This window comes from Lacerta agilis, chromosome 9 (assembly GCF_009819535.1).
Source record: "Lacerta agilis isolate rLacAgi1 chromosome 9, rLacAgi1.pri, whole genome shotgun sequence".
NCBI classification, from domain to species: domain Eukaryota; kingdom Metazoa; phylum Chordata; class Lepidosauria; order Squamata; family Lacertidae; genus Lacerta; species Lacerta agilis.
Genome location: NC_046320.1, coordinates 56,673,741 through 56,817,919, shown reverse-complemented (window position 1 = coordinate 56,817,919; position 144,179 = coordinate 56,673,741). Strand labels below are relative to the sequence as shown.

At 42.1% G+C, this 144,179-nt stretch overlaps 2 protein-coding genes across 3 annotated transcripts in view; both read left to right on the top strand.

Annotated features, from left to right (window-relative positions):
- SMARCAD1 (SWI/SNF-related, matrix-associated actin-dependent regulator of chromatin, subfamily a, containing DEAD/H box 1) overlaps nt 1-44,945 on the top strand; it is a 76,334-nt gene extending 31,389 nt beyond the window's left edge. The window contains 14 exon segments of the mRNA XM_033160552.1: nt 33,133-33,223; nt 34,409-34,508; nt 35,049-35,108; nt 35,283-35,358; nt 37,031-37,166; nt 37,471-37,608; nt 37,910-38,005; nt 38,486-38,603; nt 38,744-38,865; nt 40,689-40,877; nt 41,783-41,901; nt 42,536-42,718; nt 43,090-43,199; nt 44,398-44,945. Coding sequence (XP_033016443.1) covers nt 33,133-33,223; nt 34,409-34,508; nt 35,049-35,108; nt 35,283-35,358; nt 37,031-37,166; nt 37,471-37,608; nt 37,910-38,005; nt 38,486-38,603; nt 38,744-38,865; nt 40,689-40,877; nt 41,783-41,901; nt 42,536-42,718; nt 43,090-43,199; nt 44,398-44,459 — 1,600 coding nt within the window. The 3' untranslated portion in view covers nt 44,460-44,945.
- A 41,061-nt stretch (nt 44,946-86,006) lies between these two features.
- Nucleotides 86,007-142,743, top strand: LOC117053061 (melanopsin). Of its 2 annotated transcripts, XM_033160547.1 has the most exons (10): nt 86,007-86,420; nt 118,893-119,029; nt 121,919-122,052; nt 122,475-122,678; nt 126,226-126,397; nt 127,609-127,767; nt 128,980-129,087; nt 134,054-134,228; nt 139,841-139,987; nt 141,346-142,743. In XM_033160547.1, exons 1-10 carry the CDS (start codon nt 86,400-86,402, stop codon nt 141,742-141,744), a joined length of 1,656 nt encoding a protein of 551 aa, XP_033016438.1. In that variant the 5' UTR covers nt 86,007-86,399; the 3' UTR covers nt 141,745-142,743. The 2 variants fall into 2 exon arrangements, with proteins under 2 accessions (XP_033016438.1, XP_033016439.1); XM_033160548.1 differs by lacking the exon at nt 122,475-122,678.
- Nucleotides 142,744-144,179: the final 1,436 nt, after the last annotated feature.

Here is a 144,179-nt window from a genome sequence, read left to right as displayed (position 1 = left end):
ATTACATGTTAAAACAAAATTGTGCTAAGAATCAAAGCACCTTAAGACACAGCTAGGTCATTCATTACCTTTTTTAAATTCAGATCACAGCTGGTTTGACGAAAAGATAATCAAATCTTAGTAGTTAAAAGTAGGATAGATGTGGATTGTGGTTAATGTTGTGTGTACCCCCTTCCAAATAAACATTGGAAGGGCACTGGATGCAAAGTAATTGAGTGTGAACGCAGTCAAAGAGGTTACCATGGAGTTCTGTCCTCCAAATGAGTGGGAGCAAGACCTTTTACAATACCTTTAAATATATATGCTATATAAAAATAATCTTAGGGTTCCCATACGTCCGGAATTTCCCGGACACATCCAGAATACTGCATTTGGCAGCAGTGCCCAGGCAGGAATCAGCAAAATGTTCGGGATAATCCAGACATATGGCAGCTCATGTCATCAGCAGTGTCGTTTTTCCATAAAAATAGCTCAGAAACAGCTTCTTCTTTTTGGCGATTTTGCCAAAAAAGCTGAAATATGGCAACCCTAATAAACTATTTTTTCTTTTCTCCTTTCCAAGCATGGATGACCTTTAATTGCCTGAGATTTCGTGAAAAAGCAGCCCTTTGGGTGCTCTGACAATTAGGGATTGTTTGTTCCTAATGATGGCTGCAGCATAAACAAACATGGTTTGTAGAAACTAATTTGCAAGAGCGGAAAATGCAATTAAAGGTGACATTTCCACCAAAAGGCCTACCCTTGGCTGTGGAGAAAGCAGCAGAATTGGCTGAATCAGCCCTGTCCAGCTTTTCTCCACAGCCTAAGGAAGAGGCTGGCTGTCATCTTACATCTTTTTTGACCCCCTGTTGTTAATAAGAATCTCTATGAGGAACATTAATGTGATGTTTTGGGGAACGGGTTTTGTTGTTCTTTAAATTGCTTTAAATTACTCACCCTTCCATTTTGGTGTCTAGTTCAATGCCCTGAAGAATTTTTCTGGTGTTCCTTGACGCTTGTCTTGCTCACCAGTCCACAACCCTCGCTGCAAAAGCTGAAATTTTTGAAGGAACTGTGATAATGTCTTTTTGTTTGCCTGAATGGAGGGAGGTGTGTGTGTGTGTGTGTAAACCTCTGACATTTGCACAGACCCTCCAAGTGTCCCTATTTTCCAGGGACAGTCCCAGGTTTACGGACAGTCCCAGGTTTACAGAAGCCATCTCAGTTTCTGATTTGATCCTGAAACATTGCACTTTTCCTTAGGATGTCCATATTTTCATCAGAGAAATGTTGGAGGGTATAAGATAAGAGCTGCATCCATTGCTCCACTCACATTTTCCCTGACTCCACCATTTTCACTGGCAATGCAGCCCCAGAAGAGAATGTGGTCCTCATTCTGCAAATGTTTCCCCATCCCATTCTACAGATTTATGACAGCTGAGAAACTTCTTTCAAGTTTCCAACTGGAATTTGCCTTTGCAATCAAGTGGCCTTAGTGATAATGTTTAGAATTCACACTTGCAGCTCTTAAAATGGTGCCATCCCAAAGGTCCACTCTGTACCTGAGAACAACCTGAAAATGAAAGGAAGGGAACATGGGAAATGTCCCTTCGAAACCCAGTGGGATTCAATAAGAGAGAACCAGACGCAGAATGATATAAAGAAGGGCATGCCTTTGGGCAGGCAAAAGAGAAATAAAAATGTTTGGAACATCTTCCTTGGAAGAAGCAATGTGGAAGAAGCTCAAGGAGCTGGGAGAGAGCTGTACTCTCTCAAGTATTTTCTATTCATAGCTTCAGCTTGTATGTAGCTTGAAAAACTATAGAAGAGAAAGGAAAATGAGTTCCTCATAGACTTATGTTGTAGTCCTGTGCTTCCAGCCAACCAGCAGAGTCTCAGAGGGGAACTTGCCTGGAGGCAGAGTCCATATGCAAGGTTCAGTCCAGTCCTAAGGTCATGTGTATCTCAGTTCATGTAGTCAGATGATCTGGAGGTCAAGAAAGCCGTGGGTCCAAGGTCCCGAGAAGCAAGAAGCAGCAAGGTCTGGCCAAGAAAAACGAATGTCGTTTCCAGCAATTGACTGAGGCTGGAAACCTTCCTTAAGAAAGCTGGAGCCAGCTGGTTCACATCAGGAGCAAGAAGGCTGGTCAGCAGCAGGTAGAGTCACTCTGCCTTCTGCTCCTTCAGGCTGCTGCTCAGCAGGTGAAGCCGACTCCTGGCCCATGACGCTTCATTCCCAATAACTCCCATTTTAAAAAATGGATCTGGGGGCTGCATATCTCCTCCCTTGCTATTGTGGGATCCTAAAAACCCCCACCACTTAACAGTCTTTCTTAGGAGATACAGAAGGGCTGCCAAGTGTGTTGATATGCCCAAAGGCAAGTTGCAGAGAGTGGCAATTTCTGCGTGATGATAATTCATTCTGCCATAGTGAGAAGCAGGCAAATCTTAAGAGACTCAGCATCTGACACCCAGGTAAATAACTACACTTTTATCCTTGCAACCCTCCTTGCCCTTTCCTCGCGACAGCCTGCCACCTCTACAGAGCTTCTGCTGGCTCCATCTTACCATTTTGCCTTGAAATAAGCATTTATGGGTTAGCGGTGGAGAAAACATTTACCAGGAGTGCCATTGCATTGATGGGTCCGGATTATGATGCAGCTTCCCCCCACCTGGTGCTTTCCAATGCTTTAGGAAAGGCTGGAGTTCAGTGGCAGAGCATCTGCTTTGCCTGCAAAAGATATAAACAGAGAAGGCTAAAGCACCAGTTTCACTTTAAAAAAAAAACTACAACAAATAAACTCACCTTAAAAGCCTGAGGCCACACTGTCCTGATCACAGAGCCTCTGAATGTGAACAGCTGCTCATGGCAGACAGCCATGCCCAACCAATGCACAATGATGCAGTGTTGAGGGTGGGGTGAAATGTTCTTGCACCACGAGAGCCCTACTTACTTGAATGGCTATCCCACCCATTGCTCCCAAGTAAGAATTAATACCACATGTGAGTTTAGGGTTGCCAGGTCAGGAGCATCCCAGACCCTCAGATTTCAGGGCCCCAACCTGGAACCTAGGAGACCCCGGCAATGCCACAGCAGTAGGATCTGGAGACAGAGGTTATTGCTATTTATTAAATCTCTACACTGCCCTTCATCCAAGGATCACAGAGTTGTTTGCAATAGAAAGGCACAAATATACATAATCTAGTTGCAATCAAAAATACCACCTCCCAATGGTTTCAAAGGCCATAGAATCAGCCAAAGGCCTGGTGTCTGAAGATATGTAATAAAGGAACCAGGTGAGCCTCTGTAGGGAAAGCATTCCACAAACAGGGAGCCACCGCAGAAAAGGCCTATTCTGGTGTTGTTCCCCCCCCCCGGGACTTCCCATAGAGGAGGCACACGAAGAAGGGCCACAGATGATGATCACAGGATCAGGGTGGTTCATAAGGGAGATGGGATGGAGATGCACCTCCAGGGGCGAAGACAAACCGCTGTGTTAGCATGGGCCGTGTGTGTGGAGGGCCTGTGCTGCCCAGAAGACAAAACTCCCCCTCTCAGCCTCACCAAGGTGGCCTAAAGGAAAGCAGAGCAATATGGTTGGCAGCAGCTTGGCTGCAGGAGTTGCCGGAAGGAGGCATACAAGGCACCATCTTAGGGGCTCCACTCTGGATTGTGTAGTGTTTACTCCTTTGCCTTTTCTTCTCCTGAAGCGGTCAAGGCAGCGGAGCGTTAGGATGAGTTTTCCATCCCCTAGATGGGTTACCTTCCCAGGTTGACGAGCCCCATCTGCCCCTCACTTCCCTCTGCAGCACATGCAGAAACCGCCTTCTTGACAGTTGGACCCACATTTGGTCTCGCCCGTTCAATCTGCCAGAGCCTGTCTTTGCATGCAGGGGAAGGTAAAGAGGAGGGCAATGCAGCATTATTTCTGCACACTAGGGAGGTGGAACACACACTTAACCTAACAGTCCACCCCCCCCTATTTTCTACTCTGCTGGGATTGCACCATTAGTGAATGAGGCTTTGGGGCCCACGTGAGTGCTTAACATGGACGTGACCTCCGCTGGCTTAACCTCTGCCCACCTTATTAAAACGGCTTTAATGCAGACAAAAGGGGAGTGGGGGGCACAGCAACTCACGTCAGGAGGATCAGAACGACGAGCATGTTGAAAGGGGGGGGGGAAGCCGGGAAAGTGGGACACTGAAGAGGAAAGATCGCAGCGGTGCTAAAGGAATGTGAAAGAGGGAGAGAGGAGGCAGGAAGGTAAAGATGGGGGGGGATATGCTAGTAATTGAGTTCTAATATAAGTCAGGCTGGAAGAAGCATTCACAGTGAGAGGCGATCAGAGACACAAAAAAATATGTAAGGCATATAGTAGTTATGGAAAGACTCTACCTGTGCCGAGGCGGCGGCAAATGTGGCCCTCCAGTTTCTCTGTCTGATCCCCAAGACTCCAGGCTACACTTCATCAGCCACACACCCCTTCCCCAGGCCACACCTCTCAGCAGGTCCGCTTTGCACCCACCTGGAGCGTTTTTGCCTAATTGATGTTTTGTTCAGCTCTAGCCATCCCTCTTGCATGCCTGGATGGAGAAAGGAGAAGTGTGTGTAAGACTTGCCTAATGTTCAGTGGCAAAACTTGCAGGTGTTGCTCCGCCCCACCTTTGCATCTGACCCCATCCGCCAAGGATCAAAGTCAGGAGACTAAAGAAAGACCAAGAGCTCATACGTTACAAGCAATAAATAAATACGGAATTGCAACATTGGCAAGCTGGTGTCTTCCAGATGGTTTGGACTACTACAGCATCGATCAGCACTAGCCAGCATGACCATGGTAGTCAGTGCCCTAAATATCTGGAAGGCAGCAGGTTGGTGAAGATTGGTGTAAGTGGTGGCTGCCCTCAGTCATCTTCCTATGATCACGGTCCACACACTGGTACCTCCTAGATGTTTTCGATTACAACTCTCACCACTCCTGACCATCTCCCTTTCTTTTTGCAAATTAATTCCACTTTCTTCCCATTGACCTCCTTCACTTTACTTCCAATGCTGCCACCTTCTGGGAGAAATGAAGCCAACCACATTTTGTAGCATTTTGCAATGAGCATCTTGTAGAATTTTGAAGTCGGACCTTCCCCCCCACCCCACCCCGGGTCATTTTACCAACCATTTGTTTGGCAGGGAAATATGTGGAGATATTCCTGTGCATGTATGACCATGTGAATCAAGGGCAAGGGTTACACTGCACTGAAGAATTAAGGAGGACCTTCCTTCCTAATCTAGAGCCTGGTTCCTCTCACTCAGTGAGACCAGCATTGGTCAGCCATATACAAGCAAATTCCAGGAAGAAGAAAATTTTTTTTATCTGGGCTCAGTTTGACCTGAAAGACAATAATTGAACAGCTCAGACATTCATCTATATATTGTGTTTTGGACATTTAAAAAACTACCTTACAAGAGGTCATATTATATGTTCATTTCAACCAGTGTTGAGAGCCAGTTTGGTGTAGTGGTTAAGAGCAGCAGACTCGTAATCTGGGGAACCGGGTTCGTGTCTGCACTCCTCCACATGCAGCTGCTGGGTGAGCTTGGGCTAGTCACACTTCTTTGAAGTCTCTCAGCCCCACTCACCTCACAGAGTGTTTGTTGTGGGGGAGGAAGGGAAAGGAGAAAACATCATACCAAGATCTGCTGTCCACTACTTTCTAAAACCAACTGCAATTGGAATTCTTTGCCCAATTCCTTGCCCAGAAAACCTCAGCACAACTCTCCCATATTTAATAAAAAGTATATCTGAAGAACTTTAACTTACGATTACATTACGTTCCCAGTTGAAATGAAACTCCTTCTGGGTTTCAAAAAAACCATTTACCAAAACACCATCAGCAAAGGTTCAATTTTATTTTGTGAACAATTTGATACAAAACATTACAGTACTTCAAATAAAAACAAGCAGAGAGACAAACAATATGGGCATTTCAAATAAGGCACATGTAAAAAAAATCCCACACATCCAGTGAAATAGACAGGTTCTATATATATTTGGAGGTAGAAATAATTACAAAAATATGGAACAATTTTAAGCATTAGCAGTTCAGTTCAAACTAGGATCCCATTTTAAAATTGTCTTGGTAAGATAGCTTATGTGGCATTTTAAGCACTACATTTTTGTGGCATCTCTACTTTTTGCTTCGGAGTAGCAGAGTGGGGAGGAAAAGAAACTATGCCATGAGTAATACAACAAGGAAATTACAAAAAGTTATAAATGTCCATACAAATGTTTCAATAACAAGAAATTCTTGAAGCACCACATTTTAATTTCCCCCCTCAAATTAAAAAGATATCTACAACACTTTTCTTTATATTATTATTAGAGACCTAATGATGCTTTTAATAGCGTTGCTATATCTGCTGGAATGGCCCCTTCTTCTCCTGCAGAATAAAAAAGAATGCATCAAGAGGTGTATTTGTGAAGAAGCATTTCATGCACCCAAATAACCAGCATTCTACACAGCTAAAAAACCTGCAACCAATAATAATCCACCCCCTTCTGCAACCTTGCTGACTTCTTAAGGCGGCGGCGGGGGGGGGGGGTCCAAGTGACCTCAAATCAATTTGGGTGTTACATTATAGCTAAGGACTAATGGTGTAAAGAGTAGCTTGGATATGTACTTGCAAAACCAGAGACACAAACCATGCAAGTAATTAATTAATTAAATAATAATAATAATAATAATAATATTATTATATTATTATTTATACCCTGCCCATCTGGCTGGGTCTCCCCAGCCAGTCTGGGCGGCTTCTAACAGAATATTAAAATACAATTGTCTATTAAACATTAAAAGCTTCCCTAAAGAGGGAAGTCTCTAGGTTTTGTACTGTTGTGCTGAGCCTGATACTATGCTTGCACAAGCCGTGATCCAATATTGTAAGTGGCACAGTAAATATCTGGCTTGCAAGCATCTATCATCCAGCTAGATGTGAAAAAGTGGTACAATGCTTAAGAAAGCTATCAAAGCAGTGGGCTAGTATTCAAAATGCTACACTGAGCACACTACCCAGGCTCTTGCCTTTGGAAAAACTTCAGATATCCATTAATCAACACGAGATTTCTACTCTGGAAATAAGGTGCAAGAAATGTGTTGCGCTGGAACTGAATTCGCAAGTTTGTCCAAACTGCAATACGCTTACTTGTTTTCCCATTAAATTATTTCCCCATTAAATTCTTGTCCTTTAGAATTCTTATTCCAAAGCAATGTTTTAGAAGTACAGTATGTCTGAACAGGAGAAATATAAGAGATCTTTTCCAACATCCATTACATTTAAAGTACTGTGATGAATTTGCCATCGCACCAGCTGTTAGCGCTGCAATGTGTTGGCAAATTGGTGAAATTAAATATTGCTTTAACTGCACATTCTGCTTTCTTGCATTACTTTTTAACATCTTAACCCAAAAAACCACAACCTTAACTGCCCATAAATTATTCATTTCTGTTCCCCATTGGTCTCCTGGCACAATGAACCTAAATATTGTATTTCTTTGATCTCTCTCACAGTTTGGGGCCCAGAGCTGCTTCTACTCAGCATATTCAAAATGGTGCTGCAAGAGCTTACCTGCATCTGCTGCTGTCATGTCTTGTTCTAGTTTTAATTTCTGCTGACTAATTCTCAGCATGGATTCCTCTATAGTCCCTTTGCTTATGAGCCGTATCACTTTCACTTCTCTTAAAATAAAATAAAAAGAACATGTTTGTTCATACAATTCTGTAAATCCCGATTTTGTCATGAATGTTTTATTTCCATCTAAATTTCCAGCAGTTCTACAGAAAGTAATGGTGCTTGCACAGTAATTATTTTTTAATGAAGACTGTAAGTGTTTCATCACATACACCTCTGTGAAAAAATTATATTCCAATATAAAATTTATGGGAAAAGAATTCCAAGTTTTATACAACTCTATGCCACTTATACCAGCTTGCCTGCACCTCACACAAAAAAAAACTCTTCTAAAGATTTAGAATACTTGATGCAGTGTATCGTGGAGAATTTATTTTGCTTACAACTAAAGTATCTCCTCAAAACTAAAAACTTACCTGGTTTGTCCTACTCTATGGCACCGGTCTTCCGCCTGCTTGTCATTGTAAGGGTTACAGTCAATGTCATGGAGGATGACCACATTGGCTGAGGTCAGATTAATCCCTAGACCACCGGCTTTTGTGGAGAGCAAAAAGATAAATATACCCATATCTGAATTGAACCCAGCTAGTCAGATGTATCCTACCAAAAAGAGAGAAAACAAAGCAGTCATCAGTATACAAGCTTATGTTGTTTTGCCTTAAACTATTTGAGCTGACACACATAGGTATGCTCGTCAAGCATGTTCACAAGCAAACAATTTTAGATCATACCCTACAGATATCCCTTTCACGCATATGTTTCAATGGAGTCAGTTCAGACATTCAGACTGCAATTCCATGTACACTAAACCGAGTGTGAACTCTGCTGGAACACCAGTGGACTTAGTTCTGATAAACATTGCTCTGTCAATTGCTAGTCGGGGTAGAGAATTCAGCCATGTATAGGGTCCATGCTTCGATGGTTATTAGTCATTTATATTATGATTTCCCAGACAGCATGTCTAACAGCTAGCTCAATCAATCTGTGCACTGTGTAATTATTATCTTTGTTTTAGGCTTTATAGCAATTATTTCCGTTCCTTTCATTCTATGCATTATACAAAGGGAAGAAATTTTAAACCATTTTGCTTCAAGAGTTTTTCATTAACTTGAGCTGGTTTATAGATCTCCTCTAATCCCCAGTACTTCCCAGAGTCAAGCTCAAATAGAGGCAGAAAATGAATATTAGTTGGACCCAATAATGCTTCCTTGTGTTCTTGTGGAAGTTTACCCTACCTGTCTGAAATTTGTGTCTTTCATCCAGTCTAAGGTATCGTGCTGCTTATGTTTCAGAAGAACCTCTAGGATGTCTAGCATCATAGTAATTGGCTGAACAGGACAACTCTGTCACCCTAAAGGAAGAAAGAGCAGTATTTAAGAAAAAACCCATGCACGCACCTGAAAGTTTGTTTTATACATATCCACAGAGTTCAGGCACTTGAACAAAAGCCACTTTGTGTAAAGATTCAAATTCTCTGTTCAACACTATGGAACAATCAGGAGATAAACAGCATGCTGGCCTTTTTAAGGGCTGCAAACTTGCAAGTGCTGAGTAATGATTTGAAGCCATAAGCAAGACTATATTGGAGCAACCAGTATATTCGCCATGAAACAAGGAATAAGAGAGAAAAATGCCCCAAGTTTCAATTACTTTACCCTGGCTTACATAGCACACAATTGTTTGTGATCTGAAGTACCAAGTTTCAGCAGTCAATGTGTATTTTAGATCTCAAAACTGGAAAAGTTCAGGTGTGTTAAAAACAAGCCTTTATGTTTCTTGATGACTGAGTACTCACAGCCAACTAATTCAACAAATATTTGAACAATACCTGCATCCATTTTTGTTACATAGGTATGCTTCCTACTCTTCAAGGACAATGGAGTGGCAATTTAGGGTGAAGAATGAAAATCTGAGTCCCTGCTGGCTTCTCCCACCTGGGTTCCTCCAGATGTTTTGGCCTACAACCTCCAACAGCCCCAGTCAGCATGGTCAATCGTCAGGGATGATGCGAGTTAAAAGTTCCATGGCATCTAGTGGGCACCAGGTTGGAGAAGGCCACCCTCTGACTAGGGTTATTTCTGGCTCCTATCCATCCTCATATTGCCAGGAATTTGAGGTAAGTCTTCCCACATCCAAGCCTAACACTCAAACGGCTTTCTACAAGATTTAGTGACATTAAAACACAGCACAATTGATACCAGCACATTTGTGTGTATGTTCTAGGATGTATGTCCAAAATATACTTTTAGAACAAACCTTTTCTTTGAATTCAGACAAAATGCGCTCTAGTGTTCTAAATTTTCCCGAATCCAAAATTAGATCCATTTCAAGCTTGAAGTCATTAATATTTGCATACTGTTTACAAAGCAAATGCAATTCATAATCTGTCATCACAGACATATCTTCAAATATAAGGTCAGGGTTTGCTTCACAGTGTGTAGGCTCCTAAAACAAATAATCATAAATCAAATGAAGCAAGCTATTTAGGAACTACCAATATTTCATCAGGCTTTCTTTTTTAAGCTTACTAATGGATTTTTGAGTGTAAGTGCTGTTAGAAAATTTTAGATACATTCAATAGTCATAACATATTAGAACAAAAAGAAGAAGCCTGACAATAGGCAACAATCACCTTCCTGTCCCACTCATCTCTCTTACATAATATAGGGTGTTTTTTTGGGGGGCGGACATGTGTGTTATGCCTACACAGAAGGAAGGTAAAAATGTTTATGATTGTCTTTTCAGCAGAAAATCAGGACTAATCCTCGAGCTGGAGAAAAGATTGTGACACTTGTATACACGGAGTTATAAAACTACCTGCAGTGTGGTTCATATGAGTAGAATTGGCTCTTGAATTATTTCTCAGACCTGGCAGATTAGGGATTGGATTGGAATGTCAACTTCTGCACAAATGTGAGGCAACCAAGAAATGGCAAGGCCAAATCCTGCCTTGTTAGCTATGTATACCACACATGCCTTGAAAACCATGCTTCCCAAGAGCAATCATAATCCAAACAGCAGGGTGTAAGTTTACAACAAAGGTCAGAAACAACTGTATTTTGCGATGAAGTGGTGGCACAGGAGAAAAAGGGGGGGACAGTGCACTGCTTCACTCCTCCCTTATCCACCTGCTCAAGTGAAGAATGGTCCTTGTGAGCTATTTGCTGGGATGTGAGTGGGAAGAGAAAGGGAGAGAAAATGAACACATACAAAGTGTTATTGTTCTTTGGACTGTTTAATGTTATACTTACTTCCTTAGTTACACACACACAGAGTTTAGAATTTCTTGTATCTGGGGAAGGAGGCTATTGTTCATTGAAGTTTATGCTCAATAAATTTGTCAGTTTTTAAGGTGCTACAAAATTATTTAGTCTTGTTACTTGGGGGAGGGGGAAGAGAAAGGGTTGGCCTTACTGGTTTTTATTTGGTTGCATTTTGCTGAATGACATTGTAATGGTTTTCAGTGATTGCTCATGAGTAACCAGTCAGACGCCGTGGTTTCTAAAACTAAGTTTCTTTATTGTGAAGATATGTACAGTGCAGCACCAAGAAATACGTCTAGCTCATCCTTCGGCGGAGTCCGGAATGACTCTTTCCGGTTCCTTGTCCAGCATAAGAGCCGCGGGATGCGGAACCCCGCCTACCCCCTCTGCGCCCTCCCCCCCTGCGCAAGTGGGGAGACGGAAGAGGCGCCTCACCTCCAGTCCCTGCTTGATGCGAGGGCTCTCATTCCTGTCAGAGCCCTGACTCTTACTTCCCCGTCCCGTCTCCCCCTCCCCACTAGAGGGATCACTGCCTTCCTCACTGGAGGAAGACGAATTGCTGAGCAGGTGGGGCGGGGGCTCGCGATAGCCAGAAAGCCCTGGCAACCCTTTGCGCTGAGGTGAGGGCAGCACCCTGACAGACATCTAAATATACTTGTGCTTTTCATGTTTTTGGTACACATTCAATTTCATTTACAGAGAATTATTTTTAAAGTTTCCCATCTGTTTCCTTAGTGTGGGCAGATCACAGAAAACTGGACCCTCTGTCTTGTTTCATCCCTCAATCTGTGACACATTTAGAATTCCAGCAATGTTTTCCTAAGGAAGCTTTCTCTATTCTCTATTGATAGTCTGAGACATTAAATGATATAATTCACTAAATGCAGGACACATAGTTGAACAGTAACTATTTGGTGCAAATACCAATATGTTAATAACCAAATTAAAATGCACCAAGAACCTACTGGATTATTCAAATCCAACACCTTACCTTGAGCATAAGTTTTGACATCACTTTAAGTTTCTCTGCTGTATAATATTGACGGTGAAGAAGTGGATGATTGGCCATTTTTCTTAGCTGCATCATGACATTGCCCATTTCTGAATTCTTTTCTAAGGTTAGAAAACAAATGATATATATGCATATATCCAGTGGATATTTCTATCAATATACCCACAACAATAGAATAGCTCAGTATTTCTGCTCCATATATGATAAAAGTAACAGAGGAAGATGTAAACACCAACGCACCATGACTGTCAATTGATTTCTTTAAGAAGCTGAACAGATCTTGGTATAGCTTTTCCTGTTTCTCAGACATTTCACACTGTTCAACAATATCTTTTTGGGAGGCAGCTGTTTGAGGACCTGGTGGGAGAAAACAACATTCTGAATTATTTGGCTACCAAGCGTTTGAACTTAGACTTAGAACCAGAACATACTGAGCTGGAGGCTGTTCCAGTTCAAAGAAACCTGTGTCCAGTGATTAGGGTTGCTGATCAGAAGGTTGGCGGTTCGAATCCCCACAATGGGGTGAGCTCCCATTGCTCGGTCCCTGCTCCTGCCAACCTAGCAGTTTGAAAGCACAAAGTGCAAGTAGATAAATAGGTACCGCTCTGGCGGGAAGGTAAACAGCGTTTTCGTGTGCTTCTCTGGTTCGCCAGAGGCGGCTTAGTCATGCTGGCCACATGACCCAGAAGCTGTACACCGGCTCCCTCGACCAATAAAGCGAGATGAGCGCCGCAACTGCAGAGTCGTCCGTGACTGGACCTAATGGTCAGGGGTCCCTTTACCTTTAAAGCAACCAGTATAGGCTAAAAATAACAAAAACAAACAAACAAACATACCTCATCTTTTACTCTTCTCAGGATGAATGGTTTATTATCTGCTTGGCATGTGCAATTCTCTCTTTTTCATATATACTGTGTTCCTCTGTGCTTTCTAGAGGAAAACATATGCTGAATTGCACACAGTGGATGCAATCAAGTTATGCTGAGAAAGATTTTACCATTTAATAAAAAGGAATGTTCTGAATGTGAATGTTTTGTAGTGAATGGTTGTGATTTCTAAAGCATTTACTATAGCTCCACTAGCCCAAAACAGGGGTATTATGGGGTGGTATGCATGAAGACTACATAATGACTTTTCAGGTGGTCTGCAAGGATAAGTTATAAAGACAGTGCTCATTATGAAAAATTTACATGATTCCGAGCCATAATTTTTTTTTCAAGTCTACTTACTGCTTTAGAAGAGAACATCCTCCGAATTTCACTAGTGCTACTACTGAACATCCGTGGCATGACAAAATTCAAGAGCGACATAAGTTCTAAAAGATTGTTTTGCACTGGCGTCCCTGTTAACAGCAAACGGTTTTTTGCCTATGTTTATAAATAAATGAAAGCCATTAGCAGATATAAAATGAGATCATCTATTCAAAATGACATTTCAACGGGAGAATGATTTTACTGTTGAGCAATCAAATAGTCTCAAACTAACTGCAGTTTATCATTATCCTTATAAACCCAGGATAGGTGTGCCTGGAGTTACAGCTTAATTTTGTAAAGCAAAAATCAGGATGCAACTCATGCACATTTTAAAACAATTTCACTGTCACAACAAAACTTGAAAACCTAAGGTAACATTTACAAGTACCAAGAGTAGTAAAGGGAATCAAAATCTTACATTAATTGTCATCAGGTGTTGATAGCGAACAGAACCCATGTTTTTTAACATGTGACCTTCATCAAAGATTGCATAATTAATTTTCATCTTTCGAAAAAGGCTGCGGTCTTCTGGACTGCTAATTGCACAGTTATACCTATCAAGAGAATGAACTATGAGCATATATCCCTATATATTTATCTCTCTCTCTCTCTCTCTCTCTCTCACACACACACACACCCCTCATTCAGGTGTTCTACTTCTGTGTAAAACCAACACATGAGGAGAAGGGAAGCAAAGACTAGTGTGTCAAATCTGCCCCACTGCCCTCCACGAATGGGGGGACGACTTCTTCAGCAGGGGACCTTTCCTACTTGTGTATGTCTCCCACAATATGGTAGGCTTCTAAGTAGTGCAGGCTCCTTGCTTCAGAAACTATTCTTCCAACTCATGGTGGGTGGATGGTAACAGAGCTAGCATGATTGTTCTCATCCCTCCCCCAATGCATGTTGATTTAACACAGAAGGGAAAAACAGAACTACAAATACAATATATTCTGACATTCACAAAGGCCAGGAGACACTGCTGTGATAATAGTGATAATATAGGGTTGCGTTTTTTTCACCATAAGGCCCTCCACTGAATACTCAATCTAGAGGCAACAGCAACTTAACCCTGTGTTAGATCTGAGGAAACGTGAGCAGAAGGAAAGTAACTGCTGGTACTATTCAGCAAACATTTGGGCAAGTGAGTTTGTACAGTGCTACAGCACTTCTTGTGCTTTCAAGAATATCCTTGGTTTTAGTTTCACTTCTCATGCAATGCTGTAGCACAAAACGTAGAACAGTATTTCCATGACATGAACAGAGCTCATTTCCTGCACATAGAAGGATACATCTGGAGCCAAACCCCCAAGTGGAAAATTGTATATTGAGTCCCAGGACTGTTTTATAGTAACACTCAATAGTTTGCACACGACTTTGAAATTAGGATCAAATGAGGGAAGTCTAAACCCAGCAATTAATTATTTTATATGAAATTTCAACTATTACAGACAACACCTCTGCGTACGCTTACGATATACAATGTGGTTAAAAAGACTGATGTTGCCAAAATACCGTCTTCCTGATTTCCCCCAATGCCAAATCCTATAATGATTTTTTACTCAGTCCCAGAAAATACTCAACATTATGAGCAATGTTCTCCAATTGTGTATGGAGAAATATATTTTATATAGCACATACTCCTGGAGGAAAATATGATCTCTGCATGCTCTGTACATAGCCAAGTAACACACAATGCAGGCCCCTCTGGGACCCCTGTGAGTGGGGAAGGGTTGGAGCACAGAGTGCCATGAGAACAGAGGTCTTTTCACTGTAACGATTTCCCCCAATGTAACCTTTTCTTTTTCCCAAAGGAGCGAACAATAAACATTTTGTTATACAGGCACCAACCCACTTGCACACAATCAGCACCCACCCACCCGTTTTCGGTGCTGCAAAGGGGTGGAACAGGGTAGACTTACATGTGTCCTGCTGATGTGTGTGGTGGCCAGGAGCACAACCCCTGCGCAAGTGGAAAGCTGCCTGTACACAAGAAGGGTAAGGGGTGCCTGTGGGGATACCACTGGAGTAAAAAAACAACATGTTCCATGTGATCCTAGGCAATGAGAATCAAGCTTACTACCATCTGTATAGCCCCAGCCTGGTTTCTGGATAGGTATATCTGGGACTGACTTAGATTTAAATTGAACAGCATGTGGGATAATTTGAAAGACATTAGGAAACAGCAAGTGGCTAAATTTCACGCAGTCCTTGTACTTACGTTGTCACAATGACATTGAAATCTGCAACTTTATGATGGATATCCATTCTGAGATGCCTCCTGTCTTCTTGCGAGCCTAGACAGAAATAGACTTTGTTTTTCCCCAATTCTAGAGAATCGCTTTATAAATCCTCAAACTTCTCTGCAATTCACAATGTTGTTTAGAGAGTTTTGACACCCACATGTAAAAAGTCGTAGTGTCTGCATTTTAGCTACAAATGTTTTATTCTAAAACAATATAATTTCTTACCGTAATAAAATAAAACTTGGAGTTCAGGACACCACAGGTTCACTTCTCTTATCCAGTATCTGTTTTTTTTAAAAAAATGAATTAAATAATTACAGAAGTATGCTATGTGTGCATAGATTAATGTTAATCCCAGTTTTGTTTTTACTAAACTACAAGTCAAGAATACTGTGTGGATTAGAATCGTTGTGTGCAGCCAAAAGAGTGGACTTCATTGAAGAACACCTCAGTTCAAAACCCACTAGGCTCTGAAACTCATCCAGTGTTGATATCTCTCACCCAATGTATCTAATTGAGAGTTTAGTTGGGGAAGCATTATTGTGTGCTTCCTTGAGCTATCTTGAAGAAAAAGTAGGATATGCACATAGATATAGTAATGCAATATGTAGTAAACATGTTTGCTGACTATTGTATTTTAATATCTTGTTGGAAGCTGCCCAGAGTGGCTGGGGAAACCCAGCCAGATGGACGGGGTAATAAATTATTTTATATTATTATTATTATTTGAAGTAACCTGCTATTGATGTTTGATCCCACAAAGCCTTTATAATTGGAGCCTTAAAAAAAGAAAATAAATTCCTTACTTACCTATTGTTGACGCAGGCACTACAATCAAATGTGGACCTACATCACCCACTTCATAAAGATATGCCAGAAATGCAATTGCTTGAATGGTTTTTCCTAAACCCTGTGTAAAAGTTGAGATAATTTAAAATAAAATACTATTGCTTTTACAGTACTGATAAAGTTAAACAATGAAATGTTAGCCCATAATATTTCTCAAGCTAGTTTTGGGTTTTAAAACTGGAAAATGGAGGTTTGTATTCAAAAATATTATGTTGTTAAACCCTACTCTTTAAGAACCGCGTAACCAGGTTTGGCTGACAGAGGCATGTCAAAACCTCTGGTCTCCGCATTATCCATCACATAGGAGCCAGCAAGTAAAGTTAAAAGTTAAGTGGTTTGAGTACACAAGCAGGTACAATTAGCATATACCCCTTGACCTTAGAATAATAGAACTGTAGAGCTGGAAGAACCCACGAGGGTCATCTAGTCCAACCCCCAGCAACCAACCTCAGCCCTTCACAGGCCTTCCTCTTAGGAATGGAATATCACTAGCCAATGAGGCAAAGGTTGCCCAGTATTCTCCTGGGATCTAACTTGAGGAGTCCTATGGAGACCCCTGCTCTCCTGGTGAAGCACAAGGTACCATTTGAGTCGCTTCCCCAACGTCTATCTCTGCCACTCAAGGTTCTCTGGCTCAGACCTGGGACCATACTTCATAGAATCACAGAACTGTAGAGCTGCAAGGTACCCCAAGGGTCATCTAGTCCAGCCTCCTGCAATGCAGGAATCTCAGCTAAAGCACCCATGACTTCAAGCTCAAGGGAAGTAGTTGATCATGGAGGAAGGCTCAAGGAGGGAGGGGAATGGACATAGTCTGTAACCCTGGCAAGTCTCAGAAACGTTAAAATCCCTCACTCCCTTCTTGCTAGTAGCAAATAACAGTATTACCACCCAGTGAACATCCCCCTGCCCAAGAGACAATGAAAATTTAAAAATCATTTGGGGCAGCACAGAATTTCTTTCCTCACTTTGCTTCTATGATTGCTACTGTCAACACATCCTGATTAATTTGTAATGGCTCAGCTATTAAAACTATTGGGAAACTGTGTAACAGGCCACAAGCTAGTCTCTCCTACTAAACACTTTGCTACTGAGTAGCAGAAGCAAACCTTACCATTTCCTATTCTATTAAATCACAGTCTTCCTAGTTAGCTAAGGCCAGCCTCAGATAATTTGCTAACACTGGCCATGCAGTTATAAATGTAATCACTAACTGAAGTGATAATAATGATGTCAACTTACCATTTCGTCAGCTAATATGCCATTTAGCGAATGCTTGTGCAAAAGTGCTAACCAATTTAAACCAATCTTCTGATAAGGCTTAAGCTCCATGCTGATAATAAAGAAGAAAATGCAGCATTAACACTCATGGAAACTCAAAACTAATGACCTGACATTTACCAGAAATGTAGTAAAGTGGTTAAGAAAGTGAGTGATGGAGTAGGGAAGTCCCTGGCTTGATCACAGTGCTAAGCAAGTGTCTCAACCTCATTCCTCCATCTGAAATGTGTGAGATACTATGGACTTATGTTGCAGGGGTGTTAAGGATTACAACCAGATAATGCAAGAGGTACAGTTGAAAGAATAGTATTAAGTATCTACTTCTAAAAAATAGAATGATTTGGCAAAAAGCTTTAAGACCTGCTATGCCAACAATTTACAGTAAGTATATTTAAATAAAGTTTGGACTATGTCAGTTCACCATCATGAAATAGTTACTGTGTTTATATGAATACAGAATTTAGAGTATTAAAATAGATGCACATACAGGTCCTTAAAAGGTAAAGGTAAAGGACCCTGACAGTTAAGTTCAGTCGCAGACGACTCTGGGGTTGAAGCTCATCTTGCTTTACAGGCCGAGGGAGCCGGCATTTGTCTGCAGAGTTTTTGCGGGTCATGTGGCCAGCATGGCTAAGCAGCTTGTGGTGCAACAGAACACTGAAACAAGAGCAGCGCACGGAAACGCTGTTTATCTTCCCACCGGAGTGGTACCTAGTTATCTACTTGCACTTTTTGCCGTGTTTTCGAACTGCTAGGTTGGCAGGAGCTGGGACCGAGCAATGGGAGCTCACCCTGTGGCAGGGATTCGAACCATGACCTTCTAATTGGCGAGCCCAAGAGGTTCAGTGGTTTAGACCATAGTGCCACCCATGTCCCAACAGGTCCTTATACATATGTAAACGTTTCCAGTTTCCAGATCCACTTCCAATTTTCTACAGCTGTTGCCTGCGGTATTATAAAAATGTAGTGCTTTCACTACAAAACAATCAGTTTTTAAAAAGTTGTTTACATGGGGCTTGGTTTTCATAATACACGGGTCTCTGTAAGCTGACATAAAAACATTAGCACACTACAACCATAGTGTCTGAAGGCAAGGGAGAAAGTAGCACTAAATCTTGAGTCACCAATGTGGCAGCTGGGGGAGGCGGGTCCCATTACTCTCCCAGACAGTCTCCTTGTTACCCACAAAGACCTGCTGCCCTTTCTAATTTTATTAATACTTTTTTAAAAAATAAGGTATTTGGGGCTTTATGTTATTGGGTGGCTTGCCTTTTTTGTGTCTGTCTTTCATTTGGGATGTGAATGTGTTCTGCCCGTTAGGGATGGGGTTCTAAGCATCGCTAGTTTTCTTCCTCTGTGAAATAGCTATTTTGTGGTGCTCATGACAGTTTTGATTGCCAAAAGGCTGGGGACCTCTGGACTAGCTATTCCAAAACATGCAATTTTCGCAAGGAGAGAGAATGAGAGTAGTGGTTTTGCTTCATATGGATAGGGCACCATGGATGCTGGCAATTTTTCAAAACCAGTCTCCTCATCTAGACTTCGAGGATTTGGAACCCAAGCTTCTAGCAACTATTACATATACCTTTCTTTTATGGTACTTATGTAACATTCACTAAAGAGCAATCCTACCAACCTTGGGTTCAGAATGGAAGGTTGATCGATGTTCCATCCGCTTCCACTATCTCCAGTGATCCTTGTCACTTGTTTGGTCAGTTATTTGAGATCTCTTCACATTTGTTCATTAGCTGTAACACGACAGCTCTCTCTCTTAGTAATATTTTGCAGTTCCATATAATATCTTCTGACAACCCATTGGTCTTGCACATTTTGTGAACTATGAGAGATCATTGGGGGGGGGAAGTGTGTGGAAAGGCATTACTTCAACATAAAGACAGCAAATCAATCTGAGCCTGAAAAAACCCAAATGTTATTTGGTGCCCCAGATTACTCAATTATTCATCCAAAATACCATGATATTCATTAATTAAAATTGCAATGGTAGGCATACATCTAAAAGCTTCTGAAGATTTACTTATGGGTAAACACATTTTTATTACTTTGATATTTTCCCCCCAGCAACCCTCCCTACATAGAAAGAGTTCCTTCTGAGTAGGCAAAGGCAATGTGAAGATGGAAAACTCAGCTGCCAGCTTAAAAATGCTTGAGATTGAGACAAAGGAAAAACAGGTAACGTTGAGGTCAGAAGGGTGGTGGTTGGGTGATTGTCAGATCGCCTTTGCCTTCATAAAAAACCCCAAACTGGAATAGCACGTTATCTCCATTTTCTTGCCCACACAAATATGAATACTCAGAGTAGAACCACTTAAATTAGGGGACCTCGTAACTTAATTTCAATGGGTATACTCCAAGTAAAACTTAGTTGTACACCGCTCATTGTGTATACAATCAGAAATTTGTTTATGCATTTTTAGGGTGAACTATCTCACATCAAGAAGCACAAAAATATGGGGTTGCATTGATCCAGGCTTTCCATATCAGAGTTCCACTCACAGGCCACTTCTGTCAGAGGAAGGACTAGGAGTCCTTCTCTTTCTCTATTTCTGCAGCTCATTAAAAAGCTGTTCCAAGACAGTGTAGCTGTTGGGGGGCTGCAAGAGAAAAGTTGCCTCCTCCCCCTCTTTCTCTTGCAGGTGCATCCATTGTTTCGGAGTTATCTTCTGTTCATGGAATGCCATACAGTGGTACTTCGGGTTAAGAACTTAATTCGTTCTGGAGGTCTGTCCTTAACCTGAAACTGTTCTTAACCTGAGGTACCACTTTAGCTAATGGGGCCTCCTGCTGCTACCGCTGTACGAATTCTGTTCTCACTGAAGTAAAGTTCTTCACCTGACGTACTATTTCTGGGTTAGCGGAGTCTGTAACCTGAAGCGTCTGTAACCTGAAGCATCTATAACCGAGGTACCACTGTATCTGACTCCAACCCATTCAATTTTTCAACAGCAATATAATTTTTAGTGATCACATTTAGAACATTGTAAGAAAACTGAAAATCCATGTTTCAACAGCAGAGGGCAACACAGAGCTAAAGATAAGCTGGACTACATTGAAATTGCTGTACTATGCTTTTTTTTAAAAAAAAAGTTGTATGCTTTTATTTATTGTGCCTGGCTGAACTCCAAATGAGAGATGAAGGTTCTTTATCCACAAAAAACCTTTCAAAACAATCTCTCAATTACAAGAAACAGAATTAATGTGCTACTGAAAGTATAACGGGTTATGATTTTTGCACCTACTCATATATTTGAAATATAGCATTAGATACTTTAAACAAATCAGCTTCTGTTCTTTCTAGCGTATCTTGATTTCAGTGAGGCTTTTGACAAAATCCCTCTTTTGTGGAGAAGCTGGTAAAATGTGGGCTGGTGAGGTAACTGTTAGGTGGATTTGTAGCTGGTTGACTGACTGAACCAGAGTTCACTTATGGTTCCTCATGATTCTGGAAAAAAGTGACAAGTGGGGTACTGCAGGGTTCTGTTCTTCTTCAACGTCTAATAAATGATTTGGCTGAAGGAACTGAGGGGATGCTCATTTAATTTGCAGCCGATACCAAACTGGGAAGGGTAGCTAATGCAACAGAAGACAGAATAAGGATTCAAGATTACTTTAACAGATTGGAGGACTGGGCCCAAACTATCAGAATGAATTTCAATAGGGAAAATGAATGGTTCTACACTTAGGCAGGAAGAACCAGCTGCACAAATATAATATGGGGAACTGGGTTTGCCAGTAGTGCATGTGAAAATGATCTAAGGGTCTTAGTAGACCACAAACTTGATACGAGTCAACAGTATGATGCAGAAGCAACACAAAGTTAACGCAAAGTTAACTATTCTAGGCTGCATCTAAGAAGTCTAGTCTTTGAATCAAGCCTTCCAAGTATTTGTAGATGGCCTCTACTGATCAGCTGAAGGCTGTGCCACCAGTTTGCAATGTGGGTTGTTGCGGCATAAGACAGACATGAGTAGTTATGGCCTTCATGTTCCTGCATCTCCCTTGCATGAGGGAGGCCCTTTCAGTGTCAAGATAATCAACATGGACAATACTTGTCACAGATCTGGCTACAGTTCTAAGACTGCCTCTAGCAGCAGAGAACCACCTTCCATACTTGTTTAAACAGGGAAGTGATTAACTTCCCTGTTAAATGAATGAAAAACAAGCTAATATTTTCCTAATCCCAAAGCTATAATAGCCTTTTGTCGGGCTCACTATTGCAAACGAGTACAATACAGCATCTTAATCTCATGCATAATGTGTAAAATGAAAAGGTTTTTGTTTTATTTTGCTTTGCTAGGATTGCTTCACAACCATGGCTTGCTTATAAAGCCCATTCAAAGCATTCTGAAAAACCACCATGAGCTAAAAAGGAACTCCTCTAATGTTTCCTTTGTACTAAAAAAGCATGACATAGTCTACACTTGTGGCAGAATGAGGTGGTAGAACACCCAAATCCTTGAATGACCAACTCTCTCTGCATTAGCCTACAGCAGGCTGCCTCAAACTCGGCCCTCCAGATGTTTTTGGCCTACAACTGCCATGATCCCTAGCTAGAAGGACCAGTCGGAATTGTAGTCTCAAAACATCTGGAGGGCTGAGTTTGAGGAAGCCTGCCTACAGGTACTCTTCATGGGGGGCCCTTCTCTTGCTCCACCATTAGGACAAATACATTTTCTATGTTGGCACCCTGACAGTGGAATATCCTCCTGCAGATGCATAATGGCACTGACATTCTGTTCTTTTGGCACATTGGTTTGCCCAGGCGCTTTTTTTGGGGGGGGGAGGTTGCGTCCAAAGAAGTTGCTTCATTGTACTTCTTCTCTCTCCCTCACTTCCCCTCACATTTGTTGTGTTGTTTTCTTCAACCACCACAAGCAGATTTGCAAGGGAAGGTATGGGGACATGTGGGGGAAAACCCCTGTACTAGGAGAATGGCTTTGTTATATAAACCCCAGTATTTTGGTGTTTTTGGAAGCTGTGTTGAATTTGCTTTACTTGTACAGTGTTTTACTGTACAGTGGTACCTCGGGTTAAGAAATTAATTCATTCTGGAGGTCCATTCTTAACCTGAAACTGTTCTTAACCTGAAGCACCACTTTAGCTAATGGGGCCTCCCGCTGCCGCCTGATTTCTGTTCTCATCCTGAAGCAAAGTTCTTAACCTGAGGTACTATTTCTGGGTTAGCGGAGTCTGTAACCTGAAGCATCTGTAACCTGATGTACCACTATACTGTAACCAACCCCAGCATGCATGATGAAGGGTGGCTAAAAGTTTTCTTATAAAATAAATGAGATAGATTGAGCCAGATGGGAGAGAATATTAAAGAGTGATACATATCAAGAACTCCAAGCAAGCAAGCAAGCAAGCATACAGTACAGCAGTCTTAAATTTCTGACTAATCTATTTGCCACTAATTTCCATTAGAAAGGAACACCTCGTTTGAAAAGTGCATTTCTGTACATTTAGGGTAGCTTGATTTGGCTGTTGTGGTGAAGTCTTTTTGAAAGTAAGTTTAAACATCAACAGAATACTTTGGAATTTAAACAACACTGAACTACCAGGAGTAGAAAAGTGTGTTTGTTAGTTCGTTTGTTTGTTTAAAAAACCCCACAAAGTTATTTTAAACAGGAGATTAAAAATTCTATTAATTATTCTAAATGCCTAAAGCTCAGGTTGGCATAAAGAAAACTTATAATCTTTAAATAATGCCCTCAAGTGAAACCATCTGCTATAAAAACCACCCATTTTGTTTCATGTCAGATTGTTAACATCTGTTTCCAGTTACAACAAGAAGAACCTTCAGCTGTTTTCCAACTTGAGCCTCATGAACAATATGATCAGCAGTTTATGCAAAAGCTGCTCAAGTTTGTCCATTTGATAAGTACAACTGCAATCTGGATACCGTTCAGCATTTTAAAGTCCCACTACCAAAGGACCAAGAAAACCTCTGCAGGGACCTATGGGGCAGTACTGGACAAGATGATCCAACTTGGTTTAGGTCTGTTTCATATGTCTATAGTTAAGTGCAGAGGTTGTCTGCAGCAGTCTTATTAGAGTAATGTATAAACAAAAACAAAAAAAGGCAGCTGGTCCTGGCGGGTCCCCCTGCCAGCTTAGCCTTCTGAGGTCTGGGGCAAATGTACCTGGCTGCCTCCACCCACCCACCCCCTGCACAGATCTGTTGCCCTGTCTGAATGCCACTGGTTCTTCAAGGTTTCTCTCTTATTATTTTCAACTGAAGATGTAGATAATTCAGCTTGGGGACCTTCTGCATGCAATGCATCTACTGCCAAGCTGCAGCGCCGCACCCCCCAACCTATAGCTAGCTTGAGCTCAGTACTTCCCAAAGCTTGTGTATGTCTCTGAAGTCTTTGAATCAAGCCCTCAATTTATCCAAGTTCTATTCTTTCCAATGAGATCGCAAAACTAAGGTCTCTGTATACACATTTCATTTTAACCTGTGATTGCCGGATTGTTACGGAGAACTGGCTCTTGCATGAATATTGTCTAACAGAAAGGTTTCACATTTACCATCAGGTGTTGGGGGGGGGAGTTACAATATAGACACTAGTTTCACAGACTTCATGCTTTCTCCCCCCCCCCCCGAAGAGTAAAATAAGCTACACATAATTATAAATAGTTCAGATGAGGTCCCCACTACTCTGTAATAAGCACTAATACCCTTTCACAAATTTTAGACACGTCTTCCTTATACAAGAGTATAAGCAGGCAAAATGACCTGCACACAAAGGTGTTCTTCCTCAGGAGAGAACCCCTTCTGTTGAGGAAAAAATTTGGATACAACCCAACATATTTACCGTATTTTTCGTGTATAAGACCCTCATGTATAAGACACTCCCTATTTTTGGGGACTCCAAATTCAGAAAACACCCCCTCAGTACTACCCGTGTATAAGACGAGCCCAATTTGATTTTACACACAGATTAAAGAAGCCTCATCTAAATTTATAGTTTCTACAAATTAAGGTATTCAAACTATAAAGGAAGCATGCAAAATTTAAAACATGGACTTAAAATGGAAACTCTAAAATAAAATTAAAGACTTCTAACATGTGCCTTTTGGATGCAGACTAAAACTGTTTGAAAAAAAAAATATTCCCAGTAGCACCTTAGAGACCAACTAAGTTTGTTCTTGGTATGAGTTTTTCGTGTGCATGCACACTTCTTCAGATACACTGAGACAGAAGTCACCAAACCCTGTTTGGTTACCTTCAGCAAAATAAGCTAGAATTAAACATGTTTCAAGACAGCATTACTACTTGTAGCAAAAACATTTGGCCTGCTGCACAGTCGGCCTTAAGCACATTTAAAAATCTACTCCTTCAAACTTTCAAGATCTCCAATTTGCTGCATTTTATTAAACCTGTGGGCATGTAGTAACAGCAACTATGCAGCTCTCCGGGTGCTGACAAAGAGCTCTTATGAAAGGGATTGTTTAATACAAACAGGCCCACACAGCTTAATTGTATGGAACTATTTCAGAGGATGGCAGCCCTTTAGCAATTACTTTTGCAAAGAATCTGTCTCGGCGAAGCTCGACATGTTTCAGAACAGACAGATGTTCTGTTCAAAGTCAAAGGCTTCAGGCAAAACGGTCTCCAAAGCAGCATTTCAGTAAAGCTGCACTTCTGTGAATTTGCGTACACTCTTTAAAATATAAAAAGTTTGAAAACTTGACCAAGTCATCTTAGGAACTAATGATGAAATGCACCATTATTTTAAAAGACCACTATTATATATGCTGCGCGCAGCATATATAATAGTGGTCTTTTAAAATAATGGTGCATTCATCATTAGTTCCTAAGATGACTTGGTCAAGTTTTCAAACTTTTATATTTAAAGAGTGTACGCAAATTCACAGAAGTGCAGCTTTACTGAAATGCTGCTTTGGAGACCGTTTTGCCTGAAGCCTTTGACTTTGAACAGAACATCTGTCTGTTCTGAAACATGTCGAGCTTCGCCGAGACAGATTCTTTGCAAAAGTAATTGCTAAAGGGCTGCCATCCTCTGAAATAGTTCCATACAATTAAGCTGTGTGGGCCTGTTTGGACTAAACAATCCCTTCATAAGAGCTCTTTGTCAGCACCCGGAGAGCTGCATAGTTGCTGTTACTACATGCCCACAGGTTTAATAAAATGCAGCAAATTGGAGATCTTGAAAGTTTGAAGGAGTAGATTTTTAAATGTGCTTAAGGCCGACTGTGCAGCAGGCACAATGTTTTTGCTACTAAGTAGTAATGCTGTCTTGAAACATGTTTAATTCTAGCTTTATTTTGCTGAAGGTAACCAAACAGGGTTTGGTGACTTCTGTCTCAGTGTATCTGAAGAAGTGTGCATGCACACGAAAACTCATACCAAGAACAAACTTAGTTGGTCTCTAAGGTGCTACTGGGATATTTTTTTTTTTTGTTCAAACAGTTTTAGTCTGCATCCAAAAGGCACATGTTAGAAGTTCTTTAATTTATTTTAGAGTTTCCATTTTAAGTCCATGTTTTTAATTTTGCATGCTTCCTTTATAGTTTGAAATACCTTAATTTGTAGAAACTATAAATTTAGATGAGGCTTCTTTAATCTGTGTGTAAAATCAAATTGGGGCTCGTCTTATACACGGGTAGTACTGAGGGGGTGTTTTCTGAATTTGGAGTCCCCCAAAAATAGGGAGTGTCTTATACATGAGGGTGTCTTATACCACGAAAAAATACGGTAAATATGTTGGGTTGTATCCAAATTTTTCCTCCAACAGAAGGGGTTCTCTCCTGAGGAAGAACACCTTTGTGTGCGGTCATTTTGCCTGCTTATACTCTTGTATAAGGAAGACGTGTCTAAAATTTGTGAAAGGGTATTAGTGCTTATTACAGAGTAGTGGGGACCTCATCTGAACTATTTATAATTATGTGTAGCTTATTTTACTCTTCGGGGGGGAGGGGGAGAAAGCATGAAGTCTGTGAAACTAGTGTCTATATTGTAACTCCCCCCCCCCAACACCTGATGGTAAATGTGAAACCTTTTCTGTTAGACAATATTCATGCAAGAGCCAGTTCTCCGTAACAATCCGGCAATCACAGGTTAAAATGAAATGTGTATACAGAGACCTTAGTTTGCAGATCTCATTGGAAAGAATAGAACTTGGATAAATTGAGGGCTTGATTCAAAGACTTCAGAGACATACACAAGCTTTGGGAAGTACTGAGCTCAAGCTAGCTATAGGTTGGGGGGTGCGGCGCTGCAGCTTGGCAGTAGATGCATTGCATGCAGAAGGTCCCCAAGCTGAATTATCTTACATCTTCAGTTGAATAATAATAAGAGAGAAACCTTGAAAGAACCAGTGGCATTCAGACAGGGCAACAGATCTGTGCAGGGGGTGGGTGGGTGGAGGCAGCCAGGTACATTTGCCCAGACCTCAGAAGGCTAAGCTGGCAGGGGGACCCGCCAGGGACCAGCTGCCTTTTTTTGTTTTTGTTTATAACATTACTCTAATAAGACTGCTGCAGACAACCTCTGCACTTAACTATAGACATATGAAACAGACCTAAACCAAGTTGGATCATCTTGTCCAGTACTGCCCCATAGGTCCCTGCAGAGGTTTTCTTGGTCCTTTGGTAGTGGGACTTTAAAATGCTGAACGGTATCCAGATTGCAGTTGTACTTATCAAATGGACAAACTTGAGCAGCTTTTGCATAAACTGCTGATCATATTGTTCATGAGGCTCAAGTTGGAAAACAGCTGAAGGTTCTTCTTGTTGTAACTTGGAAACAGATGTTAACAATCTGACATGAAACAAAATGGGTGGTTTTTATAGCAGATGGTTTCACTTGAGGTGCATTATTTAAAGATTATAAGTTTTATCTTTATGCCAACCTGAGCTTTAGGCATTTAGAATAATTAATAGAATTTTTAATCTCCTGTTTAAAATAACTTTGTGGGGTTTTTTAAACAAACAAACGAACTAACAAACACACTTTTCTACTCCTGGTAGTTCAGTGTTGTTTAAATTCCAAAGTATTCTGTTGATGTTTAAACTTACTTTCAAAAAGACTTCACCACAACAGCCAAATCAAGCTACCCTAAATGTACAGAAATGCACTTTTCAAACGAGGTGTTCCTTTCTAATGGAAATTAGTGGCAAATAGATTAGTCAGAAATTTAAGACTGCTGTACTGTATGCTTGCTTGCTTGCTTGCTTGGAGTTCTTGATATGTATCACTCTTTTAATATTCTTCTCCCATCTGGCTCAATCTATCTCATTTATTTTTATAAGAAAACTTTTAGCCACCCTTCATCATGCATGCTGGGGTTGGTTACAGTATAGTGGTACATCAGGTTACAGATGCTTCAGGTTACAGACTCCGCTAACCCAGAAATAGTACCTCAGGTTAAGAACTTTGCTTCAGGATGAGAACAGAAATCAGGCGGCAGCGGGAGGCCCCATTAGCTAAAGTGGTGCTTCAGGTTAAGAACAGTTTCAGGTTAAGAATGGACCTCCAGAATGAATTAATTTCTTAACCCGAGGTACCACTGTACAGTAAAACAACTGTACAAGTAAAGCAAATTCAACACAGCTTCCAAAAACACCAAAATACTGGGGTTTATATAACAAAGCCATTCTCCTAGTACAGGGGTTTTCCCCCACATGTCCCCATACCTTCCCTTGCAAATCTGCTTGTGGTGGTTGAAGAAAACAACACAACAAATGTGAGGGGAAGTGAGGGAGAGAGAAGAAGTACAAATGAAGCAACTTCTTTGGACGCAACCTCCCCCCCCCCAAAAAAAGCGCCTGGGCAAACCAATGTGCCAAAAGAACAGAAATGTCAGTGCCATTATGCATCTGCAGGAGGATATTCCACTGTCAGGGTGCCAACATAGAAAATGTATTTGTCCTAATGGTGGAGCAATGAGAAGGGCCCCCCATGAAGAGTACCTGTAGGCAGGCTTCCTCAAACTCAGCCCTCCAGATGTTTTGAGACTACAATTCCGACTGGTCCTTCTAGCTAGGGATCATGGCAGTTGTAGGCCAAAAACATCTGGAGGGCCGAGTTTGAGGCAGCCTGCTGTAGGCTAATGCAGAGAGAGTTGGTCATTCAAGGATTTGGGTGTTCTACCACCTCATTCTGCCACAAGTGTAGACTATGTCATGCTTTTTTAGTACAAAGGAAACATTAGAGGAGTTCCTTTTTAGCTCATGGTGGTTTTTCAGAATGCTTTGAATGGGCTTTATAAGCAAGCCATGGTTGTGAAGCAATCCTAGCAAAGCAAAATAAAACAAAAATACCTTTTCATTTTACACATTATGCATGAGATTAAGATGCTGTATTGTACTCGTTTGCAATAGTGAGCCCGACAAAAGGCTATTATAGCTTTGGGATTAGGAAATATTAGCTTGTTTTTCATTCATTTAACAGGGAAGTTAAATCACTTCCCTGTTTAAACAAGTATGGAAGGTGGTTCTCTGCTGCTAGAGGCAGTCTTAGAACTGTAGCCAGATCTGTGACAAGTATTGTCCATGTTGATTATCTTGACACTGAAAGGGCCTCCCTCATGCAAGGGAGATGCAGGAACATGAAGGCCATAACTACTCATGTCTGTCTTATGCCGCAACAACCCACATTGCAAACTGGTGGCACAGCCTTCAGCTGATCAGTAGAGGCCATCTACAAATACTTGGAAGGCTTGATTCAAAGACTAGACTTCTTAGATGCAGCCTAGAATAGTTAACTTTGCGTTAACTTTGTGTTGCTTCTGCATCATACTGTTGACTCGTATCAAGTTTGTGGTCTACTAAGACCCTTAGATCATTTTCACATGCACTACTGGCAAACCCAGTTCCCCATATTATATTTGTGCAGCTGGTTCTTCCTGCCTAAGTGTAGAACCATTCATTTTCCCTATTGAAATTCATTCTGATAGTTTGGGCCCAGTCCTCCAATCTGTTAAAGTAATCTTGAATCCTTATTCTGTCTTCTGTTGCATTAGCTACCCTTCCCAGTTTGGTATCGGCTGCAAATTAAATGAGCATCCCCTCAGTTCCTTCAGCCAAATCATTTATATAGACGTTGAAGAAGAACAGAACCCTGCAGTACCCCACTTGTCACTTTTTTCCAGAATCATGAGGAACCATAAGTGAACTCTGGGTTCAGTCAGTCAACCAGCTACAAATCCACCTAACAGTTACCTCACCCAGCCCACATTTTACCAGCTTCTCCACAAAAGAGGGATTTTGTCAAAAGCCTCACTGAAATCAAGATACGCTAGAAAGAACAGAAGCTGATTTGTTTAAAGTATCTAATGCTATATTTCAAAATATATGAGTAGGTGCAAAAATCATAACCCGTTATACTTTCAGTAGCACATTAATTCTGTTTCTTGTAATTGAGAGATTGTTTTGAAAGGTTTTTTGTGGATAAAGAACCTTCATCTCTCATTTGGAGTTCAGCCAGGCACAATAAATAAAAGCATACACACTTTTTTTTAAAAAAAAGCATAGTACAGCAATTTCAATGTAGTCCAGCTTATCTTTAGCTCTGTGTTGCCCTCTGCTGTTGAAACATGGATTTTCAGTTTTCTTACAATGTTCTAAATGTGATCACTAAAAATTATATTGCTGTTGAAAAATTGAATGGGTTGGAGTCAGATACAGTGGTACCTCGGGTTATAGATGCTTCAGGTTACAGACGCTTCAGGTTACAGACTCCGCTAACCCAGAAATAGTACGTCAGGTGAAGAACTTTACTTCAGGATGAGAACAGAATTCGTACAGCGGTAGCAGCAGGAGGCCCCATTAGCTAAAGTGGTACCTCAGGTTAAGAACAGTTTCAGGTTAAGGACAGACCTCCAGAACGAATTAAGTTCTTAACCCGAAGTACCACTGTATGGCATTCCATGAACAGAAGATAACTCCGAAACAATGGATGCACCTGCAAGAGAAAGAGGGGGAGGAGGCAACTTTTTCTCTTGCAGCCCCCCAACAGCTACACTGTCTTGGAACAGCTTTTTAATGAGCTGCAGAAATAGAGAAAGAGAAGGACTCCTAGTCCTTCCTCTGACAGAAGTGGCCTGTGAGTGGAACTCTGATATGGAAAGCCTGGATCAATGCAACCCCATATTTTTGTGCTTCTTGATGTGAGATAGTTCACCCTAAAAATGCATAAACAAATTTCTGATTGTATACACAATGAGCGGTGTACAACTAAGTTTTACTTGGAGTATACCCATTGAAATTAAGTTACGAGGTCCCCTAATTTAAGTGGTTCTACTCTGAGTATTCATATTTTGTGTGGGCAAGAAAATGGAGATAACGTGCTATTCCAGTTTGGGGTTTTTTATGAAGGCAAAGGCGATCTGACAATCACCCAACCACCACCCTTCTGACCTCAACGTTACCTGTTTTTCCTTTGTCTCAATCTCAAGCATTTTTAAGCTGGCAGCTGAGTTTTCCATCTTCACATTGCCTTTGCCTACTCAGAAGGAACTCTTTCTATGTAGGGAGGGTTGCTGGGGGGAAAATATCAAAGTAATAAAAATGTGTTTACCCATAAGTAAATCTTCAGAAGCTTTTAGATGTATGCCTACCATTGCAATTTTAATTAATGAATATCATGGTATTTTGGATGAATAATTGAGTAATCTGGGGCACCAAATAACATTTGGGTTTTTTCAGGCTCAGATTGATTTTGCTGTCTTTATGTTGAAGTAATGCCTTTCCACACACTTCCCCCCCCCCAATGATCTCTCATAGTTCACAAAAATGTGCAAGACCAATGGGTTGTCAGAAGATATTATATGGAACTGCAAAATATTACTAAGAGAGAGAGCTGTCGTGTTACAGCTAATGAACAAATGTGAAGAGATCTCAAATAAACTGACCAAACAAGTGACAAGGATCACTGGAGATAGTGGAAGCGGATGGAACATCGATCAACCTTCCATTCTGAATCCAAGGTTGGTAGGATTGCTCTTTAGTGAATGTTACATAAGTACCATAAAAGAAAGGTATATGTAATAGTTGCTAGAAGCTTGGGTTCCAAATCCTCGAAGTCTAGATGAGGAGACTGGTTTTGAAAAATTGCCAGCATCCATGGTGCCCTATCCATATGAAGCAAAACCACTACTCTCATTCTCTCTCCTTGCGAAAATTGCATGTTTTGGAATAGCTAGTCCAGAGGTCCCCAGCCTTTTGGCAATCAAAACTGTCATGAGCACCACAAAATAGCTATTTCACAGAGGAAGAAAACTAGCGATGCTTAGAACCCCATCCCTAACGGGCAGAACACACATTCACATCCCAAATGAAAGACAGACACAAAAAAGGCAAGCCACCCAAATAACATAAAAGCCCCAAATACCTTATTTTTTAAAAAAGTATTAATAAAATTAGAAAGGGCAGCAGGTCTTTGTGGGTAACAAGGAGACTGTCTGGGAGAGTAATGGGACCCGCCTCCCCCAGCTGCCACATTGGTGACTCAAGATTTAGTGCTACTTTCTCCCTTGCCTTCAGACACTATGGTTGTAGTGTGCTAATGTTTTTATGTCAGCTTACAGAGACCCGTGTATTATGAAAACCAAGCCCCATGTAAACAACTTTTTAAAAACTGATTGTTTTGTAGTGAAAGCACTACATTTTTATAATACCGCAGGCAACAGCTGTAGAAAATTGGAAGTGGATCTGGGAAACTGGAAACGTTTACATATGTATAAGGACCTGTTGGGACATGGGTGGCACTATGGTCTAAACCACTGAACCTCTTGGGCTCGCCAATTAGAAGGTCAGTGGTTCGAATCCCTGCCACAGGGTGAGCTCCCATTGCTCGGTCCCAGCTCCTGCCAACCTAGCAGTTCGAAAACACGGCAAAAAGTGCAAGTAGATAACTAGGTACCACTCCGGTGGGAAGATAAACAGCGTTTCCGTGCGCTGCTCTTGTTTCAGTGTTCTGTTGCACCAGAAGCTGCTTAGCCATGCTGGCCACATGACCCGCAAAAACTCTGCAGACAAATGCCGGCTCCCTCGGCCTGTAAAGCAAGATGAGTGCTTCAACCCCAGAGTCGTCTGCGACTGAACTTAACTGTCAGGGGTCCTTTACCTTTACCTTTTAAGGACCTGTATGTGCATCTATTTTAATACTCTAAATTCTGTATTCATATAAAACACAGTAACTATTTCATGATGGTGAACTGACATAGTCCAAACTTTATTTAAATATACTTACTGTAAATTGTTGGCATAGCAGGTCTTAAAGCTTTTTGCCAAATCATTCTATTTTTTAGAAGTAGATACTTAATACTATTCTTTCAACTGTACCTCTTGCATTATCTGGTTGTAATCCTTAACACCCCTGCAACATAAGTCCATAGTATCTCACACATTTCAGATGGAGGAATGAGGTTGAGACACTTGCTTAGCACTGTGATCAAGCCAGGGACTTCCCTACTCCATCACTCACTTTCTTAACCACTTTACTACATTTCTGGTAAATGTCAGGTCATTAGTTTTGAGTTTCCATGAGTGTTAATGCTGCATTTTCTTCTTTATTATCAGCATGGAGCTTAAGCCTTATCAGAAGATTGGTTTAAATTGGTTAGCACTTTTGCACAAGCATTCGCTAAATGGCATATTAGCTGACGAAATGGTAAGTTGACATCATTATTATCACTTCAGTTAGTGATTACATTTATAACTGCATGGCCAGTGTTAGCAAATTATCTGAGGCTGGCCTTAGCTAACTAGGAAGACTGTGATTTAATAGAATAGGAAATGGTAAGGTTTGCTTCTGCTACTCAGTAGCAAAGTGTTTAGTAGGAGAGACTAGCTTGTGGCCTGTTACACAGTTTCCCAATAGTTTTAATAGCTGAGCCATTACAAATTAATCAGGATGTGTTGACAGTAGCAATCATAGAAGCAAAGTGAGGAAAGAAATTCTGTGCTGCCCCAAAATGATTTTTAAATTTTCATTGTCTCTTGGGCAGGGGGATGTTCACTGGGTGGTAATACTGTTATTTGCTACTAGCAAGAAGGGAGTGAGGGATTTTAACGTTTCTGAGACTTGCCAGGGGTTACAGACTATGTCCATTCCCCTCCCTCCTTGAGCCTTCCTCCAATGATCAACTACTTCCCTTGAGCTTGAAGTCATGGGTGCTTTAGCTGAGATTCCTGCATTGCAGGAGGCTGGACTAGATGACCCTTGGGGTACCTTGCAGCTCTACAGTTCTGTGATTCTATGAAGTATGGTCCCAGGTCTGAGCCAGAGAACCTTGAGTGGCAGAGATAGACGTTGGGGAAGCGACTCAAATGGTACCTTGTGCTTCACCAGGAGGAGCAGGGGTCTCCATAGGACTCCTCAAGTTAGATCCCAGGAGAATACTGGGCAACCTTTGCCTCATTGGCTAGTGATATTCCATTCCTAAGAGGAAGGCCTGTGAAGGGCTGAGGTTGGTTGCTGGGGGTTGGACTAGATGACCCTCGTGGGTTCTTCCAGCTCTACAGTTCTATTATTCTAAGGTCAAGGGGTATATGCTAATTGTACCTGCTTGTGTACTCAAACCACTTAACTTTTAACTTTACTTGCTGGCTCCTATGTGATGGATAATGCGGAGACCAGAGGTTTTGACATGCCTCTGTCAGCCAAACCTGGTTACGCGGTTCTTAAAGAGTAGGGTTTAACAACATAATATTTTTGAATACAAACCTCCATTTTCCAGTTTTAAAACCCAAAACTAGCTTGAGAAATATTATGGGCTAACATTTCATTGTTTAACTTTATCAGTACTGTAAAAGCAATAGTATTTTATTTTAAATTATCTCAACTTTTACACAGGGTTTAGGAAAAACCATTCAAGCAATTGCATTTCTGGCATATCTTTATGAAGTGGGTGATGTAGGTCCACATTTGATTGTAGTGCCTGCGTCAACAATAGGTAAGTAAGGAATTTATTTTCTTTTTTTAAGGCTCCAATTATAAACAGGCTTTGTGGGATCAAACATCAATAGCAGGTTACTTCAAATAATAATAATAATAATAATAATAATAATTTATTATACCCCGTCCATCTGGCTGGGTTTCCCCAGCCACTCTGGGCAGCTTCCAACAAGATATTAAAATACAATAGTCAGCAAACATGTTTACTACATATTGCATTACTATATCTATGTGCATATCCTACTTTTTCTTCAAGATAGCTCAAGGAAGCACACAATAATGCTTCCCCAACTAAACTCTCAATTAGATACATTGGGGTGAGAGATATCAACACTGGATGAGTTTCAGAGCCTAGTGGGGTTTTGAACTGAGGTGTTCTTCAATGAAGTCCACTCTTTTGGCTGCACAACAACGATTCTAATCCACACAGTATTCTTGACTTGTAGTTTAGTAAAAACAAAACTGGGATTAACATTAATCTATGCACACATAGCATACTTCTGTAATTATTTAATTCATTTTTTTTTAAAAAAAACAGATAACTGGATAAGAGAAGTGAACCTGTGGTGTCCTGAACTCCAAGTTTTATTTTATTACGGTAAGAAATTATATTGTTTTAGAATAAAACATTTGTAGCTAAAATGCAGACACTACGACTTTTTACATGTGGGTGTCAAAACTCTCTAAACAACATTGTGAATTGCAGAGAAGTTTGAGGATTTATAAAGCGATTCTCTAGAATTGGGGAAAAACAAAGTCTATTTCTGTCTAGGCTCGCAAGAAGACAGGAGGCATCTCAGAATGGATATCCATCATAAAGTTGCAGATTTCAATGTCATTGTGACAACGTAAGTACAAGGACTGCGTGAAATTTAGCCACTTGCTGTTTCCTAATGTCTTTCAAATTATCCCACATGCTGTTCAATTTAAATCTAAGTCAGTCCCAGATATACCTATCCAGAAACCAGGCTGGGGCTATACAGATGGTAGTAAGCTTGATTCTCATTGCCTAGGATCACATGGAACATGTTGTTTTTTTACTCCAGTGGTATCCCCACAGGCACCCCTTACCCTTCTTGTGTACAGGCAGCTTTCCACTTGCGCAGGGGTTGTGCTCCTGGCCACCACACACATCAGCAGGACACATGTAAGTCTACCCTGTTCCACCCCTTTGCAGCACCGAAAACGGGGTGGGTGGGTGCTGATTGTGTGCAAGTGGGTTGGTGCCTGTATAACAAAATGTTTATTGTTCGCTCCTTTGGGAAAAAGAAAAGGTTACATTGGGGGAAATCGTTACAGTGAAAAGACCTCTGTTCTCATGGCACTCTGTGCTCCAACCCTTCCCCACTCACAGGGGTCCCAGAGGGGCCTGCATTGTGTGTTACTTGGCTATGTACAGAGCATGCAGAGATCATATTTTCCTCCAGGAGTATGTGCTATATAAAATATATTTCTCCATACACAATTGGAGAACATTGCTCATAATGTTGAGTATTTTCTGGGACTGAGTAAAAAATCATTATAGGATTTGGCATTGGGGGAAATCAGGAAGACGGTATTTTGGCAACATCAGTCTTTTTAACCACATTGTATATCGTAAGCGTACGCAGAGGTGTTGTCTGTAATAGTTGAAATTTCATATAAAATAATTAATTGCTGGGTTTAGACTTCCCTCATTTGATCCTAATTTCAAAGTCGTGTGCAGACTATTGAGTGTTACTATAAAACAGTCCTGGGACTCAATATACAATTTTCCACTTGGGGGTTTGGCTCCAGATGTATCCTTCTATGTGCAGGAAATGAGCTCTGTTCATGTCATGGAAATACTGTTCTACGTTTTGTGCTACAGCATTGCATGAGAAGTGAAACTAAAACCAAGGATATTCTTGAAAGCACAAGAAGTGCTGTAGCACTGTACAAACTCACTTGCCCAAATGTTTGCTGAATAGTACCAGCAGTTACTTTCCTTCTGCTCACGTTTCCTCAGATCTAACACAGGGTTAAGTTGCTGTTGCCTCTAGATTGAGTATTCAGTGGAGGGCCTTATGGTGAAAAAAACGCAACCCTATATTATCACTATTATCACAGCAGTGTCTCCTGGCCTTTGTGAATGTCAGAATATATTGTATTTGTAGTTCTGTTTTTCCCTTCTGTGTTAAATCAACATGCATTGGGGGAGGGATGAGAACAATCATGCTAGCTCTGTTACCATCCACCCACCATGAGTTGGAAGAATAGTTTCTGAAGCAAGGAGCCTGCACTACTTAGAAGCCTACCATATTGTGGGAGACATACACAAGTAGGAAAGGTCCCCTGCTGAAGAAGTCGTCCCCCCATTCGTGGAGGGCAGTGGGGGCAGATTTGACACACTAGTCTTTGCTTCCCTTCTCCTCATGTGTTGGTTTTACACAGAAGTAGAACACCTGAATGAGGGGTGTGTGTGTGTGTGTGAGAGAGAGAGAGAGAGAGAGAGAGATAAAATATATAGGGATATATGCTCATAGTTCATTCTCTTGATAGGTATAACTGTGCAATTAGCAGTCCAGAAGACCGCAGCCTTTTTCGAAAGATGAAAATTAATTATGCAATCTTTGATGAAGGTCACATGTTAAAAAACATGGGTTCTGTTCGCTATCAACACCTGATGACAATTAATGTAAGATTTTGATTCCCTTTACTACTCTTGGTACTTGTAAATGTTACCTTAGGTTTTCAAGTTTTGTTGTGACAGTGAAATTGTTTTAAAATGTGCATGAGTTGCATCCTGATTTTTGCTTTACAAAATTAAGCTGTAACTCCAGGCACACCTATCCTGGGTTTATAAGGATAATGATAAACTGCAGTTAGTTTGAGACTATTTGATTGCTCAACAGTAAAATCATTCTCCCGTTGAAATGTCATTTTGAATAGATGATCTCATTTTATATCTGCTAATGGCTTTCATTTATTTATAAACATAGGCAAAAAACCGTTTGCTGTTAACAGGGACGCCAGTGCAAAACAATCTTTTAGAACTTATGTCGCTCTTGAATTTTGTCATGCCACGGATGTTCAGTAGTAGCACTAGTGAAATTCGGAGGATGTTCTCTTCTAAAGCAGTAAGTAGACTTGAAAAAAAAATTATGGCTCGGAATCATGTAAATTTTTCATAATGAGCACTGTCTTTATAACTTATCCTTGCAGACCACCTGAAAAGTCATTATGTAGTCTTCATGCATACCACCCCATAATACCCCTGTTTTGGGCTAGTGGAGCTATAGTAAATGCTTTAGAAATCACAACCATTCACTACAAAACATTCACATTCAGAACATTCCTTTTTATTAAATGGTAAAACTCTTTCTCAGCATAACTTGATTGCATCCACTGTGTGCAATTCAGCATATGTTTTTCCTCTAGAAAGCAACAGAGGAACACAGTATATATGAAAAAGAGAGAATTGCACATGCCAAGCAGATAATAAAACCATTCATCCTGAGAAGAGTAAAAGATGAGGTATGTTTGTTTGTTTGTTTTTGTTATTTTTAGCCTATACTGGTTGCTTTAAAGGTAAAGGGACCCCTGACCATTAGGTCCAGTCACGGACGACTCTGCAGTTGCGGCGCTCATCTCGCTTTATTGGTCGAGGGAGCCGGTGTACAGCTTCTGGGTCATGTGGCCAGCATGACTAAGCCGCCTCTGGCGAACCAGAGAAGCACACGAAAACGCTGTTTACCTTCCCGCCAGAGCGGTACCTATTTATCTACTTGCACTTTGTGCTTTCAAACTGCTAGGTTGGCAGGAGCAGGGACCGAGCAATGGGAGCTCACCCCATTGTGGGGATTCGAACCGCCAACCTTCTGATCAGCAAACCCTAATCACTGGACACAGGTTTCTTTGAACTGGAACAGCCTCCAGCTCAGTATGTTCTGGTTCTAAGTCTAAGTTCAAACGCTTGGTAGCCAAATAATTCAGAATGTTGTTTTCTCCCACCAGGTCCTCAAACAGCTGCCTCCCAAAAAAGATATTGTTGAACAGTGTGAAATGTCTGAGAAACAGGAAAAGCTATACCAAGATCTGTTCAGCTTCTTAAAGAAATCAATTGACAGTCATGGTGCGTTGGTGTTTACATCTTCCTCTGTTACTTTTATCATATATGGAGCAGAAATACTGAGCTATTCTATTGTTGTGGGTATATTGATAGAAAATATCCACTGGATATATGCATATATATCATTTGTTTTCTAACCTTAGAAAAGAATTCAGAAATGGGCAATGTCATGATGCAGCTAAGAAAAATGGCCAATCATCCACTTCTTCACCGTCAATATTATACAGCAGAGAAACTTAAAGTGATGTCAAAACTTATGCTCAAGGTAAGGTGTTGGATTTGAATAATCCAGTAGGTTCTTGGTGCATTTTAATTTGGTTATTAACATATTGGTATTTGCACCAAATAGTTACTGTTCAACTATGTGTCCTGCATTTAGTGAATTATATCATTTAATGTCTCAGACTATCAATAGAGAATAGAGAAAGCTTCCTTAGGAAAACATTGCTGGAATTCTAAATGTGTCACAGATTGAGGGATGAAACAAGACAGAGGGTCCAGTTTTCTGTGATCTGCCCACACTAAGGAAACAGATGGGAAACTTTAAAAATAATTTATCTCTGTAAATGAAATTGAATGTGTACCAAAAACATGAAAAGCACAAGTAATATTTAGATGTCTGTCAGGGTGCTGCCCTCACCTCAGCGCAAAGGGTTGCCAGGGCTTTCTGGCTATCGCGAGCCCCCGCCCCACCTGCTCAGCAATTCGTCTTCCTCCAGTGAGGAAGGCAGTGATCCCTCTAGTGGGGAGGGGGAGACGGGACGGGGAAGTAAGAGTCAGGGCTCTGACAGGGAATGAGAGCCCTCGCATCAAGCAGGGACTGGAGGTGAGGCGCCTCTTCCGTCTCCCCACTTGCGCAGGGGGGGAGGGCGCAGAGGGGGTAGGCGGGGGTTCCGCATCCCGCGGCTCTTATGCTGGACAAGGAACCGGAAAGAGTCATTCCCGGACTCCGCCGAAGGATGAGCTAGACGTATTTCTTGGTGCTGCACTGTACATATCTTCACAATAAAGAAACTTAGTTTTAGAAACCACGGCGTCTGACTGGTTACTCATGAGCAATCACTGAAAACCATTACAATGTCATTCAGCAAAATGCAACCAAATAAAAACCAGTAAGGCCAACCCTTTCTCTTCCCCCTCCCCCAAGTAACAAGACTAAATAATTTTGTAGCACCTTAAAAACTGACAAATTTATTGAGCATAAACTTCAATGAACAATAGCCTCCTTCCCCAGATACAAGAAATTCTAAACTCTGTGTGTGTGTGTAACTAAGGAAGTAAGTATAACATTAAACAGTCCAAAGAACAATAACACTTTGTATGTGTTCATTTTCTCTCCCTTTCTCTTCCCACTCACATCCCAGCAAATAGCTCACAAGGACCATTCTTCACTTGAGCAGGTGGATAAGGGAGGAGTGAAGCAGTGCACTGTCCCCCCCTTTTTCTCCTGTGCCACCACTTCATCGCAAAATACAGTTGTTTCTGACCTTTGTTGTAAACTTACACCCTGCTGTTTGGATTATGATTGCTCTTGGGAAGCATGGTTTTCAAGGCATGTGTGGTATACATAGCTAACAAGGCAGGATTTGGCCTTGCCATTTCTTGGTTGCCTCACATTTGTGCAGAAGTTGACATTCCAATCCAATCCCTAATCTGCCAGGTCTGAGAAATAATAATTCAAGAGCCAATTCTACTCATATGAACCACACTGCAGGTAGTTTTATAACTCCGTGTATACAAGTGTCACAATCTTTTCTCCAGCTCGAGGATTAGTCCTGATTTTCTGCTGAAAAGACAATCATAAACATTTTTACCTTCCTTCTGTGTAGGCATAACACACATGTCCGCCCCCCCAAAAAAACACCCTATATTATGTAAGAGAGATGAGTGGGACAGGAAGGTGATTGTTGCCTATTGTCAGGCTTCTTCTTTTTGTTCTAATATGTTATGACTATTGAATGTATCTAAAATTTTCTAACAGCACTTACACTCAAAAATCCATTAGTAAGCTTAAAAAAGAAAGCCTGATGAAATATTGGTAGTTCCTAAATAGCTTGCTTCATTTTGATTTATGATTATTTGTTTTAGGAGCCTACACACTGTGAAGCAAACCCTGACCTTATATTTGAAGATATGTCTGTGATGACAGATTATGAATTGCATTTGCTTTGTAAACAGTATGCAAATATTAATGACTTCAAGCTTGAAATGGATCTAATTTTGGATTCGGGAAAATTTAGAACACTAGAGCGCATTTTGTCTGAATTCAAAGAAAAGGTTTGTTCTAAAAGTATATTTTGGACATACATCCTAGAACATACACACAAATGTGCTGGTATCAATTGTGCTGTGTTTTAATGTCACTAAATCTTGTAGAAAGCCGTTTGAGTGTTAGGCTTGGATGTGGGAAGACTTACCTCAAATTCCTGGCAATATGAGGATGGATAGGAGCCAGAAATAACCCTAGTCAGAGGGTGGCCTTCTCCAACCTGGTGCCCACTAGATGCCATGGAACTTTTAACTCGCATCATCCCTGACGATTGACCATGCTGACTGGGGCTGTTGGAGGTTGTAGGCCAAAACATCTGGAGGAACCCAGGTGGGAGAAGCCAGCAGGGACTCAGATTTTCATTCTTCACCCTAAATTGCCACTCCATTGTCCTTGAAGAGTAGGAAGCATACCTATGTAACAAAAATGGATGCAGGTATTGTTCAAATATTTGTTGAATTAGTTGGCTGTTGAGTACTCAGTCAATCAAGAAACATAAAGGCTTGTTTTTAAAACACCTGAACTTTCCAGTTTTGAGATCTAAAATACACATTGAACTGCTGAAACTTGGTACTTCAGATCACAACATATTGTTGTGCTATGTAAGCCAGGGTAAAGTAATTGAAACTTGGGGCATTTTCTCTCTATTCCTTTGTTTCATGGCGAATATACTGGTTGCTCCAAGTATAGTCTTGCTTATGGCTTCAAATCATTACTCAGCACTTGCAAGTTTGCAGCCCTTAAAAAGGCCAGCATGCTGTTTATCTCCTGATTGTTCCATAGTGTTGAAGAGAATTTGAATCTTACACAAAGTGGCTTTTGTTCAAGTGCCTGAACTCTGTGGATATGTATAAAACAAACTTTCAGGTGCGTGCATGGGTTTTTTCTTAAATACTGCTCTTTCTTCCTTTAGGGTGACAGAGTTGTCCTGTTCAGCCAATTTACTATGATGCTAGACATCCTAGAGGTTCTTCTGAAACATAAGCAGCACCGATACCTTAGACTGGATGGAAAGACACAAATTTCAGACAGGTAGGTGAAACTTCCACAAGAACACAAGGAAGCATTATTGGGTCCAACTAATAGTCATTTCTGCCTCTATTTGAGCTTGACTCTGGGAAGTACTGGGGATTAGAGGAGATCTATAAAACAGCTCAAGTTAATGAAAAACTCTTGAAGCAAAATGGTTAAAATTTCTTCCCTTTGTATAATGCATAGAATGAAAGGAACTGGAAATAATTGCTATAAAGCCTAAAACAAAGATAATAATTACACAGTGCACAGTTGATTGAGCTAGCTGTAGACATGCTGTCTGGAAATCATAATATAAATGACTAATAACCATCGAAGCATGGACCCTATACATGGCTGAATTCTCTACCCCGACTAGCAATTGACAGAGCAATGTTTATTCAGAACTAAGTCCCACTGTGTTCCAGCAGAGTTCACACTCGGTTTAGTGTACATGGAATTGCAGTCTGAATGTCTGAACTGACTCCATTGAAACATATTGCGTGAAAGGGATATCTGTAGGGTATGATCTAAAATTGTTTGCTTGTGAACATGCTTGACGAGCATACCTATGTGTGTCAGCTCAAATAGTTGAAGGCAAAACAACAATAAGCTTGTATACTGATGACTGCTTTGTTTTCTCTCTTTTTGGTAGGATACATCTGATAGATGAGTTCAATTCAGATATGGGTATATTTATCTTTTTGCTCTCCACAAAAGCCGGTGGTCTAGGGATTAATCTGACCTCAGCCAATGTGGTCATCCTCCATGACATTGACTGTAACCCTTACAATGACAAGCAGGCGGAAGACCGGTGCCATAGAGTAGGACAAACCAGGTAAGTTTTTAGTTTATGAGGAGATACTTTAGTTGTAAGCAAAATAAATTCTCCACGATACACTGCATCAAGTATTCTAAATCTTTAGAAGAGTTTTTTTTTGTGTGGAGGTGCAGGCAAGCTGGTATAAGTGGCATAGAGTTGTATAAAACTTGGAATTCTTTTCCCATAAATTTTATATTGGAATATAATTTTTTCACAGAGGTGTATGTGATGAAACACTTACAGTCTTCATTAAAAAATAATTACTGTGCAAGCACCGTTACTTTCTGTAGAACTGCTGGAAATTTAGATGGAAATAAAACATTCATGACAAAATCGGGATTTACAGAATTGTATGAACAAACATGTTCTTTTTATTTTATTTTAAGAGAAGTGAAAGTGATACGGCTCATAAGCAAAGGGACTATAGAGGAATCCATGCTGAGAATTAGTCAGCAGAAATTAAAACTAGAACAAGACATGACAGCAGCAGATGCAGGTAAGCTCTTGCAGCACCATTTTGAATATGCTGAGTAGAAGCAGCTCTGGGCCCCAAACTGTGAGAGAGATCAAAGAAATACAATATTTAGGTTCATTGTGCCAGGAGACCAATGGGGAACAGAAATGAATAATTTATGGGCAGTTAAGGTTGTGGTTTTTGGGTTAAGATGTTAAAAAGTAATGCAAGAAAGCAGAATGTGCAGTTAAAGCAATATTTAATTTCACCAATTTGCCAACACATTGCAGCGCTAACAGCTGGTGCGATGGCAAATTCATCACAGTACTTTAAATGTAATGGATGTTGGAAAAGATCTCTTATATTTCTCCTGTTCAGACATACTGTACTTCTAAAACATTGCTTTGGAATAAGAATTCTAAAGGACAAGAATTTAATGGGGAAATAATTTAATGGGAAAACAAGTAAGCGTATTGCAGTTTGGACAAACTTGCGAATTCAGTTCCAGCGCAACACATTTCTTGCACCTTATTTCCAGAGTAGAAATCTCGTGTTGATTAATGGATATCTGAAGTTTTTCCAAAGGCAAGAGCCTGGGTAGTGTGCTCAGTGTAGCATTTTGAATACTAGCCCACTGCTTTGATAGCTTTCTTAAGCATTGTACCACTTTTTCACATCTAGCTGGATGATAGATGCTTGCAAGCCAGATATTTACTGTGCCACTTACAATATTGGATCACGGCTTGTGCAAGCATAGTATCAGGCTCAGCACAACAGTACAAAACCTAGAGACTTCCCTCTTTAGGGAAGCTTTTAATGTTTAATAGACAATTGTATTTTAATATTCTGTTAGAAGCCGCCCAGACTGGCTGGGGAGACCCAGCCAGATGGGCAGGGTATAAATAAATAATTATTATTATTATTATTATTATTATTATTATTATTATTATTATTATTTAATTAATTAATTACTTGCATGGTTTGTGTCTCTGGTTTTGCAAGTACATATCCAAGCTACTCTTTACACCATTAGTCCTTAGCTATAATGTAACACCCAAATTGATTTGAGGTCACTTGGACCCCCCCCCCCGCCGCCGCCTTAAGAAGTCAGCAAGGTTGCAGAAGGGGGTGGATTATTATTGGTTGCAGGTTTTTTAGCTGTGTAGAATGCTGGTTATTTGGGTGCATGAAATGCTTCTTCACAAATACACCTCTTGATGCATTCTTTTTTATTCTGCAGGAGAAGAAGGGGCCATTCCAGCAGATATAGCAACGCTATTAAAAGCATCATTAGGTCTCTAATAATAATATAAAGAAAAGTGTTGTAGATATCTTTTTAATTTGAGGGGGGAAATTAAAATGTGGTGCTTCAAGAATTTCTTGTTATTGAAAACATTTGTATGGACATTTATAACTTTTTGTAATTTCCTTGTTGTATTACTCATGGCATAGTTTCTTTTCCTCCCCACTCTGCTACTCCGAAGCAAAAAGTAGAGATGCCACAAAAATGTAGTGCTTAAAATGCCACATAAGCTATCTTACCAAGACAATTTTAAAATGGGATCCTAGTTTGAACTGAACTGCTAATGCTTAAAATTGTTCCATATTTTTGTAATTATTTCTACCTCCAAATATATATATAGAACCTGTCTATTTCACTGGATGTGTGGGATTTTTTTTACATGTGCCTTATTTGAAATGCCCATATTGTTTGTCTCTCTGCTTGTTTTTATTTGAAGTACTGTAATGTTTTGTATCAAATTGTTCACAAAATAAAAATTGAACCTTTGCTGATGGTGTTTTGGTAAATGGTTTTTTTGAAACCCAGAAGGAGTTTCATTTCAACTGGGAACGTAATGTAATCGTAAGTTAAAGTTCTTCAGATATACTTTTTATTAAATATGGGAGAGTTGTGCTGAGGTTTTCTGGGCAAGGAATTGGGCAAAGAATTCCAATTGCAGTTGGTTTTAGAAAGTAGTGGACAGCAGATCTTGGTATGATGTTTTCTCCTTTCCCTTCCTCCCCCACAACAAACACTCTGTGAGGTGAGTGGGGCTGAGAGACTTCAAAGAAGTGTGACTAGCCCAAGCTCACCCAGCAGCTGCATGTGGAGGAGTGCAGACACGAACCCGGTTCCCCAGATTACGAGTCTGCCGCTCTTAACCACTACACCAAACTGGCTCTCAACACTGGTTGAAATGAACATATAATATGACCTCTTGTAAGGTAGTTTTTTAAATGTCCAAAACACAATATATAGATGAATGTCTGAGCTGTTCAATTATTGTCTTTCAGGTCAAACTGAGCCCAGATAAAAAAAATTTTCTTCTTCCTGGAATTTGCTTGTATATGGCTGACCAATGCTGGTCTCACTGAGTGAGAGGAACCAGGCTCTAGATTAGGAAGGAAGGTCCTCCTTAATTCTTCAGTGCAGTGTAACCCTTGCCCTTGATTCACATGGTCATACATGCACAGGAATATCTCCACATATTTCCCTGCCAAACAAATGGTTGGTAAAATGACCCGGGGTGGGGTGGGGGGGAGAGGTCCGACTTCAAAAATTCTACAAGATGCTCATTGCAAAATGCTACAAAATGTGGTTGGCTTCATTTCTCCCAGAAGGTGGCAGCATTGGAAGTAAAGTGAAGGAGGTCAATGGGAAGAAAGTGGAATTAATTTGCAAAAAGAAAGGGAGATGGTCAGGAGTGGTGAGAGTTGTAATCGAAAACATCTAGGAGGTACCAGTGTGTGGACCGTGATCATAGGAAGATGACTGAGGGCAGCCACCACTTACACCAATCTTCACCAACCTGCTGCCTTCCAGATATTTAGGGCACTGACTACCATGGTCATGCTGGCTAGTGCTGATCGATGCTGTAGTAGTCCAAACCATCTGGAAGACACCAGCTTGCCAATGTTGCAATTCCGTATTTATTTATTGCTTGTAACGTATGAGCTCTTGGTCTTTCTTTAGTCTCCTGACTTTGATCCTTGGCGGATGGGGCCAGATGCAAAGGTGGGGCGGAGCAACACCTGCAAGTTTTGCCACTGAACATTAGGCAAGTCTTACACACACTTCTCCTTTCTCCATCCAGGCATGCAAGAGGGATGGCTAGAGCTGAACAAAACATCAACTAGGCAAAAACGCTCCAGGTGGGTGCAAAGCGGACCTGCTGAGAGGTGTGGCCTGGGGAAGGGGTGTGTGGCTGATGAAGTGTAGCCTGGAGTCTTGGGGATCAGACAGAGAAGACTGGAGGGCCACATTTGCCGCCGCCTCGGCACAGGTAGAGTCTTTCCATAACTACTATATGCCTTACATATTTTTTTGTGTCTCTGATCGCCTCTCACTGTGAATGCTTCTTCCAGCCTGACTTATATTAGAACTCAATTACTAGCATATCCCCCCCCATCTTTACCTTCCTGCCTCCTCTCTCCCTCTTTCACATTCCTTTAGCACCGCTGCGATCTTTCCTCTTCAGTGTCCCACTTTCCCGGCTTCCCCCCCCCCCCTTTCAACATGCTCGTCGTTCTGATCCTCCTGACGTGAGTTGCTGTGCCCCCCACTCCCCTTTTGTCTGCATTAAAGCCGTTTTAATAAGGTGGGCAGAGGTTAAGCCAGCGGAGGTCACGTCCATGTTAAAGCACTCACGTGGGCCCCAAAGCCTCATTCACTAATGGTGCAATCCCAGCAGAGTAGAAAATAGGGGGGGGGTGGACTGTTAGGTTAAGTGTGTGTTTTCCACCTCCCTAGTGTGCAGAAATAATGCTGCATTGCCCTCCTCTTTACCTTCCCCTGCATGCAAAGACAGGCTCTGGCAGATTGAACGGGCGAGACCAAATGTGGGTCCAACTGTCAAGAAGGCGGTTTCTGCATGTGCTGCAGAGGGAAGTGAGGGGCAGATGGGGCTCGTCAACCTGGGAAGGTAACCCATCTAGGGGATGGAAAACTCATCCTAACGCTCCGCTGCCTTGACCGCTTCAGGAGAAGAAAAGGCAAAGGAGTAAACACTACACAAATCCCGAGTGGAGCCCCTAAGATGGTGCCTTGTATGCCTCCTTCCGGCAACTCCTGCAGCCAAGCTGCTGCCAACCATATTGCTCTGCTTTCCTTTAGGCCACCTTGGTGAGGCTGAGAGGGGGAGTTTTGTCTTCTGGGCAGCACAGGCCCTCCACACACACGGCCCATGCTAACACAGCGGTTTGTCTTCGCCCCTGGAGGTGCATCTCCATCCCATCTCCCTTATGAACCACCCCAGATCCTGTGATCATCATCTGTGGCCCTTCTTCATGTGCCTCCTCCATGGGAAGTCCCGGGGGAGGGGGGAACAACACTAGAACAGGCCTTTTCTGCGGTGGCTCCCTGTTTGTGGAATGCTTTCCCTACAGAGGCTCACCTGGTTCCTTTATTACATATCTTCAGACACCAGGCCTTTGGCTGATTCTATGGCCTTTGAAACCATTGGGAGGTGGTATTTTTGATTGCAACTAGGTTATGTATATTTGTGCCTTTCTATTGCAAACAACTCTGTGATCCTTGGATGAAGGGCAGTGTAGAGATTTAATAAATAGCAATAACCTCTGTCTCCAGATCCTACTGCTGTGGCATTGCCGGGGTCTCCTAGGTTCCAGGTTGGGGCCCTGAAATCTGAGGGTCTGGGATGCTCCTGACCTGGCAACCCTAAACTCACATGTGGTATTAATTCTTACTTGGGAGCAATGGGTGGGATAGCCATTCAAGTAAGTAGGGCACTCGTGGTGTCAAGAACATTTCACCCCACCCTCAACACTGCATCATTGTGCATTGGTTGGGCATGGCTGTCTGCCATGAGCAGCTGTTCACATTCAGAGGCTCTGTGATCAGGACAGTGTGGCCTCAGGCTTTTAAGGTGAGTTTATTTGTTGTAGGTTTTTTTTAAAGTGAAACTGGTGCTTTAGCCTTCTCTGTTTAAAGTATCTTTGGCAGGCAAAGCAGATGCTCTGCCACTGAACTCCAGCCTTTCCTAAAGCATTGGAAAGCACCAGGGGGGGGGGGGAAGCTGCATCATAATCCGGACCCATCAATGCAATGGCACTCCTGGTAAATGTTTTCTCCACCGCTAACCCATAAATGCTTATTTCAAGGCAAAATGGTAAGATGGAGCCAGCAGAAGCTCTGTAGAGGTGGCAGGCTGTCGCGAGGAAAGGGCAAGGAGGGTTGCAAGGATAAAAGTGTAGTTATTTACCTGGGTGTCAGATGCTGAGTCTCTTAAGATTTGCCTGCTTCTCACTATGGCAGAATGAATTATCATCACGCAGAAATTGCCACTCTCTGCAACTTGCCTTTGGGCATATCAAACACACTTGGCAGCCCTTCTGTATCTCCTAAGAAAGACTGTTAAGTGGTGGGGGTTTTTAGGATCCCATAATAGCAAGGGAGGAGATATGCAGCCCCCAGATCCATTTTTTAAAATGGGAGTTATTGGGAATGAAGCGTCATGGGCCAGGAGTCGGCTTCACCTGCTGAGCAGCAGCCTGAAGGAGCAGAAGGCAGAGTGACTCTACCTGCTGCTGATCAGCCTTCTTGCTCATGATGTGAACCAGCTGGATCCAGCTTTCTTAAGGAAGGTTTCCAGCCTCAGTCAATTGCTGGAAACGACATTCGTTTTTCTTGGCCAGACCTTGCTGCTTCTTGCTTCTCGGGGCCTTGGACCCACGGCTTTCTTGACCTCCAGATCATCTGACTACATGAACTGAGATACACATGACCTTGGGACTGGACTGAACCTTGCATATGGACTCTGCCTCCAGGCAAGTTCCCCTCTGAGACTCTGCTGGTTGGCTGGAAGCACAGGACTACAACATAAAGTCTATGAGGAACTCATTTTCCTTTCTCTTCTATAGTTTTTCAAGCTACATACAAGCTGAGAGCTATGAATAGAAAATACTTGAGAGAGTACAGCTCTCTCCCAGCTCCTTGAGCTTCTTCCACATTGCTTCTTCCAAGGAAGATGTTCCAAACATTTTTATTTCTCTTTTTGCCTGCCCAAAGGCATGCCCTTCTTTATATCATTCTGCGTCTGGTTCTCTCTTATTGAATCCCACTGGGTTTCGAAGGGACATTTCCCATGTTCCCTTCCTTTCATTTTCAGGTTGTTCTCAGGTACAGAGTGGACCTTTGGGATGGCACCATTTTAAGAGCTGCAATGTGTGAATTCTAAACATTATCACTAAAGGCCACTTGATTGCAAAGGCAAATTCCAGTTGGAAACTTGAAAGAAGTTTCTCAGCTGTCATAAATCTGTAGAATGGGATGGGGAAACATTTGCAGAATGAGGACCACATTCTCTTCTGGGGGCTGCATTGCCAGTGAAAATGGTGGAGTCAGGGAAAATGTGAGTGGAGCAATGGATGCAGCTCTTATCTTTGTATAACCCAGCCATGCAAATTATACCCTCCAACATTTCTTTGATGAAAATATGGACAACCTAAGGAAAAGTGCAATGTTTCAGGATCAAATCAGAAACTGACACGGCTTCTGTAAACCTGGGGCTGTCCGTAAACCTGGGACTGTCCCTGGAAAATAGGGATACTTGGAGGGTCTGTGCAAATGTCAGAGGTTCACACACACACACACACACACACACACACACACACACCCCTCCCTCCATTCAGGCAAACAAAAGACATTATCACAGTTCCTTCCAAAATTTCAGCTTTTGCAGTGAGGGTTGTGGACTGGTGAGCATGGTCAGGGTCTTCTAAATCTAACAAGACAAGCATCAAGGAACACCAGAAAAATTCTTCAGGGCATTGAACTGGACACCAAAATGGAAGGGTGAGTATTTTAAAGCAATTTAAAGAACAACAAAAGAACCCGTTCTCTAAAACATCACATTAATGATATTCTTATTAACAACAGGAGGTCAAAAAAGATGTAAGATGACAGCCAGCCTCTTCCTTAAGCTGTGGAGAAAAGCTGGACAGGGCTGATTCAGCCAATTCTGCTGCTTTCTCCACAGCCAAGGGTAGGCCTTTGGGTGGAAATGTCACCTTTAATTGCATTTTCCGCTCTTGCAAATTAGTTTCTACAAACCATGTTTGTTTATGCTGCAGCCATCATTAGGAACAAACAATCCCTAATTGTCAGAGCACCCAAAGGGCTGCTTTTTCATGAAATCTCAGGCAATTAAAAGGTCATCCATATTTGGAAAGGAGAAAAGAAAAAAAATAGTTTATTAGGGTTGCCATATTTCAGCTTTTTTGGCAAAATCGCCAAAAAAGAAGAAGCTGTTTCTGAGCCATTTTTATGGAAAAACGACACTGCTGATGACATGAGCTGCCATATGTCTGGATTATCCTGAACATTTTGCTGATTCCTGCCTGGGCACTGCTGCCAAATGCAGTATTCTGGATGTGTCTGGGAAATTCCGGACGTATGGGAACCCTAAGTTTATTTTTATATAGCATATATATTTAAAGGTATTGTAAAAAGGTCTTGCTCCCACTCATTTGGAGGACAGAACTCCATGGTAACCTCTTTGACTGCGTTCACACTCAATTACTTTGCATCCAGTGCCCTTCCAATGTTTATTTGGAAGGGGGTGTACACACAACATTAACCACAATCCACATCTATCCTACTTTTAACTACTAAGATTTGATTATCTTTTCGTCAAACCAGCTGTGATCTGAATTTAAAAAAGGTAAATGAATGACCTAGCTGTGTCTTAAGGTGCTTTGATTCTTAGCACAATTTTGTTTTAACATGTAATTAGCTGGGGTGTTAGGGCTATATAGAAATACCAACAACCTCAGATATGCAGATGACACAACCCTGATGGCAGAAAGTGGGAGGAATTAAAGAACCTTTTAATGAGGGTGAAAGGGGAGAGTGCAAAATATGGTCTGAAGCTCAACATTTAAAAAAAACCTAAGATCATGGCCACTGGTCCCATCACCTCCTGGCAAATAGAAGGGGAAGAAATGGAGGCAGTGAGAGGTTTTACTTTCTTGGGTTCCATGATCACTGCAGATGGTGACAGCAGTCACGAAATTAAAAGACGCCTGCTTCTTGGGACAAACCTAGCAATGACAAACGTCCTTATAGTTAAAGCTATGGTTTTCCCAGTAGTGATGTATGGAAGTGAGAGCTGGACCATAAAGAAGGCTGATCGCCGAAGAATTGATGCTTTTGAATTATGGTGCTGGAGGAGACTCTTGAGAGTCCCATGGACTGCAAGAAGATCAAACCTATCCATTCTTAAAGAAATCAGCCCTGAGTGCTCACTGGAAGGACAGATCCTGAAACTGAGGCTCCAGTACTTTGGCCACTTCATGAGAAGAGAAGACTCCCTAGAAAAGACCCTGATGTTAGAAAAGATTGGCTACCAACATGAGTTTGACCAAACTGCAGGAGTCAGTGGAAAACAGGAATGCCTGGCGTGCTCTAGTCCACGGGATCACGAAAAGTTGGACATGACAAAACAACTAAACAACAACAACAAAAGTACCTCTGGTGTTCCTTCTAGGGTAATTTGTCCATCTTGGGCCCCCACCCTGCACTCAGCTCTCGCCTGTGGCTCCTAGAAGCTGTCAGTATGCAGCAGCAGCCACACCATCAACCTGGGAAGGTAGCCCATCTAGGAGAAGGATAACTCTGATCCTAAACCTTCACTGCCTTGCGGGATATCTCTGGGAGAAGAAAAGGCTAAGGAGTAAACCCTGCGCAAATCCATATTGGAGTTGCTAAGACAGTTAGCCTTCTCAGTGCTGCTAAGGCAGCGACTTGACTTCACCCCCATAGGCACACTCCACTGTCTGTCTTAACAGATGGATGCCAACATGTAATTAGCTATCCTTGTAGGGTAACCACTTGCACATCACCCAAAAAAGGGGACAACAGGAGACGTGGATTTGCATAAAATTGGGACTTGCCAATTACTGTACTTTGATGCACATTCAGAAATAGTTACTCTAAACAGAAATGCAATGCATGTGATCATAGTGGGGGAAACTGGCCAGATGATCTGTGTGTCTTCTCAATCTGCTATGCAGGTGCTGTTGATGGGCAACCTCAAAGCTTTTGTTTTCTTATCCCCTTCATATTTTTATATTGGGCCTGGATCAGACCAGTGGAGGGTGGTCCATAAGGGTGAATGACACACTGCCCAACTCACTCTGCTGACAGGCCCAATCTGTTTTCCTTCCACCACAGAAGAAGCCTACAGGATGGTGTTGTCTGTCAGCTTCCTCCTCCTGTTTTAGTGCTGCCCTCATAGATCTTAGCAGGCAGGAGTATGGAGACAAAATAAGAATAAGTTGGTTCTGCCTCTCATTGGCTCTGGCTGTGCCTATTGTTGGTCGCAGTTGGCACTGGACATCATTGGACTGAACAGCCTTTCAAACAGAGGACTGTCTTTTGTAAAGCAAGGCACTTGTTCACTCAATACCACATTTATCCGTTCACTGCTAAAACTCAGATGGTTTCATATGCTAGTATTAACATGCAGAAATGAATGCAAGTTAGTGATGTTGCTAAGCTTGTAATCGCTTGATTTGACATGTGACCCGTCAGCTTGTAATTCCGCGCTACATTGCTGCCAGGGTTCAGCGAGGTCAAAAGCAAGTAATATAATCAACGGTGGGCTGGTGTTCAGGTTCCAGAATAGATAGACCAAGATTCAAAAAGCCAGTGGTCAGCTTCCATAGCAGCAGATATTAACCCATGGACAAGTTGCCCAGACTGAGGAACAAAGTCAGGAGCAGCAGTTATATAAAGCCAGGCAGGTTGCTAAAAGTTCCTTAGAATAGGATTAGGCAAGGCCAGTGTTCTTTAGTATCCCCTCTGCCCATTACATGGGCATTGTGCAAAAAATAGCAGACAAATAACTTACTCAGTCTTAAAGGTACTCTGGTGGTGCGGGGAGTAAGATACCTAAGCATTTTGGAGAAGAGCTGTGGCTCAGTGGTAAAGCATCTGCTCTGTATGCAGAAAGCCCCCCAAATCACCCACCCACCCCCAAAAACATCTCCAGATACAGCTGAGAATGTTCCCTTTCTGAAACCTTGGAAAGACATTGGCAGTTGGTGCAGATAGACGGTACTGAGCTCAACTGGTCTGGCAGTGTGCTATGTTATTATTCCCCATTTTGATTCTCCTGGTGCCTCACAGTTACAAAATGGAGTGTCATTTCTCCCAGAAGTAGAATTAAGTGGCAGAGATGCCCAAAGCTGGCAGCTTTCTAAGTAAATGTGCAGGCCTTTTTTATTGTGGAAGAAATGCTTTGACAAAACACTCGGTCACCACGAAACCAGCAACCAGCTGCTCTGTAGATCATGTAGGAAAAAATATTTAATCTAACCTCACCCAAACTCTTGTTTGGAATCAGACCACCCAATGAAGCAACCTTTTCTTTGGTGAATGCCTTTTCTATTTAGGTCAGTTCCCTTGGCTGTTTCTTGAAAATATTCTGTATTGTCCCCGACTGAGGGCAAAAGCCCTCTTATTCCCAAGAAGAACAGCCTAAAAATACTGAAAATAGAAAGTGGTCTCACTGGTTCACCCCAAATGTCTGGAAGGATAAGAATGTAGATGGAAAAAATTATCCGTCCCTCGTAACAATAGAACTTGGGAACATCCAATAAATGTTGGAAGATTCGGAACAGATAAAGGAAAGTATTTCTTCTTGCAGTGCATAATTAAACTATGGAACTGATTCCCACAGGAGGCTGTGATGACCACCAACTTGGATGGCCTTTAAAGGGGATTAGAACAATTCATGTAAGATAAGGCTATCTGTAGTTACTTGCCATGATGACTGCGTTCTACCAGCACTGTTGGAGGCTCTGAATCTCAGTTGTTGAGAATCACATGTGGGGAGAGCACTGTTTCACTCAGGTCATTTTTACAGGCTTCCTACAGGCACCTGGTTTGCCACTGTGAGAACAGGATGCTGCACTAGATGGGACTTTGGCCTGATCCATCACGACTCTGCTTATGTTCCCAGTAATTAGGTAAGCGAAATCAATGGAACCTGCTTCCAAATAAGTCTACTTAGTCTGGCTGAGTTTCCATCTAACTAGTGTCACCATGCTTAGAGAGACCCAAGTTTCAGCAAGTACCAGCTAGATTTCCTTTGGTGGCAAAAATCAAGCCCCCACACCCATATGTCTGATGTTGAAGGCTGAAGCAAAACAAAAAAACAAACAAAAAACAGCCCACTCATGAAATTCCTGACCATTTTCTTTCCTCAGGTAACTGCCGTGTTCAATTTCTTTAAATTCCTGCTTTTTCCAGACACATTTATTGGCCTTTCTTCAGACAACAGCTTTCTATTTTGATGAGTAATTCCAGTTTCATAACTATATATGTTTTTTCTTATGAACCTCTTCAGGTACCTGAAATAGCACACTACTGGGAGTCACAAATCATAGCTGCACATTTGCCAAAGAGACAGGACATGGAAAAGTGTGGGGTGGGGCTTTGTAGTTTTTGCTGTAATGTCCACAAAGCCAATTTCTGCCATTACATAAACAAAGTGCTGCTGTGTTCCTTAATGGGTTTGTAGTTCAGAATATGCATTGAAAACCATTTCAAAATCACTATTGAAAAGATCTTAACAAGCCTGCTCACTTCTTTGACTGTATGCAGGAATGCAGAAAGTTGCGTTATCCTGGGTTTCAAGTGGGGGACAATTTCCAGCCCTACCTGGAGACGCCAGGAATCAGTTGCATAGAAAGTAGATGCTCCATCACTGAGCCACAGTCCTTATCCAAAGGACTGTTTGACCTGTCAGTCTAAACTCTAAAGAAATGGCCAAAATGTGATAAAAAGGTTTTTTTACTTAAGAATTTCCACTAAGGCTGAAATTCTTAAGGTGGGGTGGGGGATCCAAAGATGGAGGCACTGAGCACCCTGCCAGACTTGTGTCAACACAGGTGAACTGAGGGCCAATAGCCATTCTTGCATTCCTCTTTCCTTTCTCGGTGGTTTCCTTGTTTTTCCTTGTACAGTTTCCCTCCCATTGATATCCATCAGTTGGGAAAACAATTATGGCAGCTCCAGGGATGGTGTCATTTGTTCCTTGTTCCAGGGGAAATGGGAAGGCTGTGGATTCCACAGGCTGGCACCACCACTAAAAAGGCCCTCTCTCCATCTGGCCACCAGAATGGATCAATTCTTGTATAGCAAAAATAAAAATATATCCCCAAAGCACCTGCATGATAGAAAATACGCAGAATACCAGGATGAATGAATTTCCTACAGATCTACACAGTCAAACTCCAGGAGCTTCAATACGGAGCCTTCTCCTTACTACGCAAAATGCCAAGCTAGTCAATAAAATTTTGTCAGTCATTCAAATTTATTTTCTAAAAACCACCAGTCATCACAAAAGCTAAGCAACCAACAAAACAAATTTGGCTCAGAGTGATGCACATCAATTTATTTCCTTCCTGACTTTAGCAGAACTGAAATGAACAGTTGCAAAATTATGGAAAACACAATATATTTTCAGTAGTTTTTAAAATTGTGTTTTTTATTAAATAATTTCTTGATTTACAAAAGTATGTGCAATGTCTCTCTATCATATTTTTTCCAAGTAACATTTTTACAAATCAGTTTCATTTGTTGAGACATTAGGAAGAAAGGGGGGGGAGGTGGATGGGGGGAAGATGGGTGCGGTGGGGTCGGGTGATGATCTTTCTATTTTACTTAATGTATGTAGGGTTTGGTGTCAGTGTTGCTTGTGCAGGTTCCCTGTTGTTTGCTTGTGTTCGCTTGTGTTCCTTTGGTGGTGAGAGGTTGGGGTTGGTGTAGGGTGTGGTTGTTCTTTTGTGGTTGGCTGTGGTGGTCTTTGTTTTCATGTGTGAGTGGGGTGGGTGGATGTTTTGGATCAGGTTAACCATATTGATTTGTATGCTGTTGGTGGATTTTTGTCATTGTCGTGTTGGGCTGTGTGTGTGATATAGTTGATGTCAATCCTTGTCTTCCAGCTTCAATACGTTGAATTTGGAACTGAAATACAGGTTGTGGGAATCATGTCAAAGCTCAACAGACCAGTTCTATCAACCTCTCTGCTCAGAAGTAAAAACTAAAAAGAATCTTGTGGCACAATGAAGATTAGCAAATTTATGATGGCATAAGCTTCATGGACTAGAGTTTGTTGGGTGCATAAGCCTTAGAGCCCCTCAGCAGTGCAACTCACATTAAAAAATGGCCAAAATTAGAGTGAGAGAGAAAATTTCTCAGACAACATGAAGTGCAATGCATAAAAAATCTCTCCTGAATGTAGGTGTCAAAGCACTTGTTCAGTCAAGTATATCTAAATGCTTGTTTACTTCCCTTTTAGTGTTTTTTTTTTAACTGTTTCCAGTGGGGAATCTGCAGAGACGCTGTTCATATCCTTTTTTTCCAAATGTACTTCCCATGCATTTCAAAGATTTCCTATAGTAATTTTGTAGTTATACTGACTGCAGAGAGAGATCTGCTTTTCAAAGGATTCACATAAAAATGACCATAATTCATTTTACTGGGATGTAAAATTTGGGGAAATTGTCAGCAGATGTTTGGGTCACATTTGCACCCTGCTTATTTTTTAAGGGTGTGATATACACAGGAATACAGTGTTCTTCAGCACTGGGTCCTCAGATGTTGTTGGACTACAATTCCCATAATTCCTGACCAGTGGCTGCATGAGCACAGCAAAAACTGCCAAGTTACAATCAGGGCTTACCCAAGGTTTCCTGAGGTGAAGGAGAAGATGGCGTCTCCACACACAGAAACACACACTTCCATGTACCAGGCTTTGGAAATGGGGCAGTTGGAATCCATTCATGCCTCCTAAGTTATGTACGTAAGACATTCAGAACATTTCAAAGAGGTTTCCAGGAAAGGATCAGGCTACTTGCTTACCGATCCCTTTGAAGGATATGCAATCGTTCTCCCCCAGTCTAAGTGGTATTTGCTTAATTTATTTGAAGATAACTAGGTTAATATCCTAAATTCCCAAAACTGGAAATGATTTGTATTGTGACGTTTGAGACCAATGCACTTAGTAATGAAATAAATGATTTCTTACAGCTTAAGCACTGGGTTAATGTGATCCACCACTGCCTGCTATTTCATTCTGCAGCAGATGGTTTTCGAGAAGGAAAAGGAGAATCCTATAATGTCTCATTCTATATGGCAAAGCAGGCCGAGAGTGCTTCTGAAATGCTTCCGAAATCCTTAAAGCAATTTCTAACATTTGTACGGTGCCCTTAGCTTTTCGTTTTATCTCCACAACAGCATGCTTAAAAAGGGGGTTCCACTGTGAGACAGTGATTTGCCCATGGCCACCCAGTAAGCTCTGTAGCTAAAGGCTGCTTCACACTTCACTGGTATTGTAAATAGGTTTCTCCTGACTTTTACCTCAAGGCAGGCTCCCAGTTCTATGCCTTCCCATGGAAGCTGACACCAGAGGGAGTAAAGATTGGTTCTGAATCTTAATGGGAACTGATGCTGAAATCCAGAGTTCTAACTACACAGATGAAATGCTCCTACCCAGAAGCTGCTGTACAAACAAAAACCCAGTCTCCAAATTTATTTTCCTCCTCCAGCTGCTTTCAGTACAGTGGAACCTCAGTTGTCGGACGTAATCCGTTCCGGAAGACCGTTTGACTTCTGAAACGTTCGACAACCGAGGAACAAAGGGCTGTCGGCAATTTCAATGGTGAAAATTGAGAAACACGCCTTGGAAGCCGTTCAACTTCTGAGGCATGTTCAAAAACGGAAGGTTTTCGGCATCCGGGTTCCGAAACATTTGGCTTTTGAGACACTCAAAAACTGAGGTTCCACTGTACAGTGGTACCTCGGGTTACACACGCTTCAGGTTACAGACTCCGCTAACCCAGAAATAGTACCTCAGGTTAAGAACTTTGCTTCAGGATGAGAACAGAAATTGCATGGTGGCAGCAGGAGGCCCCATTAGCTAAAGTGGTACCTCAGGTTAAGAACAGTTTCAGGTTAAGAACAGACCTCCAGAACGAATTAAGTTCTTAACCCGAGGTACCACTGTAGTTGAATGCACTGTGCTGTGGTAGGCTGCAGTCATGGGTTGTAAGTGTTTGCCCAGGCTTCGTGTTTCGTTTTGAAATGAGGCACTGGGGTCTTTATGATATGTTTTATTTACATATATAACCTGAGCCTACTGCGGAGAGATTCAGAACACTGACTCCCCAAGAGGGTCTTGCTTCTCCCATAGGCACAGTCCTGGATTCAAATAGGAATCAGCCATGCTCTGTCTCCTTTCTGCATCATAAAAAAAAAAACACAGCCCATTTGGTAGTGAAATTTTTCCCATTTTGTTTTTGTAGAGGCAAGTGGTTACTCATGTCCTCCCCATTTTAAATTACATCTCCTTATGCCATTAAGATGCAATGTGATGTCTGTGTGTTCTTTTTGTCAAGACAGAAGAATGAATCGGCTTTATCCTGACCATGCTATCATGGATGTGTGTGTCAGTAAACGTTAGGGATAGTGAACCACTGGTGTGTGCTGATGATTCTCCTCTGCCTTTGCTGTTCCCAATCTCTTTGAAAGTGGACAGGAGGGGAACATTAAAGAAGATGAGAACATTAATTAAATGGCATACTTTCTTGATGAATTCTGGGGCTCTCCTCTTTATTTGAAAGCACCGACTAAATCCAGAGGAAGTCAGATGGATTAAAATTAAATCCCAAGATTTAGTTGGGCAGATGTTCGTTTTGGAAGGTTCGCAGGCTATTATTGGGTCAGCAAATTGTGGTACAGTTCTGTACAGGCTCCTTTCTCAATAGGCCTACAAATATTGTCGAATCACTACCCTGACCCCACCTCACCTCACCTCCACTTCCCCCTCCCCCTCCAATATCAGTGGTTAACGGACAAGCCATATTATTCTTAATGCTCATTCCAGTGCAATGCTTCTGAAACAAGGCTGAAGACAGTTCATTCATCTGCAAGAGGTTTAACATAAAGCCTGCATTAAATCACAGCATTTGCATGGAGGGGAGGGGAGAGAACTTGGAAAGTGTTTCTGCTCCTGTAGCTGAATTTTAGCAATAATTTCTCCTTTGAGGTATACATGGAATTTGGTGCTGTGAATAAGACGTTTTTGGCCATCTGTCACCACTATCTATGTAGGGAGCAGATTGAAAACATTGGGCTTGCTAGGTGTACAAGGGCAGAGCAAATAGCTACATGTTGAAGACATGTACAGAGCCATAAATGCACAAGGTGCATGATGCATAGAGGCATCTGATGCATAGAGGCAGTCAAACTGGACTTTACCCACCCTGAGATTGAGTTTTGGGATGGCGAGAGGAAAGCCAGGTATGCTGCAGGCAGCTGGCTGTCCCATGATGGACCAATGTTAGTGTGGAGTTCATCTCAAGGGAAGGCACCACAAAGGATCTTCCCTTTGGTGTCTCCCATTATGTTGAAAAAAACGCCCTGGGTGCTCCTGCAGCCCCCTCTGTCTGAGCGTCCTCCGGTATGCGCAGCTCTGGAAAAGGCATTTCCCTTCTCCAGTTAGCTCAGCGACATATACCAGATAGTATATGGACACTAATCTTCTAGCATCATACAGCAAGAAGCGTGAGACACCGTAGAGCTAATCTACATATTTATTTACACACTATGTACAGACAAAGAATTATGGCGTCCTCTCTCATCAGCTCTGAGAGAGAACAGGCACAAGTAAAAGTGAAAGTACATTACAAAGTAGACAGTGGAAGAGATAAGACTGCCTTCCGTTTCCCACACTCTTCTCAGATAGGCATGTGATTTACGCCAATCACAAATGCAGCATCGGAGGAGTGAAATTGCTAACAGATATCACCCCAATGGAAGTGGCAAATAGATGCAGGAAGGACCCCAAGAGGCAGGGAAGTGAGGATTACCCAACATGAAAGACTGGAAGAGGAAAGGAACACTTCCAAGTCAGAGCTGGGATAGTCCATCATTTTCTGTGGGGGCAGAGGGGATTAACAGCTACTTTTTATAGAGAGAAAAATGTTTCTGTTCTTTAGATAGGCTGATTATGATTTCCCCTCCCTGGTTTTTAGGTTGTTGGTGTTAAATATGGATTATGTTTTATACCTGTACTTGAGATTAATAGGTAATAACTTACGTTTCAAAACTCTGCATTTTACTGTGTATTTCTTCTTCTTATAAATAACATCTCTCTAATTGTTTCAGTTTTTTGTACTGTATAGATATAATGTTATGTATGGACATACAGCATGGGATTCAAGTAAGCTGTGTCCCCCCCCCGTACCCCTAAATCTGCTCTGGTTTAGCGGCATGCAGGAAGCATTCTGTGAGTGTACTTGATTCCCTATGTTCAGAACCCACTTAGTGCTATGTTGAACGCCACCCATGTTGTTTATTATGGTCTGTGTTGTAAACCAAGCTGTGGCCTTCTGATGAAGGACGTCATACAAGTTTAACAACTAATTAAATACCATATTAGATAAAGTCCAAGCATCCCCTGAGTCCAGTATTCTGTTTCCCACAGTGGCCAACTAGATATCTCTAGGAAGCTCACTGTTGTTGTTGTTGTTGTTGTTGTTGTTGTCGTCGTCGTCATTTGTCTGTTTTGAGAGGCAATGGAGTGCAACTATGGAGGTGCAGTGAAACCACTTTGGAATCACAGTGCCGGCTGTGGCTGCAGAGACCAGTAACTTGTAACTGCTGCCTCTTACGATGTTTTTGCTGTGTTAGCAGCACTGAAGTGACCTCTGTGACGGAAAAGTTTGTTTTGCTGGGCAGGTTGGGTCAACAAGTGTTTTCTTTTTCTTTTTCCCTGCCAGCAAATGGTTAATGAACGGCAGCTTATGATTGGCTGGGGTTCCAGGAGAGGGGGTTGAAAAGAAGAGGATTTGGAGAGACAGTTGGGTCTGTTACTTGGAGTACCTCAAGAGTAGGGTTGGGATAGAGGTTGGGAGAATAGGTTGGGAGATAGGGAGTGAGAGGAGAAGAGAGAGTTGGTCCTGGGTAGAAACATCCACTCTGAAGAGACTCTGAGCTTAGTGTGAAGGACAGTAAGAATAATTAGGCCAGGAATTAACTGGGAGGCTGAGGCTGAGCCAGGAGAAGTAGAAGCTGTGAGAATACAGTCTACTTAGGACTCATTCCAGTCAGGAGGGGAGAGATTCTTCTAGAAAGAGAAGACTCCCAAACCAGTTAAGAGGGGTGTGGTGATCCCTTGGGTCTGTTACTTGGAGTACCTCAGGAGTAGGGTTGTCAAAGGGTTGTGTAACTGACAGGAAGTACTACCTTGTTTAAGAACCAAAGTATTGTATATTCTGGCGTATAAGACTACTTTTTAATCCAGGAAAATCTTCTCAAAAGTCTGGAGTCTTCTTATACACCGGGTGGAGAATCTGCGGTCGAGTATGTCTCAAACTCTATATTTTAACTGGAAAGGTTGGGGGTCGTCTTATACGCCCGGTCGTCTTATACGCCGGAAAATATGGTATTAAGCGGCAACAGCTGTGCAACAATTGAGAAAGAACCGAAGTGAAATAACACTATAATGTGAAGTATCCTATGTTTTACCCACTTGGTGTCATAAACTTCCTTTGTTTAATAAAATGTTTCTTGTTTATTTGATAAAATCCTGCCTGAGACTCCAAATTGTTAAGTTTTCCCTCACACAAGTCCCCCCACAAGATAATCTGGGGTATTTTGTAGGAATTTGTGGAACTGGTGTTCTGTGAGGTGGGTGCACTAATATTTAAGTGAGGGCAGGCCCAACGGCACCAGGGGTAAAAATGCTGTTGCATCGTAGCAACCTCTCTGGGGCTCAACCATGGGCAGTGGGTATGGAGATCCTGGACTGCACAGGTGCCAAGACATCCCCAGCCCTGGCCTTGCTGGTGTGGTCCAAAGGGAAGCAGAGCAATATGTTTGGCATTAGTTTGACTGCAGCTTGCTCTCTTAATGGCCCGTCACCTTTCCTTTGTTTTATTAATGGTTGATTTACCTCATCAGGAAGCTAGCCTGGCTTATATTTTAACACTTGCTGGGTCCATGAGTTAGAAAAGGTCTGGCACCCACAGACCCCTAATGCCATGTATTCCATTTTGTTTGTCCGAAATCGTCTGCTGATCAGTTTCATTGAAAACTCTCTGGAATTATTTGGAAATAATTTGTCCACTTTAGTTGTCTTATATCTAAAATGAAAATTGCAAACTGTTGAATATGTGACCCAGGCCTGAACAGAGGTAAAGGAAGAAAAGGCAGGTAATAAGGTATACCTGCAGCTTACGGACTGGTGGGGTGGGAAGAGTGGAATACAAAAGGAGATTGCCAAGGACTTAAGGTCAAAAGACTCCCTGGTTGCTGTCTGTCTGCTGGTCTGCTCTTTAATTTTCTTAACAAACTGTAAATTCCCTCGTTGCTCTCTAATGGATGCCTTTTAGGTTATGTTATGATTTGACACTAAGAGTTTTCCCCTGGCACATGGCCCTTAAAAATGCATTGTCTCGATATGGTTTCTCACTTTAAAAAATAATAGCAGAATTATCTGACCTCTGGAAATGTCAAGAAGAGAGTGACATACAATTTTGCAGGAAAAGAACATGCAACAATAAATAATCTCTGCAATGCATAAAGCCCAACACACTTTGATTAATCCCTGTGTTTGTGAACCATCCGCTGTCAAAGGCTATATATGCTTTCAAACCAGGGAAGCATTCATTTTCTTAAAGAGAGAAATGTGTCAATTCCCTCATGCATTCTGCAAAGTTTGGTGATTTCACGCATCCTCTTTTTTAGCTGTAGTGTTCTTAATTTTTCACCTTCCATTTAAAAGCAAGTAGGATATAATGGAAGTGCAGCATCTCATTTGTCCATATGGACTACTCTCCAATAAATAAATCAACAAGTTGGAAGGGAAGTTGGAGGCGATCCAGTCTAACTCCTTGCTCAGTACAGGATCTGTGATACAGCAGGACACAGCCACAGCATCTCATCAGAAGGCAGTAATCTCCAGAGTCCAGAAGCACTTACTGCAATGATATCTCTCCTAGTGTTCAGCTGAAATAGACTTCCTAGCAATGTCCCTTGGGTTCTGTGTTCTGGAGCAGTAGAGAAGTCTTTAAGAAGGTACAGGCAGGATTGGGTATTGTGGCTATGTGTGACTCCTGAGACAAAGATGTACAACTGGGGAATTCAAGAGTTCCAACCTCATTTTCCCCCCTTGTTATTATCCGTAACTCTCATGGCTGCAAAGATATGGGGGAAATCAGGCGTTAAGCAAGCAAGCAAGCAAGGAGTAAACTATGGAGCTTTATTATTATTTTAAACTTTATTTTTTTTTTAAAGGAACATGGTATAAACTGCATGATGTTTTAAGTTGCACTTCTTCTCCCCCACTTTTTAGGAATAATGTCAAAATAAGGGTATTCGGGGAGGGGACTTAGGGTGCTTTCAGGATGCCATTTTTTTGGGGGGGGGAGATTAAATTACATGCTGGCAACTTCAGGTTGATTTATTAGAATTGATCTTTTGCAACAACCCACCCACCCCCAAGTTTGGACTTTCAATGGGAAGTGTGAGAAAATGTTTCTTTTGGTGCATCAGCTAACCATACCACAGACAAATAAGAACGAATGCTTGTTAATAGCTAACATTGACTAATCACACTATAAATAAACCAGGCTGAATGCTGAATAAACTGGTCTTCTGGGAGCATCACTGAACATGTCCTCTAACTGGCAGCTGACAAGGAGTAACATTATGAGGAAGCCAGAACGGGGGAGCTCCTTTGCTCCCCCTTTGCTCCCCCTGTATTTCAGATTACATGTAATTTCATTTTTATTTCACGTCCCGCTTAGCCACAAAAGAATTGGACCCAAATCATCTCATCGTACATAAGCATTTCGTAGCATAACAGTAAAAACTCTGTCAGTGCTATACATATCTACTCATTGAGCTCAGTAGGACATAATCCCAGGAAAGTAGCCATAGGATTGCAGCTGTAGTGACATGTTAACATTTTGCTGAAGAACATAATAAGAGCCCTGCTGGATCAGTCACCAACCAGATTCCTGTGGGAAGCCCACCAGCTATAAATAAGCAAAGTAACAATATATCCATAAGCAAATTCAATAAGCAACTAAGCATTATATTAACATCTCACTGTAAATGAAATATATCACCATTTCATTAATATTCGATCTGATCAGCTCTGCAACAGCAGCAAGGGGGGGGGATGCATAGACAGAAGACGGAAGTAAAAGAAGCAAAATCATTTCCAGTGGAGTAAATTGCATATGAAAATCAATCAGCAGTGGCAAAACGATCATATAACACTCATGAAACAGTAATTGGCATATGTTTTTCATAAGCAAAAGTGGCGTGTTGGAAGCAACTTTGCTTCATATGCAATTATTCCTCATGAGTGTATATATGGATACCGTGACACTGAATCAAATTATTCAAACATGCTGGGTGAAACAGAAACATTTTCGGGTGACACGGTATCACAATTGTAGGTGCCGATATGATTTCAATGGGAACAGAGTCCCAGTGTATTTGTGCCATTATGCTAAAAGCAGATATATATAGGGATCTGATTAAATGCTTTGAAAATGACCCCTGCCACCACACAGATTTCTATAGTAAGGTCCCCCCCCCAAGTTAGATCAGAATGGTATAATGACTTAGATATAAACATGGGTCTCTCCTTGACCTGTGGCATAAGAAAGAACTGAAGAGGAAAAGGTCAGTTCAGCACCACCTTATATATATGGAGAAGTAGAAAGAAAATCTGAAGAGGAATTTAAAGTCCAGTTTATCAAGGATATTTGCTGTCTGCTGGAGAACGGTTTCCAGATGGGCATTTGGGTCTTTTTTTGTCTCTGTCTGTCTGGTGCTGTCGCCATGCAATGAGGGAAATGTGTGAAGTAGTACATCACATCTTGCCCCTGCAATATTCACCTTCCGCACACCACCAGGGACAAAGTGGTGGTGTTTATTTTTTTGGCTGCCCTTGCTGGATTCAATCTATCCTTCTCCCGCTTCTTCCTATATCTTATATCATCTGTTTACCCAGGAAATGGTTGTCTTATTTTCATTTCAAATGCCTGTCTTTCTTTCTTGTCTGTGCTTTAGCTTTGCAGCCTATTTCCCAGATGGCTGGTGGAGATCAACAGGCACTCAATTGAACCTCTGTTCACATCTTCCTCCACACTGTGTATAATGGGCCCCTGCTTCCTGGCCCCACCATTTCCATCCCTCTTCCAGTGTTTATGAGGTCTGCTGTGGGATGCCTTCTCAAAGGGCTGCAGGTTCTCCATGCAGTTGAGAGCACTCCATGATTCAGAATCCTGGTTTCATGGACCAATTGCACCTGCTCATTGAAACACACATAGCTGCCCTCTGAACAGGGAGATACAGTATTGCAAAACTTGGTCAACATAGTCCTGCTCCATCCTCCACACATTAGCTCCACATACAGAGAGCTATATGATTAGGGATCACGTCTCATTGCAACGTATCACTAGTGCTCTCTTTTGAAGAGGGTGGTGAACCACCAACTCCAGGCTCTCCCACCCCACCATAGCTGCCCAGTAGAAAAATGTATTAAGTTTTTGCTAATGTGCTGAATGTCCATCCTAATCCTGATTAGCACAGGTGGTCTTGAGCAGAATTTCCTGTAGTCAATTGCTTTTTTTAAAAAAATGTAAACTTAAAAAAAAAATTATTTGCAGGTCAATTTAAGGTTGTTGGCATCCATCCTTCTTGGGAAACAGTGGAAGAGTGTGCCTTCAAGGGTAAAGTCAAACTGTTGGAGAGTTACAGCGCCTGCAGTGGCTGTAGAGACAGGAGAGATGGGTTTTATTGCAGGTGGTGCAGATGAAGGCGTCCAGTTCTGCTGTGTACCATGACATTTCTTCTGTTTGCACTCCTCCCTCCTCTGGTCACTGCTGTGGATAAATGACCTGACTGTCCACCAAAAGCATATGAATCAATCTGGCTAACCTGATTCAAATACACACACACACACACACACACACACACACACACACACACCACTCACACACAAAAACAAATCTCACTACAGCCACCCAAATACAACCAACCACAACCTAGGCCACCCCCCAATATCTCTCACCACCAAAGAAACACAACAAGCAAATAGTAAGAGAACCCATACAAGTAACACTGATACAAAACCACACACATACACTAAGTAGAAGACTGGAAACATAACCACCCCACCCCACTCACCTTTCCTACCCTCCCCCTGGTTTCTTCCTAACCTAACATTGTATGTAACACTAATATCTCACAACAAATGAAACTGAATTGTAGAAAACACAACTTGTAAAAAGACACAACCTATGTGTTTTTTGTACACTAAGAAATCTTTAATATTTTTTTTAATCACCTGACTGTCTCCAGGAACATCTTCAAGAGATTCCCATATGGTTGGGGTTAATGTTGGCAGCCTTAATGTCATGTTTGCAGACTTCTTTGTAAAACAAAGTTGGTATGCCAGCAGGACTAGTGCCTGAAGCACTAGGTAAACCCATTGGAACTAGGCTGGGGGTGGGAAATCAAGCCAATGGATAAAGACTTAAAGCTCATCCTTCTTTAGAAACAGCAGGTGGGCCATTAATATAATAAAGTGCCTTGACTGCATAGGTGCTCTACAAAATCATTTAAATATCCGTAATATTGTCTTACCAGGAAGTAAGCGCTGAGCGCTCTTTAGCATTTGTATCAGAACCTATCAGCCCCCTTTGACATTATATTTTATGTGCAGCAGCCATTGCACCGCAATTCCTTGCTGTGCTGGGAAAGTAATGTCAGGAGTGACATGAGAGGAGACCATCATTTCACCTGCTGCGGAAACTGGTTCAGTGCTGGCGCAAGAGGGGGACCTATGTCATGGTCATGGAGTCATCCCTGTGACCTTGGACTTCTGATATTATTTCCACAACGTGAGATGGGACACCACTAAAGTGAATTCCACACAGTCAAGGAAATGCCAGAAGGAGCCCGAAAAGAATCATAAAAGGTAGACTCTGAGATATGATCAAAAGCAATGAAAGTTTTGCTGACAATGAACGAAGTTTACAGGTAGAGAAGAGGAATCCTAAATTTACTTCAGCTGACAAATTGTTCCATGACTGGAACTATCTTTGACCTAGCTTCCTACATGGCCTATTAAACCAACGTTAATCAATGAGAACTAATTGTGGTTACTCATGGGCCTGTGAAAGCTCTGCTCCCCATACTGTGCAAATCGATGTAAGCATATGCAAAAGCAGCTGAATCAGAGTAATTCAAAAGATACCAGATCTGCTCAGGCTGCTATTAAAAAATGATACAACAGATATTATTTCTTAGGCCACTCCACTTCGGAAATGTTTCGTTTCATTCCTCCTTCACCAAAGGGAAATCTAACTTGTTCCTTAAATGTATATGAACATCTTTTCCCAGTTACAGTATGGAAGGGGATTCCCTTTGAGTTTCAGACCCCAGCACATCTGATAAAGGCCTTGAGCCATAATTGTCTGTCTGGGGCGGGTCCTACAGCCCCTCAATCTGCCAGTCAGTTAAGTCCTATTCAGTCGTTAAAAAAAAAGTCTGATGAACACTTGTGAGGGATCTAGGTTTCTGCCCTTTCCATGTGTGTTCAATGAATGCCTGAACAGAGCTTCGGCACATACAGCTGTAAATGGAAGCAGTCTCAGATGTTTAATGAACACACATGCTGAGGGAGAGGAGGAGCTTCCTGCTGCAATGCTGTTCCCTCTCCCTCTACATGCATAAATTGAATACTGTTGTTGAATGAGTGAACAGGGCACCAGTCAGAAGGGGGATTCCTCAAAGACCTTCCAGGGGTGAAGAATGCCTAGTATGGCAGCTCAGGACTCAGGTAGAAGGAGAGGCAGAATCATCCCTCCAAGGACCTCATTAAATAGGGCAAAATTCAAAGCCAGTCAACAGCAACAAAGGCCTTGGGTGTTTTCTTTTTCACTTTTCAAACCGAATACAATTTAAGTAACTTTTTCGTTAAGAGAACACAACAGATTGATTTTACAACCAACCATGAAATTAGACAAATCCAATAGTTTTGTGAGAAAGTGTGTCTGATCTAATTAAGATCAATGTAATGGGCTGCTTGCAGCCTAGAAGCAAATAAGTTATTAGCTTTAATTTGATTGCATTCTGATACAACTCTGGCGTTCTGTATGTTTCAACTTAGAAATATTTGTCACTAAACTACAGTAGTTCATTTTGGCATAGAATACTCTCTAACCTCATTATTCTTGTCCTGCAACTTTACTAACAAACAGCTTTATTCCTCATATTATTTATTGTTGATGTTAGTATAATGTTGATGTTAAGGTAATATAATCTCTATTATTTATCAATGAAACAAAATAGAAAATTCTTTCCAGTAGCACCTTAGAGACCAACTGAGTTTGTTCTTGGTATGAGCTTTCGTGTGCATGCACACTTCTTCAGATACAATGAAACATTGATAGTATTGCTGTTGTTCGCATCTGTCTGTCTCGAGAGACAATGGAGTGCGCCTCCAGGGGTGAAGTCAAACCAGCTTGGCTGCAAGAGTAGCCAGAAGTAGGTACTCTGGATTTGTGTAGGGTTTACTCCTTAGCATTTTCTTCTCTAACAATATCTGGAAGGCTATTGTGAGAACAGGATGTTTGACTGGAAGGGTCTTTGGTTTGACCCATATGGGCTCGTCTTATGATCCTTGTCCCTGCTCTTAGAAAGCCCAGTCCCTCTTCAGTAATTAATAATCAGGCAGAGGGAGGCATAAAAATCATCCTTTGACCACCTTCCTCCCCACACCCCTTGTTCTCATTTTATTTCATTATATCTAACGGCCAAAAAGTAATATGATAGAATAGGCCAAAAAAATGTGTTCTTTCCTGTCCTACTTCCCAAAACATTCCTTTGTACACATTCATAAATAAAAATGTATTTGTTGGGAATACTAACACAGAACCCCTATCCTCCCCCACCCTGCACAGTTCCAGAGGTTGAAATGCCTAATGCCTGAGAGGAATAGGAATAGGAATAATTTTTATTGGCCAAGTATCAATCATACTTGGAACTTTGCTTCGACTACATTGCAATGTAAAGAAAATGAACTTCATACAAACACTATTCCCCTCACGCTACAACAGCCCAACAAAGGAACCCCATACCACCAACTGACCTGATTATTGTCTCAGTACCTGGTTCTCTAATCAAACAATTGTGGAGCATTAGATAGGGAAAGGACATAATAGCGCTTCTAACTGTGTCAAAGTGCTGATCCGCTTACCGCATAAGCTGCGCAGCCATTTCTGGATATTTCAGCCAAAGTTATGTCTATTTCCCTGCTGACGGGCTTCCCAGAAGCATCTGTCTGGGAAACAAGATGCTGGACTAGTTCTAGCAGGACTCATATTATGTTCTTTATTTCACTTGAACCGACCCAGAACCTCTGATAGTCACCTGGGACCTCTCTCTGTATGCCTATTCGATAGGAGGTCTGGAGGGTAGTAGTACAAGAATGGGCCTTTTCAGTGCTGGCTCCCTGCTTGTGGAATACTCATCTCAAGGAAGCCCACCTGGCGCCATCTTCTTCTGTTTTTAGGCACCAGGCAAATACTTTCCTTTTTTATCTGTGCTTTTGGCCATTAATTTGAAGGGATTCCTCTGTCAGTGGGGCAGGATCTGCAACACCTGTCTTCTGTTTGGAGAAATGTGGTTTTAAGGTTGTGTTTGTTGTAATTGGTTTTAATGTTTATATTGTGTTTTCAAGTAGCTTTGGGTCATTATCATTATTTATCCCTGCAAAGGCACTTACGTATTTGTCTTATCTAAGTATTACAGTAAAAAAAATTAGGAACTGAAGTAGCCACTGCAATCTTCCAAGAGCAGCTCTGCCTTCAAATTTTTTGAGCGATCTCAAGGGATCTCTATCTTCAGAGAATTCTTTCCATTGTGCATTTCTTTGCTCAGGTAGGCATAAGCAAAATGCTTCTTATCTTCTCCCCAGATTCTATATTTGTGTTTTGTTTTTCCACCGTTGTGGCTGCTGATTCATCATCCCTCTTAATATATACCCTACAGGATATCTAATCTGACCTCAGTATGCCCTTTTGCGACCAATATTGCTTCAACAATTCATAGCCTCAGAAAGGGATTGAACAGTATTTTGCTGGCTGATCAACTTGAGCAGCTACAAGGCCACGAGCTCAGCTTTGAGTGTTGAACCTTAGCTGCAAACGTTGAAACACTGATTCTCCCTGACTTCAGAGGGCTGGTGGTAAAGAAGCAAATGGTTCAAAATAAAATGAAACCTAGTGCTTAAAATTAAAAATATTTTGAAGAGTGAAACTTCACTATGCTACAGAAGAAGCTTTTGTCTTTTGATTCTCTAATGATTCCTGCTAGACCCCAGTTGTTATCTTGGCAGCCCCAATGAAATTTCTGTCACAGGGCATTGCCAAATTACCTCTGGCAATCCTGACTTCCACCTTAGCTGGGATTGTGGCTCATTTCCCAGACTGCCACCCCCACCCCAATTGCCTCTGTGAGCTGCTTTGTCCCTTCTCTCACAGGTCTGCCCAGCCTCTGCCTCTCCTGTGGACCCCCACCCTGCAGTGTCTTTCAGTGTCATGGGGTGGTCACTTCAGTGCTGCTAACACAGCAGTTTAACTTCACCCCTGGAAGATCACTCCATTGTCTCTTGATACAGATGAATGCCAACAACTTGCAAAATTCAGATAATTGCACAATTTGCTATTGCAACTTGCAAAATTCAGAGAAGTGCAAATTTTGAAGGATGGCTATGCTTTGGTTTGTGCATTGTTTCAGGAATTGCAAATTAAACCAAGTTCACCTTTAACTGTGAACTGGCTTGGATGGATGTCTTCCCCGATCTCTAGGTAGCCAAGGTCGTGCCAGCACATTGATGGGCACCAGCTCATTGACCATTGGCCATGCTAGCTAGAGTTTAACAATGTCTGGATGGCATCATTTGGCTGTCCCCAGAACCATTGACTTGTCATTGTCTTCAACCCCCCCCCCCCAATTGATCCACTTTTCCTTGTAACCTCTTAACAGTGCTTCTGAGTTTTAGAAAAAGTTGACGGAACGTAACACAGGACTGGATGTAAGAACTTGTTTGGCAACTAAATAAGCCAGAAAACGGAAGGAGAATTTTGGACGAGGGTGAAAGAATTGCACAGCATATTTTATAGAATTCTCTCTGTGTGCCAATTTTCCTTTATATGAAAGAGACTTGGTTTCCTGCTCAGTGAAATGTTGGCAGTCCCCTTCTTTTTCTCTCACTGTAGATGAATTCATTAGCTTGCTTTTTGGTCTATCTCGCTATTGCAGCATTCATTAGGCCTTCCCAAAGCTGTGCCTGGCTGGTTGTTGGTATTCAGAGTGCAGCCTGGCTATTGGATGGATTCTTGTGTTATACTAAAAAGCTGTAATTTTCAAAATGACAGTTTCTATTAGGTGGCTGCTTGCTTTAACTAACTGTTCAGTGCTGGACATACTGAACATAGCCCAGGGAAAATTAACTGTATATTAAGTCTCACTGAAATAAGTGTCCAATTTAAAACTTTATTATGATTTATTTTTGGTGGGAACTCAAGTATTCAGGCATTGTGAAGTAACTGTGCACTGCCCCTTAAGGACAACCCAGCCTGCAGACTTTTGCCTCCATCTCCTTCTCTTTTCAACCTAGGAAAAGCCCTGCTGCAGTCCTGGATAATGAGCCCTGCCAGTGAGTTGTATAGAACCCTGTGTGTATAAACCATTTAAGTTAGAATCAGCATGGAGGCTGCCCATTCTTACACTGTATTTGGAAATAATTTCAGCCAAAGATTTCATAAGTTTCATATTTAATCATGAATTAGTTTGTTTTGTGAGTTGTACCTCTCAGGCAGGAACAATTATGAAGGCTAATAATGCCACATTTTATAATAATTTAAATGGCGATGTTGTTCATATCACAGTAGGAAAATGTATAATTTGATCTGAATAAATCCCATGGTAAATGTTGAGTGTGTGTGTGTGTGTGTGTTACTTCAGTTGTTGTTGAGCATCACCTTCAATGAGATGGAACTTTTGCCTAGTTTATTTGGTTCTTACTTACCAAAAGAACATCTTTATAAACTATTTGTCTGCACTGGGAATGGTGAATGCACCCTCTGTAAATCTGTTCTTTGGCTTTACAAAAGTTCTGCCTCTGTTGGAAGCAGCTGTACCTTAAACCACTAACTTCCTATTTAGCATTCTGCCGAATGGGACAGAAGTACTATCTATTTCAGTGTCCAGCACATCTCCACCAAAAGGAGGTCATTACTCCTCCCTAACACTGCCTTAGAGGATTAGTCAAAATGATGGTGATGATAATAAATGTTAGACTAATTCTATCATAGAAATTAATACCCAGCCTTATAGGTTTGGGCCCTTTGCACACACACACCCCATAAAATATTTGAGGGAGCTGGGCGCCCCCAAAGTTGATGGGCATTGCCAATCAAATGGTGTGCATGTGCTGCATCTTTTGCTTATGTGGGGTGCGGCTTCCCTGCCCCCCCCAATATTTTCTTCAAGTTGGCATCCCTGCTCACACTTCAGATAGTAAAGCTGTCAGGGAGTATACTAGATCCTTGTTATAACTATGCTATTGCCATGGTTTAACAGCATTCTTGAGCAGCATGGTGGCCTAAGAGAATACTTAGTTCTGAGCTTTATTGATCAGTTCATTGAGCTCTCCGCGTGTGAGTATTTACACAGCACGTACAGGAGCCAATTGTGCAGCAACGTAAGGCTAACTCAGAAACCTTCCATGAGTTCTCTGCAGACAACAGGCCACTGATTTTATGTTACAGGAATTTAGGTGGCAAAGTCATGGGGTCTCTTTTCTTTATATTTCACAATGAACAAAAGACATTTCATAACCTTTACGAATAAGGAAGAGGAGGGCCAACTTGTGCCACCGGCATTCTGGGCTATCTGGCATTGTATGATTTTTTTTTTGTATTCAGCAATGTCTTTGTACTTAAATTGCTTAACCCATGTAATGAACAATACTTACCTTGGCATTGTTGTGTGCTGCATACTGTCGCCGGAGCGGGGAGCTGGTCTTTTTTAATTGTAAATCAAATAAACATATAAATAAATAAAACAAGGAACAAAGCACTAAGATGTTCTCTTTTGCATGCCGAAGGTCCCAGCTTCAATTCTTAGCATCTCCAGGTAAAATTGAGACCTTGGAAACCATGGTGCCGATCAGTGTTGACAATACTGAGTTAGTAGACCAATGGTCTGATTCACTATAATAAAGGAACCTCCTATGCTCCTAACAGAACTGCTGCTTTTTAAAATGGGGGGTGGGCAGGGTTTGGACCTTTGATAAACCTCTAATGCTGTGGTCTGCATAGCTGGAATGACTTTAATAGGAGTGAGATAATTTAAAGGCAAGAACAAGCTTAAGGATCCTGGCTGGCCCTGTGGGAGGAGAAGAGGGTAGAGGGAGTCTGCATGACCTTGAGGCAGAATATGACTCTTTCTTGCTCATGCATGTTGTGTCATGTCATGCAGCATGCACATTGGACCAGCAAATGAATACAGTGTTGGAACAGGAATACAATTCACTTAGTTGCTTGCTGGTATTGAGTCCTGAAAGTCAGCTGATGTTATTTTCTAAAGCAAAACTGAAGTTGCTTGTTCAATGGCTTTCAGTGGGTAGATTTTTCTTCAGTAAGATTGTTCCTAGTGCTTCTAAATCTCATAGTACTGTATATAAACTCAGGGATGCTAAGCCTTGTGGCCCCTGGCCCCTTTACGTTCTGGGCAGGCTTCTCCAATAAGGGGGCTCCGTCAGGTATTTTGTATCAGCTTCTCAGCTGGCATGATTGACTTTCATTTTTGAAATAAGCAAAACTGTACCGTTTTGCTTCAGGGGACTTGTTCGGAGCCTCCGGTTTGCTGCTGGAGTGTTAAATTGATAGCATTCTGTCGATGTCCCTAGCCTATAAGTGCCAAAACAAGGGGGAAAACATCACCACAGGATTTTAAGAACCATTTGTTTTGAGCAAGGGAAAAAGGAAGAGACAAAATCTTCCTAGCATTATACTGGTGCTAAGTGTTTATAGTGAACAGTTGGAATTTAGCCTACAGGGTTTGTTGCTTTTGCTGTCGCCACTGAGCAGACAGAAGCTGGGCTGCTAAGATCCCTGCAATGCACAGTGAAGTCAATGCGATGTGGGGGGATGGAATATTGAGTCCTATTGAATTCAGTGGGGCTTGCTCCAAATTAAGTGGGTTTAGGATTCCAACCCAAGTCATGCTTAGCATAACCCCATTGAAATCAATGGAACATAATGGCGCACTTAACTCCCACTCATTTCGAAAGGTCTACCCTAAGTATAGCCAAGTCTGGATCCAATCCATTAATTGGGCAATGCATCTGCCTCTCGTTTAGTACCAGTGTCTTACCCACTGCTAAAATAACGTGTTCTGTCATGTGGTCACCAGAAGCTGTAGGTCAAGCTGATCTTAATTTTTTTATGCTCTGCTTCCTGCTTGTATTTATGCAGTGTTATTCATTTGCCTTCTGCGAGGCTTGATAAAAATTTAAACCTGACAACCCCCCTTTTTTAAAGCAGTTTCAAATATTCAAATATATCTAGAACACAGCTGGAAACTCAATGGGGTAGAACTATGTGATCAACATTCATCTGATTAGCCTTTAGGGCTAAAACAAAATCAATGAGTGTCTGTTTGTTTGATGGGTTTTGGACAAGGAGGTAATTTTTAAGGATCATTCCAATCAGATCTGCATCATCACTAAGACATTTAAATCACCTTCTGCAAAGAGATAATGGCAATTATGAGAGTTTACTATGGAAAGTGTTTTGATTTTAAAATCAACCAGCGAAAGCTTGGTCCATTGTTAAGTCTACTTGTAGGACACTTCTGACATAAATCCATGCTTCTACAAATTGCCAGAAATCAGGAGCTGTGATGTCATACCTCTAGCTACGCCCACTTAGCCATGTATTCTTAGCATTGACAATCAAGTGAATGATTTATTCCACCTACCTCCTACTTGCTACCTTGGCATCAACTTGGAAAACATAACGCAACCACAGCCCTGCACATGATGCACGTTGCACTGAAGCATTGGATTACTTTTATATGGTAGGGACTCTGCACAATATAAGACATGGGGGAAAGTAATGATTGCAAATACTTTTTACTCTGGTGTTATAATGGGGAGGGGTATAATTTATGTGCTTTTTTGTGGCATGTCCTAACTTCTAATTTTTAACATAATTCAGAAGCTGTGGCTCTTTGAGGAGCTGGGTGGGAAGCTGCTGTTTTGCTGGCACAGCTAGGGCATGCCTTCTATAGGATGGGTTCATTCTTTCCAGGTCTGCATCTGGAATGCAGACGAGGTCCCTTGAAAAGGTAGGTGCATTTGAAATGGAGTGACCATTGTAATCGCTCAAGCTGCATATGAACAAAGTCATTTGTCACAGATCTTTGCCCTGCTGCTAAGCTGTTGGACCAAGAAATTGTGGCACCACTTGAAAAATATTCTTATGCAAGCACTTCATTTGCAGCTGGATCTGCTACTATTTGCAAAATGTATATGACTGCATCTTGGCAAACACGCATCTATAACAAACACTGGGGGCACAGTCTTAGATAACTGTAAAAGAAATAATTGCTTGAGAAATATTCATATGCAGTATTTCAAATGCAACTATAGCAAATGGTTAAGAATATAAAGACATAAGAAAAGCCTGCTGGATCTTTGCCTCTTTCACCGCAGTTGTACTCTAGGGTCACGTTTACTAGAACCCAATGGTTTTTGTCCCACCATGAGTTGAAAGGCAGCACCCCATGTTGATTTGATTGCAGTTCTGGGCATTAACACAATACTGCTCACACTTGTCATACATTAAGACAAGCACCCTGCACACCAGCCTATTGACTAGATAGAATAACTGCTGCTGCTCTGATCAGTTAATGCTCATTGCAGTCACTCCAGCTGCATATGAGGAGAAGTCATTTGTTGTAGATCTTTGTCCTGCTGCTAAACCGTTGGACCAGGAAATTGTGGCACCACTTGAAAAATATTGATATGCAAGCAGTTCATTTGCAGCTGGATCTGCTCCTGTTTGCAAAATGTATATGAATGCATCTTGGCAAACACACATCTAATAACAAACACTGGGGGCACTATCTTTAAAAAAAAAACAGTTACAGGTAGGTAGCTGTGTTGGTTTGCCATAGTCAAAATAAAATATAAAATCAAAAATCAAAAAAATCCTCCCAGTAGCACCTTAGTTTGTTCTTGGTATGAGCTTTCGTGTGCATCTGAAGAAGTGTGGATACACACGAAAGCTCATACCAAGAACAAATTTAGTTAGTCTCTAAGGTGCTACTAGAAGGATTTTTTTGGTTTTTGATTTTATATTTCGTTTTAAAAAAACACAACACCATCTATTAGATAACTATAAAAGAAACAATTGCTTGAAAAAAACACCACTTCTTAGACTACATACCGGTAGCTATATTAACCCGCTGTTTCTATTGGACCAACACCTTGGCTTTTTCATGATTTAAAGTACTGCACCAGATGATTGCAGTGCCTGGAGAGAGACAATCAGGTTGTGTATCCAGAGCAGGAATGACAGCTGGAAGGAGCGCAGAGAGAAATGTCATAGTGCGTCTGCACCAGTGAAACTGGACTCCTTTATCTGCACTGCTTCTACAGCCACAGCAGGTGCTGTAACTCTTCAGTGGTTTGCCTTAACCCCTGAAGGCATCCTCTTCCATAGACAGAGAGATGCCACTGGGTTTTTCAAAAGTCTTCGATATAAAGTCTGTGACCTCTATCCAATATATGAAATTAAAAGCAAAGGCATAAAACCTCCTAACAGTATAGAGACAGGAGCAGATTTAGCAGCAGGACCATATTCTGATGGATGCTTAGAAATCCTGCAGTGCTTTTTGCAAGATGAGGAGTGATAACCCATCATTCTGAACAAATTCCACTGGTGGTAACTTTACTAAGCCTTCAGACAGTTCCTCCGTTGTCTTCATTGGACAGAGTAGTCTCCCAGCTGCCAGAATGCACCCCAGTGAGGACAGCTTTCTGTTGCTGATGAAATAATATTCCTTGCTAAATTTGCTAAGTACTTTGGAGGTCTTCAGGGGTGAGAGGTGCTATAGAAATGGCGACTCCTTCCTCATTCACTGAACTTTCTTTTCCAGAATGAAAATGAAAATTGAAGAGATATTTTTCAATATGTGAACAAGAGTGTTACCTATGCACATTTTTTACAACTCTAAAAATTCTGGAGTCGGATTTTATTATTATACACTTTTTTTCTCACGTGTTGAAGCATGTGGCAGTGAGAGAGTGGGGCATGCAACATTCTGAACCCAGAACTCTCGATCCATTAGGGATAGTGACTCTCCAGGACTCTCTGTCTTGTCCACAAGACTCTCCTCAGGCCACACTCCCATTGGTCCTGGTCTACACCCTCCTTGACCTGTAATAACATCCTTCAGCTGTGAAAATGCCTCTGGCATGCCAGGTGGAAGACGGAAAGTTAGGTGTGTGTGAGTCATTTGGTAAAAATGTATACCAGGTGCACTCCACCTTTCATCTTGCTTTGAGATGCTATTTCCTTCCTTTCAGCTGGGGTGGGAAACTGTGACCCTCCAGATGGTGTTGGACTTCAATTAGCATCAGTCCTAGGCAGTGTAAGCCAGTGGTAAGGGATTAGGGGTTCCCACAACTTCTGCAGAACAAGTTTCCTCAGCCCTGCTTCAGAACATCGTTGGTTAGACACAACATCACCACTGGACACCAACATATGTGATACCCAATATTACTCATACTTATAGTAGAGTACATTGAAATTAATGAGTATAACTAACAATGATTTTCACCCCCACCCACCCCCAGAAAAAGGAAAAATCTGTGGGTAAACAAATGGATATGATTTCCTTAATGTTATCTTGAAATCTGCCCTCACGTTGGTAGCTTTTATGTTATACTTCAGTGCCTCATTCTGTTTGTTGATACTTGATCAATTAATTTTCCATTTTGCTATATCTAAAAGGTCTAAATCATCTTGCAAATGATAATACTTAATTGAAAAAATATTGTTTTCATATAAAAATTATAATAAATGCAACTTTTTACCACACTGTTGCTTCAAATACCCTCCTTTGCAGGGCCAGCCCAAGACATTTTGCTACCTGAGGTGAATGACAATATGGAGCCTCTCTCCATTCCATGTCCATATACTGACCAAGCTGGCCATAAAGCAGTGGCAATCAATAAATGTTATCCAGTACACCTGAGTGCAGCAGGTTTTCTTAGGGGACATTGGGGAGGAAGTACACACCATCTTCTGCCTAAGGTAGCTGCCTCACTCTGCCCAATGGTAGGGCCAGGCCTACCTTGCCACAAAGCTTCCGTGGTATTTTATTCAGCACATCACAGCACTGTTTGTAAATTTAAATTTCAGAAAAAAATTTCCTGGAATGATGCTAAGCAGATGAAGAAAAATCTTGATCTAGAAACGGTTCATTCAAAACATGTATTTTTTTCCAACTTGCAGTAGTTTTGAGCAAACAATGAAAATAATGATGAATGGCTCTGAAAAGCAAAAATGTGGATCATGGGGATCAAGGAGACAGATGTGAAGTAATGCCTGAAGCCTGAGGAATATGCCAAGGCACAGCTGGCTGCAAAAAGGGAAATTTAATGGAAAGAATAAGCTGTCAAGTCAAACAGTTGATTGGAAATAGCCTTCAATAGCTCATGAATGGTGGCAAACAAGGTGAACAGTAATAATATATGCTATTCTTTCTTAGAGTACAATTTGTCTACTCAGAAGTAAGTTCTGCGGAATTCACTTGAGATTCCTTCCAGGTAGGTGAGTAAAGAATTGAGCAGACATGTATAGGGTTGTGCTGCTAATGTTCTAAGTACTTGTGCCATTACAAAGTACTTAAGAAGCAGTGTGTGTGTATACTTTCCAAATTAATCTTAACTGGAAGACTTCAAACTGGTTATCAACTTGCATTAAAAAGTCCCACTTGTTTTTAATGAATTATGACACAATATCATCCTACACATAATTAAAGCAGAAAGTAAATTTAATCTATTCATTTCCTATTGAATTCAATGGGGCTGATTTCTGAGTAGGCATGACATGAATAGGATTGTGCTCTTAGATTGCAACAGTAAATTGATTGTGAAGGCAAGTGTTATCAATAGAAAGACTTGTTCATTTATGTCAGGGGTGAAGCACCTGTGTTCCTCCAGGTATTTTTGTACTCCAACTCCCATCATCCCTAACCATTGTCCAGTCTGTCCAGGACTGAGAGGAATTGGAATCTACCAACATCTGGGTCCCCATACCCAGTTTATATTTAAACTTTAGCCCTATATCACTCATCATTCACCCTTATTTTATCTGTAGTCCTTTTTCTTACGTCCAAAAGGACATCCAAAGCAACAAATACAGCAACAAGAAGCAAATGATATGAAACAGTATCTGACAATTCAGTTAATCACACAATACATAATAATAATAATAATTAATACATTTATTATTATTTATACCCCACCCATCTGACTGGGTTTCCCCAGCCACTCTGGGCAGCTTCCAACAAAAGATTAAAAATACATTAACACATCAGTCATTAAAAACTTCCCTAAACAGGGCTTCCTTCTAAATGTCAGATAGTTGTTTATTTCTTTGACATCTGATGGGAGGGTGTTCCACAGGGTGGGCGCCACTCAGTGGCGGAGAGCAGGGGGTGGGGCTGCCGCGCGTCCTAGGGGATGGGCACGCTGCTTGCGGGGGCATGGCTCCCAGCATGGGGGGGGGCAACCACAATGGCACCCCACTGGGATCATGCTGCCGGGGGCGGTGCGCTCCCCCTGCACTCCTTTTCCTCCACCAGTGGTGCCGCTACCGAGAAGGCCCTCTGCCTGGTTCCCTGTAACTTCGCTTCTCGCAGTGAGGGAACTGCCAGAAGGCCCTCGGCGCTGGACCTCCGTGTCTGGGTTGAACGATGGGGGTGGAGACACTCCTTCAGGTATACAGGTATAAACAAGAAAGGGATAATGAAATAATAGCCCATATTTTAACAAAAATGCACACATATCCCTTCTCCAAAAAGTCAGGGTGCAAAACCATTCAGATACAACATTCAGGAAGACAAATGTACCCTACAGCCAATGGCTGATAAGGATAAAAAGGGCCACTGCACACCCAAAAACCCTTCATTTCATAACAACCTCCCACACAACAGCTGAATACAGAGGCTTCCTATTTAGTACTTTTTAAAGTGCTTCCTGAGATTGAACTTTGCAGAACAGAGGCAGTCCAGTAACCTGTTGGCCTCGTGCCGCTAAAAAACAGAAGTAGTGCACTGACTTTAAATCTTCATAAAAGGGATGGCAAAGAAAAAGCAAAGGGATTATGTGTCCGTCAAAGCTTCCCCTTCGGTACTATAGTTGTGCTCTGCAAGCAAGAGAACCCCTAAGTTACATTTTATTATATTGTTATAAGTTTGCAGGTAGTGCAGATTTCCCAAGATTCTTAAAATTAATAAATGGTAGACACTGGATTTAGTGAAGTGCTAAAATACAGGTGAGACCAATTTCCTGGGACCAGGAGGCCACTTGGCAGAGGGCCCATGAAGAAGTGATTAACCTAACAAGAGACGAGGAGAGAAGTGAGCAGCATAACTGAGGCTGTGTGCCAGCCAGCAAATGGCTGGGTTAGTTTGGAAGGCGGAAATCGCCAAGGTTACTGTACATCACAGGAAAACTGTGCCTTTTGCACCAAGCTTTGGATCGGCTGAGGCTGAAGAGGAGGGGCTGCATTTGGCGGGGTTCTGGGAGGAAGGACAAGGAGTTGGGGACTGAAGGGAAACGGCCATTAGAGCTGGATGGAAAGCAGAGATAAAGGGATGGTGCTTAGGATGGCTGTGTTTCCAAACTGGGCTGCTGTGAAGAACAAGCTGCTCTTGAGATGACATTGTTGTAAGATCTGCATCCCCTTCCATCTAAAATTCAAGTGCAAATATGTGTAATTAAACCATATTTCTTAAAGGCATTCCAGCCTCCACTGCATCTTGCTTCTCAGTGGAAATGTGACCTGGGATGAGCCCCTGGGACCCCCTGGTATCTCGTGCACCACTTGGCAAAGATGGGGTGGTGGTGGTGTGAAACCTTTGTAACAACAATATATGCAAATAATGGTTGTCACTTAAGAGTGGCAGACTTGGGGTTCTCAAATGTCAGCGGCGCCCTGTGCGATGCTAAAATTTGGGGCACCCCCCCCCCACCTCTTGTGCTCTGTTCTACAGCATTGTTGCGGTGCCCCATGCAGCACGGCACCAAGTGTGGCCGAACCAGTTGAGCTACCCTAAAACCACCTCTGAAGTTAATTATTGGATCTATAAACATTAAGTACATAGAGCCCATCCACACCATACATTCAAAACCCAATGCTTCCCCCCAATGAATCCAGGGAACTGTAGTTGGTCATGGGTACTGGGAATTGTGCTTTAAATGTATGGTGTGGATATGACAGAGAGCGATCGACTGGCCAAAGGTGACCCAGTTAACTTCGTTGCTGAGTGGGCCTTTGCATTCTGTTATGCCATTGATATATGCACAAAAATGTTAGGAAGATAATATTGCCATTGTGATACAGTGGTACCTCAGGTTACAGACGCTTCAGGTGACAGACTCCGCTAACCCAGAAATAACGCTTCAGGTTAAGAACTTTGCTTCAGGATAAGAACAGAAATCGTGCTCTGGCGGCGCAGCAGCAGTGGGAGATCCCATTAGCTAAAGTGGTGCTTCAGGTTAAGAACAGTTTCGCGTTAAGAACGAACCTCCAGAACGAATTAAGTTCTTAACCCGAGGTACCACTGTATGTGTTGCTCCCAGTCCATTACTCTATATGTAAAGTGAACATAATAAGTATAGATTCAACTATTATTTTAGACAATGGATAAGATTAATGGATAACTTTCCTAACTAAAAATAGCGTGACATCAAACTTTACAGGACATTTGGGCAAAAAGTGAGACATATGATGACATCAAAATGATGGATTTATTCTCTCCTAAAATTTCCCTGACCAAGTTTTGATCGGTTCAGCCAATATCTTTGGACTTTAAAATCTCTAGGGACTTGTTATTTTCCCAGGAATATGATTCGATGGTCTGACTTTTCTTGCTAGGAAATAAGATGTTGAAAATAGAATAAATACTGCGGTGAAACAACAAACACTTTCCACAGTTCCCATTATCTGCAAAAAATATATATCTGCAAACCTTACATTTATTGTATCTGAAAAGGTGTTTTGTTTTCCTTAGGAAAGTTTTAGACTACGTTGCCAAAACAAATAATCCAGGAAATAGTCTAGTTGTATCTATTGTCATTTTATAAGAATGCTTTGGGTTGTAGCCAACAAAGTTCTACTCAGATAAGCCCCATTGACACTGAAGGACCTAAGTTTATTAATTTTAATGTGTCTACTCCGAGTTTGACCTATGTTAAATGTAACCCTTTCTATTAAAGTCAGTTGCACAGTTGAGAAAGGCAGATCTTCATTAAATGCAGTTCTACTTTATTCTTCTACAGACTTTTTTGTTTTGCAGAACCTAAGAGAAGATGGAATAGGGCATTAGCTCAGAGAAGGACTTCTCAACATCCCCCTCACATTAATGTTCTGCCCAAAAACATCCCCCACCCACAATGCTGGTTCAAGACATTTTGTTGCCTGAGTTGGAACAGCAAATGACATTCTGCAAACAGCTGGGTGGTGGCAAGGAGCTGTGGTCAACATCAGCAAAGCTGGTATTATTCATACATATATTTTCAAAAACTCATACCTATAACCTTCCTTTGTCAGTTCACAAATTATTAGTGCATATCATTTAGGGGAGAAAATTCCTTGGTTTCCTATCTACCAAGGGAATCACAGTATATGTCACAGAGCAAATTGTTGACATCTGGGCACTCATACTATACAAGAGTTTGTGTGCATTGTATGCTGTTATAAAAATGAAATGAAAGAAGTAAGAACTATGTATGTTTTTAATTGCATGTTTAAAGGTATAATAATCAAAATATTAATAGGTGAAAAATCAGTTATTAATGACTAAAGAAGAGTATCTATGACTAATTAAAATGAGATTCCTCAGGATCAATAGCTGCTACACTACTTGTTTTGAAGATGTTTGAGGTGACTGTCCCATTTGAATTTTACTCTAATTATATTCTATGATGTCTTGAAATGAAAGTTAATTATTCTCAGAGAGAAAAGGGGAAATGCTGACATGGTCATTTTCCTGTTCCCTTTCTAATTTATTTCACCCCCATTCCTAAAGACATTTACCTGAATATAAGTCTACATGGCATTCCAATATAGCTATAGTGACACAAGGCAGCATTTGCTCTATCACAATAAAGCGGATTAATAAGATCGGTCTGCCCGTTAACAATATGGCCCCACCATTATTTTAAAATCATAATCTGCTTAGTGAACAATTTAAATAGGGATTACAAGGGGGAGGGTGTGTGTGGACATAATGACAACAATCTTGCATGTCTCTATTCTGCATCGGTGTTATATTTGTGAATTTAAAATGTACCTATTTACTGTATATATTGCTAAGAGGAATGTTCTGCAATCTGTTTCGTGCCTGCTGCATGTTGATGCAGGAAAAAGCATATGTTAAACATATAATGAAACTGGCATCATGAGACACTTGGGGTTTTGTATCCAGCTAGGTTGTACTCCGAGTACACTAAATGAAATCAATGGGCTTTCTCTGGGTATTGTTATGAAGCACAGGCACAGGATACGTTCCAGATATGTCCCGCGTGCATAAGTGAAATCGCATAAAATGAGGACCCTCAAAAAAGCCTCTAAATGTCTATTTTCTCCTGCTCTGCTGCTCTCTCTCCAATCCAGAGCAAAATAACTAGAGTTAAAGCTCTGGGACCAGCTGGAGGATGGAGGATGCATGGGAAAGCTGCTGCTGCTGCTGCACTACCCCGCATATCAGCTGCTAAGTGGAGAAGGTAAGCAGCCTAAACAAAGCCCCAGTGTGCCTCAGGTCTCTTCGGGGCTTCCTCCGCCCTCAATATGACCTCTTTGGGCTGTGGGGTCTCCTTGCAAGCCACGAGGACTCTCCAGCTCTCTCCCGCCATTTCCTAGTAGGATTCTATTTATTTAAGTATTTCTCAGCGCCACAGATATATGCGGCCTTGTGTGAGTAGAACACAACTAAGTGCCCGTACACATCAGATCCATGTATGTATCCACCATGTTTATAGATCCAATGTACACTTCTGAGAGGAATGGAATCTTTTGTGGGGGGTAAGGACATGTGCCCATTAAAAATGTGTGTACACCTTTAACTGTTCCCAATAAAGAACTCGTCACACCAGGAAGTAGAAAAAGATTGGTTTATTAATCAGAAATGAAAGAGACAAGAGTATATTGATGTTACTTTAGACAGCAAGGTTGCAGGTATGTGGAGGAGAAATAATCATTCAAGGCATACTCACACCTTAGTCCTAAAGTGTAAAAGAGTCTCGAACTACCCCAAAGCCTAGAGAAAGCAAGCGTAGTGATGTGCCACAGTAGTCACACAAAAAGAATTTTGAAATCTTGTATCAGCAAGGCAACGGAGTCTCTCACCAATTCCTTTGATCTGTGTGGTCCCGCAAAGTGTAGGGTTGATCCCTGAGATCACTGAAGAGCAGAGAGGGGGTTCCCTTTGGAACTGTGAGCTAACTAACAATTGAAAACCTGTAATTTAAGTATACCTTGATTCTAGCTTCTATGGACAGGGGAGGGGGCTTCCTTTGAAATATTGTGTCTTCATTCTATTGTACTGTTGTGTTTTGTGAGATACATTTGAATCGAAGAGGACACTGCCTTAATTTTGGGAAGATCACATATTTATCTTTACCGTTCCTGAATCATAAAGTAACTTTAAAAGAGATTTTCATTTTCTGTTCTTCTTGCTAGATTGGTAACTAGGTATTTCAGGCAGATACAAGGATTAGTGTTCCGACCTTTTCTGCAATCTTATATGATCAGGGTGTTATCATAAGTGATGGGAGCTTGCACCAGGTTCACATATAGCTCATGAGGGGTTTATTTATTTTATATTAGGTATTTATTTATAGCATGTATATCCCAACCTTCTTCTCCAAGGAGCTCATGGTTCTCCCCTCCCCCTTTAATCCCCACAACAACCCTGTGAGGTAGGATAGGCGGAGAGACAGTGAGTGGCCCAAGGTCAACCAGTGAGCTTCTTGGAATTTGAACCCTGGTCTCCTAGGTCCTCCTAGTTCGACACTCTAACCTGCGCGTTTATGAAACTCCTAGCAAACGGCTAGAACCAGCATAGCAAGCCAAGGGCTGGCTTAGAACTTCGCTGCCTGGTGTGTGTGTGTGTGCGCGCGCGCGCGCGCGCTGCTTTTCAACTTGCAGAGAGAGTTCCTCATAAGCGAGAACATTTTTTTTTAAAAAAACCGTTTCGCTCTCAGGCGGCTCAGCAGCGGCTAGAGCTCTTGAAACCACCTCGTCGTGTGACATTGACACAAGAGAAGCATCTGGCGATGGTGCTTGAGACTGAGCGCGCCACGCCTCACGTCCTTCCGCGGCGGCGTCTCGCTCTCTCCCTCCCCGCAGCTGCTTCTGCCCTCATTTGCTTTCCCGCCTGATGGGCCCTCGGGGAGTTTGTAGGCGCGCGAAGCGGGGCGCGCGCAGGACGGCGGGGGGAGAGAGAGGAGTGTGTGGACAGCCCCGGCCGCGCTTTTGCCTCTCATTTATTATGATGACCAGAGCGCTGGAGAGGTTAAATAGTTGCCAAGGCGCTAGCAGCCCGACTCCATCTCCTCCTCCTCTCTGTCCGGGCTGGAACTAACGACCACACACAACTGCTGCGAGAGGAGAATCACGTTGTTCGAAACAGCTTCGCCTTCCTTCTCCCTGGGGCACTTTTCTCCCTGGCCGAGCAGCTCGAGGCGGCGGCGAAGCCGGCCACGGAGGTCCCCGCCCCCTGAGGAATGGAGTCCGGGGAAGAGTGAGAGGGGAAGCGGGTGTCGTTGGCTTCGCTCCTCCGGCGGCGTCTGCGTTGGAGCTGCGGCGGGAGGGATGGCAGAGGCGCAGGAGCAGGTAAAGGCGAGGCGCGCGGGCAGGTGGGAAAGGGCATTCGGGACGAAGAGGCTTCCTCTTCCTCCTACGGGACCCGAAATGGACTTTTCCTCCTCGGACACGGGCACGTAGGTGGGCCGAGGGAGGGAGATGCATGTCGAGCCGGGGGGGAGTCTGTCTTTCTTTCCCCACCCACCGGCCTCTTCGTGGGTCTGGGGCGGGAGCGAAGGAGTTGCAGTGTGCAGAAGAAGAGCGCCCCAAACAGCGAATGTCAGGGGCGCGCTGCGCTGCGAAAAAGCGTCTCTCACTGCGTCTTTTTTTATTTTTAAAATGCATTATATATTTATTTAAAGGGACTTGCTGCCCTTCTCTCTTCGGTTTGAAAACGAGAAGTTCAGAGCAGCTGGCGTCGAAAAGCAACAAGGACGAGGTTTCTGCGAAGTTCCTAACATCGCAGCAGACTCCAACAAGCTGCAGCTCTAGCCCACACCTGGAAAACTTGTTCCACCACAATAGCACAGTGCATCTCTGTGTGTGGTGCTCAGAAGTAAGTCCAGCTGGGTTCAGTGGGTCTCCTTTCCAGGTAAGTAGAATGCACCCCGACAGTGCAATTCTAGCCATGGCTACCCGGAAGGAAGCCCCATTGAGTCCAGTGGGATTTACAGGATCACAGCCTTATTCTTTTAGTCTTTAAGGTGCTCTATGACTTAACTGTCCTGTACCTTTACCTTTACCTTTTTATGACTCTTGCACACTGTGCATTTGTCTTTGCCGGTGTGATACAATCCCATCTGCTCTCATTCCTACTGATGAGCGATTAGAGGTGTTTCTCCTGAGCTGGGGATTGCTTTAGAGGGAACTTGGGCAATTTCTTAGGGAGACAAGGTTTGTGCCACTTGGCTTCATAGCTCAACATTTCCATTGACTTTTATAGGGAGACTCTGCACTGCACCCTTTGTGAATTATAGATCATTTTGAGGAGGAGTCTTCAGAACTTGGTGGTGATGAAGCTCATCCCTCAGACTGGCTGTGGTGTCCACTTCAGTAAAAATACAAACATTACATAAAAAGGACATGAACGTTATTCAGAGCGGATTCATTCATTCATTCAGGATTGATTTTTATGCTGTATTTGAGAGCATTCATAAAAAATTTCTTCAAAGCAGCAAGATAAGTGACTGCAGTATGGTCCTTAAGAATAGCTGTCAACTTTTCCCTTTTCTTGCGAGGAATCCTATTCGGAATAAGGGAATTTCCCTTTTTAAAAAGGGAAACGTTGACAGCTATATCCTTAAAGTGTTGCAGGTTTCCCACTTCCATCAGTCCAAGGCAGCATAGGAGGTGGTAAGGGATGATGGAAGTTGTGTTTCCATTAACTTCTGGGGGGGGGGGTTGCATGTTCTCCCCTTTTTAAAAAACACTCCCCTTCTCCAAAAATGGCTTACTCTCTTTCGCTGATTTTAAATAAAGAACTGTGATTATGTGATAATATTAAAAACAACAACAACACAGGAATATTCACTAGGAAAACTTAGATGGTTTATGGGTCAGGTCTGCAGCACAGAAGAACTGTCCTAGAGTGGCAGGGGCAACCCAGTCAGATGGGCGGGATATAAGTAATAAATTATCATCTTCTTCTTCTTCTGTCAAGCTAGCGAACCATTGCAACTCCTTGTGTCCATGTTGTGGTTTATAAAGTTGATGGGAGGATATGAATATTTATAGAACCCCTAAAATGATGTATAGACTAGTAAACTGGGAATAGAATTAATTGATCTGATGGAAAGTAGCTATTAATAACTATACTGTAGTGATTTTAAAAAAACAACTACGATTGAAAACAAACATTGTTCAACTTATAATGAATATAGAGTTGTACCTTGGATCCCAAATGCCTTGGTACTCAGACGTTTTGGCTCCCAAACGCCACAAACCTGGAAGTGAGTGTTCCGGTTTGCGAACATTCTTTGGAACCCGAACGTCCGACGCTGCTTCTGTGGCTTCCGACTGAGTGCAGGAGCTGTGCTTTGGTTTCCGAACATTTTGGAAGTCCAACGGACTTCTGGAACGGATTCCATTCAGCTTCCAAGGTATGACTGTACCCTCTTAGGTTTCCTGGAAGTTCAAAATCTAAGGGCAGCATTATTGGAATCATTATTATTATTTATTAAATTTGTATATCACCCTTCATCTGTAGATCTCAGGGCGGTTCATAACATAAAAATACAATATAAAAGAACAGCTTTACAAAGCCTCACAAACAATCATTATGATAATTATTTTGTACTTTGTGAATGGTGTTTAAATTTTTATTGCATACATATTGTTGCACATTGCTCTGACATTTTATGAGATGGTGGGGTTTAGATACTTTTACAAATAAATAAATAGTTTTACCAGCAAGGCTGCAGCTATGTTCATTTGATTTAAACTGTTTTAATGCTGTATTTTATGTTGTTCTAACCCACCCTGGGACCTTCTCATGAAGAGTGGGTGGTAGTAGTAGTAGTAGTAGTAGTAGTAGTAGTAAATAAATAAATAAATAATGTAGAGTGTGTGTTTAAATAGGCACTCTAAATAAGAATATGTCTTTAGATTTATACTCTGTTCTGTCACAAGAATTTTTCATACATCCAGTCAAGTTTGTTTTTAAAAAGAAGAAGAGAGAGATGGATGTTGCATTTTCTCTATTTCATAAATTACCCTGCCAGGAACAAATCTAGGTTTATTCTGTGGACTTTCCAAGGAGCCAGCTCTCTGATGTCATATTTGAATTTCAAAAACACGTACCCTACCTAAAAGAAATAGCAACATATGAAAAGGCCCAAAGTGCCAAGTGAACCTCCTTTGAGAGCCACAGACAAGTGGTTAATTCCCACCCCCATTGCGTTCATTGAATGGGATGAAAGATAGTTTGACTATCCCACCTTCCCATTCTGCTCATCACAGGAATCTGTACCCCTATGCTTTGTGTGAGTTATCTGTGCTGGGAATCAGTGCTGAAATGTTCCTTTTCTTCATAAGGTTTTGTTTCCTTTGAGCTTTATCCCATTAAAATTTATACTTTCCTAGGTTCACCAGGCTCTGTTCCTTCTCTTAACCTTTACTTTGATTTCCTTTATACTCTGGGCAAGGCTAAGCACTGGCAGGTTAAAAACATTTGTCATTGTTTTGTCCCATGCTTGAAGAATCAAAGAGCACAAAAAGAATCCTCCTGGTTCATACCCAAGGCTTCGTCTAGTCCAGTATCCTGTTCCAGTCATTCAGTTACTTCCAGGAAACCTACAGGGTTTGAAGACAACAACTCCACACTGCCCTGTCTTCCAGCCACCAAATTGGAGTTCAAAGCTACACTGCCTCTGAAGCTGGAGTTTCCATTTACTTATTGTGGCTAATAGAGGTTGATAGGCACCCTCCATCAATATGTCTAATTCTCCCCATAAATCTATCTAAATCAGCAGCTATCACCATGTCTTGTGGTAGCAACACTCATACCGCTTTCCCCTGAAAATTTTGTTTGTTTAAAGGCTGTTTAGGAGACAGGCTTGGACTGTAGATGAGCTCTATAGACCAGCAAAATCACTCTCTGCTGATATAAGAGAAAATGCACATAAGATTTGTCACAGGTGGTGTATGACCTTGGTCAAAATATTTTGTGTTACTTCCAAACTAACTCCAGAATACTGACATGTCTGTGGTGGCTGGGGTACCTATTTCCACCTGTGGTTGGGTGTCCTCCAGTGCAGAATCTCTGGTCTGCAGTATTCCGTGAAATCTGCAATATAACAAAAGACCATACACAGGCTACACTACGTTTACCACTTCTGCCAGTGTTTGAAGATATATGGATGCTCAGTTTAGGGATGGATTGGTTTCTTTGTTAACCATAGCAAGGTTGTCAGTTCTGACTCGAATCTTTTTCTTTAGCTTAAAAATATTTGGAACTTGAATCATTTCAGGGGAGGGGAAATACATGCCACCTATGAGTGCTAAAAGGTACTGCAACACATGGTGTTTGGTGGAACAGCAACATATGTAATAATTTACAACAGGAATCACCAGCAGCATCCCTTGAGATTCGGGAAGCCTTGAAGAAGTAATATACACTGATATTATATAATTTATTTCCTTTGATTGCATCTTTTGTACTACTGCATGACTTCCCCCAAACCTGCTAATATATTTATTTGTACGTAGGTGATGCCAGATTGGCTAATTAGGAGCAGCGTTCAGAGAACTGAGCTCTAGCTCCCCTTTAGTATATCATCCTAAAAAGACACTTGTCCAAGGCAATTGCCCTGTGTGGAGGGTTTCCTGGGCAGGTGGCATACTGAGGCTGCTGGTTGCTGCTGTCCTGGTATAAGAATCATTGCTAGTTTCCTGCACCAAAGCAATAAGGCGTTTTAATCCAGCTGTATCCCATATACACCTGTGGTCTATTCCGATAGCTCTGGAGAAGGGATGAAAAGCATTTGTTTATGAAGGAGCCCCTGATAGTTTAACTGGCATGTCTTCATACAATAGCACTCCAAAATTATCCTTCTCTTTTTAACGTTAAAAATATTGTTTGCTCGCAAGACTTCTCTAGATGGACTGGTCCAAAATTACATGTTATCTTAAAAGTAAAGGTAAAGGGACCACTGACCATTAGGTCCAGTCGCGGATGACTCTGGGGTAGCGGCGCTCATCTCATTTTATTGGCCAAGGGAGCCAGCGTACAGCTTCCGGGTCATGTGGCCAGCATGACTAAGCCACTTCTGGCGAACCAGAGCAGCGCACGGAAATGCCGTTTACCTTCCCACTGGAGCTGTACCTATTTATCTACTTGCACTTTGATGTGCTTTCGAACTGCTAGGTTGGAAGGAGCTGGGACCAAGCAATGGGAGCTCACCCCATCACGGGGAATCGAACCACTGACCTTCTGATCGGCAAGCCCTAGGCTCTGTGTTTTATCCCAATGTTATCTTAGCTTGTTGCAAAATAAACTTATTCTGTACAGCTTAAAAAAAAATCTTCTGTTGCTGCTGCTATTGAGAAAAAAAATGTATTATTCAGTCCCTTGGATAACTTGAAAGCATGCCAGGGTTGGGTGATGGTAATTCTCTTAAACCTTACCAGTATGATTAATTGGTCTTAGCTCTACTCCGATTCAAAGATAATAGGAAAGGAAATCTTTACATATCAGAAGATAAGACTGCTGGAATTGTGGTTCTGACAGAATGAGCATGGTGGGAAGTTTGCCATTTAATTAAATAAGAGAGAGCTATGATTTTATCTGTGAAACTAAAATGGCAAAAACTGATCAGCTACAATACATTCTACTTTTAGCTGCATCACTGTGGTCTGTTCACAAATGGATGTTGGTTATAATCCTTGTTAAATTTTAGGACAACAGGTGAGGGAAAACTGTGCAAAAGCTGCCAGCAGTACAATCAGACAATGCTTAAAATACTTTATGGATTTTTTGTTTGTTTGGCGTTTTTACTCAGATGCAATGGAAAACAAGAGTTTTAAAAAAATCCTATTGCTCATGCAGTCACAGTTTACTATTGACAAGTTTGAATATGAACAAAACAATGTGTCTTTAGTACTCATTAATATAAGCAGACATTGCTCAGTTATCAGATCCTAATGGTAAATATTTGTTTCCTAATGTGCCCTAGTCCAGGGGTCAGCAACCTACCGGTATTTCAGCTGTGGGCCAGTCCACCGTCCCTCAGACCATGTGGTGGGCTGGACTATATTGGGGGGGGGGAATTGAATAAATTCCTATGCCCCACAAATAACCCAGAGAAGCATTCTAAATAAAAGCACACATTCTACTCATGTAAAAACACGCTGATTCCCGGACCATCCGCGGGTCGGATTGAGAAGGCGATTGGGCCGCATCCGGCCCACGGGCCTTGGGTTGCCTATCCCTGCCCTAGTCTAACATGCTTCATTGCCTTGTTTAAATTTATGTATCCAATTTCTGTGCTTTCACTATAGAGTTATGATGATGGAGTTGCACCTTCTCTAATAGTATCACAGAAATAAGTTTTTCATGCAAACATTAGCCCTTAGTTTCTTATATTGAACTCTGTATCTACCTTTATATGAAAGTAGGGGTCGGGGTCGGGGATAATTCCTTCCTGGTGCTCAGAAGAGTCAGGAGTATTTTTATTGTCTTACAGAATGAATCTCAGTAGTCAAGAACAACTTGTGATCTATGTAGTCAAACACAACCCACAAGTCATGTATGGCAACCCAGCAGAGGTTTGACAAACTTTCTATATTTGCTGCCTAATTGAACTTCAAAAAAGAAGGTTTTAAACACTTGGCACACTACTGTGGATGGTTGAAAGGCTACATTCTGCACATTGAGTCAAAGAATGTTTGTGGGGTTGCTTTAGAGAATTATGCCCTCATTGTAATTTTTTTGTACAAAAGACATCTTGCCCCTTTTGTACTTGTCTGTTTATTTGGTTCAGTTCCTGACCTCTACTATTTTTATCCTGAAGTTCACATACAAGAAACAGCTACAGTATATTAACCTTGGAAATAGTCACATGGGTTGGTTTGTGACCCAAACCTTGCTGTTAATATTTGGCAGATAGGAATGTAGATGGGAAAATGACACATTTCTAGAATAACTTCAGTTTAGGGGCCTGTATTTTCCTACAACACCAAGAAACCATGGTTTAATTATCATGAATAAGCCATGGTGAGTCTTGGGTTTCCAACATTTCTTCTCTGTTCATCGTTTGTGTGTGAGAGTGAACTACAGTTTCATGTAACATCCACACTTAGAACTGTGTTTTGTTCTAACTCTAGTCTGTTAACAAATCTGGTTATCAAACCATTTTATTTTATTTTATTTTTTACTAAGTGGAATTCTTTGCTTGTTTGCCATAACCTAAACCATGGCTTAGGAGATCTTTTGAATTTAACTTGTAATTTGCAATGAGTAGTTTATATTAGTTAAGCCAAAGTAATTGGATTTAAGCTTATGTTGTCCCATTGATAGCATTAGTGCAAAGGGATGATATTACTTTACCCGGGTCATAGATCAGGATGAATGAAGGCTTTTCTGCTAGGGTTTATTACAATTTCTGAATGGAGGTTAAGAGAAACAACTGAACAATGGCCAGCAGATCCCACCGTATTTGCTGTTCTTACAGTTCTTTGTAGTCAGAGGCAGAGCTAGCCGCTCTGGCACCCAGAGGGGCGCTCATGCAGTGCACCTGGGGGGTGGGACGAGCCAGCCAGGGGCGTGGGTCGAGCCGCCATGGGGGTGCGAGCAGCACAGCAATTGGCGCCCTGGGGGGCAGCGTGGCGATCTGCCCAGGGGGGTGGCGTGGTGATCCGCCCAGGGGGGATTTTGTCACCCACCTTCAGGGTTGACACACGGGGCAGACTGCCCCCACCGCCTGCCCTTCCTATGCCGCTGTTTGGAGTGAGCTATGACACTTGCCCCCTTCATGGATCACTGCCATGCTTTTGAATTATGGTGCTGGAGGAGACTCTTGAGAGTCCCATGGACTGCAAGAAGATGAAACCTATCCATTCTCAAAGAAATCAGCCCTGAGTGCTCACTAGAAGGACAGATCCTGAAGTTGAGGCTCCAATACTTTGGCCACCTCATGAGAAGAGAAGACTCCCTAGAAAAGACCCTGATGTTGGGAAAGATGGAGGGCACAAGGAGAAGGGGACGACAGAGGATGAGATGGTTGGACAGTGTTCTCGAAGCTACTAACATGAGTTTGGCCAAACTGCGAGAGGCAGTGAAGGATAGGCGTGCCTGGCGTGCTCTGGTCCATGGGGTCCAAGAGTCGGACATGACTGAACGACTGAACAACAAATGACAGTTGCACTGGCTCAGATTTGAACCATTTGCAGTCTGCCTTACTTAAATCATATGCATTGAAGTTAGTGAAACTTCTAGGTATGTTATGGGCTACATGTTATTTACAAAGAAGACTACAAGAAACTAAGCCCCATATACATTATGAAATTATGTTGGACTAGACTGAGCTAAATCAAACCCTGGTCACATAATTAGTCAGACCAGTGGTAAAGTTGGTATTATCTACACTGTCTTGCTCAGACTTCCTGTTTCAGACAGAAGTCTTTCCCAGCCTGTGGTGTTTCAGTGAGGTACTCCCCCACCTCAGATTGTCACCCCCGTGCCTGAACCAGTGTCCTATCAAATTTTAGCACTTTAACTGAGGCACCAAGATACGAGCCCCTGAACCCCATTTCGGAGATGCCCCCACTCCATTTTAGAGATTCAACTTTGCTTGAACTTTGCTTCAACTTTGCCAGCTAAAATCCTTACATTGCAGCTTCTTAGATAAACTTAGCAAATCAGCAGAATGCCAGTAAACGGCCGACCACAGACTTCCTCTTTTCAAGAGGAAGTCTGGTTTCAGGGAAAGAGCTAACCACAACTCAACCCCATGACCGAGCCATTTCCTGTGAACATCAGCAGAAGCCAAAATAAGGTCCCAGGTGCAGTTGGGGGTCAACGGCTAGGCATTTAGGCACTGAAATAATAGCATATAGCACCTCCTGGCGGCTAAAGCAGCTTGAAACAGACAAAGGCAGCCGGACAAAGGAAATGTTCTGATTTGCTAACGCAGTATTATAATATTAGTTCTGATAGGCCAGGAGGAGGGATTTAGGAGGAGCTTTACTATGTCATAGAGAGTACTTAAGCTTGCCCCACAGGAGGTGGGGTGTGCATTTGCCTTTTGCTTACTGAATGCACCTTATTGCAATAAAGAAACTTTGCTTTTGGAAACTTTGCTGCCTGAATCTTTCTTCTGGTCTTATTGGGTCAAGGCATACAGGCGTAACATTTCTGGTGCCGTCAAGGACTCGGATCGGGCCTTAAGCCCTCGACCAGAGGCAGCCCCCTTGCCTCCAGGTAGGGCGGCAGGTGTTGGTCAACAGCCCTGTGACCTTGCGCGCACCACCTCAGTCTTAAGAGTTGGAAGGGATCAGAAGGCATCTTGACCCCCCTCCGCCCTGCAAGGAGTGGCAACGGACAAAGAACCGGGGAGACAGGGAAGACAGCCGGCTTTTGGTGAGTACTGACCCTCTATATTAATTAGAGGAAGGGGGACTTGATCTCTCCCCAGCGTATGGTATTAGCCAGCAGGTAAGGGGTCCTCTGGCGAACCCATATACGCAGAGGTAGGGCAGGTAGGGCAGGTAGGACAGGTAGGGCAGGTAGGGCAGGTAGATACATAGATATGTGTAGGTAGGCAAGAAAGGACAAAAGGGGGAAAACTTTGGGAGGTATATGTGTGTGGTGTGTGAATAAGGTACTCCAGTGATTGTGTGTATGCATGAGAGGCCGGGGCGTTAGTGCCACTAGCCAAGCGACGTGTGGTCCCGAGGTGCGGTTTCAGGTAGCGAGAGCTCACCTGGCCACTGACAGGACGTGGAGAAAGGTGTGTGATTGTACCCTGGTAGGAGCGGAGTACCTCAGCAGCCCAGGATGGGAGGAGGGTCCAGCAAAGGGACTCCCCTCCAGTGTTTTCTGGACCATTGGAAGGAAGCCACAGAGGGCGACGATTGGGGATTCCCGTTGAGGAAAGAACGCCTACGATCCCTGTGTGAAGTAGACTGGCCAACACAGGGTACAGGCTGGCCCTCCGAGGGAAGCTTTGATGAGAATCTCATTAATCCCTTATGGCGGACTATAATTGACAATCATCCAGACCAGATCCCATATATCTCAACGTGGAAGGATGCTGCAGACCATAATCCCCCTTGGCTGCGAGGGTGCAGAAAATTGCCACCAAGGGCTAAGATCTGCAGTGTACAGAAGTTAGCAAAACACCCGCCAGTACTGGACAGTCAAGAAGAGGAGCTTATGGTTCCGCGGCCACCCCCTTATGCGCCCCTAGTACAACAGCCTCAGAACGCAGACCCACCGGCTGGGGCAGAAGGGGGACAGGGGAATAGGGTGAAGGTCCCTAATACCCAAACCCTGGAAGAAATATACCCAGACCTCAGAGAATTAAGCGAAAGGATAAGCCGGTATAGGTCTTCCAATCCTAAGCATAAAAGTGCAGCGGCAGCCTACAGCAGGGCCCGTAATCAGGCACTGAAAGACTATGCAAAAAGGTGCAAGGAAGCACCACCAGAAGACCTAATTGCCCCCCTTCGGGTGGTATGGGACAATCCACCCCCACCTGATGCACCTTTAGTCGATGGTGGACCCCCACCTCGGACGTACACCATGCAGTATGTTCCCTTTACCACCACAGATTTGATGAATTGGAAGGTACACACACCACCCTTTAGTGAAAAACCTAAAGCTATGGTGGATTTAATGGCATCTATCTTCGCTGCCCACGAACCAACCTGGCCAGATTGCCAGCAGTTGCTGAATACCCTTTTTACCACAGAGGAAAGAAGGAGGATAGATCAACAAGCATTAGAACACTTGAAGGAACAGAGAGTGTTAGAAACAGATTGGCCCACTCGATATCCATCGTCTGATCCCAAATGGAACGCAAACAATGATGGAGACCGAAACGCCCTGAAAGCATATAGGGAAACTCTCCTACAAGGTATTCGAAGGGCAGCTAGGAAGCCAACAGACCTGTCCAAGGTCTCGGCTGTGACCCAGAAGGCAGATGAGAGCCCTGGAGATTTTCTGGAACGGTTAATGGAAGCCTATAGAATCTGGACTCCATTTGACCCCGACCTCCCCGAGTATGCGGCGATGGTCAATAGCTCATTTATCGCACAATCCACTAAAGATATAAGGACAAAGATACAAAAGCAGGATGGGTTTCAAGGAAAGTCCCGGAGTGAATTGATGGCAATTGCCCAGCGAGTGTATGACTATAGAGGGGAGGAGGAGAAGAAGGAAAAGAGGAAGTGGATGAAGGAGAAGGCGGCAGTTATGGCGGCAGCTTTGGCCCAAGGAGGACCGGCGACTCGGGAGGGCCAGAGGGGCCCAGAGGCCCGAGATAGAGGCCGGTGAAGAGGTCAGCCGCTTGGAAGAAAGCAGTAGAAGAGGCATTGAAGGAGTATGTAAAGATGAAAGGCCAAGCAACAAGCGTCCTAGGACTGGTGACCCGGGTGAGGCCAGAGGGGTCTGACCCGAGGAAGAGGCCGGTGAAAAGGTCAGTTGCTAGGAAGGAAGCAGTGTGTCATATGTAGAAAAGGGAGACACACTGGAAGTGAGAATGGTCCCAGAATAGAGGAGAAGGAAGAGGAAGAGGACAAAGAGGAAGAGGGCTTGGAGGAAGATACCCCAGAGGGACCAACCAGAGATATTTCGCTGGGAGCCCAGTATTCTGTTATAACCACGCCTGTACAATCCAAAAGCCTAGAATCAGTGAACATTGTGGGAGCCACAAGTGATTTGTTCAGGGAGGCATTTGGAATGTCAAATTGAAGGATGCCACCTCACCCATCAGTTCCTGTATATGCCCAAATACCCAGTGCCCTCACTGGAAAGAGACGTCCCCTCAAGGTACAGGCACAAATTATTTTGTCCCCAAAGGACCAGAAATGCAGCTATTTCCACGAGTGACCAGCATATTGTCACTAATGGCGCCTAGAGAATACTCTTAGGAACTTTTGGCAGCCTTGATCACAAAATCCCATCCATTTACTCTTGGGAAAAGTGACAGAATAAATACCTGAAACTCTCCAAGCTCCACCAGGGGTGTGGGCTGAAGATAATCCCCAGAGTTGGCCAAAAATATCCTGCATATAATTCTTAATGTAAGGTCCTAGGCTATGCCAGTCTCAGTAAAACACTACTCTCACTTTCCTGCCACGATGGGCGGCAGAAGGAGCCCAGAAACACTTGAACTGATTATTGAATCTTGGCTTACTCAAACCCCTTTGATTCTGGCCACAAGGATTTTAAAAAAAAATTGGTAAAGATGGCCAAAACTTGGAAGAAAAGGAAAAGAAGTTACAGAAGAACTGTTATACTTGTTATGGGAGACAGGATACAAAGCCTCTCAGAGAAAGGCATAAATTGTATCTGAAGGAAATCAAGTATTTAGGCTTCAATATATCACATCACAGAGGAAAGAAGCCATATGTCTCATAAGAGAGCCCACCACTAGGAAGCAGTTGTGGGACTTCCTAGGGAAATGCAGGGTGGTGCTAAATACCTGGCTTCAGTGTTTTACCAGAATCCCTGAATGATAGTACAGGAGGAGTGAAGGAAGACCCCTTGTGTGGGGACCAGAACAACAAAAGGCCTCTGAGACTATTAAAAGATGCCTAATGGAGACCCCAGCCCCAGGATTGCCAAATCCAGAGAAACCCTTCCAACTGTATGTGCATGAGCTGAATGGCATGGCAGCCACTGCAGCCTTGGTGACAGAAGCAGATAAATTCACCTTTGGCCAAGAAATGAATGTAAATGTACCCTATGCTGTTCTCACCCTCATGGAGTACAAAGGGAGCTACTGGCTGACAAACCCCCGAATGGCCCAATACCAGGGCCTGCTGTGTGAAAACCCAAGAGTGCACCTAAGAGTGGTGAATACCCTTAACCCCGCCACCCTGATGCCCCTACCAGACGACGAGGAAATAGAACACCATGATTGTCTCCAGGTGATGGACGAAGTCTATTCTAGCAGACCAGACTTGAAAGATGAACCCCTGAAAGAGCCTGATGTTGTATATTACACAGATGGGAGCAGCTTTGTATCCAATGGCGTTAGGAGGGCTGGGTATGCTGTGGTGACCAACGATGAGATTGTAGAGGCAGAAGCTCTGCAACCGGGAACCTCTGCCCAGAAGGCCGAAATAATTGCACTCACTAGAGCCCTGCAATTGGCAGCTGGATGTAAGGCGAATGTATATATACAGATTCAAAGTATGCCTTCTTAACCCTGCATGCGCATGGAGCTCTATGGAAGGAAAGAGGTCTGATAGGAGCCCATGGAAAAGCCTTGAAGTATGGACAAGAAGTGGAAAGTCTATTAGAGGCGGTGTGGGCCCCTGAGAGGATTGCTGTAATGCATTGCAAAGGACATGGGCGAGGCAAGGATTTGGTCACCAGAGGCAACCATAAGGCAGACAAGGCTGCCCGAGAAGCAGCTATGCAATCACCACCTTCAACCGTGGCTGCACTCATCCCAGAAATATCCACTGAAGACTTGGAACCTCACTATTCTCCTGAAGAGCAAGAATGGGCACAACAGGAGGGAGCCCGACTGCAAGATGGATGGCTACTCCTCCCAGACAACCGAGTGTTCGTGCCCCAACACTTGGCCAGCAAAATTGTGAGAAACTACCATGAGTCCACACACTTGGGTGGCACCGCTGCTAGGGAACATCTCGGGAGAAAATTGTATGTGCCTAACCTCTCACAATTAACTGCTGCTATCTCCCAGAGGTGTATCCTTTGTGCCAAAAACAACCCCAAGCAAGGAATGCAACCCCCACCGGGTGTACAACATGTGGGATACAGCCCTATGGAGAATCTGATTGTGGATTTTACTGAGTTGCCACCTGCAAGGACTTGCAAATATCTGCTAGTGTTTGTTTGTACGCTGACCGGATGGGTAGAGGCGTTCCCACCACGGACTGAAAAAGCCAGGGAAGTAACTAAGAAACTTCTAACCGAACTAATACCCAGGTTCGGACTGCCCAGGAGTATAGGGAGTGATAATGGACCAGCCTTTATCGATCAGGTAGTGCAGGAAGTGTGCAAGAAACTTCAGATAAAGTGGAGACTGCACTCTGCCTATAGGCCACAGAGTTCGGGAAAAAACTGAAAGGATGAACCGGACTTTGAAAATCCAATTGGCCAAATTAACCCAAGAGACCGGACTGAAGTGGACAGATGTCCTCCCTATAGCTCTGTTCCGAATTCGAAGCGCCCCCACCAAGAGACTTAAACTGTCACCATTCGAGCTCCTGTATGGGAGGCCACCTCCATTTGTTCGTGAAAAACCAGCTGGACTGGACAGGTGGAAGAGCATATCACCTTCCACAAACAAATAATCTCTCTATCTGTCTGTCTGTCTCTCTGTGTCTGTGTGTTGTCGTTCCCTCAGCAGGTGGGCCCTCGAGCAAACACCGTGCAGCTTTGCTGAGCCAGTCCATCAGTTCCAGCCTGGCTATAGCTTGTGGGTAAAGGAGTGGAAGCGCAACCTTCTTACACGGTCCATACACGGTTCTCCTATCCACCCCAACGGCGGTGAAAGGCCGAGGTGACCCCCTGGAGTCGACACCCTGCTGTGCCTAGCCAGGAGTAGGTACTCAACGCACGGTGCACCAGTCTCCCCTGCTGCGTCTGACCGGCAAGGACGCCCAGCGCACGGGAGACCGAATTGAAGTAGCCCCTGCTGTGACACACTGGACGCTGTCACTCGACGCACGGGCCACCGGAAACCTCCAGTTTATGCAACGGAGACCATCTCCAGCAGAACCACATCAGAAAAATTGGTCGGAAGGACATTGTTATTAGTGGTTTGTCGACCAGTTGTTAGACAGGGCATAACTCTATAGATTGGGAATGTTAGAGGTGTGAACAATGTTGGTCTAGGCTGTTGGGATTGGACGGGAAATTGGAAGGGAAAATCCTGTTGACCCCTTGAAATTGACTTTGTCAAAGTAACAATATCCCTTTCTATTCCCTTGCGTGTATATAGTTGGGAACCAGAGGGGGAGGGCCTAGTCTTTATACCTATGGGTGTATTTTCACTGGAAAAGAGAATAGGGAGTCCATTCTACAGCCAAACAGTTCTTACTGTTAGAAAGTTATTCCTGACTATTTGCTACATTGCAACTGCTCTCAAGAAGTCAGAATAGGTAAAATATTCACTGATCCTATTCTTCTCACACTAATTTCATTAGTCCCTTCCAGTCCTCCAGTAAATGTCATCACCCTCCATAAGAAATATGGGCCATATTCAGCTGTAACAGTAAACCAGAATTTAGTCCTCGAGGAATGAACTTGGGGTGAGGCACTGGCTCTTATTCGACTTTCTCCAGTGTAGTCACAAGGAGATTTGAAGCTTTCACACCAGGGGACACGCCACCCAGAGTCACCAAAGGGGGGTGGGAAGTCCTTTTATGTACAGGAACCGCAGGCTTACCAAATATACCTGTGGTTGCCACGCAACTGCTTACAGTCCAAGGGACTGACTGGAGAAGGACACCATTACAACGTTCGCCTCATACATGGCAGCTGTTGTGAGTGGGGCTGAGGAGAAGGTGGCTGCAGGAGGAGAAGGGATGGTGGAAAGCGGCAGAGGTATCAACGAATATGATACGGATGTCTTTGAAGTGGAGAAGATCCTGGACATGAAAACCACAGATAGTAAAATACTATACAAAGTACGATGGAAAGGTTATTCACCAGATGATGATACATGGGAACCTGATGAACATTTTGAAGACCCTATAGGGGTGTTTGAACACTGGATGGATCAAGTTATAGAGGAAATCTCAGTAGGTCAATCTGAAGAGGAAGCAGAACAAGCTGCTCCTCTCGATTGAAAGGGGGGAAATGAGGCACCAAGATACGAGCCCCTGAACCCCATTTCGGAGATGCCCCCACTCCATTTTAGAGATTCAACTTTGCTTGAACTTTGCTTCAACTTTGCCAGCTAAAATCCTTACATTGCAGCTTCTTAGATAAACTTAGCAAATCAGCAGAATGCCAGTAAACGGCCGACCACAGACTTCCTCTTTTCAAGAGGAAGTCTGGTTTCAGGGAAAGAGCTAACCACAACTCAACCCCATGACCGAGCCATTTCCTGTGAACATCAGCAGAAGCCAAAATAAGGTCCCAGGTGCAGTTGGGGGTCAACGGCTAGGCATTTAGGCACTGAAATAATAGCATATAGCACCTCCTGGCGGCTAAAGCAGCTTGAAACAGACAAAGGCAGCCGGACAAAGGAAATGTTCTGATTTGCTAACGCAGTATTATAATATTAGTTCTGATAGGCCAGGAGGAGGGATTTAGGAGGAGCTTTACTATGTCATAGAGAGTACTTAAGCTTGCCCCACAGGAGGTGGGGTGTGCATTTGCCTTTTGCTTACTGAATGCACCTTATTGCAATAAAGAAACTTTGCTTTTGGAAACTTTGCTGCCTGAATCTTTCTTCTGGTCTTATTGGGTCAAGGCATACAGGCGTAACATAACTTATCCCTCCCCCCCGTATTGTACAACACTTCCTTTGACATGCTATGACCCTGTGTGCAACACTTTAGTGTGTTTTTTTAATCTATTTTAGTATTGAACAAACAGTGGCCAGTACAAAGGTTTATCTAACTCTTTTCCCCAGCTTTGATCTAATGGAAATATAGGCTCAAAGGAAAGCAACTGCAAACTTGCTTCAAAGATTGCTTCTGTCTCCAGAGATAGCAGAGTTTCCAAACCTAAATACAAATGAATCAGAAATATAAATCACTCCTTGATTATCAAATAAAAAACTTTCAGATGTCTGCATGCTTATTACTTTTTGTTTTTAAGCTCTAAATAATTATGTTGCAGTTTTTCGTTTGTTGGTATTGGACAAGAACCAAAAATAGTGTGGATTTCTGCACATAACACAATGGCCTATTTTGTATGTAGTTTCAAACCATGGGTTAGCACTATGTGTAAAACTCTTGTCAGTCCTGCAGTCTCTGACTTCCTCCTCAAGTGCAGGCACAAGGAGTCTGAATGTGTCCAATTCTGCCCTAGAAGCTAGAATTTGTCAATGGCTATGTTTGTATATAAGGCTGAACCATGGTAAGTATTACAAGGACAAGCTACATGGAATTGTGCTTCTTTTTTATATTAACTGCAGCTTGTGTTGTCTGGGTGTTGACAATCTGCAGTTTGTCTATGGTGAGCTAGCTTATTCTCACTAAACATAGTTATGATAAACTAGTTAATACAATTTAGGGTTCAGGAATAATGCTGAAAGAGAAGTAAAAGCTTCATACTTCCTTGTAGCTGCACTGGACTAGGGGAAAATGAAGAATATGATCCCAAAACACCTTGTAGCTCATTTTTGTTTTGCTAAATGACAGTTTTGTATTGTGTGCAAACTTGGTCATTATATCCAAACTTAGGAGAACACCAGTTAGTTAAAGCTTTGGATTTCTTAATGTGTATGAACCATGGTTAATGAACATAACTGATGGTTTGATTTACAGGTGGGTAGCCGTGTTGGTCTGCCATAGTCAAAACAAAATCGAAAATTCTTTCTAGTAGCACCTTAGAGACCAACTGAGTTTGTTCCTGGTATGAGCTTTCGTGTGCATGCACACTTCTTCAGATACACAGATGGTTTGATGTTGGCTCTCTTAAGCAAATAATTCTGTCCACGCTCATTCCTGTAGTGCTTAGTAATAGTTAACATTAGTGTCGTCAAGAAGGTACCCTCAGCAAATCTTGAAACAAAGTGTTTGGGACGAGACAGTGCCTAAGAGACAGATGGAGAACCTTAAAGTAGATGTGGGGAACCTGTGGCCCTTAAGATATTGCTGCGCTGCAACTCTCATCAGCTCTAGGCAGTGTGACCAGTGGTCAGAATGATGGGAGTTGTAATCCAGCAACTTCTGGAGGGCCATGGGTTGTGTATCCCTGATCTAAGGTGTGTTGAGTCCACCCATAAGGCAAGGTGAGATGACCACCTCAGGGATCAATATCCACATGACAGCAGATCCCAATGTAGATCTTTACACACACACCCTTGTTTCTGATGTAGATCTTCACTTACCCCTTCTTCCCTGGTGCAGAAGGGGGGGGGACCATTTTGTGGTTCGCCTCAGGTGCCAAGGTATCTTGGGTCAGTCCTGGTTGAGCCTTATACTTTTAGGGATTAAAACTCGTACTCTGGATGTTGCCCAGAAGAGGACAGAGAGTCAGTGCAGATGTTCAAGTACTAGTATAATACACTGACAGACTTCTCAGCCCACTTATGTGTCATGTTCGTTTTTGCATGAACTAAAGTTTCCAAGTGGATTTCAGAATGTGTTTAAGACACTACAGATGTGAATGAATAATGTTGGGACTTCACAACATAGAAATGATTATGCGTAAATGGTAGGAGGTGTTCCTGGCTATCTCTGCACCTGTCATAACATTATTTTATCCCCTGATTGATCCTTTGCATTTTGAACATAGCAGACATTTTCAAATGTTCTTTCTTGACAGCTATATTTCATTTTCAGCCTCTCCCCCTCAATTCTCTCTCTCTTCTGGGCAATCCACTATGGTTCTGTCATACCTTTTACCCAGAGCATTCATTAAACAGCCGTGTAAAGTAACAAGCCACATACCTAGTGCAATTCAGTGCTTTTAAATGCTGCTTTCTTAACTCAGTTGAAGCTGTACTACAGAGAAAGTGCAAAGATGATGAGGGATGTGTGAATCAAAGATGTGAAGTGACTGCTAAAGAGGCCTTCAAGACAGCTACTACACACATAAACACTGTAAAGAAAAGCAAGATGAACACTAATAAGGTGTCAAATGGAATAATAATTTGTCTGGGTATAGGTGCAAAAAGAGAGAGAAGGAACTCCAAATTGTCACTGGCTAAGGGTATGTGCTAGTTTTAATTTGGGCATGCACAAACACCTGCACATTGGCATAATAAAACAACCTAATCTTATATATGATTACCACCAAATAGTCACCAAACCCAGTGAGGCTCACCAAGTATAAAATCACAGCCAAAATCCTTTTGAGGCCTTGGTGGGATAGCAGTTACAAGTTAAGAAAATTATGGTTATGAATTTGTACCTCATATAAAAAATGTACAGTAATTGTGTTGATGCAAGCACCATACAGAGGGATTCCCAGCATCTTTCTCAAATAGATGACTTGCAAATATTTGCAATGAGCATGAAAAATTCTGCCTTCACTCGCTTTCACCCTTTCCTCTTCCTGCAATTTTCAGTTTAGAATTCAGAGTTATTTTTATTCACATGCTGTGGTAATTGCATTATGGGAAAAGCTGGGGGCTGAGAAGTAGATTTTCTGTTTTGCAGTGTAGTTTGCAAATCCATGCTTTTTTTGGAAGAGATTGTCACAATCGTGGGCTTGTTGCCCTGATTGTTTTGCCTGCTGTTTACAAATAGAACCACTGCATAGAATAAATCCTCATTTCTCGTACCTTTGATATGCCTACTATTCATTGACTACGTTACAGGATTATATACCATTTAGCAATTTATGAATTGCATGTGTTCTTATGTAAATGCATTTTTATTATAATGTATTTTTGTTTATGCTTTTAAATATGTTGTGACCTAGTGTCATTTTTTGTGTAATGAGCAACTAGCTAGCTACAACAATGACAATCTCAAGGCACGGTCTAAACTCACAACCAGCCTTGGACATGGAACTGAAGAGATCATGGGCTTGCAAGGAGGATGAAAACTAATTTAGGGATAAGCAGATGGAACCCTTTGTGAAGAGCCTGTCTATCATGTGTAGACCCAGGAACCAGCAGTCAAGACAGCCTGAGTTTTCCAAGGAGTCACTTTGCCTGTTGTCAAGATCTCTTGTTCACCTGTTCTTTCCTCCCAGACATATCAGTAGACCTACAGAGAAAGTGCAGAATAGCAAAGAAGTGCTTGGATTTAGGCTGGAGTACTGAGATCCATTCATGAATGAATTTAAGGGTCTTGAATGGTTCCTTGTTTCTCTAGTGGGGTGCCACAGGGTTCTGTCTTGGGCCCAGTCTTATTCAACATCTTTATCAATGACTTGGATGATGGGCTTGAGGGCATCCTGATCAAGTTTGCAGATGACACCAAATTGGGAGGGGTGGCTAATACCCCAGAGGACAGGATCACATTTCGAAATGACCTTAACAGATTAGAGAACTGGGCCAAAGCAAACAAGATGAATATTAACAGGGAAGAATGTTAAGTACTACACTTGGGCAAAAAAAGAAAAGAAAGGCACAAATACAGGATGGGTGACACCTGGCTTGAGAGCAGTACATGTGAAAAGGATCTAGGAGTCTTGGTAGACCATAAACTTGACATGAGTCAACAGTGTGATGCAGCAGCTAAAAAAGCCAATGCAATTCTGGGCTGCATCAATAGGAGTATAGCATCTAGATCAAGGGAAGTAATAGTACCACTGTATTCCGCTCTGGTCAGACCTCACCTGGAATACTGTGTCCAGTTCTGGGCCCCACAGTTCAAGAAGGATACTGACAAGCTGGAATGTGTCCAGAGGAGGACAACCAAAATGGTCAAAGGCCTGGAAACGATGCCTTATGAGGAACGGCTTAGGGAGCTGGGTATGTTTAGCCTGGAGAAGAGAAGGTTAAGGGGTGATCTGATAGCCATGTTCAAATATATCAAAGGATGTCATATAGAGGAGGGAGAAAGCTTGTTTTCTGCTGCTCCAGAGAAGCGGACACAGGGCAATGGATTCAAACTACAAGAAAGAAGATTCCACCTAAACATTAGGAAGAGATTCCTGACAGTAAGAGCTGTTCGACAGTGGAATTTGCTGCCAAGGAGTGTGGTGGAGTCTCCTCCTTTGGAGGTCTTTAAGCGGAGGCTTGACAGCCATCTGTCAGGAATGCTTTGATGGTGTTTCCTGCTTGGCAGGGGGATGGACTGGATGGCCCTTGTGGTCTCTTCCAACTCTATGATTCTATGGAACAAGTTGTCTCCTGTCTGAAAACCCTCCACAGAACTGCTGATTACCTGCTGCTGCTACCAAATTTCCTTTGGTGGTGGGCTTCCTGGAAAACTATTGCCATCTCTGTTTGTGGAGCCTTGGCTCTGGGTCACAGCCATCTGCCACCACCTATTCATCTCTACTTGGCTTTATTCAGTCATGCTGCCTGTAGGCTTTGGCTAGCCAAATCGGGCACCAAGCCAGCTCTCACCAGCTGTTGACAGGGATAGAAAAGGGGTTATGTTACTGTTTGCCTGCTTAACCCCTGTGCTTCTCTCTTCTTGACCTACATTTGACTCAAGTAGGGCTGTGCATGGTGCAGCCACATCAGCACAGTTGAATTTGCATGCATGCAATGCCACCACTTATTATTTTGCATTGGTTCAAGTGTTCCTTTATTTAATTTAAATTTGCACTCTAAACAGTAGGATCAGGTTCTTACGATTGCAACTTCACACTAAACATTCTGGACAGAACATTTAAGATCCACTCTTTGCAACTTACTTCTAGATAAGCATGTTTATGGCTGAGTAGTAAAATACTGTATTTTGCAGTGTAAGACAACCCCTATGTTTTTGAACCGCAACAAAAAAATGTGAGCTTTTTTGGGGGAGAGATTTCCCGGAGTTGTTGAGCTTTTTGGGGGGGGGTCACCGCCACCAATTGCTTTACAGCCTGCCAGCCAATGCAAATCACACGCATCGCTGCGGCCACCAATAATACGATCGTTGCCAAAAGCCCACCTGCCCACTCGACCCAACCACAGCCGATTGCACGCACGCCTCACCACTGCCGTAAATCGCACACCCAATTGCCACAGCCAATCGTCAGCAGGCCTTGCCGCAGTGACCAATCACACGTCCAATCGCTGCTGCCAATCTTCTGCTGGCTGCTGCCACCAATCACCCGTCCCCCCTCTGCTATCTGTGTATAAGACGACCCGAAATTTTTGCCTATTGTTTCTAGGAGGAAAATATTGTCTTATACCCAGAAAAATACGGTACTTCTACTTTCTATATGTGATCTACTTCATAAGCTTAGATTTCAGTATATTCTAAATCTGAAAAGAAATGCCATATGTGTGAACTTTGTCAAGTCTTAATGTTAACTCTGTATACCTAGACCATTCTTTGAAGGACAAACAGGTGAAAAACAACTGACCTTGTTGAGCTAAAGTTCCTTTTGCTGAATTCAATATACTTTAGCTTCATGCTCATATAAATTCATGAATATTCAAGTTCTGTTGAATATCTGATTGACAGGAATTGGACAATAAATGTTTAAATGGCAAACCTTTCCAAATGCCATGGAAACACATAAGTGAAATTTATTGTTGGATTTAGATAGCACTTTCACAAAGTACTTCTACATTATTAATGTCATCTTCTGATGCACAAACTATACACATACACTCTGCTTCAATTAATCTTCACTAGATGTTAAGTAACCTACATGCACTAATGTATGCCAGAAAATGTTAAATATTCTTCAAAGATGGTGAAAATATTAAGTGTTGGGTGTTTTTCTTTGATTGCTGCCATTTAAGGAAATAATGTCATTCAAACTTAAGCATAATCAGCTTTTGGCAGAGCTGACCCTAACATGAAACTGGGTGAAGTGATTAATTTGTGTGGCACCATGAGAATTGGAAGAAGATCACAGAAGGCAGGAAATGGTGTCTAAATGGTATGTCAAATGCTGGAATAGCTCAGTTGGTAAAGCAAATGGATACTCATAATCTCAGGGTTGTGGGTTTGAACCCCGTGTTGGGCAAAGATTCTTGCACTGCAGGGGGCAGTGCTGGCGCGTCCATTTAGGCGAACTAGGCAATCGCCTAGGGCGCCAAAATGGAGGGGGCGCTGGCGAGGCTTGGGCGGGGGTGCAGGACAGGCTAGCAGCAGCTTCTCTGCTGTAGTGGAGAGGTGCTGCTTGCCCCCGACACCACCCCCGGCTCCCGCTAAAGCAGGCTTTGGAGGGGGGCGGGATGGGCGAGCAGCGACTTCTCTGCTACAGCGGAGAAACTGCTGCTTGCCTCTCCACCCCCCCACCTCCCGCTAAAGCAGGCTTTGACGGGGGGCGGGGGGTGGGGCGGGCGAGCAGCAGCTTCTCTGCTATAGTGGAGAAACCGCTGCTTGCCTCTCCACCCCCCACCTCCCGCTAAAGCAGGCTTGGGCGGGGGGGGGGCAGAAGATTGTTCTCGCCTAGGGCGCCAGAAGCCCTAGCACTGGTCCTGGCAGGGGGCTGGGCTAAATGATTCTCATGGTCCCTTCCAACTTTACAATTCTATGAGTCTTTATTTTTTTAAAAGTTGGTCTACTAGACTGGGGGCATTTGGGCTGTGCTTCTGTGGCACAATGTTTTGAGTCAGCAATGGCATTCGGCCGGTAGAATGAAGGGCCAACAGTGCAGCCATAAGCTACTCAGGTGCACAAAATGTTATAAAAGGGAAAAACGGATGCAGCCACATCAAAAGCCCTGCTCTATGATACTGTGCCTCAGGCTTCTGATCTCTTTGGAATTTTCTGGAGAAGCTGTCCTGCAGACTGCAGTGACCTGCTGCAGCAGCTATTTAGAAGTGAGAGGGAAAAGTTCTAGTCCTGCATCTCCTAGTGATCCATTATGGTCCAGTTGTTCCTCATAAATTGTTGTTAGATTTGAAACTGATTAAATACAGAGTGTTGGCTTCAAGAACGCTCTTCCCTCTGAAGTATTGTCTACTTCATCACTGAGCGCATGATTGTTCCGTTTTGTAAAAGGTTGTTCCCAATGCAGCAATATCAGTCTCTCTCTCCCCTTCCCCCTCCTAGTCCACTCCTTCATCATGGAAAACAGGCCTACTGATGCAAACATCCAGCTCTCGTAAAATGATGGGAGAGGATCTTTGTCCTGAAAATGGCCAGTGGGCTATTCTGGACATGGAAGACGTGAAAGGATTTTCCGTAAAAGCTCATTATTCATTACTGAATATGTCAGTCTAAGACATATAAATTAGCACATTGCAGGAAACCAAGCTTCAAAACTCACATGCTTTTAAGGTGTTTGATTGAATATGCAGCTTAGTTTCTAGAAATTTATCAGCAAAGTTCTCATTGGCTTAGATTATAATAATAATAATTTATTATTTGTACCCCACCCATCTGACTGTGTTGCCCCAGTTTTACTCTGAAATTGTTACCGTAAATTGCAAAAAAATACAAAAATACAATTCTAAATCATCTCTGATCTGAAGAGCGGTTAAAAACAATACTGGTACATTTGATTTCTTTTATTACCTTATTTTTGACGGCGTGTCACTTTACTGTCACATGTGCAGTAACCTGCATTTGTGGGGCTCCAGAAGTGGTATTATTTTTTTTTTAAGTGAGAGTTGGGATTTTGATGGCCGTTTTAAACCATCATTCTGACATGATGATGATGATTTAGTGCATCAAGTGGGGCTGTTTGGTATTTCAGATGAGTCATTTGTTCCTGTTCCATCAATTCATTTGCTGTGCAAGGACAGCTCCTGAGCTAGGAAAATTGGGAGGAAGCTGTGCATAAGTGGGGGAAAGGGGAATAGCATTGGTTAGATGGTCCGTCAGTTTCTTGTTTATTTAGAAAGTGTATTTAGAAAAGTTATGTCCCATCCTTCTACTAAAAAGATACAGTGCTGATAGTGGGCTGCACATTGATAACGGGGATAGGGAACCCTAGGTTCCATTTTCAGGAGAACTGAGTGTGTTGGAGTTCTCCATCCTTTCTTCTCTACACCCACCCACTTGCAAGATCTTCCCCTGAACAGTGTCTTGGAGCCCCGAACAAGGGCATTAAAATGCATGACAACACCTTGTTGCAGAACCTAAACTGTGTGTGTGGTTTTTTTTAAGTAGAAATGGAGTTTTGGATAATCCCTTTCCTGAGTTCCTAAATAAATAAAGTGTGTTAAAGAGGGAGAACTCAACCAACAGCAAAACAACAATATCAGTAGGTGCCTTCTTTTATTTGTATTGATCAGCGCTGTGCACCGTGATGCTTTGATGTGAACCACATTTATAGCTGTCATGTTCTATTAAATACAAAACAGCTGAATTCAGAAAGAACCTCACATATTGATTCATGAGCGTCAATATCTGAGGGATCCTGGGGTTACTGCTGGGTGATGCTGGTTGTATAAATTGAGCTGTTCTGTTCGTGCCCTGCTAAGTTGAAATGCAGTATTAATTGGTATCATTTGTTAATTACAGTTATATCAGTTTGCTTGTCTCAAAATAGAGATAATGCTTTTGCAGCCATTGTCTCTGTGTGATCTTGTGCAGCACCATTATTCTCATTGAAATTTTCCAATTAACTTACTGAACCTTTTGTTGTTGTGGTTGTTGTTTTGTTCCCTCCTTTCCCAAGTTCGAGGCAGCTGAAAGAAAATTTTAAAAAAGTATTTATTTTATTTCATTGCATTTCCATCCACCACACACTTTGGGCAGTTTGCAAAAAAACCATAAAATAAAAAAATGCAATCCAAGCATCAGAATATCATACAAAAACAGCACAAAAGGCATAAAAACAGACCAGCAAATTTTCAGGATAAAGACTGGGAAGTAATTTAGTGCCCATATCTTACTGCACTAAATCATATAATTAAAATGACTTGTTGTTGTACAGTCATTCGTGTCCGACTCTTCGTGACCCCATGGACCAGAGCACGCCAGGCACGCCTATCTTTCACTGCCTCCCGCAGTTTGGCCAAACTCATGCTAGTCGCTTCGAGAACACTGTCCAACCATCTCATTCTCTGTCGTCCCCTAGAAGAGTACAAAAGAAAGTCTTCACCTGGCACCAAAAAGCATCAGGTGATTGTTTCTGGAGAAATAATGGTCACCAACCTTGATGGCTTTAATAATAATAATAATAATAATAAATTTTTATTTATACCCCGCCCTTCCCAGCCAAAAACCGGGCTCAGGGCGGCTAACACTAATTAAAATCACAGCAAAAACATAAAAACAATCAATTTAAAATACAGATTAAAATACAAATGTAAAAATTCAAAATTAAAACTTCAGTCTCATTTTCAAATAGCCCACCAATAAAAGAATGAAGCATAACTATCAAACAGAAACCAACCCAAAGGCCAGGTGGAACAGCTCCGTCTTGCAGGCCCTGCGGAAAGATGCCAAATCCCGCAGGGCCCTGGTCTCTTGTGATAGACTGTTCCACCAAGTCGGTGCCAATACTGAGAAAGCCCTGGCCCTGGTTGAGGCCAACCTAGCATCTCTGTTGCTCGGGACCTCCAAAAGATTATTATTTGAGGACCTTAAGTTCCTACACGGGACATACCAGGAGAGGCGGTCCCTTAGGTAAATGGGATTACACAAAGGGTAAGGCTATTGATGACTACTGGTCTCAGTGGCTTTTGCATCCAGGTCCTGCTTATGAGCTTTTCATGGGCATCTGATTGGATGCTCTGAGAAGAGGCTGCTAAAAGTAGGTGGGCCCTTGGGTTGATTCAGGACTCTCCTTATGTTATTAACTAATGTTTTATACATTAAAAAGCAACAGCTATAAAACAAAGGGTGTTGCTTGTTTGTTGCATTATTAAGAGCCACAGCAATAAGATATGTTTCTGCTTAAAAGCAATAGTCTATGGGTGTGTTTGTGTGGTAAAATGAGTCACTAATAGTAATGCTGTAGTAACTCCTGATCTCCGCAATCTGCAACTGGCAACTTATGGTAGCAGAATGTTTGATTCTTCTTTTTCCGTTGCTCTCTTTTGCTACTCTTTTAAAGTTATATTGGTATGGGAAGTGTGCATGTGTGCATGCACACACTATGGTCTGTGCTAATCTTGCTATGAAACAGCAGCACATATCACTGAATTCCCAGCATGTTCTGGCAGAAATATGTATGTGGCTTTTCTTTGCGTCTTCGTAAAAGAAAGCTCCACAACTTTGTGGTTTGTCTCAAAATAGCCTACAACTAAAAAAAAGCTCAACAACTTTTGGGGTGTCCTGGTTTCCTACTTTTTGAAATATGGCAACCCAATTTGTGCATTCGTGATACGTACTGAATTAGGCAGCTACTATTGCATTCCAGTAAAATAAATTCATGAACCAGGGTGTCATGTAAATATATGTATTGGGGATAAAGACTCCTTGGTTTTTATCACTTACATCTGACATAAATTGCCAACCATAGTTTTTCATGGTGGTTTAAAAAGTTAGTGTTTTTCAGTTTTGTTAGTATAAACAAGAGAAGAAGAAGAAGAAGAAGAGTTTGGATTTGATATCCTGCTTTATCACTACCCTAAGGAGTCTCAAGGCGGCTAACATTCTCCTTTCCCTTCCTCCCCCACAACAAACACTCTGTGAGGTGAGTGGGGCTGAGAGACTTCAGAGAAGTGTGACTAGCCCAAGGTCACCCAGCAGCTGCATGTGGAGGAGTGGGGAATCGAACCCGGTTCACCAGATTACGAATCCACCGCTCTTAACCACTACACCACACTGGCTCTCAAAAAGCAATGAATTGTGCCTTACACAAGTTAGAAGTGCTAGGGATGGAATTACATCATTCATTCATTCATTTAATTTATATATTGCCCTTCATTCAAACATCACAGGGTGGTTAACAATATAAAAACACAAAAATACATACCACAATAAGAAACGAAAACAATACCCCCCTATATTATTATAACCATATGGACCAAATTCTATGATTCTTTGCAAACAGGGAGAAATAGCAAGAGAATCCTGTGATTTAACCCTCTCCTTCTCAGCCACTTGTCAACTCATTCTGTTCCATGCTTTTATCCTTGAGATATCATAGATTCATAGAATTGGAAGGGAACACAAGGGTCATCTAGTCCAACCTCCTGCAATGCATAATTTTTTTGCCCAACATGGGACTTGAATCCATGACCCTGAGATTAAGAGTCTTGTGCTCTACCAACAGAGCTATTCCAGTATGGCCTTTATGTTTTATGTCTCAGTGAGGAAAAATCATCTTGGAAGTGGTTGTTTTGCTTCCTATACCTGCCATTCCACTGGTCACGCTGAAACTCCCTGTTCTCTCCCTGCAACAGCTTTGCTTGATAGAAAGAGACCCTGGGGAAAAGAATAGCAATTTGCCATAAAAAGGTGTTCTCCGCTGAGATTTTATATACATTATATGACTGAAGAGTTTTCCATTTGTGGTATGGAAACCTGAAGGTGGCAACTGCATCTAAATGTTTTTACATGATGTTTTGATTGATGTAGCAGCTGGCAAACTAGTCTTCCTCTTTTTATTTTTTATTTTAAAAAATCATTCTTTGACAGATTAGAGTGAGTAAAGCTTTCTGGCATGCAAGCAGTCCATTGACAAAAGGGTTTTAGCCATGAATGCATTACAGCGACTGTGACATAAAGTAGAGGTTTTAGCAACTCTGTATTATATATTGGCTCCCACACCCCTTTAAGCTTCATATTTCAGGCAGCCCTGAATGGGGAAATACATGGATTCCTCAACTCTCAACACCAGCATTTTTGTGCTTTGCTCTAGGTGCTTATAGAAAGGAAGATACGGACACCTCAGGTGTGTGTGATTTTTTTATTTTTAAAAAGATGGTATATTAAGGACTTTGCCTCTTTCTAGGGCTAACTTAACTCTTGAACAATATTCAGACCTATTAAACCAGCCGTGGGGAGAGCTTTGATGTACAATTGGCTGCACGAGCATGTGCTGCGTAGTTATCCTAAAGTTGTTTTAATTTGGTTCTGGTTAGACCAAGAAGGGTTTAGTATCTAGTTTGGCACACCCTAACTAGTTCAGCTTACATGGGGGAAAGTAAGCCTAGTTCATGTCAGGAATGTGAATTGCAAAGTAAGTTGAGATAAGTTAATGTGCCTAATTCTTTGGCAAAACAACTACAGCTATTCCGGCCTTTAGGCCAGAGAATAGAAATAAAGGTTTTTGTCACCAACATTAACAGTTACTGAGACAGAGTGGTCATTATGGCATGGTAGAGGCACACCAGAGATCTTACCTCATTTCTCTACCGAGCTTTTCATCTTCACAATAGGCAGGGAATTCCCACAGAGTAGAATTCTGGAAACCAGAGTAGACTGTCTTGCTTGTTGTTTTCCAGCCCATTAAGAGCTCTGACTACAGAAGTCCAGATGAGCCATAAAAGTATATCATTCAAACATAGCTTTATCCAGATACTGGGTTTTTGTGTGGTCTGTATTCTGTTTGAAGCTTGCAAGTATACTACAACACCATTATTTAGTTAGCTAGTCCTGTCCTTATTCCACATCGTTATTTATTCTCCCCCCCCCAATTTGGGTTCAACGATACGTTTAGTAATAATAATAATAATAATAATAATTATTATTATTATTATTATTATTTATTATTATTTGTACCCCGCCCATCTGGCTGGGTCTCCCCAGTCACTCTGGGCGGCTTCCACCAAACATTAAAATACATTTAAAATATCACAGTTTAAAAACTTCCCTAAACAGGGCTGCCTTCAGGTGTTTTCTGAATGTCAGGTAGTTGTTTATTCCCTTGACTTCTCAGTCAGTCAGTTTTATTACGGCAAAAGCCAGCAGTCCCTTGACTTCTGATGGGAGGGCGTTCCACAGGGCGGGCGCCACTACTGAGAAGGCCCTCTGCCTGGTTCCCTGTAGTTTTGCTTCTCGCAGTGAGGGAACCGACAGAAGGCCCTCAGCGCTGGATCTCAGTGTCCGGGCTGAATGATGGGGCTGGAGACGCTCCTTCAGGTATACAGGACCGAGGCCATTTAGGGCTTTAAAGGTCAGTACCAACACTTTGAATTGTGCTCGGAAACGTACTGGGAGCCAATGTAGATCTCTCAGGACCGGTGTTATGTGGTTCTGGCGGCCCCTCCCAGTCACCAGTCTAGCTGCCGCATTCTGGATTAATTGCAGTTTCCGGGTCACCTTCAAAGGTAGCCCCACATAGAGCGCATTGCAGTAGTCCAAGCGGGAGATAACTAGAGCATGTACCACTCTGGCGAGACAGTCTGCGGGCAGGTAGGGTCTCAGCCTGCGTACCAGATGGAGCTGGTAGACAGCCGCCCTGGACACAGAATGAACCTGTGCCTCCATGGACAGCTGTGAGTCCAAAATGACTCCCAGGCTGCGCACCTGGTCCTTCAGGGGCACAGTTACCCCATTCAGGACCAGGGAGTCCCCCACACCCACCCGCCCCCTATCCCCCCAAAACAGTACTTCTGTCTTGTCAGGATTCAACCTCAATCTGTTAGCCGCCATCCATCCTCCAACCGCCTCCAGGCACTCACACAGGACCTTCACCGCCTTCACTGGTTCTGATTTGAAAGAGAGGTAGAGCTGGGTATCATCCGCATACTGATGAACACCCAGCCCAAACCCCCTGATGATCTCTCCCAGCGGCTTCATATAGATATTAAAAAGCATGGGGGAGAGGACGGAACCCTGAGGCACCCCACAAGTGAGAGCCCAGGGGTCTGAACACTCATCCCCCATCACCACTTTCTGAATACGGCCCAGGAGGAAGGAGCGGAACCACTGTATAACAGTGCCCCCAGCTCCCAACCCCTCTAGCCGGTCCAGAAGGATGTTATGGTCGATGGTGTCAAAGGCTGCTGAGAGATCCAGCAGAACTAGGAAACAGCTCTCACCTTTGTCCCTAGCCCGCCGGAGATCATCGACCAGCGCAACCAAGGCAGTTTCAGTCCCATGATGAGGCCTGAATCCCGATTGGAAGGGATCCAAATGGTCCGCTTCTTCCAGGCGTGCCTGGAGTTGTTCCGCAACCACCCGCTCAATCACCTTGCCCAAGAATGGTAAATTTGAGGCTGGGCGATAGTTGGCCATATTGGCTGGGTCTAAAGATGTTTTTTTAAGAAGCGGTTTAATGACCGCCTCCTTCAGTGGGTATGGGAAGACTCCCTCACAGAGGGAAGCGTTCACCACCCCGCGGAGCCCATCGCCCAGTCCTTCCCGGCTCGCTTTTATTAGCCAGGATGGGCAAGGATCAAGGACACAGGTGGTTGGTTTCACTCGTCCAAGCAGCCTGTCCACATCCTCGGAGGTAACAGATTGAAATTGATCCCATGAAACATGACTAGACAGAGCTCTAGCACTCTCCCGCCCCAGCCCTGCTCCCACGGTGGAATCTACCTCCTTCCGAATCTGAGCGACTTTATCTGCAAAAAACTTTGCAAAAGCATTGCAGGAGATCTTGGGGTCCCTACCAGGCCCCGATGACGACGGTGGTTCTGCTAAACTGCGAACCACCTGGAAGAGTCTCCTGCTGCTGTTTTCTGCAGATGCAATAGAAACGGTGAAGAAGGCCCTCTTCGCCGTTGCCATTGCCACTTGGTAGGCTCGAAGTTGAGCTCTAGCCAGTGTCCGGTCAGATTCAGAATGAGTTTTCCACCACCGGCGCTCTAGCCGTCTCAGCGACTGTTTCATCGCCCTCAGCTCCGGGGAAAACCACGGGGCTGTCCGGGCTCCATGCAATCGGAGAGGTTTAGGTTCTACTCCAGCTTAAAAAAAGAAAGTTTGCACCAGTTTTTAGTTCCCTGCTGATTAATTACACATAATTTTCATACGTTTGTGGATCACTTATTACAGTATTTTCCCTTACTTGAGACAGTGGGTGTCATCACTTTTTATCTTACCTCTGATATGTTCACCAAATAACAGGTTAGTTTGTACTGATTCACTCTGTATAGCTAGGTATGCAAGATGCTCTCCAGAAAGATGGGTTGCAAGCTTTCTCCTGACCCATTTGCCCACCTCTCCTCCCATGTACCAGCCTGGTTCTCCCATAGCTGGTCTCTTCCTATCAACCCTGATCATTGGCCATGTTGACTGGAGCTGGTGGGGGTCCAGGCATCTGGACGGTACCAGGCTGGAGAAAGCTGCCATATGTCATTGCATAGGGAAAATAATGCCTAAATAAGGAGACCCCCCCCCCAACAGTTATTTGGATTTGGGATACTTCTTACCATGAATGTTGTTGCACTTAGACAAATTTAACTTGTGTGCATTTAGCTTTATGTGCTTGGCAAAAGGGGGAAAGGGGGTGGGTGATCGGAGTGGGGGGAAACTTTGGCAATCCCACCTGCTATTGAGCCGGATGTGTTTTGACTATAGGTGGTTTTGGCTTTACGTGACTGTGTAAGTTGACAGTAGGCATGCGGGTGGCGCTGTGGTCTAAACCACTGAGCCTCAGAAGGTTGGCAGTTCAAGTCCGTGTGATGGGGTGAGCTCCCATTGCTCTGTCCCAGCTTCTACCAACCTAGCAGTTCGAAAGCATACCAGTGCAAGTACTGTAGATAAATAGGTACCACTGTGGAGGGAAGGTCGGTGGTGTTTCTGTGTGCTCTGGCGCTTGTCATGGTCCTCCGTGTGCTAGTAGTGATTTAGTCATGCTGGCCACATGACCCAGAAATCTGTCTGTGGACAAACACTGGCTCCCTCAGCCTTAAAAGCGAGATGAGCGCTGCACCCCATAGTTGCCTTTGACTGGACTTAACTGTCCAGGGGTCCTTAAGTTGGGTGTTGCCTGTATTTCATAATAAACCCACACCAGCTGCACTGATATCATAATCCATAGAAATAAACCATGTAAAATGTCCAGACTAGCACCCATTGTTACATATCCATTTCCAAGGGATTATTGAAGTGTGCTTATATGAGAATAACATTTGTCAGCTTTTCTGTTGTAAACTCTCCTTTCCATGTTTTTTTTTAAGCTTTAAATATTTGATTGACTAAAATACTGCAGTTATCTGTGGTAAGTAATGTTGCATGGCATGTTTTAATCATTTCAATGAAAACACATAGATTGGGGTGACATTTTGTTTCCTCTCCTGTTCTCTCCCCCTCTCCCGCTTTCAGACACAGAATATGGGAACTCAGCACCGAATAAAAGTAGATGTCCCTGATCGTGTTCTTTACACTGTAGGCTCCTGTGTTCTTGTCATTGGTTCCATTGGAATCACAGGAAATCTCCTTGTCCTCTATGCATTTTACAGGTATGGTTTTCTCAGGCTGGGGATAAGTTTGAATAGGATTTTTTTTTGTACTTTTTAAATGAAAGGGGGGAAATCAACAACTTGAAGTGCTGTTGAGGTACCAATATGTCTCTGGTCTCACCTCCACATGCAGGGAGATATGGCTCTTATACCTACCTGCAAGTTGAACATTCAGGATCAGGGTATATCTCAGGGTATATCCCTGCTTACTACTGTTTGTTGATTGAAGCAGTGGTGCTGGATTCAAAGGGATGGTGGGAAGACAAGAGGCTGGTTCAAAAGCCTGCTTGGAAATATAATCAACAGGCACCAGAAAGCAACAAAGTGAATATGAGGGAGGTATGACTAGGCAGGAATAGGAAGTGTGCAGAATATCAACTCACACCCTGAAAAGCATCATAATACCAGAGAAGGGAATGTACACAAGATTACAACTTCCCTGTGAAAAGGATGTGCTTTTTAAAAAAATAAAAAATACCAAATTACTGGGAAGCCCTATCTGTTCTAGCATTAATAATGCCAACACAAGTAGGTATTTGCACATATAACTGTGAATAAGATTTTTAGACTGTATATATTGTAGTGGAATGCTTGATGAAATTCACATTCCAACTTTCTATTATTATTTTGTTACCTCAGTAATATACAACAGTAAACAGAAATACAGTGGCCAAGTTAACCACTCATATAAGAATTTCAGTTTTGAGACTTTCTACTGTGAGAGATTGAAATGACTAAAAAACATTTTCTCTGATTCCATATAGGAGGTCAGAATTTGCCCTGGTTTGTTTTGTCCTGGTAATGGTTTTCCTGTTGCTGAAACAAGTTGCTCATTATCTTTTAACGTTGCTCTGAGCTCAGCCACTAAAATTGAAAGCATGTTTTGTTTTAGGATCTTACTGGTGTCACATCACAGTGTCACACATAATCTTCATGAAAGGCTACCATAAAAACAGTGATAGACTGTTGTGAAAATATCACTAGAAATTGAGGGGGGTACCTCCTAGGTTCTAAAATTGTCACAATATTTTGAGCCGGTGATGGGATGTTCTTTTGTACAACAGCCTTGTGCTGCATGTCACGTGTGCAGTTCTTTTAAATCTCGTCAACATTTCCTCCCAGCAAATCACACATTTACAAAATATATCTATTTCAGTGGGAGAGAGACAACTTGAGCTTGGGATATTTTAGAATTTGAGTTCCAAAAGTAGTAGCAATGGGGGCAAATGTACCTTCTGAACATTAATTTGTTTATGACTAGGTTGCCTTCCAGATACAAGGGAGTTCAGGAGCTGTGCCCTGATATTCTGATGAACTTTCTGTGGACGTTGACAGCGGTGGCTTTGAGTTCTAGGTGAACTGAAACTGCTGAGTAATGCCACATGGTTCACTGAGCAGCAGTCAGATAGTAATGACTTTTGGTCATGCTTAAACAAGGAAAGATTTGACCTACTGACCTAAAGAAGCAGTACTAGAGTTCATAATTTATTCTCTTTCCTTCTGATTCCTTCTGATTTGTCTTTGCCCGCTAACGCTGCAGGGTCTGTCAAAAACAAGCACAACACTGAAGAGTAGTATTTCATGCCAGCATCTGTAAAGATGTGGCTCAGGAGCTACCCAGGCTACCTGCTGTGAAGATGTTATGTGGTATGAAAACAATGCAATGTTGTAGAGCAGGTCTATAAAAATAATTTACTGATAGTCTTGGTAAATTTTCTTGTACTGTGATTTTCTATGCAGGTAGGATTCAGAAAGTCAGGGATAATTTTTACTCCAGGGAGAGTATCCCTATCTTTTTAGTGAATGAGAGCATAAGAAGATACATAGGAATACTAATGTGAAATGATGCACCCTTGGCAAATAAATGGTGGGTGGTTTTAACAGTTGTGCCAAGGGATACTTTAACCTACCAATTTTGCACTAATGTTTCACATTCAAAAAGTAGATTCACACATGCCTGCAACATACTCAGATCAATGCCCCCCTCCCCAATTTCTTTGTAAGTATACATTACATACAGACATTCAGGCAAAGGTTCGATTTCCATTCAGTTCTTCATGCATAGAGAGATCAAAGCAATGAAAAGCAACCTGTATTATCTCCATGTTAGCAGAAATGATCCAGTCACACACATACACCTACCCATATATGTGGTGGGAGAAACATTTCCCAAGATAGATAAATGTGTAAAATTCTGCTAAGCTGAATCCAGTATAAAACTACCTTAATGGTGCTTTGAGTTTGAAATAAAAGCATGGAATAAGTTTATACAGCATTGCTGTTACAACATTTTAGTACTATGATTGTCGTGGTGATACTATGTTTGAATCATCTGCAGTGTCCTGTTCTGTGGATGCTTAAGGCTGTGAAGGTAAGCAAATATATTGTGCACAGTTCAAGCGAGGGGTGGTATAAGAAAACCTGTATAAATGAATGAATGAATGAATGTCCAAGAAAGTTGAGGCATGTGGAGTCAAAACAGGCAAAGTCAAGTGAGTCAGAAGCTCACTTCAAACAATGATCAAGTAGGACCTTGGATAGCTCCAAGTGGATTAAGCTCTCTTGTAATAAGGTACCGGTAACTGTAGGAAAATATTGTCTGCGTGGAGAGGAAAATCCAGCTGAGCCTTTTTTTAGGCCAATAACCCTGGCTGGGTTGCTGAAGAGGTCCTATCTAATTTTGGAGTCCTTGACATTTGTGAAGAGTGGGGAGTTTGAAGTGCTGTAAGGGGCTCATCCTCTGAGTCTTGAGTATGGTGACAGGGTTTATTTAGCAAAACTAAATAAATGTGGTTTATTTTATTTTATAAACTGAATTATAATTAAAGATAAACTCACTGTTTTGCTTTCTTTCACCTTTTTTGGGGCACCGTGATGATGCTTATTAAGCAACAAGCGTCTGAGGACACCGGCAAACTATTTCATAATGAATTTAGCGGCAAGTGATTTTCTGATGTCTGCAACTCAAGCTCCAATCTGCTTTCTCAACAGCATGCACACAGAATGGGTACTTGGAGACATAGGTACTTTTCCAATGCTGTTTTGCACATGAACCTCTCCCTATTTCATGGAACTTGTGTTTGTGGCATGAGAAGGTTGTTGAAATCTGTTTGAGTTATAGACAAACTGACCCTGTTTTAAGACAAAATAAAATAAAAATATTCCTTCCAGTAGCACCTTAGAGACCAACTAAGTTTGTTAAGAGTTACTGAACATACCTGCCTTTTTGTCACTAAGGTCAGTTCCTCCTTCCTTCTGCTTCTTTTTAATGAAACCACCTGTGAAAGGTGGACCAGGCAATACAGTGTCCCCACCCCAGTATCATCATCATATATAAGCAACCACGTCAGTCTGTGAAAAGATATGCACGATTGTTTTGTTTTCTACCTCCTACCTCCCTGCATTTCAAAAATGAAAATCTTGCACTCTCCTCTTTCTGTTTTAGGTTGTAACTTTTATGCTTTTTGTGGGGCACTCTTTGGAATTACTTCCATGATGACTTTATTAGCTATTTCAGTTGATCGCTACTGTGTGATTACTAAACCTCTGCAATCTCTAAAAAGGTCTTCAAAGAAACGCTCATGCGTAATCATTGCCTTTGTCTGGCTCTACTCGCTGGGATGGAGTGTATGTCCTCTCTTTGGATGGAGTATGTTACTTATTCTTTTCTTAATGTATATACTGTCTTGTGTGCATTGTCTTTGCTTTCTTAAATATGTGTAGGACAGCCAAGTGACATTAGCAAACGGGGTGACAGTTAGCATTTCTAGGGTATTATTGCCAATGAGAAATCTGGTTTCTTCTATAGTGGTGGAGTCCTTATTTTCAAAGTGAATCAGCTGGTAAAAGTAGATGAACAGGTTTATATCAACACTTGTCCTAGCTAGCAGAACCGGTAGGTATTCCTCAGGTTCCTCATTCAGAGAGCTGCTGCATCAACAGAATTCTTAAGTGGAATCTGACTTACTCTATGTCTGCATCTCTTCATGTAGCTACAGGTGAAACTCAAAGAATTAGAATATCGTGGAAAAGTCCATTTATGTAAGCAATTGTTTTCATTAGCTACTGGAGTTTAATATATGAGATAGACTCATGACATGCAAAGCGAGATGTGTCAAGCCTTTGCTTGTTATAATTGTGATGATTATGGCGTACAGCTGATGAGAACCCCAAAGTTGAAATTGTTAATTTGGGGTTCTCACCAGCTGTATGCCATAATCATCACAATTATAACAAATAAAGGCTTGACATATCTCGCTTTGCATGTCATGAGTCTATCGCATATATTAGTTTCACCTTTTAAGTTGAATTATTGAAAGAAATGAACCTCTCCACAATATTCTAATTTTTCGAGTTTCACCTGTATTTGAAAGAAGAGCAGGTATGAGGTATGTTTCTCTTTACATTGCAATGCAGTCGAAGCAAAATTCCAAGTATGATTGATACTTGGCCAATAAATAATTCCAATTCCAAGAGGTGGAATTTAATAAAGAATGGGGGAAGCTTACAATCTATTTGAAAACCTATTGTAAACAATTACACACATTGGTAGGATTGACATAAAACTTGTAGTAAAAAATTGAACTATGGAATGATAAAGGCTTTACAAGAATAGAGTTGTGAAAGAGATGCAGAGGGGGAAATCATTATATTAAGATCCACAATGGGGTGTGAGGGAAATCAAAGGGGATTTTATGTTTGTTTTTATTTCGCTGTATATGTAAAATAGAAAATGCAAAGAAAGAAAGAAAGAAAGAAAGAAAGAGAAGGAAAAGAGCAGGAAGGCACTAGCTGCAGAAAAAAGGGGCAGAAATCTCAACGTGTCAAGTTATTTTTCATGGGAAGTCTTGCAGCACTGTGAAGTATCCAGGCTGTAATTGAAACACATTTTGAAACACATTTCCTGTGAACCTGTGGATCCCCTTCCTTTTCTTTCACCTGTATCTATTAAATTGTCATATTTATATAAGCTGCTTTGACAGGCAGGTAAGATGGTCCTCAAGATCCTTTCCATCTCTACAGTTCTATGATACTTGCACTGGGATAATCCCACAGAGGTCCCATAGTTAATAAGTCTGATAGCATATATCTACTAGCATAGCCATCAATGTTGCCAGAAACTCTGGTTCAGGGCTCTGTAAGTAAGAGGGATGGAGAGCATCCCATGAAGACTGGAGCAACAGAATGGTGCAGTTCCACCCATTGCTACCTTCACAGCTGGCACATGCCAGTGATGAAGTGATGCCCTTCCTCAGGGTTCTATCCAGTACTGAATGAGCAGCATTCTGCTTGTTCGATGGGACTTTTCTTTCTGCTTGTATGCCCCCAAAATCTTATCCAGAGGGTCCCCCAACCCTCTGGAGCAGATTTTGAGGGTGCACAGGAGGCTGCTGGGGAGAGAATGAAATTGCTTTGCACAAGCAGAAAGATGTTGCACAAGTCGAATGGCAGAGTTGCACACAACCCAAAGCTGCCACTTCTCCGTGGAAGCTTTCAGCTTCCTTCTGTCCCCACCTCACCAGTTGCCGCTGGTTGTATATGGAGGGAAACCCCTAACAGTGCTGAAGAAGCCTGAGGGAGTTTGTTCTTGAGTTCTGCTGTGTGTTCCTGCTATGTCTATTTTGTTCCATTGTTAGGAGTGTTTTTAATCTGATTTATATTTTTCACTTGTAAGCCACTCTGGAGTAGTGAGAAATGTAACACACATAAATGTAAATATATGATAGATAATACCATAAATATTACAAATATTTGGAAACTAAAGATATTTATACCTTTGTAATATCATTATAAGAAGCACAATGGCCAGTTATTATGCACATTAACCTCTCAGTTTAACATCCCCTATAGATATAGAAAGATAGATTTCCAGCGTAACTTTTTGAAAGTTCAGGGTTGTCGAATCAGTGATTTATGATTTAATTTAGAACAAAAGCCCCTGCTAGAAAAGCCTTGAAAGACCCATAATGAAAATAGCATTACCCACTAGGACATGCAGAGCAGCCTTATTAATAAATGCCATCAAATTTGTCTAAGAAAAAGGAGTTGACCCTATCTCTACTTGCCAACATGATTTTCAGAGGGTTTCTTGCCTCCCAGGAAGCATTTAGCGTGACCATGTGCAGATTTTAAAAGGTTGATCATGGAAGATTGGCAGTTTTCTGATTACTTGTGCATAATACATTTGTTCGTAATAAGAATTGTTCTTAATAAGGCCCAGTTGGGTGACTGAATGCATGCCATTTTTAGACAGCAGAATCATAATTGCGTTTTCTAGGACAGACTTGAACTCTTCAGCAAGAAACCAAACATACTTCTCCCTGAGACTGGAAACTTTTTTGGGGGGGATGTATCATTGAGCTTCAGACAAGTCTTTGCATGACTAGCAGGTGCAAACCTATGCACATTGATTGTACATGTCTATTCAGAAGTAAGCCCCATTGAGTTCAATGATATTTACTCCCAGGTATAGGTAGGATTGTGGCCTTAGGCTATCATCCTGTATGTCACTTACCTTAGAGTAAATCCAACTGAACTCAAAGGGGCTAACTGCCTAGTAGATATGTGCATAATTTGATGCACGTTATTGATTTTATTCAAATCGGGGGCAGTAGACACAGTGCCCTCCAGATGTTGCTTGAATGCATTTCCCATCATCCCTGATCATTAGCCATGCTGGTGGGAGTTTGGGAGTCCAACAGTTTCTGGAAGGCACCATATTAGCTGCCCCTGATTTAATTATTTTATTTTTTAAGAACCACTTCTCCCCAGGCAACTCACAAATGAAAGATCAGAACAACACACAACAAATAATAAATTCAAAAGCAGAAATTAGGTTAAAAGTGAAAGCCAACCTGCAGTATGAAATGGCACACCCAATGATAATTGAGCCCAAGACATGTTTTCTTACAAGTAACTTCCACTGAACTATTTCTGAGTAACTATGCATAACAACTAAGTTATGCCATTGTGCTATTGTGGCAAAATAGCTAGAAGCTGTCTTTCACAAGAAGTGATCTCTGACCCCTAAAAGCTTGTGCCACAATAAGTTAATAGTGTCACAAAATTATTTGTTGTGTTTACTGCAGCAGACTATAACAGTCTCCTATGAAGTAGTGCTGCTTTTTTTCTTAATTGTCCAGCTCCTGCATCTGTTCTTATTTATGCATTGTATTAATAATCATGTTTATTCTCAGGTTCCTATATACCTGAAGGTTTGATGATATCTTGTACATGGGACTACGTATCCTATTCTCCAGCAAACAGAAGTTATACCATGATGTTGTGTTGCTTTGTGTTCTTTATCCCTCTGATAATAATCTTCCACTGCTATCTATTCATGTTTCTGGCCATTAGAAGTACTGGCAGGTAAGCAGAGCACTGAAAAATATTCATATAAATAGATCGTTGTTTTGTAGGTTTCTTCTTCTTTTAATCACAGTTAACTTGCTGCTTATGGCTTCGAGACTTTAAGGAAGAGGAGGATCAATGGCAAGAAATACCTCTTTTTATGGGAATTCCTTTCCTTTCTGTCCCTGTTGACTTTTGGCTTGGGCAGAGAGCAATCCAAATTCCTGATCTGCTGGAATGGAGGGAGAATGGATGAGACTTCTGGAGGTGTCCCCTCTGCCTGGCTGTGCCAGGCTCTACCAGTAGGGAGACTCCACAGCAGACATACTTCTGTTGACTGCCCAAAACACAGATGGGCGGAAACTACTGTCAGTAGAACCCTTGTCCACGATAGTCAGGAAGTGGGTGGACCTGAGTCACTCAAGAAGCTGCTGGACCCTAAACTGGTCTAGCTACCAGCAAACTGTGGTGAGGGGCTCAATCCAGGCTTGTTTGGGTGCAGGAAACATGCACACTTTCCCTTCCTCTCCACCTTCTTCTACCTTGGTTGGCATGAGCAGTGGGGGGGGGGGGGCTGGGTGCGGTGGTAGCTCTGCCACTCCACTGAAACCTGATGTTGCCTACCTAGGGTTAGAAGTCTGCCCTTAGTTGGACAATCTTTTTAAAGGTGTTTGGACTTGTTGGTTGGGTATACTAATTGTATCGGTCTAAGAGAACGTGGATACAAAGGAACTTAGATGATACTTTTCATTAAACCATTTTCTGTAAATATGACGTGGAAGAATCCCAGCTTCATAGAACTAGGCTGGAATAGTGCAAATAATCCTTGTATGTATATAACAATTCCTCGTTCTGCTTGCATCTTTTGCGATACGCCAAAGTTCCGCAGCCCTCTTCATGGTGAGGTGTGCATGTTTTTGATGCAAATCTCACCATGTGTAAGAGCCACTTTACGAACCTTACAAAGAATGTAGGGAACGGAAAGAGCAATAAGTTGTACTTCCTGTCCTGCTCTCATCCACCCCAAAGCTGCTACCAATGTAAGCTATCTCACAAAAGTTCAAGAGACCAGTATATCAGGTGGGGGAGGGGAACTAAATATAATTAGGAGAACACACATACACGTTTTCTGCCTCTTTTCTGAAGTGCTTTTTTAAGAGAAGCTATGCACCAATGCATAATTAAGTGGTTTTTTTCCCTTAAAACACCTCCTGCTGTTTCTTTCATAGGAACGTTCAGAAGTTAGGATCAACCTATAACCGGAAGTCAAATGTTTCGCAGTCAGTGAAGAGTGAATGGAAGTTAGCAAAAATCGCCTTTGTGGCTATTGTGGTATTTGTTCTGTCCTGGTCCCCATATGCCTGTGTCACTCTGATTGCGTGGGCAGGGTAAGTGGCAAGTCACCAGTGAAGCAGTTTCAGTCAAGGGTGGATAAGGAGTATGGGTGTGTGTGTGTGTGTGTGTGTGTGTAAGCAATCCATCCTGAAACTTCAGTTCCCTTAAGGAATGTAAGAACTTTTCTCTCTCTTGTTTGCTTTGTGAATGAGGCATGATTGTATTAAATGCTACCATCTACAAGGCTAACCCACTTATGTGCTGTAGACTCATGTGCAACTGCATATATGCATGGTGCCAGGAAGTAAATGAATAATTTGATTCAAACCTGGGGATGGTGGGAGAGAGCTGGAGAGTCCTCGTGGTTCGCAAGGAACCCTTCCCTGGTGCACAAAGAGGATGTCAGTGATGGCAGAGAAAGCCCCAAAGAGACCGGAGGTGCAGCAGGGTTTTGTTTAGGCTTCTCAGCCTCCCCGCCTAACAGCTGATGCTCGCAATAGCGCAGCAGCAGCAGCAGCAGCAGCTGATTCTCCATGTGTCCTCCAGCCAGCCCCAGAGCTTCAATTCTAGTTGTCAATATTTTTGGATACAGTGTTTTTGGTCCGGATTGGAGAGAGAGCGTCAGAGAGGGCGTTTAAAGGGTGTTTCGAGGCTGCTCCCCAATTAAGCAATATTTGCTTATTGTATAGGAGCCTGGAACGTAACCACTGCATAACTGGGGTGGACACCTGTATACAGAAGCTAGAGTAAACACCTAGTTAGAGGTGAATTCCCCCCCCCCTTGGAATATTCTTGCAGAGAAAATGGAGCATGATGCACCATTCTACTTCACATTAAAATATCTGATTTTCTGCCTGTTTTCCTATAAAAATGTCCACCCTCACCTATTCAGAATTGTACATGATTGCTTGTGCATGTAATAACCCACATATTCTGATTCAAAAACAGAATGCTGCAAGCAATTGCAAAATGCCTACTGTCTTTTGTTTGGAACTTATAATGTGATATGCAGTGAAGAATAATTAAAGACACCTAAAGTAGACTTGATATTGGGCATGTTTTCATAATTCTGGAGTAATTGCTCTTTTCGCAGAAATCCTGAAGTTTAATACCAGAAAGAAATATCAGATGTGGTCTCCCACCCTACAGCATTTCAACCTCCCATAAGTCAGGAAATATTCAAACAATTTTGTGCTTCGTTGATGGCGTTGGTCCTTTTAGTTATTGCCTTGTATTTTAATGCTGTGTTTTTTTCTTGTTTCTAGCTACGCCAAGACCTTAAACCCATATTCTAAATCTGTGCCAGCTGTTATTGCCAAAGCTTCTGCGATCTACAATCCCATAATCTATGCAATCATTCACCCAAGATACAGGTAGTGTGAATGCATCCCTATGATAATATTTTATACAGAGATATGTATTGTTTTGAATTAATTCACCGTTGGATGGTAAATAGAACATATTACTTGAATCACTGCATTGTGAGTGTTTCCTTCCATTTGGATGTGTGTACACTCATGGGCACTCATTCTGCAGAATAGAGTGCCACGTTGGGTATTTGGTGAAGGGTGTGTCACAGACCTTGCAGGACCAGGCAAATTCCTAAGTATAGAAACATAGTAAGCTTCTAGCCAGGCCATTGTTCCATCTAGGGGTCAGCAAACTTTTTCAGCAGGGGGCTGGTCCACTGTCCCTCAGACCTTGTTGGGGGCCAGCAAACTTTTTCAGCAGGGGGCTGGTCCACTGTCCCTCAGACCTTGTTGGGGGCCGGACTATATTTTGAAAAAAATAAATGAATGAATGAATTCCTGTGCCCCACAAATAACCCAGAGATGCTTTTTTAAATAAAAGCACACATTCTACTCATGTAAAAACATGTTCTTCTTATGTTCTTATGTTCATAAATGGTGTGTGTGTGTGAGAGAGAGAGAGAGAGAGAGAGAGAGAGAGAGACAGAAGAAAGAAAGAAAGAAAGAAAGAAAGAAAGAAATTCTGATACTGTCACAAACAAACACAGTGTTGTTGCACCATCTCCAGAGTTATTAGATTCAAGGACACATAACTGTTTTGAATCATGGCCAATAGATAAATGACTTTGTTTTACTTCTGTTTTACAAAAAGGAAATGCTGCATAAAAATTTTAAATAATAGATACATGACTCTGCCACTAGGTGGCAGCATAAATCATCTGTGTGATTTTAGCCTCAGCAGGAAATGTATAATGAACCACTTACAATCTTTTAATGGATATAAAAAGTTTGTAGTATACTAACAGCATTCTGTGACACATAATGGCCATTCTTTCCATCACTTGTTTGGGTGAATTTCTTCATAACTTTTTGTTTGTTTATCAAAGTATTCATGGATTTCAGGATGCAAAGTTTCTTAAATTTGGGTATCAGTTATTTACGTTGCCATCCTATATTCCTCTTAGGCCAGCTGGATGGATACAGGATTAATTGATACATTAAATTTGAATTGCGAGAGCTTGATATTTCCTAAAATGTTCGGCTGATTTCTATACGTATTGACTGATGCATCCTAGTTTTATTACTACTGATGTCCCACAGATTCCTGGGGTGATAAAGCAAACAAACAGCTGCAGAAGTTAAGCCTTTGGGCTTCTCCAAATAACCTAGAGATCCCTTATTCATCTTGATATGTGGAGATTAGATTATATCTTGTCTTCCATTGAGCATTTGTTCTTACGTGTTTGTGGGGCTATTGTGAGACAATGGTTATTCTGCACTCATCGTGGTTTGCTTGCAGGTTGTTCACATGTCTTCCCATTGGTCATTTGTTTATCCCACACTTTTCGAAGTATTTATCCATCACATTACAAACCACAAAAAGTCTTGTTCTTTTTAAAAGGGGGCTTGTGTTGTACTTTAACCCTCTTTAATGATGCAAACCTAAAGTTCTGGTATGTACTTGAATCTCTTCTGCAAAATAGTGATAGACCGGAGGTGCTCTTGTATTTTTACTCTATTCCATCTCCCAAAGAATCAGGGCGTGTAACTATAGTTACCGCAAAACCCCTTAAAAATAAACATTGGGATGGATCTAAAGGTCTCCTTTCAGTCACAGAAGAGTTATTTTATATCTTGAGCTAGAGGGGGTTGCACAATACAAGTGCCAATCTCAGTTGGCAGAGCATGAGACTCTTAATCCTAAAGCTGTGGGGTTGAGCCCCATGTCGGACAACAAGATTCCTGCATTGCACGGGGGTTGGACTAGATGACCCTTGTGGTCCCTTCCAACTCTACTATTCTGTGATTCTAAGCTCTGCTTGTGCAAATGGAAGAATAACTTGTTTATGGAACATACACACGATAGCACTGTGTGAATTAACTCGGAAGCACAGGCACTGAGCTCAGAACAGGTGTGGAGGGGAGAGAGGCTATTTACATAGACTCCTTTATTTGCAAGTAATTCATACTCTGAGATGTATTTGCACAAGCCATTCTTCTGTTAGTTCTGACTAATGAAAAATATGTAAATACTGTTGTCTGGTGGCTTGTTCCCAAATGGTGGGAAGAGGTTAATTTGTCACTCGACTTCGCTGGAATAAAAACCCACCCCACAAAGAACTAAAGGCACGCTCCGTTCCATGCACAGCCAGCAATCAATTATTCTTTAGTAGCTTACAGACCATTTTTGCCTTCATTGTAGAATGGTGGAGTGGTTAGAGCGCCAAACTATGACAAAGGGAAACTGAGTTCCCTAGGAAGCCCACTGCATGACCAAACTTCCTCTCTCCGCCCTATCCTCTACCTACAAGCGCATCCTGAGCATGAAAGGGAATGCTAAGCATGTATGCTGCCCCAGGGCTGCTTGAAGGAAAGCTGAGATTAAAATGAAGTCAATAAATAATACGTGGAAAGGAGGCACAGGAAATGTCATTGATAAAAAGTTCGCCTACAAGTTCGTTCCGTTTCTGTAATGCCCAAGGAAGTGGCTGCTTTAGATGAACTTAATTTTTAAAATGTGCAAAGTAAGAAATAGCAAGGTTGCAGTCCTGAGGAAAAGGGATTTATTAGGACCAAACTGTACACAATGGGATAGCCACACTTGCTTATTCATACATGTTAAGGTAACAAAGCTGTGAGCAGAAGCTTTGTTTGTTTTGTTTTTGCAGATGAAGCGTAGCTCAGTAGCAGAGCATTTGCTCTGCATGCATAAGATTTTGGCTCAGCCTACAGGTAGAGCTGGGAACATCCTGATGGGTTTGAAATTATACCTAAGCTGGTCTGATGTCAGTACTGTCTGTTTAAGAAATAGAAGTTACAGGTGCCGGTGTTTTGTTCTTAGTTGGCTGAAGCGTGGGCATTACTCTGTGTATATAAGGCTCTGTTGCAAAGCGTTTAGTGCTCCTAGCCTTGAGAGTTTGAAGGTTGGGAGTGAAAGTTCTTAGATAAAGTACAGTTGATTTAGTGTAACAGAGTCTCTGAAAAAGGCTAGAAACCGACGGAGAGTTTTTTACTTTGTCTATGTAAATTAAACTCTAGTTTGAGAAAGCCTTCCTTTTTTCTTCTGGTGCCTGCTTTAGTCAAGTTAATTTTTCTGTTGTGTTTATTCTTTAACTCTGCGGGAAGCATACTTTAATGGGCCACTGTTAACTGGGGTGTAAGTTCTTCTTTTGCACCTTTTAGTTCAGTACCCAGTTATTTTTTTCCATTACATCCCCTGCCTGAAAATCTTAGAGAGGCACAGCCAGTCAGAATAGCCAGTCATGAGCTAGATGGACTAATCAGGGGTGCCATGTCCTGTTTCACCCTGCCTTGCCAACCACCCTGCAAAGTGGCAGTGGCTGCAGTTTCCAGCAGCAGCACCGATTCCCAGCCTGATGGAGCAGATTTCCAGCCTGATGGGGCAGATGGCGGGTGCCCTTAGGGGCTTCCACTGCCCGAGGTAGTTGCTTCATCCCACCTCATGGGTGGGCTGGCCCTGGGACCAATGGTCTGAACTCAGCAAATGGCACCCTCCTCATTTCCTAGGTTTTGGGTGAGTGGAATAGATAACCACCAGCTTACGCTGCCTTGCAAAAAGTAAAGCCTTGGGTGCCTTTTGTTCATGAACGCGGGTGGGGGTATGTGAATGAAATGACATACCTGTTGGGGATCTCAGGGGAGATAGCCATGCAGTGGAAGTTGCTCCCAGTACCAGTCACCACATGGAAGCCAAGTAAGGTTCACATAGTTTAATGTTGCAGAAGATAAGGCTCAGTAAAACAGTTCTGGATGCAGATATAGACAAATAAGTTCCAGCTTGTAGGCTTTTGCAAATGCAGATTTATACAAGTACAAAATATATCTGTTGCTCTAAATAACTCTTAACAATTCAAAATGTAACAATGGACAAGTAATAGACTCAAGACAGACTTACCCACTCACTACTGAGCTGACATACATTGATCACAGATATAGTCAAGGCATTAGGCCGTTGCCATGGCAACTGGCTCTACTGACCATGCACCTGCAATTAGCTCATCAATGGGGTAATTTATGCCCATGAATGAAATTAACCTCTTCTCATGTCCAGTTACTCCAACAACACCCACCAAGCAGTCACAGCCACACTGAAGTTTGTTGTTGTACTTTGATTTTACTGATTCTCAATAAACACAAAACAATGCAAGTTAGAACAATATGCTTCCTAGAGTCTCATACTGTTTCAGCATATTTCTTATGGTTTCTTCCACCTTGTAGATTGGCAGCTTGCTCCTGCTGCTGTTTTGTGGATGCATTCTTCAACGTGTCCTTGATGCAATAATTGCACATTTGTGGTAGATTCATAGTGGTCCATCATCCATGCATCATTCTGCTTTATCAGTTGTTCTTCAATGTATCCCTAGTGTTATCATATTTTTGCTGCCTGGCACTCTTGCATTATAGAACAAAAACGAGGCAAAAGGAAATTGGAACATTTCTGGTATAAAATGTTTCAGCAAGAAGTTACAGAACTGATTGGAAATGAAGCAGTATGTCCACCTCAAAACATTTTCAAGCCTTTTTCAGCATTGAAACAGGGATTGCATGTAACATCTCCCCCCACACACACACAATACCACCACCCACAATACTGCCACAATAACAAATAATCATGAATAGACAATAAAAGGGACTTCTGGAGATGCCTATAGTCTTTGAATTGGCTCTTATATAGATGGGGTTAAGAGAACCAATACTTAACTCTTTTCTATACCATACAGATGGGTCTCCTGAAATGTGCATCCTGTTGTTTCTTTCGAAGTATTCTCCAAACTCTCTGTTTTCATTCACTGCATATATATATATGTATAGCTGTTCTGATTCACAGTGTTTTTATTCTGTCTTTTAGGAGAACTATTCGAAGTGCTGTCCCTTGCTTGAGATTCCTTATACGGATCTCACCAAGTGATCTTACAACAAGTTCTGTAAACGAGTCGTCATTCAGGGCTTCTATGTCCAACCGTCACTCTTTTGCTGCCAGGAACAAGAGCAGTTGTGTTTCTTCCATTTCTGCAGCAGAAACAGTAAGTTTGGCATGGGTGACAGTCTCCCAGGTCACATCCTTTCGCTTCACATTAAACGTGGCAGACTAAATTGCTAGATGGCACTCACCAACCTGAGTTCACTATTAGAAGGAGTGATGATAGGAAAACTCATATTCAGAGTTTGGCCAAATTGCGGAAGGCAGTGGAGGATAGGGTGCCTGGCGTGCTCTGGTCCATGGGGTCACGAAGAGTCAGACACGACTGAACAACTGAACAACAAACCTCATTGAGAATCCTTGGGGTCCCTTCCAAATCTACAATTCTGTGGTTCTATGATATTAGTCGTAGAATCAGACATGTGCTTCATTTTTTCCTTTAAGCAGCCACAGGATTCCTTGCTCCCCCACCCCCTGCAACAAGTTTAGCATGGCTACACAAACACACAAACACTTACTTTGCAAGGCTTTGTGTGCCTGTTAAAGTATGTCTGGTTAAAAAATCAATCTGTGGGGAAATGGATTGATGGGGTGGGGTGGGGTGATTGCCACAAAAGCCAACTAATTAGATATTAATACAACAGGATTTTGTGAGAAACAGGAAGAACCAGTTTCTCCCAAGCTTGGTGCTTTGAGGAAAGTTTCCCCAAAACTATGAAATTTGCGGCAGCTCTAGACTGGTGACTGGGAGTTGCTGCCATGACCACATAACACTGGTCCTGAAAGACCTACATTGGCTCCCAGTACATTTCTGAGCACAATTCAAAGTGTTGGTGCTGATCTTTAAAGCCCTAAATGGCCTCGGCCCAGTAAACCTGAAGGAGTATGTCCACCCCCATCGTTCTGCCCAGACACTGAGGTCCAGCACCAAGGGCCTTCTGGCGGTTCCCTCAGTGCAAGAAGTGAAGCTACAGGGAACCAGGCAGAGGGTCTTCTTGGTGGTGGCGCCCGCCCTGTGGAATGCCCTCCCATCAGATGTCAAGGAAATAAACAACTATCTGACTTTTAGAAGACATCTGAAGGCAGCCCTATTTAGGGAAGTTTTTAATGTTTGATGTTTTGTTTGTTGCTTTTTAATATATTCTGTTTGGAACCACCCAGAGTGCTGGGGAGGCCCAGCCTGATGGGCGGGGTATTATTATTATTATTATTATTATTATTATTATTTATTATTATTATTATTATTATTATTTCAGCTTCATGCAGCCTTGAGACTCCTGTGTTTGCATATACCATCAACAAGCAGCTTTCCATTATAGTTTTCCCACAGCAAACTAAATGAGGGAGATTTTGTTTTTAAAAATGAATTACTACAAGAGATTGATTGGTCAGTGAACTCCAGCAGTGACGCTTCACATTGTTCATGGTTTGGAATGGAAGTTATCTTAAGAGAAAAATTGGTTATAAGCTACCCAGTTATTCAAATACTGGAAACCCATATATGGGCTTACTGGTAAAATACTGCAGGGCAAGTTCATTAAGGAAGATGTGTAAAAAAGAGAAACAGTTGACAGTGCTCATTAAAAAAAATATGAACAGACCATTATCCATCAAGAAAAGAAAAGTTGTATAAAAAACCACTTTGAGAAATAATTGCAGTTATGAATAGTTTGTAAATAATGAGTGGTCTTTAGAAAGTCTTAACAATTGTGAACTATGACTGTGATTCTGCACTAGGTTGGTTTCAGTGGCTCTGTACATAACTGAGTGCAGGATTACAATGCAGATCGGCTGAAATCAAAGGTTCCTGAATCCTATAATTTAAATACACCCACTGAGACTAAGCTGCACCAATATATACTGATACAGTAGGGTTGTGAGATGATTTCTCTGTTTCAAAAAAACTAATCTATCAAAGTTGTGGTATATTGTGATAACTTATCAGCCAGGTCCGTCTTAAGGAGAATGATTGCAACAGGAAGGCAGAATGATCACTTGCCAAGGTCGCTGGAGCCTCTTCTCTCACCATAAATTATAGACCATAGAAATTGCTGCTCTAAAATGATTTCTTACAACAGACATGGAGAACCATTGGCCCTCCAGATGCTCTTGGACTGCAGCTTCCATAATTTATTTTTACATATATATATAATCTTGCTAATTCATTAAAAAAAGAACAATTGTACATAAAAACAGTGCTAATCTCTGAATGCACCCCTGAAAATACAAACAGATCCACCATAATAATACTGTGCCTCTGATACCCCTCCCACTGTGTCGTTCCAGGCGGATACCATGGTCAATGGTACCAAAGGCCACTGGGAGATTGAGCAGGGACACAGTGTCACATCCCTTTCATGATAAAGGTCATTCATCAATGGGGTTGATGGGAGTTGTTGCTTGTCTAGAAGTCATTAGACTCCTTCTTAGATATAGCTAGGCACCAACATCCTGGAAATTCTGATATTCTGATGTCCTGTGCAACCTTAAAGCCCAATTCTGTGCATATTTACTCGCAAGTCAAGTCCACCGAAGTAAATGCAATATCTCTTTCCCAATAAATGGTATATAGAATGGTAGCTTCCAGGGTTTTTTTGCTCAAATTCAGCATTTGTTCTATGTGTGATAGCTCCCAACAAGGAGCATATTCTACATTTTCTTTGAGAGAGGGGTGTGTTCTTTTAATACATTCTTTTGCTTACAGGACTTAGGTCGCTCAGTTTAATTTAAAGGGGACAGGCAGGAAGACATCTGTGCATGAGGATAAAGGATCACACAGAGAATTGGGGCATTTATCTGCAGTGACCTGCCTTGTTATGAGAATCAGTGAAAGTACTTTGCCAAAATAAATTATGGTAGCCATATCATGGGCTGCTTGAATGAAAAAGCAGGGAAACAGAAAAACAGTCATGCACTTAACTACTTTATTGACTATCTTTCTGTTATTTCATCCTATACTTAATCTTCTTTCTAACAAAGCCTTTTGTAAATCACCAAGCATCAAATGAGATCCTAAAGTGTTACACAAGAGTGTCTTACTCCATGTTGCTTATCCGTGCTCAAGCCTTTTAAAACATGTTCCCTTTCATCACAATGGATAATGTTTAAAGGTCTCAGTCTTGTCTAATCCTTGCTCACAGGGTTCCAATAAGCAGACTTACTGGTGCAGCTCCGTTTTTAAAGCTTTTTGAGTCAAGCATCTGTGTTGTAGTTCAGTCTAACGGCATATGTTATGTCTTAGGTTCAATACCTGCCATCTCCGGGCAGAGCTAGGAAAGACTCCTGCCTGAAACCTGTAGAACCCCTACCACTAGATATTACTGTGGGAGGAAATATAAATATATTAATTCCTGTGGGCCCACATATGTAGGTGAACAACAAAAGAAAATGGCTGGGTGCCTAGATTCAAAATGTGGGGCTTTGCACTCTCTCCTGCAGGGAGAGAGCCCCAGTAGCAGAGATTAAACTTATAAAAATTAACAACAATTTTTTTTTGGAAGAAATTTAAGGACTATTTAAAAAATCGTGAAAAATTAGATATTTGAAGCAGAACCAGTTTGTTTAATTGGCTTTAGCTAGATGATGTTAGATAAAATAGTATATAAGAAGGGATGTTATAAATGGCTTAGGAATGTTTAGAAATGTTTAAGGTTATGCTGTTTAAGTAATGAATTATATATGATTGGCCAGTATGTTAAAGTATACTAAGAATAATGGTGAATGTTTAGAAAATAGTTACAAAGTTACCAACGTATATTAGTACTGAACGCAGTCGAGAGAGCGGGGGAAGTCCCCCCAAAGAAGATTTGATAGTAGAAGTAAATAAGGATTTATTTTATGTTCCTGTTAGGTATGTATCTTTCTTTTGTTTTTTAATGTTGTTTTAATGTGTTTGATGTGTTTTTTGTTTTTTGTTAATTGTTTTTTTGGTTTTTTGTTTGTTTATTTGTTGTTTACTGTAGAAAATAATAAATTTTTTATAAAAAAATAAAAAATAAACTTATAAAAATTAAGCAGCAGTACAGCATTATGAATTTAGGCTGTTAAACCTTTTAACCTCATTCAGCTCCACACAGCAGCTGGCCTCTTTCCTACCCCTCTCGCAATGTGCAGACCACACACTGTTAAGTATGCTTTACTTACAGATTCAAGGTCTCAGTCATGCATTGTCCCATGCAGCAGCAAGGATAATACAGGCAAAATACTCTTGGGTAGACAATACAGAATATAGTTCTAAACATGTGCTGTAAGCTTGGGAGCAAGCTTACAGGTGTCCTCCTTCATTGGTTACATGATGCAGAGAGAAAGAGAGAGAAAGGAAGAGTATAAAGAAGCTTCACTTCCTCTCCAGAGGGGAGGGCACATGACCTATCTAGCAATGCAACTCTGTGTTCCTTAATCCCCTGCTGCAGAAAACTAGCAGTCAAGCATGGTTATGTTTAGAGTTGCTATATTTCAAAAAGTAAAATTCCTGATACCCACAAAGTTGCTGAGCTTTTTTTATTTTAGGAAGACTCCAAACATTTAAACTACAGTTCCCATGATTCTTTGCAGGATGCTTTAAATGTATGATGTGTATGTAATCCTGGTTTTAGTTTTATGGGAGGGGGGGAGGTCTTTTCTTCCTCCTGCTTACTTGGTCTGCTTTTTTACTGTTCATATTTGTACCTGTAAGGTCCTCGGTTGGTTGCTCATGAGTAAGCAGGCAAAACTCCCAAGTTTTCCTTTAATAGTTTTATTGTGCAAACTATGTACAGTGCAGAGGTAATAAGTTCATGTGTGTATCAAGCGTCGGCAGAATCCGGGAATGGCCCCTTCCGGTTCTGAACCCAACAAAAGAGTTTCGGTATGCGAAAACCTCGCCTCCCATCCTTTCGTTTCACCCACCGACGCCTTTGGGGCGACGGAAGCTGCGTGTCTCTTTCATCGCCCCTTGGACTAGGGGAGTGCAGGGTCTTTCCAGCATCCTCAGAGCTGCTACCCTCCATTCCCTGAGGCGCATGCCCCTCCCCGCTGGAAGCCTCGCTGCTCCCTCCGCTGCCAGAAGAGGTGCTGCTGGTCAGGTGGGACCGGGGCTTTCTGTAGCATCCCGAGAGCCCTTCGACCACCTTGTGCTGTGCTGGGGACAGTTCCCTGACAGTACCTTACTGTTTACATCCTCTGTGGATGGTTCGATTTTTGAACTAGAAATACGCAATATGAGTAACTATGTACTTGCTGAAAGACCTTATGCTCCACTTAAGCGACCAAATTTTATAGGGAAATCTCACTGTCCTACAAGGAAAGATTGATGGAACGTATTGTGTTCAGTCTAAAGAGTAAAAGATTGAGCTGGAGTGGGATGAGTATATGATAGTATTCTTAAGAGTGTTAGAAAAGCCTGCTGGATCAGGACGATGGCCAGTCTGATCATGCATGTTTCCACCCCCTTGCCAAATCTGCTCTAGAAGCCCCAGAACAGGCTTGGGGCATGTGCAAGGGAAGTGCAAGGGAAGTCCTGCTGCACAAGTGTAAATCTTTGTGCTGGTGGTATGGCTACTTAGCGCTACATTTGATACAAGCCCATGATTCTACGCTTCGGTCGTTGAACACCTCATGTACCCTTGTTCCTAGTGTAGTGCAAGAGCAGCTTTTTTATATATATACCAGTGGACAAGAGACAAAATTGCAGCCTATTGATTGTTCGTGTATAAACATCTCGGTTTCCTTTTTTAGACTTGGAGTGACATGGAGCTTGAGCCTGTGGAGGCAGCCCATAAGAAACGGCAACCCCAGCGAAGCAGCTCTTTCTCAGAACAAGCAGGAAAAGAGAGTGGGTTGCTCCTAAAGACCCAGAGCTGTAATGTGCTGACTGGAGAAAAGGTTAAAACAGCAACCGTTTTTAATTCTCCTTATAATAAAGTGACTGATCCTCTTTAGCATATGCATACAACCTGGACTCTGTTCTCCCTGATTATAACTACCCAGCCCATTACAGTGATGTCCATATGTTACTGTATTAGAAATTGTTTACTAAACCATTTCAGTCTGCTTTTGTCTTGTTTTGCCCGAAAGGGCAAGGCAAAACATATTATCCAAAAGCCAAATCAGATGCTGCTCCATATATAGGTGAGTCCAACAATCATATTGCTTCTCCGTGTTTTGATCTGTTCTCCGTAGTTCATTTACTGAGTTTCCAGTAAAGTTAGCTTTACCTCCCATCTCCTTCAAATCCCATCTTGGGAAATGATACAGAATGGTGGGACCTGCTTTTTTATATATAAAAGAAATCTTGTCTTTGAGGGGGAAGATGAAAAAGAAATTCCCATTTCTCACTGACAGTGGGAGACTCTGGCAACTTCCACCTTCGTGAAACTGAAACGGGTGAGTACTGAACGCATCATCCGTTGATGCAAGGATAGGAACTGATGGCTTGTTGGCCACAGTTCAGTGTCATTTTCTGAAAGGTTCCTTTGCACATTTGGAAACTTCAGGCAATGATATTATGGCCCGTGTGCAACTTGCACATGCTGAATCCAATTCAGATAGCGTTTCTACATTCCTTGTTTCATTTTGCCACAAAGGTGTAATGTAGATTAACAGTAATTATATTCGTTGTCTTCTTGCGTATATATCTCCCATACAGGCAACTCCCACTTAAGAAAAACAAGTGGGGGCCCCATAGCAGATAAGAACCACAGGAAGAACGTTTAGTTTTAAAATTCCTGGGTGAAAATTGCTCTGCTGTCCTCCAAAGTTTAGCCTTGACAAAAGAGTTAGTGCAGTTCAGCTTCAAAAGTTGGGTTAAAAAAAAATAGAGCGAAAGATAAAGGCTGGTATTCATGTTCGCATCCTTCCTATCTGTTTGTTTTATTTGACAAGATTTATTATATTGCTTGGATAAACAAAACCCTTGGGGGGGATCAGAAGTTTTAAAGCAAACATACACAATAAAATTTCATGTCTGGGGTGGCATTTCTAAACTGAAAACAATACAACGAAGACAGCTGCCTGGGAATCCCAGAATGTTAGTGAATGTTGCACAATTGCACTCGGTTGCACAAACATTGTTGGCCCCATACACTTCCAGAGGCCATAAAGCAGGGGTTGCCACTGTCAGCTGAATATGACAGGTATGTAAAATATGTAGCAACTGTTCTGGAAGCACTGTGTGATTACTGCTGAAATAGGCTGAGTATTGAATACTGATTCTCTCCCCATCCCCATTTTCTTTGCCATAGATTGCAGTGTCCTCCATCAGTCTGCACGACCCGTTTGAGAGATCATTTGGAGAGAATGCCCCAGAACTGCTGCTCAAGCCCAGTTGTTTGAGAACATCATCTCTTCCATTTGGCTTGAATAGTAGCAGCACGGAAGAGAATGCAGACACTTCTCACATGGAAGTTCAAGAGCAGCAAACAGATGGAAGCCTCAACTCATTAATGAGCGCCACCATCCCACAAATAGTTATCGTTTCTACCTCAGAGACCACCCTCTCTGAGGAGCAATATGAGCCAGAAAATGGACGGGCAGAAAATTCCAGTGTATTATTTTCTCCAGAAAAGAATCACCTGTTGGACATAGGAAGGCTTAGCTCCTCTACCAACCTCATTGAAGCAATTGAGAAGCTTCTGTCCTAAATATGGAAGAGAGCAACTATGTGGTCTTTTTGCTGCTTCTTTGCATTATTATACCAAAAAATAAGAGGGGGGAACCCACATGAAGAACTCTGAGCCTTGTAGATTAAGCAGATAACTTTATATATATATGTATATTTTTTTGTAATGCAATCTTTAGCCCTTCTTGAATTTTATGCACTTTGCAGAAGCAAAACAACAGCAATAGATGCTGAAGGCTCAAAGCATCCATAGCGTAGATAACAAGTGTTTGCCAACCGAAACACCTAGTAAATATTTCTCTGTATCTGTATTCAGGATACGTTTTCATGCTTTAATACCTTTCCAAGCAGTTCCATTGCTGGAGTGCCCAGCAACCATAAGCCCTGCCGTAATTCCAGATGCTAAGATTAGTTCCGGAAAGAAATATCAGCTATGCATTCCTCAATAAACCTGGTCCAATAATTGGCCATTCTCCACCACTTTAGCCACCAAATGACAGAAGGTAGATCAAGTGGAGATGTTTGACGGGGCAGAAGCAGCCATTGTCTAGCAACCAGAAACCAGTTGACTTTTTGTTCTGACTCGACACAACAGGTAGTTTGCCATCTGTCCTGTGTAACTGAAGCTATGACTAGAGGAGGAAGAAATGAAAGTAGCAAGAAGATGAGCATCCCTTAAGACTAAACTTCCTAATTACTCACAGGTTAAATGAGCCCACTTTGAAAACAATCGCCCTCAGGAATGAGGCCAAAACTATGCACAAGAAATGTAATATAGCATAGCACTTGTTAAGTCCAGATGTAAAGATGGGTGTCAACCCTTCTCAGTCACAAGGGAAAGTGAGACTGTTGTGCAAAGCTAATGCAGTCATTCCTGTCTTATCCCTATAGGGTGTCAACAGTGGCAAAAAAATCACCTTAGGTCATGGTTAACAATATGTGTCAATAGTAATGAGCTCACTGTTGAATTCTCACAATAAGCTTTACTCACGGACAACAATAAAACCACTTAAATGCTCTAGTACAGTTGTCTCTTTAGGACTGATTGCAAGCTTTTCATGTTTCCCTTGGGAGGTTTTTTTTTTAAAAAAAATCCACAGATTTTGCTCTAAAGGAAGAAACTGGGACAACTGCGTCTATTTCGGCCTTCAGAGCTGCATGAAGAAGATGGAACAAAGTATGGGTGGTGTACAATTAGTTACAGTTCTATAACTTATAATACTAAAAGTGGAAATTTGTTGGCTGTATATGCGTCCATAGGTTTAGAAACAAGTATCTGTTTGGATCCGTAATTCCCAAACTGTGGTCCAAGTATTGACAGAGTTGCCAATGTACTTATCACTAGGGGAAATATCCTATAAGGCTGCAAACATGTCTTTTATCACTTATACAGTGCTTTTTTGGTTAATAATAATAATATAATAAATAAGGTGCTGGTACTCATATTTTGGATGCCAGCACAAAATGACTGGCATGGGCAGCAAAAAAATAAGTAAATGCTGGTACTCTACTGTGAATACTATCATGAAAAAACACTGCACCTATGTAGCTATAACTTCATTGTGCACTCTGGTTCTTTGATAGTTGACAAAACGGCAGAGCACCTTCAACAGCTTTGCTGTGCCTTTCCCATTCCCTCTCTTAAACTGGAAAGATAGGTGAATGTGCTCACTTGAAGTGCTTTTGATGCCTTCTTGTGAGGGGAATGGCTTAGCTCTGGTGCTGCAAACCCCTCTAGGGCCCCAACAGTATTGGAAATCATCACGGACTCCCCCACTTTCATCTTTACCCACAAATAATAGCCACAATAAGAATATTTTTATGTTGAACAATAATGTAAACATTCAAGCCTCCTTTTTGAACAATTTGTTCAATTATAAACCAGTTAAAATGGGGTTTTACCATCATTTAGGTATTCTGCTTTGGCAAACGTTAAAGACATCCTTGGGTTGGGAAAGGCTACCTGATCCATACTATCTCTGATTATATATTTGACTCTAAATTGGAAAATAAATTATCCGGACGCTGTGTTCCCTTCTAGTGCTGTTTCCTTCATGATCACCTCTGCTCTGCTGTCAGTAAAATAAGCCAGCTACAAAAGCAGATTCCATTTTCCTTTCTAAATTCTGATGAGGAAATGCTTCCTAAACAGCACCCTGGAGGTTGAGACTGATTGCATCATCCCTTGTAAGTAAGGATCAGAGTGAGCGAAAGAATAATTAAAAGGAAATTGATTGTAGATAAGCTGATGAGGATTTATATTTTATGATGCTCCACTAGACCAGAGTAATTCCACATCTATTTAATCATCAACAAATGCCACAGAAGTCAATGTGATACACATACATACCATATTTTTAACACGCCCCCGTGTATAAGATGCCCCCTATTTGGGGGGACTCCAAATTAAGAAAATGGGAGATTGCCCAGAGTTGCTGAGCTTTTTGGGGGGAGGTT

What these genes read in the sequence shown, in the direction of transcription:
- LOC117053061 (XM_033160547.1), top strand. Translation starts at nt 86,400, where the DNA reads ATGGCAGAGGCGCAGGAGCAG. An exon ending in GTCCTCTATGCATTTTACAG is followed by an intron (nt 119,030 to 121,918) that starts GTATGGTTTTCT and finishes ATGCTTATTAAG; the next exon opens with CAACAAGCGTCTGAGGACAC. An exon ending in GCCATTAGAAGTACTGGCAG is followed by an intron (nt 126,398 to 127,608) that starts GTAAGCAGAGCA and finishes TTTCTTTCATAG; the next exon opens with GAACGTTCAGAAGTTAGGAT.